The sequence below is a fragment of the Pinus tabuliformis genome, chromosome 1_2 (assembly GCF_031772625.1).
Source record: "Pinus tabuliformis cultivar Carrire ecotype Pingquan chromosome 1_2, CPIR1, whole genome shotgun sequence".
Lineage (NCBI taxonomy): Eukaryota > Viridiplantae > Streptophyta > Pinopsida > Pinales > Pinaceae > Pinus > Pinus tabuliformis.
In genome coordinates this window covers 642,685,576-642,829,754 of record NC_142298.1, presented here as the reverse complement: position 1 = coordinate 642,829,754, position 144,179 = coordinate 642,685,576, and the positions used below count along the sequence as shown (strand labels likewise).

The 144,179-nt window shown below is 38.5% G+C and overlaps 1 protein-coding gene and 1 pseudogene across 1 annotated transcript; both read right to left on the bottom strand.

Annotated features, from left to right (window-relative positions):
* Positions 1 to 27,421: 27,421 nt before the first annotated feature.
* On the bottom strand, positions 27,422 to 31,840 carry LOC149207302 (uncharacterized). Its single transcript, XM_089398000.1, has 4 exons — positions 31,289 to 31,840; positions 30,303 to 31,115; positions 27,945 to 29,732; positions 27,422 to 27,580 (listed from the first exon to the last, which is right to left on the bottom strand). Exons 1-4 carry the CDS (start codon positions 31,838 to 31,840, stop codon positions 27,422 to 27,424), a joined length of 3,312 nt encoding a protein of 1,103 aa, XP_089254126.1.
* A 3,841-nt stretch (positions 31,841 to 35,681) lies between these two features.
* LOC149207301 (UDP-glucuronic acid decarboxylase 2 pseudogene) lies at positions 35,682 to 123,728 on the bottom strand (annotated as a pseudogene).
* Positions 123,729 to 144,179: the final 20,451 nt, after the last annotated feature.

Below are 144,179 nucleotides of genomic sequence, written 5' to 3'. Positions count from 1 at the left end.
TATGATAATATGAAACACCTTCATTATAACCTTCCAATACATTATTCTATGAAATAAAACTAGAGCTTTGAAAACATTACACCCTAAAGTTGAGTATGATTTCATGGCGACTAGATTAAATTCAAAAATGCATAATTAATATATCTCATCTTAGAATCATGAATCATTTCCTATCCTCAACATTTTCAAAATAAACAATAAAACCCATGGAATAACAAGGACAACTCTCTTTCCAATTATCAATTATCCCATGAATGAGGGTTGTACTAATTGGCCATTGATTAATAAATATTTTAATTAGGGTATTTTAATAAAATTGCTTTCTATCTTAAAGATATCTAAAAGTAACAAATATGCGGAGAGAAAGTGAACGTGAAAATAAAAAGAAACTGTAGTTAAACAACACCATATCACTATCTATGACCTACATGGCGACTAAAGAGAGTAGACTAAGCATCTCACTGGAGTGCTGACTTCTCCCGCATTGTGTGGAAGTAAAGTGCTCGGAGAGTCGGTTCTCCTATAAATATTCCACAACAGGAAACTGCGGACATCAACAAACTCCTGCTGCGGTAAAGTCTATTTAGGTAGCCCGGGACACGGAGAATCATATAAATTCATCCGTGCTCTACTCAGAAACAGGATTTGGATTTGGTTTGAAGGCGCTGCAACTATGCACGCAAGAGATGATGAGATGATCACTAAATATTGTGTTCATCATTTCCATCTTCTACGACTTCAATTTTCATTGACACAGAAGATGGAAATGATGATCACATTATTTGCATAATCACATGAAATGATTATCCACCTGAAAAACTAGTGCCAGGAATCTCAGATTTACATATCAAGAATCGCACAATATATCTCCACAAGTCTGATTCTTAGATATCAAGAATCGCACAATATACCGTGGCAATCCACCTGAAAATTTAAATATCAAGAATCCATATTACATATATATATATATATATCCACAAGTCTGAGGAAATGGAGTTAACCGTGGCAATGGTCGTGTATGGGAGATTCATCTCTGTCGACAATAATTGTAGCGTTACGGTTCTGGGAACGCTTTTCCAATTGTCCCGTTTTTAACTCTTTTTCACTTTCTTTTAATTCTATTTTTTATTACCATTTCGGTAGTCAGAAAAACAGATCGTCTAAACGGTAGAAAACATGTTTTTTTCCCGGCTTTTGAAATATTAATGTGTTTTATATTTATTAAAAAAATTATGGGATAAAAGGATTTAAAAATAAAATAAAATATTATAAAATATTAATTAAATATATTTAAAAAAAAAAATTCTAAAAAGAAAGTATTAAGATTTTTTTTAATTAGTTTAATTATATAAGTTAAATGATTGGTAAATAACTATGTATATTAAAAATATATTTTATGTTAATAAATTTTTTCATAAAAATAAATTAAATTATAATTTTACTTTAAACTATTTTTATTTTTTTAGATGTAATTAACTATTTTAATCTTAATAGAGATTGATCATTCTCCTCTTCCATATTGATATTTATTAACTTAATCATCATATATTAAACTAATAAATTTATTAACTTAATCATCATGTAATTTAATATTTATGTAATATCAATTATCTTATATTATTAATTCAATAATAATACTTATTTGATAATAGTAGTAATATTAATAAACAATAAAAATCTTAATAAGGAGGAAAGTATCAATAGTCACAGGGATCTGTTAATCTCAACCATGATAACACTAACATAATTAATCTCAGGGGGTTTTGAAGCAAGGAACTAGGTGGGTGTAGGGGCAGGAAGGCCTGCAGGTGGAGGCCATGACGCTTGGACAAGGACAGGGGTGAGTACAGGAGGCAGACGGTTGGATGCTGCACGAGAAGGGACGTCAGAGAAGGGCACGAGGAAGGAGACAACTGGAAAAGGACAGCGGATGAGCCCAACCCAAAACAAAGAAAAAAATCCATGTGCGGCGCAAGGAAACGTACATGGGCACCAAAACGAGGTTAACTAGCCAAGCTAGCAGCGCTGCTGCGCTTAGCCCGCAGCATGCAAATGATGGAAGTTCGAACAGAGGTGAATTTTACGGCCAGTAGTTACCAAGGTGCAACCAGCAGTTACCAAGGAGTAGCCGAGAGGAGGATGGTCAACCCGAACGACACCATTGATCTGGACCCCGAACATGGCGACATCCTGACGGTCTAGGGTCCAGAGGACACAGATCATAACATAGAACGGTATATTTGTCCAACTGGAAGTTTTGGGAAGGAAACGCGAGGTTCAAAGGAGGTCTGGGATTTGAAGGGAACCTTACGGCGGCTGGAAGACATCCTAGGCTTGTCATTCCTAAACAGTCAAAAGGAATTCCCTGTCATCCAAGAGGCACAGACTCAGGAAGAATCGATCGTAGTGGCAGCAAAAAACCCGCAAGTAAGTCAAGCAAACACCCATCCCCTTAACCTATTCTTTTCCGAAGGGTTAGAAGACGTCGTGATACGCTGTGGGTTGGGAGGCATTGAAGGAAATAGCTCAGCCCTGAAGTCGAAAGTGGCCCAAATAAGAAATGGACAGTCGACTTGGAGCCTAGATTAGGCCGCGAAACCCCAAAATACATCCAGCTGCAGGCGGACGAAACAATAATTTGAGAGCCTGAGGTCTGGCTTTGCAGGGATCCTAAACCTAGCGGATGGGGTGGAGGAAGAGGAGAAGACAACGGAGGGGGGTCTAAAGCAAGGGGAGGAAGTAACACTCGGAGGGGCAGAGGAAAGAAGTGAAAAGGGACAAGCAGAAGGCAGCGGAAAAGATGGAAGAGGGTTCACCCAGGAAGAGAGGAGAACTAGCACGCTCAAAGTAGAAGTGGCAGATGTGGAAATGACCGCTCAAGGTAGGGAGGAAGGGTCATGACAAAGGCAGACGGGGGAGAAGAGGAAAAAGCCCAAGCTAATTAAGAGAAAAGAATCAGTTGCAAACCTGATCCTGGGAATGAATGTGTCAATAGACGAAGCCATAGAAGTCATGGATCTGACACTGGTTGGAAGGGAAAGAGGGAAAAAACACTCAACAAATTTCATCTAGGAGTGGGCCTCCCATCACTGGAAGGAAGCCCCAGACTCAGCCTTCTAAGTTTCAACATTCGCAAAGGGATGGTTTATGGTTAAATTTGCAAAAAAAGAAGCGGTGGATTGGGTATCGGGCAGGAATTGGGCTTTCAGAAGGAACCCAATCCTATTCAAACGATGGAATCCTTTGTTTGATGCCCAGAGGGAAAGAGTCAACAAGTTACCAGTTTGGGTCCGCTTGCCAGGGCTCCTGCCATTCCTCTGCGTTGAATCAGTCTTCAGGTCCATCGGGAACCATCTATGGAAGTACAAGGAAACGGACATGTCCTTCTTACAAACCAGGGATCTGGGGATGGCTCGCATATTGGTAAGCCTCACCCCTCGGGTAGGTTTGGCCGAAGAAATCCAGCTGCATTACAAAGAGTTCAAATACCTACAACAACTCGACTATGAACACCTGCCATTTCGATGCCACGGGTGACACATCTATGCACACTTGACAAAAGAATGCATGATGGCTTACAGACGTAGAGGAAAGAAACAGAAGACAGAGACAGGGGGATCATCATTGGAAATGCATAGAACCAACCCACCGGAAGGAAACAAGGGGGAAGAGCTGATGGACATGGACACGGGTGGACCCCAGAAGAATTCAAATGGGAAAAAAGAAGAGAAGCAAAAGGCCACCCAGGAGTAGTAGCCTCCCATCCAACTCAAAGGGAATGCAACGATCCAGGACTCTCAAGCTCACATTGAAGGAAGCCACACTATCGCTAAAGAGTGTATTGGTCAAGCCTTAAACCCACCTTATGATTCTCTTGTAAATTATTTAAATATAGATGAATCAGTGTCTAGTCACTCCATGCATCAAAACATTGTTGCTCCTATTTTTCACTAAGAAAACATGCAAATTAAGAGTATAATTACCTCCATCCCCAACATAGATCTGAATCGTGAATATGCTCTAAACAATGCTGATGCTCTGAGAGAAGAAACCCTCCCTACCTCAAATCCTTGTAAACTTAGACCCCGAGAGAGAAAACCTCCCTTGTGGGGAACTTTGGAGGTAGTAGGAGAAATTGACATGCAATCCTCCCAGTTAGAAGATAGGAAGACAAGAGGGAGAAAAACAAACCTATCCAAGGTTGAGCTAAGAGCCAAGATAGACATTGCAGATAGCAAGAAAATGTCCATTTTTGAGGTGCTTAGAGCAGCAAAACCCCTTCTGGAGGTTAACCAATAATCATTCTCTCCTGGAATTGCAGAGGTTTAGCCAGCAACCCAAAAAAGTTGGCCTTAAAAGAAGTAATCCAAAACTACAATCCGAATATACTTCTCCTTCAACAAACCCTGGGAGCAGGCAAAGAGGTCTCCAAATCATTATAAAAAATTCTACCAAGCTAGATTATCCAGGTCCTGGACGCTAAAGGCCATTCTAGGGGCCTAGCCATGGCATATAAGTAAGAGAAATTTAAAGCCCTAAACTCCTAGGGGATGGACCAGGTTATGGGGATGGAAGTCTACTCTCAAGAACTCTGCACCAATCTATTGACAGTAAACATTTATGGGCCCTGCTAGGGAAGAGCCCTCTTCTGGAAGACCCTCCTCTCTAAATCTTCTATGAACAACCCCAACTTGGTAATCGAGGGAGACTTAAACTTCTCCATAGGCTCCTCCAAAACCTGGGGCCCCTCGGCCAGAGAAGATCAACTATCAGACTCTTTCACCAACCTTTTCAGAGAAAAAAAATTACTGGAGATTAACTTGTTGAAGGTAAGACCTACCTGGAGAAATAGAAGAGCAGGGGAAGGCCGTGTGGCAAAAAGACTAGATTGTTTTCTCCTTCAGGAGGAAGCAGTAGCAAAAATTATAGCTTTTCGTCAGTGGGTGGGTGAAGGCGGGAACTCGGATCATATGCCAGTCTTGCTAGAACCATCCAAGCTCCCCAAAAAACCAGCAGGTCCCTTCAAACTCAACCCTGCCTCGCTTCAATAGGATTCCTTCAACTTCGTCTTTGAGTCCACTTGGAGACTTGCAAGGATCAGTGACGCTGATAATAAAGCCTTCCTCTTTATGGAGAACCTAAAACGCCTTAAAAAAGCCATAGTGAATTGGGCCAAGGAAAAGAAACCGAAAGAAGATGAAGACCTCATCCAAATAGGAAGGAATCTCCAATGGCTTGAAAGCCTTGAAGCCGATGGCTATGAAACCCAAGATAAAAAGGAAAAAATCATGCAGCAGGAAGGCGAAAGGAATAAAATTCTCTTGGCAAGAGAAGAACAATGTCGAATGAAAAGCAAAGCCATTTGGCTAAAGGCAGGGAATGAAAATACCAAATTCTTCCAAAAGTATGCTAGAGGAAGGAAGAACATAAACACCATCTAGTAGCTAAAAGAAGAAGGAGGCAAAGAGGCCCAATCCTTCGAGGATCTATCCTGGATGGGCATAGGACACTTTTAGAACCTGTTCTCTTACCAGCGCAAAATTTCCTTGGCAAAAGTAATCCAAACAACCTAGAATTTTCCTCGTTATGTGGAGGAAGAGGATTCACTAGAGCTAATGGGAGAAGTCACTAGGTGGGAGGTGGAAGGAATAGTAAAAGCAATGCCAAAATACAAAAGCCCTGGCCCAGACGGCTGGACAGTGGAACTGTTCCAACATTTCTTCGAGCAATTAGGGCAAGATCTTACTGAAGTTGTTGAAGAATCTAGAAGGAAAGGGTTAATCTACCCACCCTTTAACCCAACCTTCATAGACCTCATTCCGAAAAAAGAAGACCCTTCCTATTTTGAGGACTTCCAATTGATCTCCCTCTGTAACTGTATCTATAAAATCATAGCAAAGGTGATAGCCCTCTGGGTTAAACCAATTTTATCTAGGAACATGTCAAGAGAATAGTTCAGCTTTCTGAATGGGAGGCAGATCCATGAAGCTATTGGAGTAGCCCAGGAATACATTCACAGTATCATCCAAAAAAAAATCTAAGGAGCAGTAGTGAAAATTGACTTATCTAAAGCATTTGACAGTGTCAGTTGGATGTACATTCAGATGCTTCTCATGCACTTGGGGTTCCATATAGACTTCATAAACTGGGTAATGGGATGCTTAACAAGTGTAAGCTTTGCAATTCTCATGAACGGAGCAGCCACCTCATTTTTTGAAAGGCAGAGAGGATTACGACAAGGATGTTCCATCTCTCCTCTCCTCTTCCTTCTGGCAGTAGAAGGCCTCAGTCAATTGATCATTGATGCCCAAAGGAAAGGAAATATCCAAGGGTTGTAAGTGGCAGTCAATCTAAAAATAACCTATCTCCTATTCGTGCATGACATCCTGCTATTCTCTAATGGAAGAAGATCTAAAACCCATGAATTAAAAAGGATACTAAATCTCTTCTTAAAGGAAACAGGCCTTCAAGTTAACAAAGGTGAATCACAGCTTCTGCTGGAAGGATTCAACTGGCATGAAGTATTCCAAATCAAAGAGGACTTGCCCTTCGAGGATATGAGGCTCCAAGACTACTTCATATATTTTGGGTTCTACCTAATGCCTTGCTCATACAGGAAGTAGGATTAGCACTAGATAATAGCAAAAATTGAATCAAGAGTCACCCACTGGAGCTTCAAATGGCTATCTAGAGTTGGCAGACTGACACTAATCAAATCAGTCCTCCTGGCTATACCGGTCTACTGGGTTGCATTAACCTGGGTTTCGAAAGGGACTCTAGAGAAAATCAGAAGAGTCTGCAGCAAATTCTTATGGGCAGGATCACAGGAAGACTCGGTACTCCCATGGGTGGCCTAGGAAAAGGTGGCAAAGCCAAAGGATTGGGGAGGATGGGGAATTAAAGATTTAACTGCCTTCGGATCATCGCTGGCAGCAAAGTTGGGATGGAGGATTATCAAAATGGAGAACCTCTAGACTACGGTGGTTAAACGAAAATATATTGACCCAATGTCGTTAGAAGGCTAGATCAGAAGCCCAACCAAAAAAAAGGGGAGTGTCTCAGTGGTGTGGAAAGCAACATTAGAAGGCTTTAAGATAATAGAGCAAGGTCTATCCTAGCAGGTAGGGAATGGCGAACATGTCCGAATAGGGAAGGGTCCTTGGGTAGGATGCAACGAAGATTTCACACTATCCATGAGCCTCATCAACCATCTTAACACAAGAGGCATTAATAACCTTAGTTACATTGAGAACCATGGCCACTCCTCCATATGGAGCCAAGCATGGCTTACAGGATCAAACCTAAATCTCAGCCCTCGATGGAGAGGGTAGTGGATCACTTTCACCTCAGAGCTGTCTAGATCAAATGCTCGACTAAGAGATAGACCAGATCAGGTAGTATGGGTCCATGAAGACTCAAGAAAATACTCCCCAAAACAAGGTTACAAGTACCTAATGAAAAAGAAAGGCTGGGGAAATCAGGACTGGTGGGTAACCTCAATCTGGAAAATGCAATGCCTGGAAAAAGCCTGAATGTTCTTCTGGTGCATCCTAAAGGAGAAGGTTCCTACCTGAGACATCCTACAGAAAAGATACAAGTCAAGACTAGGGAGATGCACCCTTTGCAAAATGGCCTCTGAGTCAATTTTTCATCTCTTCATAGATTGTTCCTTCTCCAAAGCAGTCTGGCAAGCTGTCAAGGAACTGATCCACAAAAGAGTTTCATGGAATGGGGGGACGATAGAAGAAGCCTGGAAATCTTGGTGGACCCATCATCCTGAAGGAAATCTGAGAACCTTCCCCTTATCATCTCCTGGGGGTTATGGCTCGCAAGGAATAAAAGTATTTTTCAAGATCAAATTCCCTTGGTGGAGAGCACAACTATCGGAAGTGTGTCTATCTTCACAAGCATCCCTGAACCCATCCATGAGGATTTACCTCCCCCGATCAAAGAAGAGAATATCAAGGAAGGGATTCCATGGGCATATTTTGATGGGGCCTCCAGCCAAGACAACAAATGCGGTGCTGGGCTAATCATTCACCTAAATCCCCAAAGATGCCTCAAAGCCTCAGTGGGCTTAGGGTTTGGAACTAATAACTTCGTCAAGCTGACAGCCTTGAAACTCATTGTTGGCTCACCCAACTGGGCATATCCACGATTCAGATCTTCAGGGACTCTTTGAATATTATCAAATGGTTCAATGGAACAAGCAGATGTCAGAACTACATTTTCTCTACATTACCAGAAGAAACCATGCATTTAAAATCTCATTTGAACATCATCTCTCTATGTCATATATACAGGGAACACAATGAATATGTGGACCAACTTTCTAAAGCGGGTTTGCAACAAAATATGGGCAGTTAGTGAATAGAGGACACAGAGATAGACGAGATCCGTGTGTCGAATCATCCACCCTATGCACAAAATCAATCTCTCTAAAGCCACAGGTAGGGCTGTGGCATTTTCCTTCCTTTGCATTTTTTTTCTTTTTTCTTTCAATTTAGAACAACACCTACTGGCACTCTTTAAACTCCTCGAAAATAAAAAAAAAAACTCAAAAATTTTTAGCTAACTCATTCCTGTTTGGGTTGTTTTCCCTTCTGAGGAGACCTGGGAATGATTCAGCCATAACAGTTAATTTTTATGACTGAAAATAGAGACCAATGATGTGGTTATGATGCACAGGAAACTGATCAATAGCGGTTTCTCCTCTTTGAGGAGGCCTTGGGTTCAGAATTGATCAACGAATCAAAATCAGACATTTGAGATGGCAGAAGGGGGCATCCCTCAAGCAACATCTCCGCAACTCTATGACTAAAAATCATACAATCACCTGAATGCCTAACAACATATACAATGTAACTTTTTGTTTTCCAATGAAAGTTTCGATTTCTTTTCTCGGAAAAAAAGTAATAATCTTAATAAAATTAATTATTTTAAAAGGATTATAATAATATTTAATTCATTATAATAATGATTCTAATAATTTTTAAATTAATAATTTATTTATTTATTAATTATAATTTACTAATTTATTAATATTAATTATTAATTATCTTTAAATTAATAATTTATTATTTATAATTAATAATATAATAATTAATGATTTAATAAAAAATGTTATTTTTTATATTATTAATTATAAATAATAAATTTATTTTGGAATATGGTTGGCCATAAGTGATTTTCATATTGAAACAAAATTTGCCACAATGGGACAAAGGTTGATTTTCATATTGGAGAATGGTTGACCATGATTTATTTTAATGTCAAGACAATATTTGTCAAAATGTGATGTTGGACCATGGTTGACCATGGTTAATATTCATATTGAGACTATTTGTCACAATGCCACATTGGACCATGGTTGAGCATGATTGATATAGGCCACAACCACAAGCACATTAGTAAATGTAGATTACTTATAAACCTAAATGATTAATTCTAAAACCCCAAGGTATTATAAACCAAGAGAATAATATTAAACCTATTATAAACCATGGTATATAAACCCTAAGATAGAAAAATTTAACCCAAGGGAGAAATATTATAAACCCAAGGTGTATAAACCCTAAATAAGCATGGTTGCCCATGGTTGACAAGGGTAAAGGACCATGAACTTGCGAGGAGAATCCTAGAGTTGGAGTTGTTTCCATATTGACACTGTGAGTTGAGAGAGGGAGGAAAGAATTAGTATATGTGGATGTCTCCTTCCAAACTCTAGCTTCAAAAGTGATGGAGCTAAGAATGAGTGAGCGAGGTTTCAAGGTTCTACCAAATAATCCTAACAAAACAAGCCTAGTGTCAATTCACTGACAAAGAGGAGGCAAGTACATATTATCCTCTAGGTACCAACCCATAAAACCATAGTCCTAGAGTGTCTCTACTAGAATGGAAATCATAGAGTCGAGGAACCACTTCTTGGAGGGCTAATGAAATGAAAAGAACATTCTAGAGCCCCTCTAAAAACCAAGATAGAATAAAGGCTTCGAGCATTGTCACCATGCTAAATATTGTGCTGAGCCCAAAAAGGAAAATACCATTAATAAGCTGAGAAATGTGACTTGTTTCTAGGTCGAGCAGGTTGAGCAAAGGTTCATAGTGGATACAACATCGATTGAGTAAGTACAGGTATCTAGCATGCATATTGAACTTTAATGGCATTGCATGGCATACCAAGTGCCTTGGTGGGATGGTGGCAATCCACCTCCACGTTGTTGCTTATCTAACATCCCATCTTAGGAATAGTTATCTATTTTTAAAGAACTAACTCTCATGTTAAAAAATATTGAAATTATATATTAATAAATTGAATATATGCATTAATAATTCATGACAAAATTATATACAAATTAGAAAATACATAGTTACATAATTGGAAAATTTAATGTATACTTGAAAAAATTTATGACACATTAAGAAAATTTAAATGTTAAAAAAAATTGAATTCTATTTTAAATATTTGGTTTATATCATAAATATTTTGTTAAAATTGTGTATGTTAGTGATAAAATTACATAAAAACTAAAAGAAATGTTATGCTTAGGAGTATTTATTTATTTTATAAAAGCCAATAAAGCTAGATTTCTAATTAAATCTTGCATGTAATGGTGAATCTATTGATATAAAATATCCACGGAAGATTTGTTAGAATTTAACATAAATGAACTAGGAATTTAATATAAATTAACTAATCAGCCCGAGTTGATTATATTTTCTTATAGGTAGATGTTACATTAGCATATTATCATAAAATTTTAAATGATTTTTTTTATTAGTTCAAGAATATACCCAAATACAAGTGCTTATTGTGTATTTGATATTGATGCATTATTCATTTTGTCAATTAATAATTAGATTTGATTACTAAAACTATTTTATCATTTCTTCTAACTTATGTTGATGTTATTATTCTTATCTAATTTTAAGGTCAAGACCAATCGAGACACCAAATTGGTATATGAATTATTGCTAAGTCTACGAAAGCATACTTGTAGATTTCATGTTATAAATTAATATCTCTTTAAGTATTTTTTTCAATTAAATAGTAAAAATGCATTATACTTAAAGCTTACAAATATTAATATAAATCCCAAATTATCATATTCTAATTTTTAAATATGGTTTAATATAATTTTTTAAATTCTTTATGATCAACTCATATACAACTTTTAAGATAATAAATAATATAAATGATATACATAATAAATTGATAAAAGTCAATATAATGAATAATTTACTAAAAAAAAATTAATTTGTTTCCACATATCAAAGCATAAAAATTGGAAGATGAAAAACCTAGTCTAAATTACAAAATTAAAATATTGATAAATTTAGAACTAAAAATATATATATTAAAAATCAATTTTATTTATAATTAATATTAATTGATATCAACAAATTCATTTCCCATATTTTTTAATAAATATATGTTACTAAATGAATGAGCAGAGATTTTTTTTTTCAAGCTTGATTTAATAATTTATTTCCCTAACTTTTTTACTTTGATGATTTATTTAATATATTTTTTCTACTATGTAATATTTCCTGTAAATATAATAAAATAATATTATTATGCACATAAACTCACGTAAAGTAGTAGAATAGATATGGGGGCAATAAAGTTGCAATAAAGTAGTAAATGCAATGATATGGGGGCAATAAAGTTGCTTTCGAACTAAAAATATCTAAAAGTAACAAATGAGTACAAGATTTGACTACAAGTCATCAACTACCTAGGAAAATTTATCGCACTGAAAATTTATCGCACTAATACAATTTTGCAACATAATTTACATAACGAAATAAAGCTTCATAAACAGAGCATAGGATGGTGCTCATAATGTGGTACTTGATGTGCTTACTAAAATAGCCAAAAGGAATAATTTAAACTGACAGTTCATTGTTGCTTTTTCATTAATTATTAAATAAATTTCCTAAAATATTAAATTTTTAAGCAGTTGTCTATAACGCGACTTTTTGAAAGCCTTTCCGGTGGGTTTTTCCGGTGAAAATCCGGCAGTAATTTATTGGAATCGCAAGTTTGATAGCTAGTTTCTGCACAATCAAAGTGTCCCAGGGGTTTTTCAGGGTGCTGAATCCGAATATGCAGTTAAAAAACCATTTTAACTGCAACAAAACATGATTTAATCTCAATTTCTTCCGCCGGATTCCGTCACCGGAATCTCCAAAAAGTCGCATTATAGACAGCTCCAATTTTTAAAACATTTTTATTAGAAACCATTTAAACTAGCAGTTAATTGTTGTTTCTTTTATTATTAAATAAATGTTAGATACGACTAGAAATGACTAAACTAATTATTTGGTTTTTTATTATTAAATAAATTTTAAATATAATTTAGATTTGTTTAATATTAATATTGCCTAAAAATATTGTGATTTAAAATAATTTGAACTAACAATTAATTAACTGTTTTACTAATTTTTTAAAAACATTTTGATTTAAAATAATTTGAACTAACAATTAACTCTTACTATTTAAATAAAAATTATTCTTTTCCTAAGAGATTTAGTTACAACAGAAAAGTTCTTTAAACATCAACATCCTCTTAATTAATTGAAAATTTCTTTAATCATCAACATCCTCTTAATTGTCCATGTGATTCAAAGTTGGGGTTGCGGGCAGCTCTAAGAAGGTAGGGTTGGAGTTGAAGATAGGGTTTTGGACTCAGGGTTCCATGGTGGGGAGCACAGGGGTGAGTGCTGCTCCCTCCTACAGTCAAGCAGTGATAGAAGTAAGTAAGGACGTGGGAAAGAAGCATTTCAAGAAACCTCTGGAGAAGATTTCACAAGCACGAAGCCAGGGGACATCTGGAAGAAGCGAACCTCAGGATCAGAAAGGGAACCAACAGGAAACAAGTAAAGAAAAGGAGAATGGAAGGAGCAGTGAAAGACCTGCTTCCATAAGAACAACTGGATTCTGCAAACCCAAGTCAGACATTATTCCCAGGGTTGTATTGAACGACCCAGCGATACAAGCACATAGGGATCATATGACGGAACATGCAATCATATGCAAGTTTATGGGGTTATGGCCGACAGAGAGGGCGTTACACGTCTAGATAAGGAGCCATTGGAAGCCAAAGGGATAAATACATTTACATCTGGGTTCTAAGGGCTTTTTTACAGTAGTGTTCACAAGCCTAGAGGACAAAGACAAAGTGTTTGAAGGGGGGCCCTATTTCTATGCTGCAGCAGGACTCTACATGCAGCCATGGATGATGAACTTTGTCCCGGAACGTGAAACATTTACATCAGTACCGGTGTGGATCAGACTATACTCCCTTCCTCTAGATTATTGGCTACCAGAATCTTTGAAAACCATAGGCAACAAGCTGGGGCATTCTCTAAAGATCTCAGTGGCAACTCTGAAAGGAAGATATACCTCCTTTGCCTGAATATTTTCGGAAATGGATCTATCTAGAGCCCTTCCGGAAGTGATAATTTTAGAACTATATGATTAAGAATGGGTGCAGACTGTGGACCATGAGCACATACCATTTAGGTGCTGCAAATGCCATCAACATGGGCATCTATATAGAGACTGCCCCACAATCAATAGGGAAGGTAACCAAAAATCCACTAGGGAGAGAGATCGCGAAGGTTTCACCAAGGTCGGGAGCAAAAGGAAAGGGGGAAAACGTCCACACAAGAAGGTAAATGAGGATAGACATACAAGACACGACAACTTCAAGATCCTGGAGGAAGAAGAGGGGAACAAGGAGACAGTCCAAGACATGGAGAATGTAACGAAGGAGCTGGATAAGGTAACTGACATGGAGGAAATCACAGCAAACAACCAACAAAAGGATGATGATACACCAAGTTTGATGGAGATTAGTAGGGACCAGGAGATGACTCCAAGTGAAGTGGGAACAGAGGACCACGAGCTATGGGAGATTCTGGATAAGAAAAATCTAGATCTAGAGAAATTTTCGGAACAAGGAAAAAACATAGGTGTGGACTCCCTGCCAAAAGAGGATGATGAAAGGGTACAACAGCTCTTTCTATGGAGGTCACAAGTGAAGGGAGCTAGATTCAAAAGAAATCATGAAAGCCAGGAGCCAACTGGGGTCAAGATGATGGAGAATTTACAGGCACAATCTCCAAAGAACTTAGGTAGGAAAAGAGGAAGAAAGAGACAGAATGAGCTGCTGAACGAATGTGGAAAACTATTGATTAACTCAAGTAAGATGAAAGATCTTACCATTTATTCCTTTACTAACCTTTCTTAATTAAGCTTACAAGCTAGAACATTAGAGGCATTGGGAATAGAAGGAAACAAAGAAATCTTAGTAACAGAATGAAAGAAGAAAAACCAGACATGGTTTTTATTCAGGAGACAAAATGTTCGATGGAAAAGATAAGGAATATTCACAATAAGTGGTTAATAAAATATGAGTATTTAGAGGTTAAGGCTAATAACTCGGCGGGGGGAATTCTCACGTTGTGGGATCCATTTAAATTTGGAATCTTGGACGCTGAAGCATCCAGGAGCTACCTCTCCTTGATATTTCAACCTATAGGGGATAAGGAGAAATACATGATTACAAATGTCTATGGACCTCAAAAGCAAGCAGACAAACTCAGGCTTCTCACCTCCCTGGAGGATTTAAGAGCAAGACATCCCATTCTGCCCTGGATCGTTGCAGGAGATTTCGATATGATAAGATCTCTTTCAGAAAAAAAAGGAGGCACTAGACAACTAGGCAGAGACTCCATGGCCTTTCAAAACTTCATTATGAACATGGGACTAGTGGACACTGAAACAATTAATGGAACCTTCACTTGGAACAACAAAAGGGGAGGGGCTTCTCAAGTTGCTTCCAAACTTGATAGATTTATTATTTCAGAGGACCTCCTTCTCACAGGACCCACCATGACAACCTCCATTATGCCCTTTGGAGGATCATATCATTGGCCTGTACAGCTGGAAGCCACCTTCATGGGCACACCAAGAAATAGACCTTTCAGGTTTGAAAATGCCTGGCTCTCACACCCTAAATTCACTAGTAACATTGATAAATGGTGGAGAGAGGAGTTGAATATTCAGGGTACAAAAATGTTCATGCTCCAACAGAAACTTAAACATATCAAATCTCGTCTTAAAGCTTGGAACAAATAGTAATTTGGAGATATCTTCAAAGCCAAAAGAGAAACTGAGCAGAAGCTCCAGGAGATCAATCAGATCAACATCACAGAGGGCTTCACTGAAGAGAAGAAAAAACTAACTGACTCTCTGCAAGAAGAATGGGAGGATTGATGCTTACAAGAGGAAATTTTCGAAAGGCAGAAATCAAGGATACAATGGATTAGAGAGGGAGAAAGAAATACAAAATTCTTCCACAAATCCACTATGGCTCACAGGGCACACAATAGAATCACTAAGATCAAAGATTCTCAAGGTATAGAGCTTGTATCTCACAATGATATGGAATCGATCCTGGTACAACAATTCTGCAATATTGCAAACGAGCCACTGGAGGACAGATCTAGGTTCATTGACCATTTTATTCAGTATACCCCTTAGCTGGTTACCAGAGAGGACAACCATAATCTCAACAAGCCAGTATTGGAAGAGGAGGTTAGTGAAGTGATTAATGAAATGCAGAATGGCAAAGCACCAGGCCCGGATGGATTCAATGTAGACTTCTTCAAAGCCTGCTGGGAAACTGTCAAACATGACATCCTCGAGGTTGTGGAAGACTCAAGAAGATCCCAAAGGTACTGAAGGCTCTGAATGCATCATTCATAGTTCTTATCCGAAAGCAAGAAAATCCCATGACTCCAAAGGGTTTTTGGCCCATAGCCTTATGTAATGTGGTGTATAAAATTATTTCTAAAGTAATAGCCAATCGATTCAAACCACTTCTACCCTTTCTCATCTCAGAGGAGAAAATAGGCAATGTGGAGTGAAGACAAATCCTCAACAATATCATCCAAGCTCATGAGGTGGTACACTCTCTCAATAGCAACAAACGAGCTGGTATGATCATTTAATTGGACCTAGCGAAAGCCTATGACAAATTAAGCTAGTCTTACATAAGAGCAATTCTAAATGCCTATGTTTTTGACCAGAATTGCATAAGGTGGGTGATGGCATTAGTTACCACGACTAGTTTTTCCATACTGCTCAATGGAGCTCCATCTAGGACCTTCACACCCTCCAGAGGACTCAAACAAGGTGATCCGCTCTCACCGTTCCTCTTCGTCCTCATGATGGAAGGGCTAGGTAGAGCGTTCAAAATGGAAAATGCTGAAGGATGAATTCAGGGTATCAAACTTACTGCGGATGGAGAGGTAAACACTCATCAACAATTTGTGGATGATACAATGTTGCAGGGCATACCCACAGTCAGGGAAGCGAGAGCAATCAAAAACATCTTAAATGACTTTGTTATGGCAGCAGGCACAGAGGTAAGCCTCAACAAGTCCAAAGATTTTTTCTTTAACACTAATATTACTATTCAGAGAAACATTACCAGAATTCTTGGATTTCAAAGGGAACAGCTACCATCCAAATATCTTGGCATTCCTCTTACTGACAAACCTCTAAGCAAGAAAGTGTGGGAGCCAATACTAAATAAACTTCAAGACAAGGTTAGAAAATGGACATGCAGGTCACTAAATTTGGAAGGGCGCCTTGTGCTCACACAGGCGGTCTTGTAGGCCATTCCCATTTTCATGTTTTCAGCTCTTCCTGCTCCTCAAGGTATTAAGCAATAGATAAGAAACATACAAAGGGACTTTTTGTGGGGCAGAGGGGAAGAGAAAATGAAGTGGGCTTTAGTAGTCTGGGACAAGCTCTGCAAGCCAAGAGCCATGGTGGATTATGGCTTCATGATCCTGAGACCCTCAGCAGAGTTTCGGGAGACAAGCTTTGGTGGAGATGGATTAAGGAACCGAATGCCCCCTGGGCTAAGCTGTGGGAAAAAAATTATGCCAAGTACTGTAGGAGAAGGATCACATTAGAATGTCAGGGCAAATCAGGGGCTCCCATATTTGGAACCTTGCCTGGGATAATAAACGTATTGTTCAGCAACATTGTTTTTGGGAAATTCGAGCAGGGGACCTTGCTCGATTTTGGGAGGACAACTTGCAACAAGAACCCGACCTTTATAGGGATGAACTTGCAGCTCTCAAAATTGACACAGATAGCAAAAGTATGGCTTTGGTAAAAGAATTTTGGGAACAAGGAAGGAATAAGGGACAATGGAGGAAGTGGAAGGATCTAGGATACAGTGATGAAAACCCATTGGAGACCAAGGCAGAAGCTCTCAACCAGGATCTAGAGGATAGAAGGATTCTGGTATCTTCCTCACCAGATCAATTAAGATGGGGAAAGAATACCGAAGAAAACTTTAACCTCAAAGAGGCTAAACAGGAAGTCACAGGATTTAACTTTGTGAATCCTGATGAAGGCTGGAAGAAATTTTGGCAAAGTCTACATTGGATGATAATAAAGTTATTCATCTGGCTAGTGCATCAAAGGAAGATCTTAACTTGGGAGAATCTCCTTAAGAAAGGCTTCATTTGGCCTTCCAAATGTCACCTATGTGGTGCTCATGAGGAGATGATTGAACACCTTCTCAACCTCTATTTTTTCACTTCAAAGGTGTGGGATTGGGTGGCCTACATTTTTAGACAAACTCATAGGGATAGTCTCAGCATATCCAACACTTTGAAGAACTGGAGGAAAACCTTCTCAGGGAATGAGATTGTTAATAAAGCCTGGATGTTGGTTCCAGACTTTGTCATCCGGAATATTTGGAAGGAGCGCAACAGTGGGATCTTCAAAGAAAAAAACAAGCATGCCCCAACTCATAATTGATCAAATTCTAAGGCAGTTCAAAGACACAATAAGAAGCTTGTTGAGGACCCTTCCTAAAGATCCTGCTCTGCCCCAAGAGGAGAGAATTATACTTCGCTTGGGTCTCTAGTCTATCAGTCCTCTGGGAATAATAAAGGAAGTAAGCCTAATAAATAAAGGTAGGGTTGGAGTTGAAGATAGGGTTTTGGACTCAAGGTTCCATGGCGAGGAGCGTAGGGGGGAGTGCTACTCCCTCCTACAGTCAAGCAGTCACAGAAGGACGTAAGGACATGGGAAAGAAGCATTTCAAGAAACCTCTGGAGAAGATTTCAGAAGCACAAAGCCAGGGGACATCTGGAAGAAGTGAACCTCAGGATCAAGAAGGGAACCAACAGGAAGCAAGTAAAGAAAAGGAGAATGGAGGGAGTAGTGAAAGACCCGCTTCCATAAGAACAACTGGGTTCTGCAAACCCAAGTCAGGCATTATTACTAGGGTTGTATAGAGCGACCCAGCAATACAAGCACATAGGGACCATATGATGGAACATGCAATCATATGCAAGTTTATGGGAGTATGGCCGACGGAGAGGGCGTTACACGTCTGGATAAGGAGCCATTGGAAGCCAAAGGGAGAAATACATTTACATCTGGGTTCTAAGGGCTTTTTCACAGTAGTGTCCACAAGCCTAGAGGACAAAGACAGAGTGTTTGAAGGGGGTCCCTATTTCTATGCTGCGGCGGGACTCTACATGCGGCCGTGGATGATGAACTTTATCCCATAACGTGAAACACTTACATCAGTACCGCTGTGGATCAGACTATACTCCCTTCCTCTGGATTATTGGCTACCAGAATCTTTGAAAACCATAGGCAACAAGTTGGGGTATTTTCTAAAGATCTTAGAGGCAACTCTGAAAGGAAGATATACCTCCTTTGCCCGAATATGTGTGGAAATGAATCTATCTGGAGCCCTTCTGGAAGCGATAATTTTAGAAGTATATGATGAAGAATGGGTGCGGACTGTGGACTATGAGCACATACCATTTAGGTGTTGCAAATTCCATGAATATGGGCATCTATATAGAGACTGCCCCACAATCAATAGGGAAGGTAACTAGAAATCCAGTGGGGAGAGAGATCATGAGGGTTTCACCAAGGTTGGGAGCAAAAGGAAAGGGGGAAAACGTCCACACAGGAAGGTAAATGAGGACAGACATACAAGACACAACAGCTTCAAGATCCCTGAGGAAGAAGAGGGGAATAAGGAGACAGTCCAAGACATGGAGAATGTAACAAAGGAGGTGCATAAGGTAACTGACATGGAGGAAATCACAGTAAACAACCAGCAAAAGGATGATGATACACTAAGTTTGATGGAGATCAGTAGGGACCAGGAGATGACTCCAAGTTAAGCGAGAACAGAGGACCATGAGCTACAGGAGGAATAAGAAAAATCTAGATCTAGAGAAATTTCTGGAACAAGGAAAAAACATAGGTGTGGACTCTCTGCCAAAAGAGGATTATGACAGGGTACAATAGCTCTTTCTATGGAGGTCACAAGTGAAGGGAGTTGGAGTCAAAAGAAATCATGAAATCTAGGAGCCAACTGGGGTCAAGATGATGGAGAATTTACAGGCACAATCTCCAAAGAAATTAGGTAGGAAAAGAGGAAGAAAAAGACAGAATGAGCTGCTAAACGAATGTGGAAAACTAATGATTAACTCAGGTAAGATGAAATATCTTACCATTTATTGCTTTACTAACCTTTCTTAATGAAGCTTATAACCTGGAACATTAGAGGCATTGGGAATAGAAGGAAACAAAGAAATCTTAGTAACAGAATGAAAGAAGAAAAACCAGACATGGCTTTTATTCAGGAGACAAAATGTTCGATGGACAAGATAAGGAATATTCATAATAAGTAGTTAATCAAATATGAGTATTTAGAGGTTAAGGCTAATAACTCGACGGGGGGAATTCTCACGTTGTGGGATCCATAGAAATTTGGAATCTTGGATGCTGAAGCATCCAAGAACTACCTCTCCTTGATATTTCAACCTATAGGGGATAAGGAGATATACATGATTACAAATGTCTATGGACCTCAAAAGCAAGTAGAAAAACTCAAGTTTCTCACCTCCCTGGAGGATTTAAGAGCAAGAGATCCCATTTTGCCCTGGATCGTTGCAGGAGATTTCAATATGATAAGATCTCTTTCAGAAAAAAAAGGAGGCACTAGATAGCTAGGCAGAGACTCCATGGCCTTTCAGAACTTCATTATTAACATGGGACTAGTGGACACTGAAACAATTAATGGAACCTTCACTTGGAACAACAAAAGGGGAGGGGCTTCTCAAGTTGCTTCCAAACTTGATAGATTTATTATTTCAGAGGACCTCCTTCTCATAAGACCCACCATGACAACCTCCATTCTACCCTTTGGAGGATCGGATCATTGGCCTGTACAGTTGGAATCCACCTTCATGGGCACACCAAGAAACAGACCTTTCAGGTTTGAAAATGCCTGGCTCTCACACCCTAAATTCACTGGTAACATTGATAAATGGTGGAGAGAGCAGCTGAATATTCAGGGTACAAAAATGTTCATGCTCCAATAGAAACTTAAACATATCAAATCTCGTCTTAAAGCTTGCAACAAAAAGGAATTTGGAGATATCTTCAAAGCCAAAAGAGAAGCCGAGTAGAAGCTCCAGGAGATCAATCAGATCAACATCACAGAGGGCTTCACCTAAGAGCGGCAAAAACTAACTGACTCTCTGCAGGAAGAATGGGAGGATCGATGCTTACAAGAGGAAATTTTCTGGAGGCAGAAATCAAGGATACAATGGACTAGAGAGGGAGAAAGAAATACAAAATTCTTCCACAAATCCACTATGGCTCACAGGGCACACAATAGAATCACTAAGATCAAAGATTCTCAAGGTATAGAGCTTGTATCTCACAATGATATGGAATCGGTCCTGGTACAACACTCCTTCAATATTGCAAAGGAGCCATTGGAGGACAGATCTAGGTTCATTGACCATTTTATTCAGTATATCCCTCAGTTGGTTACCAGAGAAGACAACCATAATCTCAACAAGCCAGTATTGGAAGAGGAGGTTAGTGAAGTGATTAATGAAATGCAGAATGGCAAAGCACCAGGCCCGGATGGATTCAATGTAAACTTCTTCAAAGCCTGTTGGGAAACTGTCAAACATGACTTCCTCGAGGTTGTGAAAGAATCAAGAAGATCCCAAAAGGTACTGAAGGCTCTGACTGCATCCTTCATAGCTCTTATCCCAAAGGAGGAAAATGCCATGACTCCAAAGGGTTTTCGGCCCATAGCCTTATGTAATATGGTGTATAAAATTATTTCCAAAGTAATAGCCAATCGATTCAAACCACTTCTACCCTTTCTCATCCCAGAGGAGCAAACAGGCTATGTGGAGGGAAGACAAATCCTCAACAATATCATCCAAGCTCATGAGGTGGTACACTCTCTCAAAAGCAACAAACAAGCTGGTATGATCATTTAATTGGACCTAGAGAAAGCCTACGACAAATTAAGCTGGTCTTACATAAGAGAAATTCTGAAAGCCTATGGTTTTGACCAGAATTTCATAAGGTGGGCGATGGCATTAGTTACCACGACCAATTTTTCCATACTACTCAATGGAGCTCCATCTAGGACCTTCACACCCTCTAGAGGACTCAGACAAGGTGATCTGCTCTCACCGTTCCTCTTCGTCCTCATGATGGAAGGGCTAGGTAGAGCTTTCAAAATGGAAAATGTTGAAGGACGAATTCAAGGTATCAAACTTACCACGGATGGAGATGCAAACACTCATCAACAATTTGTGGATGATACAATGTTGCAGGGCATACCCACAGTTAGGGAAGCTAGAGCAATCAAAAACATCTTAAATGACTTTGTTATGGAAACAGGCACAGAGGTAAGCCTCAACAAGTCCAAAGATTTTTTCTTTAACACTAATATTGCTATTCAGAGAAACATTACCAGAATTCTTGGATTTCAAAGGGAACAACTACCATCCAAATATCTTGGCATTCCTCTTACTGACAAAGCTCTAAGCAAGAAAGTGTGGGAGCCAATACTAAATAAACTTCAGGACAAGGTCAGAAAATGGACATTCAGGTCACTGAATTTGACAGGGCACTTTGTGCTCACACAGGCGATCTTGCAGGCCATTCCCATTTTCATGTTTTTAGCTCTTCCTGCTCCTCAAGGGATTAAGGAACAGATAAGAAAGATACAAAGGGACTTTCTGTGGGGTGGAGGGGAAGAGAAAAAGAAGTGGGCTTTAGTAGCCTAGGACAAGCTCTGCAAACCAAGAGCCATGGTGGATTGGGGCTTCATGATCCTGAGACCCTCAACGAAGTTTCGGGAGCCAAGCTTTGGTGGAGATGGATTAAGGAACCGAATGCCCCCTAGGCTAAGCTGTGGAAAAAAAGGTATGCCAAGTACTGGCAGGAGAAGGATCACGTTAGAATGTCTGGGCAAATCAGGGGCTCCCATATTTGGAACCTTGCCTGGGATAATAAAAGTATTGTTCAGCAACATTGTTTTTGGGAAATTCGAGCAGGGGACCTTGCTCGATTTTGGGAGGACAACTGGCAACAAGAACCCAGCCTTTATAGGGATGAACTTGCAGCTCTCAAAAGTGACACAAATAGCAAAAATATGGCTTTGGTAAAAGACTTCTGGGACCAAGGAAGGAATAAGGGAAAATGGAGGAAGTGGAAGGATCTAGGGTACAACGATGAAAACCCACTGAAGACCAAGGCAGAAGTTCTCACCCAGGATCTAGATCATAGAAGGATTCTGATATCTTCCTCACCAGATCGATTAAGATGGGGAAGAATACCGAAGGTAACTTTAACCTCAAAGAGGCTAAACAGGAAGTCACATGATTTAACTTTGTGAATCCTGATCAAGGTTGGAAGAAACTTTGGCAAAGTCCACATTGGATGAAAATAAAGTTATTCATCTGGCTAGTGCATCAAAGGAAGATCTTAAGTTGGGAGAATATCCTTAAGAAAGGCTTCATTGGGCCTTCCAAATGTCACCTATGTGGCGCTCATGAGGAGATGATTGAACACCTTCTCAACCTTTGTCCTTTCACTTCAACGGTGTGGGATTGGGTGGCCTACATTTTTAGACAAACTCATAGGGATAGTCTCAGCATATCCAACACTCTGAAGAATTGGAGGAAAAACTTCTCAGGGAATGAGATTGTTAATAAAGCCTGGATTTTGGTTCCAGGCTTTGTCATCTGGAATATTTGGAAGGAGCGCAACAGTTGGATCTTCAAAGAAAAAAACAAGCATGCCCCAACTCATAATTGATCAAATTCTAAGGCAGCTCAAAGACACTATAAGAAGCTTGTTGAGGACCCTTCCTAAAGATCCTGCTCTGCCCCAAGAGGAGAGAATTATACTTCACTTGGGTCTCTAGTCTATCAGTCCTATAGGAATAATAAAGAAAGTAAGCCTAATAAATAAAGGTGTTAACATCTGGAAGCCCCCTCGTTATGGTTTCTTAGAGGTTAATATTGATGGAGCATCTAAGTGCAACCCGGGATTAGCGGGCTTTGGGATGCCATAAGAGATGATCAAGGATAAATACATGAAATCTTCCATGCCCAATTGGGGAAGGCCACTAATAACATGGCTGAGCTCGTGGCATAAGAGCAATTCTTCAAAATCCTGGTGGATTCAAGTTCACACAATGTTATAATTGAAGTGGATTTGGAATTAATTATTAGAGCGGCTAAGAAAATCAGCAATGGAGCCTCTCCAGATAAAGTGTCAAAGCACTGGAAGCTTCTGCAGGTTTTTTACCACATCTACTCTCACCTCCTTAAAACTGTCAGATTTATTCATGTGACAATGAAAGCTAATATGTTAGCGGATCATTTGGCAAATGAAGGAGTCACCAATCGGGACAGGGATTCTAGGTATGCTTGGGACTTGTTACCTCTAGGCAAATTATGGGAGGATTGTCTCAGTCAGGCAACCCAGGATATGGAACTATGGACTAATAGGATAGATCAAAGGGACTCAGAAGACTAGCGGGTGGATGGAGAACCCCACACGGTCTAACCCGCCTTGGTTCGACTGTTGCCCATAGTCTGGAATTCTTTTGATTGAATGATGAAAGGACTGATTCGGATAGCACCACAGGATGAGGTTTCCATTTTTGTTTTGCTTAGTTGGTGTTTGACTGAGAATTTAGGTGGACGGGATTGGCTCAAGATCTGCTCGCGGGACGGAATTGAAGGACAACACGTGGCAAAAGGAAGTGTTTGGTTTTTCTGCGCAACAACCATTCCAAAACCAAAAGTGGTATATCGGGCGGGGTCCGAATGGTTTATGGTATTTTTGAGATTGGATCTGATTCCACGCATGGCAGGGTGAGGTGAGAGAAAACTGCCCTGATCGGGCAGTTAACTCTCGTGCTTCTCGACCTCCTGACATTCACAAAGACCGTTGGATCTTAGTCAGTTAATCAATGGCAGGGATTTGTTTATGCTAGTTGGTTAGACCCGAAAAAATATTAGAGTGGTATGCTTTTAATTTTCGTCGAGTCCATTTGATAGTTTTTAGCTTAGCATGTGGTGAGACCTCTTATGGACCCACGACGATTCATTTGTGGCCTTTTGTGACCTCCGGTTCGATGGACTGGTTCTCCAAGGATTTCTAGTTTCATTTGTTGCACAGCCGCACTACAAGATGGCCTTGTGCCTTAACTGTCTGGCGGTTCTCCTCGGTTTTCCTGTTTAGGTTTCTCTTGGTTTTGGGTAATTGGTTTGGTTCGGCCTGCCCTGCTAACTGTTGAACTCTCACAGAGCGGGTGCGGTTTCTTGCAAATTATGTATTTTAGCTAAGCTTAATAGAAGGTCCTACTCTTACATGATAAAAAAAACATCCTCTTAATTGAATTGGGAGGGAGCTCAGGAAATTCTATTTATGTAGCATGGAGAATTTCATAAATTCATCGCTTAACTGACTGAGTGGCCAAGAAATATATATTGTCATTACCTAAATTATTCGTAATCATACTTTAACAAGAATAAAATTGTTTTGTTTAATTAAAAGAAACGGTTACCAAGTAATAGTTACCCTTTGCCTGGAAAGAAAAATATAGAGAGGGGAAGAGGAGCTACTGACTATAACTGGATATAATCCAGTGTGAAAGATAGAAAGTGCTCGAGGGAGAGTCTAGATGTGATTTTTAGACTCGTGGCTAGGATGAGAGACTTTCCGAAATATATTTTCATTGCAGGTTAACAGATAAGTAAGATAGAAAGCTTCTAAAGATTTAATATTGGACTATAGATATTATTATTGGCTTGTAGGTTAAACAAATAAGTAGGATAGAAGGCTTACTTCTGAACTAATAACCATGGAGCTTACGCTAATGCTTAACTGATAATGGATTAATTGAATGGTTACAACATAATTATTTGTTTTATAGAGTAGAAATAAGAATATGCTAATATAAATCCTAGAAAGTATCATTGCGAATATAACTTATCATTAAAATAAAGGGAATCGTAAATATCCTTTCTGGAAAACTTATTATTAACCATAAATATTAGTAGAACAGAAGATTAAAGTTCATCCAAATATTAAACAATTCCCTATTCTGAGTTAAGCAAAACAGCTAACCATAACATGGCAGTGAAACCTTTGGTAGAGCTTATCATCAAAGGTTATACGTAATGAATAAACACTATATAATGAATAGTAGGTAACGCTACAAGAATTTTTGGCAATAAACTATCACAACTGACTAAGTACAGTTCACATAACATAAATGTTGCATAACTGTCGTAGGATATCGATCCACAAGGAAATTGAGAACAATGTATTTACTTCATATTAACACAGTAATAAAATGAAAGTGTGTATTCCTAAACTAGGAGCAATCGATGAAGCGGTCGATGCTATCAGAAAAGCCAAATATATGCATTCTTGGCCTCTCCTTCAAATAATTAAAAAATTTATTACAATCCATCCTTCAAATCAAAATGGAAACAATTTCATAGTCCTTCTTCAACAAACTACCAACAATTGCCAAGTATAAATATTCAACTCACATAGCTTTACATTTCAAAAAAAGGAACTATTGACAGTTGGAGCTTTTCATATGACCAGACAAAGCAAAAGAAACTAGTATATATATTAATAACTTAAACCCGTTTATAAGGAGAAACCCCTCCAAAGAAACCCTTAAACAATTAAGCCCAGAACAGTAACAACAAAAGATTTAGCTCCAACGTGTAAATCAACCAGGACACTGTGAGCTATTAAGGGTTTAATGGCCATGGTCTTGAACTTCAAACCTTCCGAGAATAAGCGTACCTGTAATAGAGGTCGAAAATCAGTAGATACAAATTGAGCTAGAACCTTTCATTCATATACATAAGCATAATGATACTCTAGGAGGGTTCTTACCTGATTTAAGGACATATCATCGGTGAATCGCCTACCTGTAGACCAACGATTGGACTCAGTTTCAAATTAAAAAGCTTAGTGAAAAAAAAAATGGATTAGAAGAAAAACCTTATCTAAATAGAGACTGGAATGAAAACTGTTGCTATGAAATTTCGCTGCGAAAGGGTTACCTTTTTCAAATGGTTCATGGTGCTTTTTGTCTCCCATGACCTCCCGAACCTCTTGGGCCATCTATGTATAATAGTGATGGACCTTTAGAACAAGTTTAAGGAAGAAACCCCATACAAACGTCAAACCCTCAAAACTGAGCAAACAAAACTCACTGTCTACCAATCTCTATGGCATACCTGCGCCAGTAGGTTCAACTGTCTCTATTGTTTCAAACCACAAATTCAACTGTCTCTATTATTTCAAACCATAGAGAACGCAGCATACTGTTGGTGGCTTTTGACGGACCCGGCCATCGCAGAGCAGCACGAGACACAGGAGCAATCGTAACAATTAAACCTCCAAGGCTTGGGTGCGAAGATTTGGTTAGAGGACCAAACCCTACCCTTACTTCGTCATCAGATTGCCAGGGCTCTACGAGACACAGGAGCAACCGTAACAATTAAACCTCCAAGGCTTGAGTGCAAAAAATTGGTTAGAGGACCAAACCCTACCCTTACTTTGTTGTCAGATTTCCAGGTTAAGATGAACAGTGGTAGAATGAAATAGATGGCGAGATCGAACATGAGTATTGTCCCAAGGTCGAACTGCTCATTGCATGTTACCACGTACAAGAGCCAATACAACATAATATGCCCTGAATAAATGTGCACAATTAAGGAGGAGGGTCCCCATCTAGATTTCCTCACCTGTTCATTTAGTTTAACATATATTGACATATAAGACTATCCGGATTCCATAAGTAAATTTAAATGATATTTATGTGTATCCATTTGTTACCAGCGGTCATTACATAATGCCTAATAGTTGTATGTTAATGTAACTAATTTTTTTTTATTGATGTATTTTGTAAATCTTTTTTATAAAATTGTCATATAATTGTTACATTTTTTTTTTCTGAAGAAAAAGCGAACTTTTTATTAAGAGAATAAAAAGTTACATTGCATATGCTGAGCATTTCCGAAAGTGCTGCTTGCTAGACCAAGCATACAAAACAAAAAATCTCCTTTCTGTCTTTTTGAACACAGAATTCAGAGCAGTTTTGCTGTAGTAATCAGCTGTGGCAATACAGCTAAGACCAAGAGATGACCTCGTCTGAAAGAGACAGATCAAAAAGCATTAAAACAAGCATACATTCAAGTCTTTGGGTCTCCTCAACAGAGAGGAAAACAACCCACAAAAATATATAAAGATATGTATCCGAGTTTAGTATAAGAGAAGTCTGTGTGAAATAGTCTAAGCATATAGATAAGAGATAAAAACAAAAGCAAAAACATCAGCTGAAGAATTATGTATAAGGCGGCACATCTGATGATACGATCTGTCCTTGACAGTCTTCCACTATTTTCCACCCTCCCAAAGCTTGCTGCAAACCTTCCTTAGAAAGCTTGTCCGCGTCATCGTTGTTGTCCCTGTAGATATGGCATATGGAGAAAGAGTTAAAAGATGACTTTAATACCTGTATTTCTTCCAGCATGGGTTTCAAAAATTGGTTTTTGCAAGAACTTTTTCCGTTAACCCAGTTTACAACATTGAGGGAGTCTCCAAAGATCTGAATAGTGAAGGTGTTTCTTTGAATAAGCCAACATAGGAGCAGTCTCAGGGCTGACAATTCTGCAAAATTATTTGTTCCTGACCCCAATCCGACTGAGGCTTTGAGGGAGTGATGTGCATTAATATGAATGACGATTCCTGCGCCTGCTATGTTGTTTTGGGATGCTCCGTCAAAAAACGCCCAAGGAATACCATCTTTGATTTGCACTGTCTTGTTTGGATTTTGAGGTCTTTTTTCTTCTGGTTCTGGGATGGAAGAGAATATGGAGACCGCTTGGATGGCTGTGACAGAGGGCTGGGTTCCCTTATCTTGGAAAATAGCTCTGTTTCTAGCAAGCCAGACTCCCCAGCAAATGATGGGCGGGAGGTTTCTCAGGTTCCCATCCGGATATTGCTGCCACCAATTTGACCAAGCCTCGTCCAGATTCCCATTTCCCCACTGAAATTTTTTATTCAACAGCTTTTCAACCTCCCTCCAGATTTTTGCAGTTTCCGAGCAGTGTAGGAACAGATGGTTTATTGTTTCCTCTTCATCTTTACAAAGGGAGCACCTCCCAGGGCCATACATGAATCTAGCCTGGAGGATGTCCCAGGTAGGAACTTTCCTTCTGAGGAGACACCAGAGAAAGAGTCTGGCCTTAGCTGGGCATTTGAGCTTCCAAATTTGTTTTGACCACCACTCTGGATTTCCCCACCCTTTCCTGGATTGAATGAACTTGTATCCATCTTTGGGGGAGTAATCGCCAGTTTCTCCATGGGCCCAGATCAGGCTATCCGGAGTGTCTTTTATTCTTACATTGGAGCGAACAAGTTCTTGAGTGAAAGAAGACCATTCATTCCACCACCTCTGATCCAGCTGAAGGTCCTCTCCATCTTTCCATGCCTGACACCAAATGCTCGAATGACCCACCTTTTCCACCTGGTCTAGAGTAAAAATGTTTTTGCCTTCTAAATGCCTAATTAGTCCAGGTGAAAGGGCATAATTTTCATTGCAGCCGATCCACGGATCTTTCCCAATCTTCAGATTTCTGCCGTTCCCAATCTTCCATGCCAAACCTTGTTCAATTACCTTGAAAGAATCCACTGTTGCCTTCCATATCACCGATGCATTCTGCTTGTTCTTGTCCGGGTTCCTTATCCAATCCTCCAAAGGGACCGGGTCTATATATTTTCTTCTTATCACTCTGGTCCATAAGTTTTCCATCTTTATCAGCCTCCAGCCCGACTTTGCTGCCAGAGAAAGACTGAAATCTGGAAGATTTTTAATCCCCCAACCACCCCAATCTTTGGACCTTGCCACTTTGTCCCAGCCCACCCATGGAAGCACTGGGTTTTCCTTGGAGCCATCCCAGAGAAATCTGCTGCAGAGTCTTCTGATCTTGTCCATGATACCCTTGGGGACCCACGTTAAAGCAGCCCAATAAACTGGGATGGCCAAAAGCACAGATTTTATAAGAGTCAGGCGACCCGCTCTCGAGAGCCATTTGAAGCTCCAATGGGAGATCCTAGATTCAATTTTTGCAATCAGCCAGTTCCAGTCCTCCTTCTTGTAAGCATTTGGCTTTAGCCAGAAACCCAAGTACTTGAAAGGGAGATCCAGAGTACTTGGCTGGAAAGGTAAGACAGATTGAAGCCTTCCCCTCTCCTGAACTGCTAGACCTGTCATTATCAGCTGGGATTTCCTATGATTTATCTGCATGCCAGTTGCTTTCAGAAACAGATCTAAAATAGATTTTAGTTCCTTTATTTCAATGAGCTCAGTATTTGTGAAGATCAATATATCATCAACAAAAAGGAGATGAGAGATAAATAAATTTGTGGCTACCTCAATACCTTTTACCTTCCCCTCTCTTCTGGCCTTATGGATCAGCTGGCTGAGACCTTCCGCAACTAGTAGGAAGAGCAAAGGGGACAAGGGGCACCCCTGCCTCAGACCCCTTTGACCTTTGAAGAAGGGAGTGGCTGCTCCATTGATGAGAATTGCATAGCTTACATTCGAAATACAGCCCATTATCCAACTGATGAAAGCAGGTTTAAAGCCAAGGTGAGTTAGAAGCAGCCTGAGATATAACCAATTTATCCTGTCATATGCCTTTGATAAATCGATTTTAATAACAGCACCCTTCTTATTCTTCTGCCTCACACTATGCATGACCTCCTGAGCAACTCCTATGGCTTCATGAATTTGTCTTCCCGATAAGAACCCAAATTGTTCCATTGATATATGTCGGGACAAAATTGGTTTGATTCTGTTTGCTATCACTTTTGCTATGATTTTGTAGATACTATTACATAGCGATATTGGCCTGAAGTCTTCAAAACTTTCCGGGACTTCCTTCTTTGGAATAAGGGCTATAAACGTGGCATTAAAAGGGCTATAGACTTCACCTTTTTTCCTGGCCTCCTCCACCACTTCTGTAATTTCTGCTCCTATAAGTTCAAAAAAGTGGAGGAACAGCTCTATGGACCAACCATCTGGTCCAGGGCTTTTCTCTTTTGCCATGGATTTTATTGTAGCTTCCACTTCCTCCTTTGAAACCTCACAGTTTAGGTCCTCCGCTTCATCCTCCTCCAAGAATCTCGGGAAGCATTGAGCTGTCCTTATTACCTCAGCAATAGTAGTTGCTCCTGGATCTGCAAAGAGCTTTTGGAAGTGTCTCTGACCTAAATCTGACAAAGATTGAAAAGTCTGCACTTCCCTTCCTTCTTCATTTTTTAGGGCCCATATAGTATTTTCCGATTTCCTCCCTTTGGCATAATTGTGGAAAAACCTGGTATTTTCATCTCCAGCTTTAAGCCAGATTGCCCTACTCTTTAATCGCCATTCTTCTTCTTTATCCAGGAGGATTTTAGACTTAAGTTTCTCAAGATGAAGAATTTTTTCCTTTGAAGCCTGCGACAGATAGCCATCCTCCTCTATGCTTTCCAACTTTTTAAGTTCCTCACTTATCTTTGTGAATTCCTCGTTCTGGGCTTCCTTTCTAGCCTTTGCCCAGCTTATGGTGGCTTTCTTCAATCTTTTGAGGTTTTCCATAAACAAGAAGCCTTTATCCTCTGGTGCATTGGCTTCCGGGTGCTTCCATGTTTGTTTGAAGAGGTTTGTAAAAGACTCCTCTTGTAGCCAAGAAGAGTTAAACTTGAAAGGGGCAGGGGGCTTGGGAGGGGGGAGGAGAATTCTAAGAAAATAGGGAAGTGATCTGATAGCCCTCCTTCTTCAATCCATTGTCTGAACATAGGGATCTTGACTGCCAGCTCCTCATTTATGAGAAAACGGTCTAGCCTTTTTGCCACTCTAGCCTCCCCAGTTCTCCTGTTCCTCCAAGTAGGCTTTAATTTGAGCAAGTTTATGTCTAGTAGATTGTTGACAGTGAACATATTTAAGAAAAAGTCTGACAGGGGGTCTTCCCTGGCCGAAGGACCCCATGCCTCCGCTCTTCCTATAGAGAAATTTAAATCCCCTCCTAGCACCAAATTTTTTCCCTTCAAGAAAGATTTTGACATCAGATCATTCCAGAAAGACACCCTATCCTGGCAGGGGCCGTAAACATTGCAAATGGAAAGGGGAAAGGCAAGTTCTGTGGACTGAACTTCCATTCCCATGGCCTGTTTCATCCCCCACAGATTACTGACCTTTATCCTTCCTTCCTTGTAGCCAATTGCCAACCCTCCAGAGTGGCCTTCTGAATCTATTGCTATGAATCTCCATCCAGGCATCAAAGCATTTAAGGCTGTTTCCACTTCAATTCCACTTCCGAGAGTCTCTTGGAGAAAAAGGATATCAGTTTTAGAGTTTAGAAACATCTCCCGCAAAACCAGTTTTTTGGGTTTACTGGCTAAACCCCTACAATTCCATGAGGACAAGATCATTTGATAACCTCTTCTGGGGGTTGCGCTGCTCTAAGTGCCCCTGGGATAGACTGTTGTTTTCCATCTGCTACATCAAACTTTGCTTTTATCTGCGCCATGGAGAGGTTGGATTTTCTACCTCTTTTTTTCCTAGATTGGCTTTGGGAGGGAAGAGGGCCAATACCTCCTACTGAGACGGGGATGATGGGCTTTTGATCGAGGGAACGAAGATTGTATGGGCAAGAAGGGAGAGGAGCCGAGGGCCCAGGATCATTAGAAACACCTTCACTGTTCAGATCAAGGGAGGGTAAGGCGGCCGAGATATCTTCTATGCCAAGACCCTCTTTAATTTCTTCATGATTTAATATACTATCCTTTATTTTTAAAGAAACAAAATTATTCGAAGGGGAATGTTCCATACAAACATCCATGGATTCAGCAATATGAACTGGAGGAATGGATGAATCAGAACACATACCCATTACTCCTTCAGATGGTTGCGACGTCCTTTCAGGTAGCTGTTCCTTTGCGGAGGCTTTCTCCAGGTCTATTTCCTTGTCCGTCGAGGTGACCTGATTGTCCTGATGAGCATGTTCCGTCGGCAGCACTTCCATCTGGGCTACTGTCTCCTTATCAGCATCATTCAGATCAGATGGGAGGTTCTGACCTTGAAAATGTTGGAAAGGACTGTAAACGTTCTCCCACTGAGCCGGCGCCTTTTGAAATCTCCGCCTTCGCCTTCCAAGAGGGCATTCCTTTGCCAGATGCTCGTACTCGTGACACCTGTGACACCTGAAGGGCAGATATTCGTAGTCCAATATCTGCTCGAAAACCATATCCTTGTATTGCAGGTTTATCTTCTTTGCAAGTCCTTTGCCGGGGTTTAAGCTGACTAGTATTCGAGCCATGGCTTGGTTTCGAGTTTGTTTGAAGGTCATGTCAGCTTCCAGAAAATTTCCCAGTCTATCCCCTATAGCTTTGAACACTGCTTCCGTCCATAAGAAATAGGGCAAACCAGGAGCCCTGACCCAGACAGGGTAGACATCGGTTTTCTCATGGCCTGCATCAAACAGCGGTGTCCATTTCTTCAAGAGGATAGGGATGTTCCCAATCACCCAATTCCTTGCAATCACCCAATCAGCCGCATCTTTACTCTCAAATCTGAACAAAAACCAACCTTTTGCCAGGGTTGAGGCTTTGAAAGCCCTTTCTTCTCCTACCATCCAGTTCTTTTCTCCCCATTCTTGCAGAAAACTAGAAGAAAATTTCTTCCCTCTCGCCCTGCCCACCACTGTGCAGTCGGCCACCTCCAAAGATTCTTCAATGCTCACCTCCATCCCCAAGACCAAATTCCCTTCCAACTCCTGCTCGCCAATGGGTCTTTGTTTTTTCCGCTTCTCACCTCTTTTCCTCCCGCCAATATCCTCCTCCCGAACCTCTCTATTTACTTCGGCCCTTTGTGAACAAGGGTTTGAAAGATTGAACCCTGACTCAGGTGTATGAGAAAAAGGAAGATCCTCAGCCTCTCGGAAAGAATTATCAGTAGGAGGAAGGGTTACCTGAAAGCCCGGGACCTCTGCATGAGTTTCCACTTGTGGATCTGAGGATGCTGCTATCGCTTTTTCCGGCCGACCTCCATATCCTTTTGGGGCGCCCTGTTCTTTCCCAATGGAAACCCTTGTTATAGCTGAGACTCTTCCGGCCTTTTTCTCACCCGTCCGCTCTGCACTTGTAATGAAATTGACAATGTCTTCTAGGCCCCCGGATAACACTGGCTCTTCAAAGGGCAATTTCCCTTTACTGCCATGGCTCGAGTGACGGAAGCTTGCATGCAGAGATCCTTCACCTGGGCTGGCTGGTTGCTGTGCGCCGAGGAAATCTTGATGTAGAAACTCGTTCTCGTCATATCCTTGGGTCAGTTGGATGAACGATTGATGAATTCTGTGCGATTCTGGCGAAAGGGCTCCAGTTCTGCATGACCCAGTCTCTCCAAAGTACCTTTCAATGTTTTTTGCTGTCGGGTCTTTACCCCAAACTGACAGTATGTCTTCCATAACCGGGTCCAAATCCACGAGCTCCTTGGATTTTACCATAGTTACAAAAGCGGATCACAGGGTAGAAACGAAAACGGGTTTACCGCCAGCGCTGAGGTCAAAAAGTTTTAACCCTTATTCCCAGCTGTCCGCCCAAACCAATAAAATATTACCTCCAGCTGCCCGTTCCTCCTTTACTGGTTACTGTGTACCCCTGAGCGTCTTACTCCCTTCCTCCGGTCGACGCGCCCAATGGTGACCCTAGCCCTGTTCAGTCAGGACCTGGCTCCATCCAGACCCGCGTTCGAACCCTCCGCCTTCCCATCGCTCCCCTTTTCATCCTTCGTGTTGTAACATTAGTTGTACCCTAATGGATGTTCGTCATATAATTGTTACATGTGCTCTACTCAAAGACACGATTTGGTTTGAAGGTGCTGAAACTATGCATGCAAGAAACGTTGTGATGATCATGAAAAGTGCAATAGTAGTAAATATTGTGTTCATCATTTCCATATTCTATGACTTCAATTTTGATGGAAACAGAAGATGGAAATGATGTTCACATTATTTGCTTTGCATATTATCCCGCGGAAAATTAAAAAAAACTAGTGTTAGGACTCTCAGCTTCAAATATCAAGAATCGCATAGATATCAAGAATGGCATAATTCATCCCAACCGTTGCTGTGCTCTACATTGATATTTAAGTTCAGTGGATTGATTGTATTTGTAAATTACAATACAACTAGATTGATTGTCGCTATGCATACATATTATTATGTGAGCTTTTATGAAAAAAAAATTATTATGTTGGTTATTTTTGTATTTTTTATTATATTTTTTTTTTTCAATTAAAGTAATTTTGTTTGGAGTCGCTCTCAAGTATATATAGTCTTGTTTATCGACCATAAAATTTGTAAAGGAAAAATATCCCCACTTAACTATTACACCACATCTTATTTATTCATGTTATTTACTCGAATAGTCAAATCGTTTACAGCTTAAACAACCTAAGCAACTCCAAGTTTGGTAGGCTAATGGCTCTTTTTCATTAGTAATTTTTAGGGCTCCCTTTCATTAGTTTTTATTTATCTGTAAATCAAGAATTTCTTTTTAATTTCTCAATATATTTATATATATCAAATTTTCTTTTTGATATATGAACATAGTTTATTATAAACATGCTATATATATATATATATAAACACGTTTTCTTTCTTTTCTTTTTATTATATGTCCACAAGTCTGATGGACATGCTGTTACTCGTGGAAATGATTGTCCATGGGAGATTTTCGCATTTGATGGGAATTTTGCCCATCATAGGGCATTTTTTCCGTATTTGACGTTCATAATTTTTTAATGACCTTTTCTCTCGACGTGTTTCTAGTTGTGCAAAACATATTATTGACGGTTGATATTTTTATCAAAACGTCATTTATACCCTTTCCCATTAAACTAAGGAAATTTCCAATATATAGTCACAGTCGTAAATGTCAGCGAAGTCTAGCGGGTAGACTTGACCTGTCACGAATTTCGGGAGTTACTTAACTGCATATTCACCCACATAGCCTACATATGAATATCAGATACCTTGTAAATCTGGTTAATCTAGCTTTGCGTGCAAAAAAAAAGGTTAGGACTCAAAACAAGGGACCATGTCTAAACAAGTGAAATAAAATCATTGCAGGGCAACGATATGACATTCAATAGGCGCACAAACGCCATAAATACATGATAATGAGAGGTGTGAGGGAGTGGCTCAATTCATTCATTTAACTCTGTTTTCCATGTCAATCCTGATGCAACCTACATGCAATCACAACCAACTAGAATAAGCTTCGAAATTGCTATGTGGCTGCATTCAGAGCAAAATAGGATTATAAGATTTTTTCCACCAAAACAAAATTCCAACGATGTGAAAGGCCCCTGCATATTGCAACCATGCGTCTCCAAGATTTTGTATGTTTTTAAAAGATTTATTGCCATCAGTTGACATGGACGATATGATCATCTCCCGTGAGGATTTTTAATCCATTGGTGAGTTGGTGTTGTGGATACCATATATGAAGATCATGAAGAAACCATTGTTCATCAAACTCTTTAGGGGATGCGATTAATAACACAGGCCACAATGGCAAGAATCTGGCTTTCCCCAATGGTGGCGCCTACATTTTACTCAAAAACGACCATTATGACACTTCATATGCAGTTAATCAAGATATTCTACGACGACGCGTCTGGTGATGGGGTGAAACCACAGGGTTTCCAATAATTGTTATAGTGTACAATAAAGGCCATAGTTTCAAGATTCACAAGTTTATTTTCAGCTCAAAATGGACTGAATTTCAATTTCATTAAGTTGTTCTGAACACTAACTTTTTGTAATGCTGGAAACAAAAGATTTTAACGTCCTTATCTTTTGTTATTGTTTTGAATGGCTAGTTTCCCTTGGTTTCAAGAAGCAATTCCTTGAAGTGGAAACTAATAGAAGGGAATGAGATTTATCTCCCACAAGCCTTCCCCGGCGGGGCGAAATTTTTTGAAACGATAGAAGCTTACTGTTATGGTTCCTCGATCCTCATGAATCCTTTCAGCATTGCTACTCTAAGATGCACATCTGAGTTTTTGGATATGACAAAAGAGTATTGCAGAGGTTATCTTTGCAAATAAAGTGAGTTTTATTTCAATCAGGTAATACTAAAAAAAACCAAGAATACGAGCTTCAAGTTCTCTGAAACTATAAAAAATTTCATCCCTTGTCTAAAGAAATGCGTATTGTAAACAACTGCATTGAGGCTATTTCTATGAGGATACTAATGGGTCTTTTTGAAACAAGATATCAGCTAAACGAAGGCATTTCTGTGGAAAGTTGTGAGGCCTCGTGGATAAATGATCTGTGGACACTGCTATTTGATTATTTTGGACAGATAATCGCCTTTATTCGAAGGTTGCGAATGAAGAGAAATTCATTGGTCGAGCGCTACTGTTTTACGTAGAGATAAAAATCAAACTTGAATTGAAAAAGAAGGAGTTGCACCTCACAGGTGAGTATTGCACCTGGAGACTGCACTCAAACAAAGAGAACTCTCTCTGTACACTCTACATCCATCAAATGAGAAATTACATCATTAAGTACATTACTAGAGATCAGGAAGTTGCAACCAAACTCCTAAACTCTAGGAACAAATCCTAAATTAAGGAGATATGTTACAATTGGTGTAACCATTTCTCTATTAATACAAAATAATATTAATTATTTTCAACTCCCCCCCTTAATGGAGAAAGGATTATCCTGAACTCCTAACATCCCTCTAAACAATTCAAACTTTACACGCCCAAGAGGCTTAGTAAAAATATCAGCCACGTTATCACAAGTTTTACAATATTCAACACATATCTCTTTTGACAGTAGTTTCTCTCGATGAAGCAGAGCTACAGTGCACTGCTTTTTGCTGCTCCATGCTATGACCCTAGATCCAATGCTGAATGCATAACCTGTGATAGATCTTCGATCATCCAAGTTACCTACCTAATCAGAATCTGAAAAACCTGCTAGAATAACATCAGAAGTGTCAGTGTACAAAATGCCATAATTACTAGTACCACTAAGATACCTCAACACAATTTTTGCTGCGACCTAGTGACTTTCGAGTGGTTTTGACATGAACTGGCTCAACACATTAACAGAATATGCCAAATATGGTCTAGTTGTAGTCAGATATATCAAACTGCCAACTGGCTGTCTGTACATGGTTGCATCCACCTCTTTAGTACCGTCGTCACTACTCAACTTTAAGTTCTGCTGTAATGGTGTTGTTGTTGATCTGCATTGCTCCATTCCGAACCTTTCCAGCAAACTTCTGGCATACTTCCCTTGAGTAAGAAAAGTTTGTCCAGAGTCTTTCCATACCTCCAATCCCAAGCAATAATGAAGGTTTCCGAGGTCTTTCCATCTCATACACTTGTGACATCTGATTTCTTTGATCAGATTGTTAGCATTACCTGTTATGATCATATCATCTACATACAAAGAAATCAAAATAATTTGCCTCTGTTTATTAAACTTGGTATACAGATTTGGATCATTCAAGCTCCTATGAAAGCCATGCTGTACAAAAAATGAGTCAATTTTCTCATAGCACAACCTGGGTGCCTGTTTTAAACCATAAAGTACCTTTTTCAATTTACACACAAGATGTTCCTGCTCCTTTTTCACAAAACCTTCAGGCTATACTAAATAAATTTATTCCTTCAAGTCACCATTCAGAAATGCAGACTTAACGTCTAGCTGGTGTAGATGCCATTTGTGTTTTGTTGCTAAGGAAATTAGCATTCTAATGGTTTTTAATTTGGCTACAGGAGCAAAGGTGTCATCGAAATCTATTCCCTCTTGCTGTGAGTAACCCTTTGCTACCAGTCTAGCTTTAAGTTTTTCTATACTCCCATCTGCATTTATTTTTGGTTTATACAACCATTTGCATGCTATGGGGGTTTTACCTTCAAGCAATTCAACCAAATCCCAAGTATGGTTTCTATTTATTGATTCTATTTCCTCATACATTGCAGCCCTCCATGCATCAGATTTACTTGCTTCCTCATAATTTGCAGGTTTTACAATGTTTAAAAACTTTGACATTAATGCATAGTCTTTCAATTTAGAAGGTAATCGAGTATTCCTACTTGATCTCCTTGGTAGGGGACTTACCTCAAATCTGTCTATTTCAGCCTTTCCTGGGCTTGCATTATTGATTACATTTCCTGTTACTTCTTCTTCTTGTTTCTGCTCTTGCTCTTCATCTTCCTTACTGTTTTCTTCCATTAGCAATGGAATGTCCCAATCACTGTTAGAGTCATCCTTTCCTTCTTCAACTTGTTCTAGTTCTAACATTGTAAATTCCCCAGGATTCCCAAGATTGAAAGGACCAACATGTTCGCCCTCCATAAGTCGCATAAGGCCTTCAACCAGATCAGAAACGAACTGGAAGCTTCGTGTTTGTTCCCCATTTCCATAGACTGTCAAAGGCTCATTATGCCAAGCATGAGCAACAAAATTACTTGCAACCCGACCATCATCACGGCACATTCGCGGACCATATGTATTGAAAATTTGAGCAATCCGAACCTCAACATTTGCCCCAACACGCTTGGCACATCTGGATATGTTCAAGATTCCCACATCATTAGTTTTGACATTCTTCACAGGATTGTGTTTGTAATGCATAGGGGAAGTGGGGCAAGCCTCCAACAATAAGGGTTCCACAACATCATGCCTTATCCGTTCAAACCTCGGATTGCCAAAATGATGCAAAACATTCTCCTTCCTTCCTGTGAAGAAATTGTCGACAACAATAACACTGTCGCCCCTTGCCATGAGCCTGTCATGTAGATGACTGCCAACAAAGCCAGCTCCACGCATCACGACAACTCGCAGGGACTTTCTCTTCAAACCTAGGGGCACTTTAGCCCCCGAATTCACCATCGAACCTGAATGATACTGCGCAAACCGAGAAACAGCCATCTCATAAACAACCCGATGAGGTTTTTCGGGCACAAACCTTCCATTTTCATTAACATTAGAAGCCAAAAAACCAGGCTGAAGGATAAAGAAAGTCGATGCGATGGCGATTCCTATCAAAATAAACAGTAGCTGCTGCTCCCTGAGCAAATAATCTACTGGCCTGATAATAGACCACGTCTTTTCTGGCTTAAGAGAGTACTCATCACTGTTATTCATATTGGACTGATAAAATTTCTGATCCTCTAATGAATAAGTCTGCAATGAGCCACCACTGGGAAAGTCCGATCTGCTACCACCAAACAGATCAGGAACTCCAATGTTCCACCACCGGGCAAATCCGATATGCTACCACCGAACAGATTAGGAACTCCAATGCGCGGCCACCGTGCAAATCCGATCTGCTACCACCAAACAGATCAGGAACTCCAATGCGCCACCACCAGGAAAATCCGATCTATTGCCACCGAACAGATCAGGAACTCCAATGCGCCACCACCAGGCAAATCTGATCTGCTGCCACCGAGTAGATCAGGAACTCCAATGCACCACCACTGGGAAAATCCGATCTGCTGCCACCGAGTAGATCAGGAACTCCAATGCACTACCACTGGGCAACTCCGATCTGCTACCACCGAACAGATCATGAACTCCAATGCGCCACCACCGGGCAAATCCGATCTGCTGCCACCGAACAGATCAGGAACTCGAATGCGCCACCACCGAGAAAAATCGATCTGCAAAAAAATTACAGATTTTCCAAAGAGAAAGAGGCTGGCGCTTCTCGACGGCGAAATACTCGCTCTGAAAAAAAAGCAATGCATCTTGCGAAATTGGCGCGATTAAGACTTGATTTTCCGCGCCAATAGCACTTTCTAGTGCACTGGCACGACTATATCTCTCAAAACCGCGCCAAATGGCACTACTGTTTCTTAATAAATCACGCCAACCCTTCGTTCCGCTCAAAAATGGCGCGACTGTTCGCGACGAAACCGCGCCAACCCTATTTTCCACTCAGAGATGATCAGTCATCTGAGACCTGTCTTCAGGTGTTACTGCAGTCCACCTAATTCTATGAATGCTTCTATACACTCCACTGATGAGCCCCAAATTTGGTAACATTTTGGGCTCATTTGGCCTAACAACCCTTGTTCAATCCTTCATTTTTCATAACTTATGCATTATTTTCTAGTATGTTTATGTCATTTGTACAAATAAGGGTAGTCACTATTCCTAGGTGGCTAACACGTGCTCATTGTAGGATTTTTTGACACATGTTGAAGCAAAACTGAGCAGACATGGGCTAGGAGACAACCAAGCTTGGGTTGAGGATTCACAGGGGGTTTGTCTATGCCATTAAATAACCTCCCTCGGGATCTTCACCCCCAACTCCGAGCTCCAAAGGCCACCAAAACCGAATCTAGAAGGCAGCCAAGCAGATTTCTTGGAAGGAGCTGTTCACTCACAGTTTGGGCAGCCAAGTCCCATAAACTTAGGAGGCCAACCAGGGCCTCGTAGTGTATAAATGATAAGGCTCCAACCTTCGAAAAGGACTTTTGAAAAATTCTTTCACATTCTGCACTACGTGCTGCTAGCTCTGTTTTGTTCTTTTGTAGCCATTATTGGCATAACTCTTGACTTATGATTATTTTTTGATAATGGGAAGCAGTCAGATTTGATATCGGCTCTGAGGTTTTTATAGGAGCCATAGCTCTCAGGGTTGGGCCCAACCTGAGAGCCTAGGACCTCCTTATTTGTATTGTTATCTTTCCTTTCCGCACTGTGATTTTCCTTTTATGCATCTGAACGAAGTTTGTTGAGCTAAGATTTAGTTGTGTTGGTTAAGTAGGATACTGTTGATGAATAGAATTACTTCGGACGTATAGAATAGATTGATAAGACAAAGATTGATAAAAGCTCCATAAAAGGGTTGCCTGCACTCTCAGTTTCACCTCTCCCTTATTGGATCAGGGGCTGGAATTGTGGAGCCAGTGCTGCTCAACAAAAACACTAGTTTGCTTGGCCATGCAATCATTGGTGTAATGTTTTTCATTTGTAGAAATTAGTCATGCATTTAGACCTTTTTAGATGTTCCTTTGATTAAGTGTTGTACATGGTTTTCTTTGGGAATAAAGCTGTTGTTCATTCGTTTCATTGATAGTTTGAATAGATTAGCTAAGATTTCGGTTGTATGCAGGATTTGGTTGATTCAGTTAAGTGCTCACCGTGCAGGGCTTATCCATCTTTCTCTCATCCACCTAAGCTTCGTCCAGGCCAGCTGCTCCATCTCCTAGTCAGCTTCCTCGTCTCACAACTCCTCTTCTGTCCATGTAACCCTACCTTCTTGCTCTTCCATTGCCTTAGTCTTCCTTAAGACAAGTTAGCTCTCCACACCCTCTCATCACTTCATCCATCAGTTGCTGGGTCATCTCAGACCCCTACCCTACCTCCCTATCCATTCATGCACCTTACCTCACTCACCCATCCTCCAAAATCCAATTTTAAAATATCCTGTAGAAATTTCTGAACATCCTGCAGAAACTCCTGAAACATCCTGTAGAACCCTTGCAGACTTCCTGTAGAAGCTCACAAACAAGGTTTTTTGGCAACCAAACTTTGTGAAACTCTCTGGAAGAGTGTTAGGGGCTCCTTAGACCCTCTCTGTACCATCCCAACCTTTTCCAAGCATTTCTCCTCCTTGATCCACCCCTGCACAGTGAAAAGCCAGTTAAAAGCACAAGCATGATAATTCTAATAACTTAGTCAAAAATACAAAAAGATGTTTTCTTCAAATAGAGGTAGTCTAGACACATGTATTTTACCTTCATAGAAGTAATGGCATCTCTTTCAGTAGTTTGCATGCTCTCCTTTGCGTCAGTAGGCCTAGCTGGTAGAATTAGGGTTTGCTAGGGTTTGCATCTCTTTTTTGGCTTTCAGTTCTTTCCACAAGTAGATTAGCTTCCTTTGAGTTAGCTTCCATCCATCAGTTAAAAAGATTCTTCTAAGAGCTCATAGAAGTTGGCTTGAGCCCCTAGCAGACTTGTGCCAGCTGACCAATTGACAGCTGTGGCAACAGCTAGTACTTGTGCATACAGCACCGTTGCTTCCAAGTTTGTTACGAACTACCGGGTTGATAAAATTAAAGAAGGGAGTTCCAGGAGTTGTAGCATTATTGCTACAATACTGGGGCCCACCATCTTTTTGGCGTCGTTGCCGGGGAAGCGTCAGAGTATTGGTGATTGTTGCTTTTCTTCTATTTTTCCACACTCGCCTTCTGCCAAATAGTTCATTTCATTTCCATTCTGTAATTTCATTTCTACAAAAGTAAAATAGATATTTCCTGCTTTCATAGATTAGCAATTTCAATTCTGCAAGCATAGATTAGCAATTTCAATTCTACAAGCGTAGACTAGCAATTTCAATTCTGCAAGCATAGATTAGCATTTCAATTCTGCAAGCGTAGATTAGCATTTCATTCCTGCAATTTCATTTGAGAAAAATAGATTAGTCCTTTCCTACTTTAATTTCAATTCCGCATTTTCATTTTAGCAAGATAGTTAGTTGCAATTCAATCTATTTCAGTTTTGCAGGTACAAGCAGAAAAAGCAAAAAGCAATCAAAAGCCTTTCCATTTCATGCCTCGTAGGAACAGAGATAAAACTGGCAAATTCCTACCCAACACCCCCACCACTTCATTGAGTCACCCTTCTCTCTTCTTTGGTGACAGTGATCCAGAAGAACTTATAGGTGAGCCTCCTGTGACATACGAAGATCCTATACCAGAAGAAGAGTTAGAAACCATCCAACCTGAAGCCATGGCTGAAGATGGAAGAGAAGATGAGAGAATAGAAGGTGCCTTTCCCATCCGAGAGACCAATGGAGACATGAAAATGAAAAACATAAGCCCCTCCGCTTTACCTCACTTCCATGGATTGACTACTGAAGACCCTGATACCTTCCTGTTTGAGTTTGCTGTCCTTTGTCGAACCTATGACTATACAGAAGATGAGCAAAAACTGAAACTCTTTCCCTCTACTCTCAAGGATGCAGCATTACGCTGGTTCATGGGATTACCTGGAAATAGTATCACCACTTGGGCTCAGATGCAGCAAGCTTTCAATACCAAATACTGGGATTACTGTAGGTCCAAGGAAGCCAAGGGAGAGATCTTTTGGATGACCATGGGAAATGAGGAGTCTTTAGAAGATTATGAGGAAAGATTCCAACTTAGCTATAAAAGGGCCAGGTGCACACTTGACCCTGAATCTCTCAAGTTGGTCCTGCTCCGAGGAGTCCCTGAAGACCTCCTAGATACCCTTCACATGCTAGCTGGAGGAGACATCTACCAACTACCTTACGAGGATATAAAGACTGTGTTTAGAAATCACTCTAGGGCGGCTCGGAAAAGAGGTAGGGGAAACCCCCTTTCAGCTAGTACTACTTTCTCCAAGCATGAGTTTGTTAATCAGCTGGAGGACCTCAAAAGTGAGGTGAGACAGACCATTGCCATGCAACTTGATACATTCCAGATCCAGCAAAAGAAAGAGGAAGCTGAGAGGGCTTTGGCCATCTTCTATCCTAGGTGTATAAGGAAGCACCGTAAGAACGAGTGTCCCTTACACTCGGTAGAGGTATGCTTCGTTTGTGAGGAGAACCACCCCACAAACCAATGCCCAACCTTACCTGGGTTTAAGGCCATGTACCAAAAAACTGAGGCACCCACTGAACCTCTCTACCTCCTCAATCAAAGAAGGCCGCATGGACCTAGACCCTACCAGCAGGGTATGCAAGGGACATCCCAAGCTTATTATAGCCCCAACCAATCTGCTCCTATGCCCTCTTGGGGGCCCCCTGCTCATCCTCCCTGGTTTGTGCCTCCTCCATATTCTTACCCACCTCAATACCATACTCAGCCCACTACTCATTCGTTTCACTCACATGTCCAGCCACAACCTCATTAGAATGCACCTCAAATGGGGTGGAGGCCCCAGTACAACACTCCTCCCGCCATTTTGCCTCTACCACCAGCTCAACCACAACCATTACCTCCTGCTCCTCCGAGACAACCCCAAATTCCTGCTCAACCGAACCCGAACCCCAACAACCGACAGGCCCAGTAGGTATATACCGGGGAAACAACCTGCCCTACCTATGTTGTGGAGATCTAGGAGATCGGGTGACGTGCTCAGCTGGGAGAAAGAATAGTTACACAATTGGAACAAGCTACAATCAAAAGAATAGTTACACAATTGGAACAAGCTACAATCACTTATTTCCTGCTTCCATTAAAAACATACTAAGAATAAATTTTTTCTTCCAGGTCCGAAATTAATAGTATGCAACATACTGTTTCTCATTATACAGCTAGTTCACAGCAATCAAATATCAAAACATGCAGCACAAATTCCTACGTTTAATAGAGAAACAATTTAGAAGATTCTTTCTTCAAAGAAGGGATCAAAGGCAGCCTCTGCAGCACGAATCCCTACGTTTCTGTCATCGCAAATATCTGGGATGAATACCTCGCCGAAATCACCTTTGATCCTATGCTTTATCCATTTATATTTTTGAACCTTATTCAGACTGTACCGTCATCATCTCGCCTTTCGCATGATCGACCTCCATTTAAAAAAATTCAAAATTTCACCTCCATTTAAAAAAAAATCAAATTTCTTTTCACTTTACTTTCTTTATTTTGTTTTCGTGGTTAGATCTTTCACTGTCAAGATTCTTTTACTTGAAGATTTTAGAACAAGATGTTTTGTTTTTTTTTTTTCTTTAGCGTTTTCTTGTCTTAGTGGAAGCTCCAATATTTGAAGTTCAAAATCTTAAAATCTATATTAAAGCTAATGCCATTGACATATAGTTTTATAATTTCTACAATGCTCAAAAATGTCTTTTTGCATGGGTTTATCAAATTCACAGAAAGTGAGATTCCCTGGAAGAGTTGTGTAAGATTCTATAATATTCCTCAACTGCGCAATTTTTTGCGGGTAATGAATATAAATTCCAGTCTGTCTTCTCTGATCGAGCTTCATAACGGAGGTGTGAAGCTCTAACTATTTCTGGCAATCAGCACAGACAAAGAATAAAGTATATATAGATTTTCCTTTTGCAGCGCTTGTCATCCACAATTGTACCACACGCTTTATTTTTCTATTTTCAACGTATATCTCAAAGTTCCTTTTATGGACTTGGCTACGAAAGCATCCGAATGGTCATATATATATATATATATATATATATATATATATATATATATATATATAGATATATATATATATATATATATATATATATATATATATATATATATATATATATATATATATATATATATACATATATATACATGAATTTTTATACTTATTTTGTTTCTCTACTTTTGACATACATCTCAATGTTATTTTTATCCACAATAGTCCATTCAAACCAGTCGCTTCTATTTCCTTTATATACAGAGTTATACGGGGAAATTATATATATATATATATATATATATATATATATATATATATATATAGATATAGATATATATATATATATTTGTGAATGTTTTAACACAATTGGCATTGTAGAGTTTCCATTAATGTTAATAAATGTATGAGTTTCATGCTTCTATGATGTTTACAGTTTTATGGTTATGAAGCTGAGCTACAAATGGAGTTAAAGAAACACTTACATGTGGTGACTCTCATGATTGGTTGAGGAAGGTTTACAGAGAATAGGGAGGTGTTATTGAGACTTTTCAAGGATTGGATAAGTTTGGTAGGATTGGATAAGTTCGGTAGGTGTTGGAGAAGGTGTGTTAGAGGTTTGGAGAAGATTCACTAGGGTTTGATTGAGTTTTGGGCTGAAAAATAGGGTAACTCACAATAGAGAAACCTTTGTTATAACTCACTTTTCCAATGGACAACTTGTGTTACTCCTAGATTGCATTTCCTCGATTCTATGCACACTCTAGTGAATTCCAAGGGCATTTACTATGGTTTTTGCCCATGTCATTTGGTAGATAAATTCGACTTGAGTTAATCTTCATTCTTGAAGGTGATCAAGTCAAATATGATGAGGAGTATTATTGAGTATTGATTTCATCTTCCATTACTGATAGAGAGTGTGCAATACAGGGGTTGGATTGAGAGAGAATGTTAGCTATAGTATTACAGAGATAATGCGCATATCAGAGCTCAAATTTGAAGCATATTTTAGAGGATGATGGAGTTATTGTATTTCTATGTGCTTAACATGTTTGTGATGTAGATTATATTGCTCCGAATATTATGTTGTTGATATGGATAGGAGGATATTGTTGTAGTTGCTTTAGTAGAGACTTTGGATCAGAGTTCAGATTACTAATATGTTTGTGTTGCACTGGTTCCATTGGAGATTTTATTATTGTAGTGTCTTTGGATATGTATTATTTGTCTGCTAGAGTATGGCAGTGATGGCTGAGTGTGAAGTTTAGATTATTATTGTATGTTTCTGTGGTGTTTGAGTTCCATAGGAGATTGACTGTGTTGAGGTGATGTATTGATTGTGGCTGAGATTGTGTTCCATAGTTTTATATGCAAATTGGTTGTTGTATTATAGCTTTCATTCGATTGTATGAGCATAGTGGTTAATGTGAGTCTAGTATGAAAATTTATGAAATGAACCTCAGAAGTGTTTGAATGAAGAAATTGTGGATGCAGTATGAAATGTTGTGAAACATGGTCAATGAAAGAGCTTGAAGGTTAGGGTCTTGAGTGAACAAGTGGTGTCTTGCATATTAAGGGTGTAGCAACATCCTTCACGTAGTATCCTAAGAACTTGGGAGTGGTGGCTTCCATTCAGTGGTGGTTGGGTAACACTTATTGGGAGTGGTGGGTTCCGATAAGTGGTTTCTTGCAAAGTTGAGGGAGTCATGGCTTACTGCTGGTGGTGGCCTGCAAAGTCCATACAGGTTGTTTCCTAGAGTGAGTAACATCTCACATGTTTGACAAGTTCTAGCTTGCGCACTAGTGGTTCCCGATGACTATGTAAAAGAAGAATTTTATAATAATAGAAGAGCAAAGGAAAACATTGGATGATGGTTTTCTCCCTTTGGGTTCCCACCTTACATCTGGTGCCCCTTATGTGTGATATTTTTTATGGTTGTTATTATGGTTACTTGCTTTGATGTTCTCATGGTTATGTGCTTAGATCTTTTGTTTATGGTTCATACTTATGCATAGATCTTGTTATCTGTTATGCTGCTAATGAATGCATGAATCAAGGTTTCTGATAAAAAATACAAAAAAATGGTAAAATAGTTTATAAGTCACAATAATGATTCATGACCTTCCCCGCCACACTCTGCCCCCTCCCTCTCTCAATATTCTTCAAGGTTTCCAGCAATACTTAGGTATGGTTTTCAAGAATTTTTATTTTATATATATATATGAATGGTTTGGACTTAATAGTTTGTGAATATTTCTATTAGCATACACATTCTAACTTATGAAATTAAAAGTTTCCAAACACTTTTTCTATTCCAAAACTTATGTGGTGTTTGAGATCTCCACTCTCAACATTACATAATTTAAACTGTTATTGATAAATTAAATAGCACATAACCGTTTTTAATGACTATTAATATTTATTAATGAATTAATTTATATAACTATACTAGTTTGAAATATTTAAAACTATATTTAAAATTAATTATTAAATAATTTTTATATGTATTACTAAGTTACAAAATTTCTTCGCACTAATAATGAAAAGTTACCAACAATGATAATGAATACACATATATCATTTTAACTAATCCTATTTTAAAATGTAAAAAGCATTTTCAATCCTAAATAATAAATTTTACAAAAATTACAACATATCCCTTTATAATAGCTTTATTATTTACCGCCTTTAATGAGGAATGAATGCTTAATTTTCGAGATTATTCTAAAAATGAATAATCCCTAACCAATACAAGTGAAATTCATATTATGATTATCAAGCAATATTTTTCTATGAGATCACATTAACAAATTTAACCATTAACAATTAACAAATTTTTCATTCTTGTGTAATATTTTATGTAATCGCGCACATTTTTCATTTTTCTGTAATATTTTATGTAGTTTTACCATAACAACACATCTGCAACAACGTACAGCGGACAAAATGTTCAAACATTTAACCCCGAAACATTATTTTTAGCATATTTTGGTCTAAAAGTATATACATTTTTCGAGCTGGAAACATTATTTTTAACTTATTCTAGTCTATACATATATTATATATGAAATTTTTCAATCTCCCCTCACTAAAATACTCGAATTCTATTTTTATTACAATTGCTAGATCCAAAAATATAGAATGAGTTTGATTAAAATTAAAAAGAAATATTTGTTTTCCATTTTTTTAACTTAAGTAAATAAAAATAAAAATACAACTGACATTAGTTAGTTTTCAAACTATTTTTATTATAATTTCCAGATCCAAAAAAATAAGATGCCTCACTAAAAATAGAAAACAAATATTTGGGTTTCATTTTTTTAAATTAATTAAATAAAAATAAAAATACAACACAACAATTAGTTTTTAATCAATCATGAGGATTTTAGGAGAAGTCATTTATTGTTGTGCACCTCACTACTATACTCAAACAAATCTATCATTATAGAAGTCAACAAACAAAATAAATAGATTTAACATACCATGAATTTGGATATATTACTAAGTCTTGGGCAGGCTCCTTAGTTATGAAGTTCCTTATTTAACAAGGTTGTAAACCTAAAAATCTTTTTAAAACAATTGCGAGAACATCATGCAAAAAATTTGAGAGAAATCAAAGAAAATGTTTTTAAAATTTTGGTTCATAAATAAATCTGATATCTTAGAAACCTTTTATCTATTCTAATTTTGAAAATTCAAAATCTTCAACTTCCCATTCTAGAAAACTACCAAATAAAATTAAACCTATTTTGATCTATCCACTGCAATTTTGAAAATTCAAAATCCTCAACTTCCGAAAATTACCAAATAACATAAAACTACAAAACACATAATAGATTAGCTGCTCGCCAACCTGGTTGGAAGAAATCACGTATTAATTTACCTCAAAATTTCCTTGGGGGCTCCCTAAGCTGGTTGGAAAAAATCACGCCTTAATTTACTTCAAAATTTCGTGAAGGGTTGTATACCATATCAAAATTTACGTATAACTTGTAAGTATTTTTCAAGTTTTACAATAACTAACTACATAAGTAAATAAAGCAACCACGCTTTAACTTACTTCAAAATTTCCTGAGGGACTGTATACCATATCAAATTTGACATAACTTGTATGTATTTTTTAGGTTTTACAATAAATAAAGAGTACATACCTCATAGGTTGATACCACTAGTATCACCAATTTAGTAGTTTTGAACGAGAAATCATGTCATATTCAGAGGCTAACAAATTCAACACTGCAGTAGAGTAAAAATAAATTCAAAAGAAACCACGCCTTAATTTACTTGGGGTAAAAACTAATTCAAAAGCAACCACACCTTAATTTACTTCAAAATTTCGTGAGGGGTTGTATACCATATCAAATTTTACATAAATTGTAAGTATTTTTCAGGTTTTACAATAAACTAATGACATCAATAAATAAAGAGTACATACCACGAGTCTAGCAATAAATAAAGAGTACATACCACGAGTCTAGCAGTTTTGAACGAGAAAGCATGCCATATTCAGAGGCTCACAAATTCAACACTCCAGGATAAAAACAAAATCAAAACAACCACACCATAATTTACTTCAAAATTTCCCCAGGGCTGTATACCATATCAAATTTTACATAACTTGTAAGAATTTTTCAGGTTTTACAATAAACTAACGATAATTTACTTCAAAATTTCCCAGGGTTGTATACCATATCAAATTTTACATAACTTGTAAGCATTTTTGAGGTTTCAACACACACTGCTATAGTGTAAAAACAAATTCAACAGTGCAGTAGTGTAAATTAAAAGATGCTATAGTGTAAAAACAAATTCAACAGTGCAGTAGTGTAAATTAAAAGATTGCAGCTTTTCCCAATTAGCAAGAAAGAGCAATCACAGAGGAAAATGTAAGACCATAAAACACATAATTCATGAAACCACATATGGTTAGATGCCAAAGGCTAAAGTGGTAACTGGACCCTCGTAAATTCTAATGGAGAAAGTGCTAACTAGACCCTAGTAAATTCTAAAATTGTTTCGCAAGAGAGTGAAATCCAATGCTAGTAAATAGGTCATTAAATTATGTCATCAACAATCAGATCTTGAAAGAATAGAGCACCCTATCCAGTTGTACAGCGTGCCATAGCCCTGTAGTCCCCATTGCCCAATGCCCATAATTTTCCATTAATTCTCAACAACCAGATCTTCAAAGAATGCCCATAATGTTCCATTATTTCTCAACAACCAAATCTTGAAAGAATATAGCACGCTAGCCATAGCCCTGTCATAGCCCTCTAGTCCAAACTCCGTAGGTACAGAGCAATCCAATTGGATCACCCATGATTAGATTTTTGTAAACTCAACCTTAGTTATAATAAATAATTTTGGGGACTAGTAAATTCCAGTACAATAGATTTTTATGGTTTGTATTTTTAATTAAACGTCAAAATGACGAGACCTCAATATATTTTAGACGTCAGATTTCACGTGCAAAAATTTTCACCAACTGTAAAATACATGCTGAAACTTAAAATACGTCTTGTAAGACGTCAATTTCCAGGCCTGATCAAAATTCAATGTCACTTTTTGTTGAAATCTTCTTTGTTTTGCAACATCAAATGTTCTATAAATGCATTTATTTGGGAATGTGGATTTTTCTTGGTGAACCATGTTGCTAGCTTTTCTTCTTAAATTTATTCATCACATCCATTAGTAGTTGTTTATCATAGATGGTATGGTTACATATCTTTCTAATCTCTTTCCGTGCATTTTCTTTATTATGCTATCACTATGAATCTACTTACTTTTAATCTACTTAATTTTAGCCCATGAATTGAACTGGATCCAACATTGTAGCCACTGTGACACCATGTGATCCAGATCATTGCGGGAGGCCACCAAGGTTAGAAAAATTGAAATGCTAGAAAAGGATAAGAACTAAGAAACTTTTTATTAAAATGAGTCAGAAAAATTGAAATGCCAAAAAAGGATGAGAACTAACAAACGTTCTATTAAAATGGAGAATAACTGTAAAAGCTACATTATGGTGGACAATTTGTCCTTTTAAAAAATGTGACTTGTTACTTATAGCTATGTTTTAGTCATAATACCACAATTAAATTCCATGGGTGAGTAAATATCATGGGTGAATGAATACCATGAGTGAGTGTCACTTACAATACCATGTGTAAATTCCATGGGTGGATGCCACTTACAATACCATGGATAAATACCATGGGTGAATGAACATCATGGGTGGATGCCACTTACAATACCATTGGTGCATAAATAATATGGGTGGATAAATACCATGGGTGGATGTCGCTTTCCATTTAGATCATTATTCCTTCATTAAGAAGCATTGCGTGAAATTCCCGCCTGAGAAGCCTTTGTTGAATATGAAGAGCCACTGAAGGGGGGCCATTGTGTTATTAACTCATAACCGTGATGAATGAAGATACGAGGATAGAGATACCCTATAATGCTTATGACCAACTGTAATGCTAACAATGTGCATCCTAGCAAATAGACTTCGATGAAGCATGAGTTTGTGGATGACCCATAATCGTGACAAATGATTTTATGAAGATAGAGATACATTTTAATCCTTGTGACCAACTGTGATACTAGCAGTATGAGGCCTAACAAATAGACTTCAATGACAAGGGTGTTGTGCGGTTCACTCATAACCTTGGCTTTGTGGGTGGTCCATAACCATGATGTTTGTCAATCTGCTTAGTAAAAGTATGGTGGCTTGTATAATATATTATCCTATCCAATGAGATGTTGTAAAGGTTCTTTCACATTATTTTGTTTGTTTTTGAGTTATAAATCTCTTACTGCAACTTTGCTGATAACTTATGCTACATGTGATCAAATGAAATTCAGTCAAAGTCCTATTTGAGGTATTGAAGATATATTTCCGTTGATATAAGACACTTGAACTTTGATGACCTGTGGAGTGAGAGAAAGATTCCTAAAACTCATACTATGCACGTTTGCGCAACAATACAGACATATGTAACTTCAATTGCTCATATCTCTCAAGCCGGGAAACAAAATCATTTTCTAAAAAAAACCATTTAAGCTAACAGAAAATCTTTTCAAACAAGCTATTTTTTTTACCTTCTGAAATTATATGTGGAGGTCGTAGGACTTGAATGAAGTATGTTGAAGATTGTTGCTTTGTGTTTCATCCATCATTGCACTTCAAACCCTCATTCCCATGGAGCCATAACCTTCCCTAATACCATTGACTCGGATCATGGGGCCAAGCCCCCAAGTTCTAAAAAATTGAATTGCTATAAAAAGATGAGAAAAAACCACCGAGAAACTTTTTATTAAAATACAAAATAATTATAAAAACACCATTATGGTGGACAATATTTCTTTTCACAAAATGTGACTTGTTACTTATAGTTATTTTCTAGTTACAATACCACATGTAAATTCCATGGGTGGGTAAATACCATGGGTGAATGAATACCATGGGTGGATGCCACTTACAATACCACAGGTGGATGCCACTTAAAATACCATGGGTAAATTCTATAGGTGAATGAATACCATGGGTAAACTCTATAGGTGGATAAATACCATAATTTGATTACAATACCACGGGTGGATAAACACCATGGGTGGATGCCACTTTCAATTCATATCACCATGCAATATGTCAACTGACAATTTGGTGATGAGTGGAAATGTATTATTTTCCTTGGGTTTCCCACATGGGGCATTCCTTTCCTTTCCCCTTTTCTTCTTTTAATAATAGTTGGACAGTTAAAAAATCCATTTATGAACTAAAATCTCTCACACACAACCATCTCCACACAACGTCATCGTCGACACAACCACTTTCGGACCCAACAATTCCCTTCCATTAGCCATTGACATTTGAAACTAATATTATAAATGTGGGTCCCATATATCATGGACACTAAGCATTTGTTCAGAAATAAATGTTGGAAAAAATACTACCTTCGGAAAACATTTTCCATTGTGTGCAAAAGGTTCTCGAGCTTTCATTGTATGCACTTCCGCATTCCACAAAATCTATTAATAACAAAATAAGAATTCTCTTGTGCACAATATACTAATATCAAAATGCAGTACAATTAAAATATCCCTCTACACTTCCCTCATTCCACACCAATTTTGCACATGCATTTGTATTTCTTTTTAATGTAGGTTACAATTTATATTTGATATGGTTTTCCATTAGACAGGATTGAACAAATGCAAAATTTCAATATTTTCAAGTGTCTTTGTCCAAAACTTAAACCGGTCAACTAAGTCTAGAAAACTAAAAAGAGTATTTGGATCTTGGGCTTTAGAAAATTGATACAAACAAAAATAATGCATAAAACTTAACAAAAAAAATATTGGGGAGGTAGAATGAAAATCAAAACCTTCTACTGGGATGGTATCCTTGTTGTCTATGGGAGAGAAACCTAGGTCTAAGGGGCTGCCCTAGACCTAACTTTTAATTTTATTTTTTTAACATTTTAATTTTATTTCAACTTTTTACTTTGATAATTTATTTCATATATTTTTTCTATATCTAATATTTCCACCAAATATAAGAAACTAAGCAAATAAACTACCCTAAACCAATAGTAATATTTCATATATTTTTTTTATATCTAATACTTCCTTCAAATATAAGAAACTAAAATTGTCATGCAAATAAACTCGCGTAAACCAGTAGTAACAGTAACTAAAATTATATGTAAACTAGTAGTAAATGCGATGAATGGGGCAATAAAATTGCTTTATCTTAAAGATATCTAAAAGTTACAAATATGCGGAGAGAAAGTGAATGCGAAAATAAAAAGAAACTGTAGTTAAACAACACCACATATCACTATCTATGACCTACGTGGCGACTAAAGAGAGGTAGACTAAGCATCTCACTGGAGTGCTGACTTCTCCCGCATTGCGTGGAAATAAAGTGCTCGCAGAGTCGGTTCTCCTATAAATATTCCACAACAGGAAACTGCGGACATCAAGAAACTCCTGCTACCTAAACTCTATTTAGGTAGCCCGGGACACGGAGAATCGTATAAATTCATCCGTGCTCTACTCAGAAACAGGATTTGGTTTGAAGGCGCTGCAACTATGCACGCAAGAGATGATGAGATGATCACGAAAAGCGCAGCACTCAGAAACATTTCCATCTTCTATGACATCAATCTCCATTGACACAGAAGATGGAAACGATGATCACATTATTTGCATCGCATATTATCCACCTGAAATCTCAGATTTAGATATCAAGAATCTCACAATTCATCCCAAACTGTTACTGTGCTTTACTCTGAGTTAATTACCACTCACTTGGCTCCGCTAAATGATTTAACTTCAGCCGATTGATTGTGTTTTCTAAATTACAATACAACCAGATTGATTGTCTCTAAGTATATTATTAAAAATATTATTATTGTGATCATTATAATATTTCTTATTAATTGAATTTTGCTTTTTTTAACCATTAGAGCATATCGTCGAGACTATTTATTTGCGTTCTCTACGAAAAGAATTAAGGCTTTTATAGCCCGGGCAACCTCAGCACCTCCAATTCTGGTAGGCTAATGGCCATTTTTCATTAGTTTTTATCTGAAGATCAAGATTTTGGTATTTATTTTTAATTGCTCTGTAAATCAAGATTTTTTAATTTTTAATTTCTCATGTACTTGTATATATCAAATATATATATATATATCCACAAGTCTGAGGACATGGTGTTAACCGTGGCAATGGTCGTGGGAGATTCTCGCGTCTAGATGCTCGCCGCCGACCAAATTCTCCCATACACGAGAATCTCCCATACACGACCATTGCCACGGTTAACCAAAAATATTATTAAAAACCAAAAATACCTAGCAATTAATTACTTATGTTCCATTCGCATCAAAGCAATAATAAGCACCAAAACATTCTATTTTCAGTATTTTATAACTATTGAAGGTGATAAAAATAATTAGGTCTGGAACCACTCACACAGATTGAGGGTGAATCTAACTGTGCATGCAATGCAATGCAAACTAGGTCACGCCTATTCTTTCACTAATCGAAATCTCATAGAACGAACAAAGGAAAGCCTCTGCATGTTTTTCTTTTTGCACGCACGCCACTTCCGTACGGCTGCATTGATTTCACATGTCTATAATAGTGAGATCGTCTTCCAGGGATACCTATAGAGAAATGGGTTTTACAGAGATTGGTCCGTAATGGAAGAGGAGGAACCTCAACCCACGCGCTTCTCTGTGACTCTCTTATGTTGGTCCGTAATGGAAGAGGAGGAACCTCAACCCATGCAGAAGAAAAAGCGCACCAACTCATCCCTTTCCTCGTTGAAGAAAGTTCGACCTTCGACCTGTTCTATAAACCCAACATGTTAAAGATAAAGATAATATGCAAAGTCTGAAACGCGTAATTCGAACAACACCCATATCACAGTAAATTCAAAGTCCTAGTTGGAGTCCTGACATGTCACGTCGCTTCGCTTCGTCCTCAGATAAAGATATGACGACCTCAGATAAAGATAATATGCAAAGTAAACCGTGCACCCACAGTTTCCATAATCTGTGTACTCCATTAAAGCAGCTGAAGGTGTAGTGTCACAGATGATGTAAACTGTGGGAACAATGTTTACTTTCCTTATTGTGTGCCCATCATCATCAAACTGCTTTCATGGAAACTGCTTTCATGATTATCTCTTCCGATTTAATTTCATCTCATCAAACTGTTGGAAACTGCTTTCATGATTATCTCTTCATGTCAGCGGCTCCATGAATGCGTGAATGAATTATGCGTGTTGTGTGGAATATTTATATCAAATACCACTCTCACTCTAACTCTAACTCTAACTCCAGTCTCCACGCCGTCGCCGGTTCCAACTTTCAGATGTGTGTAATACTTCCCGTCATTGGACAGCGCATGGCGTATGAGCTGGTGTTGATGAATACACATTAGAATTAATCTGTTATTTTGTTTTTTAAAGTAGTATTTAAGTAATAACTTTTATTTTAATTTTTATGTTTTTTTTAGGTAATATTAATGAATGGTGTGATTTTTGATGGTGTGGCTGTGGAATATTTATATTTATACCACTCTCACACTAACTCCACCCGGTGTCCAGTTGCAAGCACCAATTCCAACTTTCAGATGTGTGCAGTTATCCGCGTTTCAATAGCGTACCACTTCTAGTCATTGGAGAGCGCGTGGCATATGAGATGGTGCTGATGAATACACATGCGTATTGGTTAATAATTTATTTATTTATTTTTTTAATTTTTTAATTTAATTTTTTAATCATAGGAGTTAACCATGGTGTTAACAGTGGCAATGGTCGTGTATTGACAATAATTGTAGCGTTACGGTTCTGGGAACGCTTTTGCAACTGTCCCGTTTTAAACTCTTTTTCACTTTCTTTTATTTCTACTTTTTATTACCATTTCGGTAGTCAGAAAAACAGATCGTCTAAACGGTAGAAAACATGTTTTTTTTCCGGCTTTTGAAATATTAATGTGTTTTATATTTATTAAAAAAATTATTATATCATTTTTAAGATTTAAAATTATTAAAATTAATATGGTATCGGATAAAAGGATTTTTAAAATAAAAAATTATAAAATATTAATTAAATATATTTAAAAATATATATATTTTAAATTTTAAAAGGAAGTATTAAGATTTTTTTTTAATTAGTTTAATTATATAAGTTAAATGATGGGTAAATAACTATGTATATTAAAAATATATTTTATTTTAATAATTTTTTTTTTATAAAAATAAATTAAATTATAATTTTATTTTAAACTATTTTTACTTTTTTTAAGCTGTAATTAATTATTTTAATCTTAATAGACATTGGTCATTCTCCTCTTCCATATCAATATTTATTAACTTAATCATCATATATTAAACTAATAAATAACATTTTTCAAAACATATTTAAATTTTACAATCTTAATTTCCACAACAGAATTTTAAAAATTATAATTTATGCATTAGATCTCTATATATTAATCATTGGAAAATTTCTTGTCACCTTTTCACTAGAAAATTGGTTTCAACCTTTCACTAATAATGTATATAGTTATACTAATATATTAACTAGCACAACCACATTAATATTTATGTGCTTGATATAAGCTAAAAACTTCATTTGTATATACCATTAATGAATATATAATAATAGAAATAATATTTTAAAAAAACTATTCCAATAAAACTATTCCACCTCATTTTTTGAAAGGCAGAGAGGATTACGACAAGGATGTCCCATCTCTCCTCTCCTCTTCCTTCTGGCAGTAGAAGGCCTCAGTCAATTGATCATTGATGCCCAAAGGAAAGGAAATATCCAAGGGTTGGAAGTGGCAGTCAATCATACCCCACACTTTGATTGATTTAGGGGTTGCCATTAACGTGATGACCAGGGATACCATGCTCGAACTCAACCTTCAGGGTTCCTTAAGGAAGACCTCGACAGTCCTGCAGTTGGCAGATCGCTCCACTGTGACTCCCGAAGGGATTGTGGAGGATGTCTTGGTCTCTGTTGACTCTTGGGAGTATCCTGCGGACTTCTTGGTTCTTCATCCAAAGGCAAAGCTTACCAGATACCCCCTTATTTTGGGAAGACCTTGGCTAGCCACTGCGGATGCTTACATAAGCTACCGAGCAGGGAACATGACCATCAAAAATGGTCCTATGTCTAAGCAGCTAGTCCTATACCCTCCTGCCCAACCTCTATTAGAGCATGACTTACCACTTTGGTTGGAAGAAGGAGAAGAGGATGAGGTGTGCTCTGCACCCTTGTGCACCTTAGAGACCACCAGGGGATGTCCCCAAACTGAGGATGATTTGATTGAGACCTTGATTCAGAATCCGCCTCCCAGTGCATTGTCCTTAGAGAAATTGGTGGAAGATACTCAAGCTAACACCTTAGTGGACCTTTGTGTGACTGATCCACTCTCTCCTAGGGTAAAAAATGTGGAGTTTGGCCCCGAGAGATCATTAAAGATCAGCTCCTCCCTATCTCCTTCCCAGGAAAAGGAGCTATATAGTCTGTTGGCCAGTCATCTAGATGCTTTTGCTTGGAGCTATAAGGAGATGAAAGGAGTCCACCCTTCGGTCTGTACCCATCACATCTACATCAAAATAGATTGTAAACCGGTCAGGCAACCTCAGAAGAGAATGAATCCAGCCCTTAAGGACATTTTCAAAGAAGAACTGCAAAAACTATTGGATGCAGGATTCATCTACCCCATCTCGGATAGCGAGTGGGTGTCCCCTCTAGTGTTGGTACCCAAGAAAAATGGAAAGTGGAGAATTTGCGTGGACTACCGAGAACTGAACAAAGCCACCAAGAAAGACCACTTTCCTCTGCCTTTCATAGATCAAGTGTTGGATGGACTAGCAGGGAAGAAGTTTTTCTCTTTCCTAGATGGGTTCAGCGGGTATAACCAGATCCAAATCAGCCCGGAAGACCAAGATAAGACCACCTTCACTTGTCCTTGGGGTACCTTTGCTTACCGAGTCCTTCCCTTTGGGCTATGCAATGCTCCTGCTACTTTCCAAAGAGCAGTATTGAGCATCTTCTCTGAGCTGGTCCATGATTCGGTGGAAATCTATATGGATGACTTTACTCCCTATGGGTCCAACTTCAAAGAAGCATTGTCCAATCTGGGAAAAGTCCTAACCAAGTGCATTGAGATGAACCTGTCCCTTAGTCCGGAAAAATGTGAATTCTTGATGACTGAAGGGACTGTGCTAGGACATACCATTTCTCGCCAGGGATTGCAGGTGGATCCTGATAAAATTTCTCTCATCAAAAAAGTTCCACCTCCTCAGAAAGTAAGAGATGTTCGGAGTTTCCTAGGCTTAGCAGGATATTATAGAAGGTTTATTAAAGATTTCAGTAAGCTAGCCTCGCCACTGTTTGGCCTCTTAGCAAAAGATGTTGAGTTCAAATGGACGGACGACTGTCAAAGGGCTCTGAATGAATTAAAGGATAAGTTGGTGTCTGCCCCGATATTAAGAGGTCCAAACTGGGCCCTACCTTTCCACATCCACACTGATGCCTCGAACGAAGTCATAGGGGCAGCCTCAGGACATGTTGAACAAAAACTCCCATATGCCATATACTTTGTCAGCAAAAACTTATCCAAGGCAGAACTGAAATATATTGTAACTGAGAAAGAGTTCCTGGCTGTGGTCCATGCCCTGAACAAGTTCCGACACTACATCACTGGCTATCAAACATTTGTACATATTGATCATGCTGCAATTAGATATTTAATGAATAAACCAGGTGTGAATGCTCATATTATTAGATGGTTACTTCTGTTGCAGCAATTTGATTTGACTATCGATGACAAACCAGATAAAGAAAATGTTGTTGCTGACTTCTTGTCTAGATTGGATTTACCAGCAGGTGAATATGGAACAGTGGACGAACAGATGCCAAATGAACATCTGTTTGCTATCTCAGTACTCTCCCCATGGTTTGCTGATATAGCAAACTATCTGGTCTCAACACAATTGCCTCCGCATCTATCTTCCAAGGAGCAAAGCAAAATTGTAAGGAAGAGTGCCTCGTTCACTTGGATCGGGGGCAAGCTGTTTAAACTTGGCCCCAATCAGATATTAAGGCGTTGTGTAAGGGAGGAGGAAGTCTTTGACATCCTCCTAAATTGTCATGATGGGCCTTGTGGAGGACATTTTGCAGCCAAGAGGACTGCCTTCAAAATTCTACAGGCAGGCTACTATTGGCTCACGCTTCATCAAGATGTCAAGAGATATATCAGCCAATGTGAACGATGCCAAAGGATGGGGAAGCCAACCCCAAGGGACGAAATGCCTCTCCAACCTCAAGTGACTCTTGAACCATTCGAGAAGTGGGGCATGGATTTTGTGGGTCCTATCAATCCTCCTTCAAGGCAAAGGTCTTACATCATTGTGTGCATAGACTATCTGACCAAGTGGGCAGAAACCAAGGCAATCAAAACAACGATGGAAGAAAAGGTGGCTGATTTTTTAAGAGAAAACATCTTTTACAAATTTGGCTACCCAAGAGAGCTAGTCACCGATCAAGGAAGCCAGTTCACCTCCAACTTAATTGAAGATTTGCTTGCTCATCACAAGATCAAGCATAGGACTTCCACCCCCTATCATCCTCAAGCAAATGGACAAGTGGAAGTCACCAATAGAGCATTAGAAGGGATTTTGACTAAGGTGGTGAGCAGCAGCAGAAAGGATTGGGCAGAGCTAGACCCAGCTTCCGTTCCTCGATTGAATAGGAGTGGAGAAGCTCTCTGTGTGAGAACTGGAATGTGAGGAGAAAGATCCAAGCATCGAAGACTCGCTTTCGTGACTAGCTCCTTGGATGTAGGAGTTACTGGAGCGCGGGAAAGGGAGGCATTCTGGATTATATTTGTTGTGAACAGCTTTGGATTCTGTGAGTGGCTTCTATGCACAGTGGGTGAACGGCTTCTATCGGACAACCAGCGGAGAAGGCAAGTTAACCTAAAACATATGTAAAGGCATCCGGGCCAATAGAGTCAAAGACAGCAGCTTCACCCGCAGAGACTACGGCAATAGGGTATGGTTCCTCTTAATATCTATTACTAGCTGGATCTTGCTCTCGATATGGAAGATCTGGATCATGCTCACGAAGGTATGGATCACGAGTATCCGCCACCCTGCTTCGTGCCGCTCCATTGATCATCAATCAGAAACAATGGTTAGGCAAGCCCCAACACTGGAACGAGACAAACGATTAGGCCCCCATGCCTTTCCCCCGGGAGAGGTTGAGGTCGAGTTTGAGGAAGTAAGAGGTTCTAGGTCTAGGTCGCATCCTTATTAGTCGAGTGTGCTAACGCACCCTAAAGGGTCCTTATCAGTCGAGCCTGCTTACGCATCCTATGGTCGAGCGCCTCCGGTCCTTAACAGTCGAGCCTGCTTACGCATCCTTATGGTCGAGTACCTAAAGGTCCTCTCCTCTCCCTAATGGTCTTTTTGTAGGATATTTCTATAAAAATTGATTGTTTACGTTCGGTCCATGTCGAGCAGACCTCGTCCTTGCGAGAAATAATTATTAATAAAGGAGGGACTTATGTCACCAAAAACAGAGACTAAAGCTAGTGTCGGATTCAAAGCTGGTGTTAAAGATTACAGATTAACTTATTATACTCCTGAATATCAGACCAAAGATACAGATATCTTGGCAGCATTCCGAGTAACTCCTCAACCCGGGGTGCCACCTGAAGAAGCGATGCGCAAGCAGGCTCGACCATAAGCCCACCACCCAATAAGCATCAAGGAAAGTGACTCGACTGATAAGGACCTTTAGGTACTCGACCATAGGGAGAGGAAGAGAGTTGCTCGTTAGAGGTACGTTAAGTGACTCGACTAACAGGACCCTAAAACTGATAAACCGATCCCGGTATCCAAGCCAAGTCGATTAGCCAAGCAGCCGAGTATCCCAGCCCCTTTTTCTGTCACCTGCAAATAGATCGATTTCTCCCCACTCAAATAGAAATAGTTATTCCTCCCGACCTGCTGCATCTCGTTCATAAAAGTGCTACCCCCAGCCAATTTGATTTTCATTGTACCCATCTTTCCTTTATCTCTCGACTACTGAAATTCAACCCTCGCATCTCGGTCACTCTTACTTCTTCGTCATTTCGTAATCCCCAGGGTATGATACCATATAGCTCCACAGTGACAAGTCATTTTATAATTACTTCGGGTCTCCCATTTTCGATTTCTATTGGAATTACTATAGTGGGATCTCAAATAAATGGGCTTCATTTTTCCAGCTTCTCATCACCCGCAGGAGTACCACTGCCGTTAGCACCTTTCTTAGTACTCCTTGAGCTAATCCCTCATTGTTTCCACGCATCAAGCTTAGGAATACGTTTATCCGCTAATATGATGGCTGGTCATAGTTCAGTAAAGATCCCAAGTGGGTTCGCTCGGACTATGTCATGTATGAATAATATTATGTATTCCATAGGAGATCCGGGTCCTCTATCAATAGTTTTTGCACCGACCGGTTCGGAATTAGGTGTTGCTATATCACAAGCTCATGTTGAGGCCACCTGGGCTTACAACACCACTTGGAAGACCACAACTGTTTTCACACCTTACGAACTGGTCTATGGGAAGAGAGCTTTGCTGTCAATTGAGTTCGAATACAACACATTGAGGATGGCAGCTTAGCTGGACCTAGATCTCAGCCACGCCCAACAAGAAAGGTTATTGCAGCTGAATGGGCTAGATGAACACAGAATGCAGGCCCTTCTTGTTGGCATTATGATTCAAGTGTTGTCCTTGATGGCAACTCACTCAGAGGATGGTACAGGTGCTCAGAGGTTGGTACAGGTGATGGCAACTTAATCAGAAGACAGATCTCAGTACAGCATGCCAAGGAAGCTCATACACGCCGTTTCGTTAAGCCCAAGTCGCATGTACACGCTAGTTCGATTCATAAAAAGCGCGTGTATGTGGAAAGGTTCCTTTGGTCCATGGTGGTTAGTCCTTGGAAGTTGTGCCTATGATTTCGGACCATTGTGTCTCGACGGGCGTGTCGATCCCTAGTTTTGAAGTTGATGGTATTGTGTTACTATGGTTTTGGCTCTTGGTATTGAGCTAGGCCTAAGACTATATAAGGAGAAGAAGATCATTAGGCAAAATCATCTTTCGACAAGGCTTGAATATCTAAGAGAGAAAGAGATCTGATATGCAGGTTCTGGGTTGCTTGATCTAAGCCAAGGAGAGATCACATCGGTTGATGGAAGACTAGATCTAAGGATAGATCGGGATCTAATGGTTTGAAATGCACTATCATGATATGGTTGATTATGCGTATTTCTAGATCTGCATATTGTCGCAATGTTACGTTTTGGATCTAACTAATGTCTGGTACAGCTGCAAATTGAGAAAGGTTATTTTTAGATCTGTACGCAGGTTGGCTTCGGTAAAAGCGCGTGTATACGCGGGTTTTGGTCATTGAAGTAGCGTATATCTTTTGAAGCTTGATTTTGGGTTTACAGTGGGGTCTGACTGTTATTGCAGAGTTCTGCAGTCTGCTCTGTGTTCTGGTAATTGGTGATTGACAGGGTTCAGTGGTTCAGTGATTCAAAGTTTGGTTGTTTTATGCTTCAATGATCTGTTGTGGAAATTGAATGATTTGTGGTCTTCAGATTGTAATGTTGTGCTTCAGGAATATCCAAGTCTGAAAATATATGAAAAGTGATATCTGAAAGAAGGAAGATTGTAGGTCAGCACCTACGTACTAGTATCTTGGCTAGTACAAGAGCAAAGGGGGTTGGAGCTCCCTTCCAAGGAAGTTTGGAGAACGAGAGAAGGTTGTAGCCTTCTGCAGGTTGTAGCCTGCGTACTGGTATAAGGCTGCACCAGTACAAAAGATTGTAAACTGAAGTTTCATATTAAAGAAAGATAGAGACAACTTGCAGCAGGTGGTTTTCACCCACATTGGGTTTCCACCTTATATCTTGGTGTTCATGTGTGTGGCTTTTTATCTGTTCTGTTATACTGCACATGTTTACTGTTAATGTGGTGAATAATGTCCTGATGCACTTAATTGAAGAATAAGCTAACTAAATTATGAGTTTTCTTCTTATACGCTGTTTTACTTCGTCACAGTAGCGTGTACACGCTGGTTCACTTAACTGAAGTAGCGTATATGTTTATGAGCATTTAAAAAGTTTGATTAATCTGATAATACTGATTCACCCCCCTCTCAGTATTATTTCCAACAATTGGTATCAGAGCAGGTCCTTCAGAGAAGCTTGATCGCTTGAAGGAAGATCTTTCATCATGAGCAACTACGAGAAAGAAGCATCAATCAGGCCACCGGTTTTTGATGGAACAAATTTCAATTATTGGAAGGTAAGAGTTACTGCATATCTTCAATCTCTTGGTACAGAAGTTTGGGACATTGTAGAAACAGGCTATGTTTTTCCTTCAGCTACTCCTACAGATCCAGCTGAGAAAAAGGCATATGAAACAAATGCAAAAGCAGTCAGTACTCTATTAGGAAGTATATCTCAAACAGAATTCATGAAGGTCATGCACTTCAAATCAGCAAAAGAGATATGGGACAAAATGATCACTAGCTATGAAGGAGATGAACAGGTAAAGCAAGCTAAACTTCAAACTCTCAGGATTCAATATGAGACCCTCAAGATGTATAATGATGAAAGTGTGGCTAATTATTTTCTTCGGGTAGATGAGATTGTTAATTGTATGAAAAATTTGGGTGAAGAAATAAAAGAGACTATAGTAGTTCAAAAGATTCTAAGATCATTATCCCCCAAGTTTGAATCTAAAGTATCTGCAATAGAAGAAAAGGAAAATCTCAAAGTTCTCACTATGTCTCAGCTACATGGAATTCTAACTGCTTATGAAATGAGAAAGGGAGGTCCATCAGACAGAAGGGAAGCTGCTTTTAAGGCATCAAGAAAAGAAGATTACTATGAAGCAAGCCATGTTCCAGAAGAAGAGGAAGAAGAATCAAATTTTGTCAGAAATCTTCAAAGGGGTGCTGGAAGGTTCAGAGGTAAGCTACCTTTCAAATGCTTTGCTTGTGGAAGAGTAGGTCATTATGCTGCAAAATGTCCTAATAAGGATAAAGGAAAAGAACCTGCTAGATGGAATAAGAAACAAAGTGCAAATAAGAAAAGCTACTACACCCATGAAGATAGTGATGGCTTATCAAACAGTGATGAAGATGAACAAGGTAATAAATATAAGCTATTAATGGCATTTGAAGATGATGATTATGAGGATGCTGTAGATGTGGATAATCTCTATAATGAAATTACTAGACTCAAGAGATGCATAGAAGAAAAGAGTGTGATCATTGATACTTTGCAATTTCAAATTGATGAAAAGGAAAAACATCTTGAAAAACTAGAAGGTGAAATTGTTGGTCTCAGAAAAGAAATTGAGAAAACAAAAGCTATTAATCTTAAGTTTGTCAAAGGATCTGAAACTTTGGATGAGATTATCAATGTGCAGCGGTCTCCTCTAAACAAGACAGGTTTGGGCTATAATGGAGAAACCTCTCAAGCATCCACCTCAAAGAGTTATCTTGATGCAGCAAGAAGAAATGAGCAGAAGAACAATGAAGATAATCAGGTAAAGCAGGGACGAATTACAAACAGAAACTATCAGGGACAATCCTTCTTAAGGGTGAACAAAAGCTACAACCAACCACAGGTAAAATCTTCTCAGTTTGGCACAAGAATAGATGAAAATAGAAATTACAATCAGTTGGCTGGTAGATTCAATAACCGCAGAAGCTTCTTCAATGGACAATGCTTTTCTTGCCATAACTTTGGTCACAAAGCAGCTCAATGTGTTGCATATAAAACAATCATGACTAGGGAAGCTCAAAAACAAAGAAGTATGACAGGGATTACAAAGAGGACCTATAACAACTTTTCGGTTCTTGAAAATGAAGTTGAATGTTCTATTTGCAATAATTTTGGTCATAAAGAATCTGAATGCAGGAGCAGGTTTCAGGAGAAAAAGGAACAAGCCACGAGCACCAAAAAATGGAGAATAAAAGAACCTCAGACAGAAAGATGTGGGATAGCGTTTTATGCAGAAGGACAGGAAAATCTATGGTACATTGACAGTGGATGTTCGAAACATATGACAGGTGATAAAGAAAAACTTGAATCTTATTCTACTTTAGAAAAAGGAAAGAAAGTTTCTTTTGGAAATGATACTCCTGCAACTATAAAAGGAAAAGGTATTGCTCCTTTGAAAGAAAAGGTCAAGGCTGGAAATGTTTTGTATGTTGATGGATTGAAGCATAATCTTCTAAGTGTCAGTCAGATGTGTGATCAAAAAACCGAGGTTATTTTCAGATCGAATGGATGTCTTGTTCGTGATCTTGATACAGGTAAAACAGTTCTCAAAGGCAAAAGAACTCCAAATAATCTGTACATATTTGAAGAAGGACAACAACAATGCTATCTTAGCAAGGATGAAGAGCACTGGTTATGGCATCGAAGGTTGGGACATCTAAGCTTCTCACAAATAAGAAAAGCATGCAAATATCAGGCAGTTCGCGATCTTCCAGATATCAAAATTCCAGACAACACTATATGCAAATCTTGTCAGTTTGGAAAGCAAACCAGAACTAACTTTCCAGAAAAGGAAGGATCAGCTAGCTTGCCTCTTGAGCTAGTCCATACAGATGTATGTGGTCCATTTAGGAAAAGGACACCTCGAGGAGAAGAATATCTGATATTATTCATTGATGATTTCTCAAGGTTTGTTTGGTTAGGGCTTATGAAGCACAAAGATGAAGCATTCGAAAAATTCAAATCCTTCAAAGCATTGGCTGAAAATGAATCAGGACACAAAATTAAGTGCCTCAGATCTGACAGAGGTGGGGAGTTCACATCAAATGAATTTTTCGATTTCTGCGATGAACATGGGATAAGAAGAGAATTCTCTACAGCTAGAACTCCTCAGCAAAATGGGGTTGTGGAAAGAATGAACAGAACTATCCAACAAATGGCTCGTGCTATGCTCGATGAATCAGGTACTCCTGCAACCTTCTGGGGTGAAGCTGCACATGCTGCTGTTATCATTCTTAACAAAACAAATGTCCGAGTAAACAGCACTCAAACACCTCATGAGCTTTGGAGTGGTAAAACTCCTTCCGTGAAGCATTTCAAAATCTTTGGGAGCAAATGTTATATTAAGAATACTGATGAGCAACTTGGCAAACTTGAACCTAGAGCAGATGAGGGCATTCTTCTTGGTTATTCTCCACATAGCAAAGCATTCAAGTGCTACAATAAAAGACTTGGCAGAATTGTTGACAGTATTGATATAGTGGTTGATGAGAAGGGATATATTCCTAGGCAAGTTCATCATGAAGACATTGAAGAAGATGAAGGTTACTCTCAAAGGCGAAATGATGAAGAAGAAGAACCTCAAGAAGAAGAAGAATCTCAAGAAGAACCAGAGGAGCAGACAAGAATAGAAGAGAAGACTCCATCCAGATATGTCCAAAAGAATCATCCAGAAACTCAGATTGTGGGGCAGAAAGAAGCAGGAGTACAAACAAGAAGGACACTTGCAGAAGCTTCAAGCTACTTGGCTCTACAACAAGAATTAGCAATTTGTTATTTTCAACTTTTATATAGAGATTGCTATCTGCTGATCCTTTTGAAAAGCCTTGTTGGTGAAGATATTTGTCCAACCGATAGTACCAAGCCCTTGGAGCTTGTTTGAGCCCATAGAGTGCCTTTTTCAATCTGCATACAAGGTTTGGATCATTTCCAAGAATGAACCCATCTGGCTGCTCAATATATACTTCTTCTTCTAAGTCTCCATTCAGGAAGGCTGATTTCACGTCCATTTGAAATACCTTGAAGTTTTGAAAGCTTGAGAGAGCAAGGAACATTCGGATGGCCTCTAGTCTTGCCACAGGAGAAAAGGTCTCTTCAAAATCTATTCCTTCTTGCTGTGCATACCCTTTACAAACAAGTCTGGCCTTGTTTCTAATTACTTCTCCATTTTCATTTAACTTATTCTTGAAGACCCATTTTGTTCCTATTACATTCTTATCTTTTGGTCTAGGAACTAATTCCCAAGTGTTGTTCCTTTCGATTTGCTCAAGTTCTTCATCCATTGCTTTGACCCAACATTCATCTTTGCATGCTTCTTTCACATTTTGTGGTTCAAATGAGCGTATACACGCGGATTCATGGTGGGTAAGTCGCGTGTATGCTGGACGCTTGTTGCAGAAAGAATATCCGCGTACATACGCTGTTTTATACAGGATAAAACGCGTATATGAAGTTCTGAACAGCAAGGGAAAACTCTGAAGTTCTGAACAGCAATAGGAATGTCAGAATTCTTCAGGCACAGTTTCAGGGAGTGCAACAGGCACAGGTTCAGGGGGAGCAGCTCAAAAGTCTCATAAAGCATTGTTGGCATTCAGATGTTTTGGTTGTTGGTTTCAGGAGAAGGAGCTCAGAAAGAAATTCTGGTTGCTGAACTAACAAGATGTTTATCAGATGCTGCTGGTGTCTTTCCTAAGTCTTGGTCTAGATCTGTTGTCTCTATGTCATGTATCTCTCTTGTCATATCTCTTTTATGGTGTCAAGGTCATGTAACGGCCTATGTTGGTTTCCCCACTATGCCTGGGATGAATGCTGTAATATAATTGGTTGTTTCTGATATGTCCCCTCTTGGTAGGGAGTATGGATGTATGTATTGAGTCTTTTGGTGATAGGAAGGTCCCTTATGGTGTATAAGTCTTGGTTCTTGTTGAAGAACATCTTTTTCAGATCTGGCCTACTGTCAGGGGGAGCACGAGTCAGCACAGCCAAGCAGAGGTATCATCATGTCCTCAGGGGGAGCACAGCCCTTTGCCCTTGATGTCAAAGGGGGAGAGTGACTTGGTGTGGTGGTTGCTGACTTGGTGTGGTGGTTGCCATCAAGTCCAAAGGGCGAGATTGTTGGCATTATGATTCAAGTGTTGTCCTTGATGGCAACTCACTCAGAGGATGGTACAGGTGCTCAGAGGTTGGTACAGGTGATGGCAACTTAATCAGAAGACAGATCTCAGTACAGCATGCCAAGGAAGCTCATACACGCCATTTCGTTAAGCCCAAGTCGCGTGTACACGCTAGTTCGATTCATAAAAAGCGCGTGTATGTGGAAAGGTTCCTTTGGTCCATGGTGGTTAGTCCTTGGAAGTTGTGCCTATGATTTCGGACCATTGTGTCTCGACGGGCGTGTCGATCCCTAGTTTTGAAGTTGATGGTATTGTGTTACTATGGTTTTGGCTCTTGGTATTGAGCTAGGCCTAAGACTATATAAGGAGAAGAAGATCATTAGGCAAAATCATCTTTCGACAAGGCTTGAATATCTAAGAGAGAAAGAGATCTGATATGCAGGTTCTGGGTTGCTTGATCTAAGCCAAGGAGAGATCACATCGGTTGATGGAAGACTAGATCTAAGGATAGATCGGGATCTAATGGTTTGAAATGCACTATCATGATATGGTTGATTATGCGTATTTCTAGATCTGCATATTGTCGCAATGTTACGTTTTGGATCTAACTAATGTCTGGTACAGCTGCAAATTGAGAAAGGTTATTTTTAGATCTGTACGCAGGTTGGCTTCGGTAAAAGCGCGTGTATACGCGGGTTTTGCTCATTGAAGTAGCGTATATCTTTTGAAGCTTGATTTTGGGTTTACAGTGGGGTCTGACTGTTATTGCAGAGTTCTGCAGTCTGCTCTGTGTTCTGGTAACTGGTGATTGACAGGGTTCAGTGGTTCAGTGATTCAAAGTTTGGTTGTTTTATGCTTCAATGATCTGTTGTGGAAATTGAATGATTTGTGGTCTTCAGATTGTAATGTTGTGCTTCAGGAATATCCAAGTCTGAAAATATATGAAAAGTGATATCTGAAAGAAGGAAGATTGTAGGTCAGCACCTACGTACTAGTATCTTGGCTAGTACAAGAGCAAAGGGGGTTGGAGCTCCCTTCCAAGGAAGTTTGGAGAACGAGAGAAGGTTGTAGCCTTCTGCAGGTTGTAGCCTGCGTACTGGTATAAGGCTGCACCAGTACAAAAGATTGTAAACTGAAGTTTCATATTAAAGAAAGATAGAGACAACTTGCAGCAGGTGGTTTTCACCCACATTGGGTTTCCACCTTATATCTTGGTGTTCATGTGTGTGGCTTTTTATCTGTTCTGTTATACTACACATGTTTACTGTTAATGTGGTGAATAATGTCCTGATGCACTTAATTGAAGAATAAGCTAACTAAATTATGAGTTTTCTTCTTATACGCTGTTTTACTTCGTCACAGTAGCGTGTACACGCTGGTTCACTTAACTGAAGTAGCGTATATGTTTCTGGGCATTTAAAAAGTTTGATTAATCTGATAATACTGATTCACCCCCCCTCTCAGTATTATTTCCAACACTTCTCCACTCAGAAGTGGTTCAACTTCAGAGGAAGATATGGCATGACCGGAACCTCAATGACAAGCAATTCCAACCGGGAGATTGGGCGTTGTTGTATGATTCCAAACACAAGGATTTCAAGGGGAAGCTGAGGACAAGATGGTTAGGGCCATATGCAGTGGAGAAGTGTAATGATAATGGGTCTTTTCTTATCTGGACCATCGATGAGGAAGCCATCCCCATGCTCGTCAACGGGCATCGACTAAAGATCTACATGAAACCTCTTTCGACGCAAGAATTCATCAAAACTGTGGAAAAATTAGTACTGGTCATAGAGAAGGGTTCTGCCTCTGTTTTGGGCATACCCTGAGCATCCAAAAAAAAAAAAGTCATAATAAAAAGATCCTTGGGTGAAAACCTTTCTGAGGCTCCCAAGGCAGATGGTAGGGGTGAAAACCTCATTGAGGCGCCCCTGCTGTCTCTCTGAAAAATTGGAATAAAAACAAAAAAAGATCCTTGGGTGAAAACCTCTCTGAGGCGCCCAAGGCAGATGGTAGGGGTGAAAACGTCATTGAGGCACCCCTGTTGTCTCCTCAAAAAAAAAAAAAAAAAAAAAGAGAAAAAAGAGGCAGTAACAGAAAACAGGCTCAAGCTTTGGAAATTAATGGAGGTTGCAGGTATTCCATACAGAAAAGGAGGCCTCTCAACTCAAGGATAAGGGTCCCTACCATGCTACCAGGTGACCTCACCAGCACTCCCTCCAGAAACACTCATCTCTTCCAAGGTTTGGGCACGATCTGGTCATAGTGTAGCCTCCTACAGGAAGCTACAGGACTTTCTACAGGAAGTTCTGTATTTCTACAGGAAACTTCCTGTAGAATCTTGGAACGGGCCAGGACCGACTGTGTAAGAAAATTTGAAGCCCGAAGTCCAATAAGGAGGCATGCAACCAATGTTTTTCTCCAGCACCCACTGTTGTCGCCTCCTTCCACCACCATGGTTGCCATACGATTGAAATACCTGCACAGTCAAACCAGAATGTTGGACTTTCAGAAGAAATCATTTTCAAATGAAAAACAAAGCATGAAGAGGCCGCTGCGCTACCTGTCAAAGCAATTCGAAGACCCTGCAATCGTGAACATGACTCCACCGTTTTAGCATGCACTTGAGAAGGAGAAACGGCTACAGGATGTCCTACAAGAATCCTGTAGCAGTTGATCCGGCTAAAGCGCATGTTATGGAGATACCTGAAACTCATGAGCCAGCGCATGCACTATCCACAGCCGAGCAACCGGTCTCGTAACCAGCAGCAGTCAGCAAACCGGAGCTCCCGTGCCTGTGCACGAAGCGGCAGCAAGTGGATCCATCACCCTCGGCCTGAAGCGTGAGAAAAATAACGTCACAGCCGCACAGGTAAGTGCCTCACCCTGTTTCGTCAAATCACATGAATAATACTTTAAAATGTGTGTAAATATGAAAATGAATGGGTTGAGCAAGTCGGGTAGCCATTCAACTAGCCACCACAACCAGCTCGACGGCCTCGTCCGATCCGAAAAGCTTTGGGGGCATCGACAAGGCAGGAAATGGACACGTGGGAAGAGTCCAGTCGGAGAGAAGCGGCGATCTAACAGGAGTGGCAGCGGTAGATATGAAGGGAATGATGCGGCGGTTAGGCAGACATTCAGTGGAATGATCACAGGTGACGTCGGCCAACGGGCTGACGGGGACAGCTCACCCCCGCGCCACGAGTTCCGTAGAGATTCAAATCTAATGGCTAGATCGCGTATGGCGCACTACACTCATTTATTCCAACCGCTTTGCAGCCGAGTACGCATACGCAATTTCCTGAAGGTTGATACTCCGAGTTCTCGGCCTGCTCAGCGTCCTGTTGTTGCACAGAAGGCCCAGAACCGCTGAAGCGCTCCCCAGAACCCGTGCACGACTCCTACAGGAAGCTGTGCTACAGGAAGCTCAACGTCACGGAAAAATCGAACTGTTCACGTCAATGGTGGCAAGTCTGGAACGAGGTAAGCCTGAACATAGTCCTCCCATGCAATTGGTTCGAAAGGTGGTGAATTCGACGTACAAAAGGGGTAGAAAACCGTAAATTTCAGTCTGTGCATGAATTTGCAAGTGTCTTCTTATTTCTACATGAGAATTGTCGTCGTCGTGTATATGTGGGATTTTCTACAGGGTTTGGTTCATAATTGAGCCACTGTCAAGGCTCACCTATAGACAGTCGTAAATTTATAAACTGTGTGCATGATAGAGGCGTAACTCTGCGCGCTGTCTGAGGAAATCCCAAAGGTCCATCTTTGTATATGCACCAGCCAGCTCAGGCCACCACAGCAAGCTTTTACCATGCCGGGTGGGTTCATCAGGAAAGAGCCTACAGACTCAAAGAAACTACGGGAAACCCCTGAGGTGGTAGACCTGTTTTCTCGTGCTCGGTGGATGTCATTCTGTGACAAGCTTCAAGGTCACGACGACGAGGTTGCAGAGGAATTCTTGCGATCCTTGCAACCAAAGTCCAAAACGTTGGCTGTTGTCAACTTCAGAGGTTTGACCCTCAGGCTTACCCCACAGTTCATTAGCAGGGTCACTGATCTACCGATGGGGGTACCTTGGGATAAGGAGGAGAGAAAACTAGGCCAGAAGGCTAAGAAGGAATTCTTTTTGCCGGAGGAGCAATTCTCAGAAGACAAGAATGGAGTGCGAAGAACCAGCCTACAGCCGTTCTGGAGTGAGGTCAGCCTCCAAATTATGAAGTATATCACGTGCGAGGGGCGATTCAGCATCATGTATGGATACCATTTTCGGCTACTCACCAAACAGAGACACCAAATGGACCTACCCTCAGAGAAAACGTTGAGCATCCCTTACTTCCTCCTGCAGTCCATCACCGAGTGTGCCACTAAGCTGAAAGAGCGGACGCCAGATCAGATAGCCCATCATGGGCTCATTAAGCTCCTTGTGGAAGACGGACTTCACACGCTTACCGTCCCTTTCTCCTGGGAAACCTTCCGAAATTTGACTAAGGATGATGACATCCGAGTGTTGGCTGAGGAGCTCACCTCCTCCAGCAGCGAGGAGAAGGAACCAATTCAAACAGAAAAGAGGGAGAAAGGCCGAGAAAACATGGCCAGAGCACCAAAGAAAGAGAAAAAGGGAAAGCATGAGGAAAAGAAAGAGCCCAAGGGAAAACAAGAGGAAAAACAAGCTGCCAAAACAGAGGGTGACAAAACCACATTAACCCCCAGGGAGAAATGGCTACAGAGGTGTTACTGCAGTCCACCTAATTCTACAAATGCTTCTATATACTCCACTGATGAGCCCCAAATTTGGTAACATTTTGGGCTCATTTGGCCTAACTACCCTTGTTCAATCCTTCATTTTTCATAACTTATGCATTATTTTCTAGTATGTTTATGTCATTTGCACGAATAAGGGTAGTCATTATTCCTAGGTGGCTAACACGTGCTCATTGTAGGATTTTTTGACACATGTTGAAGCAAAACCGAGCAGACATGGGCTAGGAGACAGCCAAGCTTGGGTTGAGGATTCGCAGGGGGTTTGTCTATGCCATTAAATAACCTCCCTCGGGATCTTCACCCCCAACTCTGAGCTCCAAAGGCCACCAAAACCGGATCTAGAAGGCAGCCAAGCAGATTTATTGGAAGGAGCTGTTCACTCACAGTTTGGGCAGCCAAGTCCCATAAACTTAGGAGGCTAGCCAGGGCCTCGTAGTGTATAAATGATAAGGCTCCAGCCTTCGAAAAGGACTTTTGAAAAATTCTTGCACATTCTACACTACGTGCTGCTAGCTCTGTTTTGTTCTTTTGTGGCCATTGTTGGCATAACTCTGACTTATGATTATTTTTTGATAATTGGAAGCAGTCAGATTTGATATCAGCTCTGAGGTTTTTATAGGAGCCATAGCTCTCGGGGTTGGGCCCAACCTGAGAGCCTAGGGCCTCCTTATTTGTATTGTTATCTTTCCTTTCCGCACTGTGATTTTTCTTTTATGCATCTGAACGAAGTTTGTTGAGCTAAGATTTAGTTGTGTTGGTTAAGTAGGATACTGTCGATGAATAGAATTACTTCAGACGTATAGAATAGATTGATAAGACAAATATTGATAAAAGCTCCATAAAAGGGTTGCCTGCACTCTCAGTTTCACCTCTCCCTTATTGGATCAGGGGTTGGAATTGTGGAGCCAGTGCTGGTCAACAAAAACACTAGTTTGCTTGGCCATGCAATCATTGGTGTAATGCTTTTCATTTGTAGAAATTAGTCATGCGTTTAGACCTTTTTAGATGTTCCTTTGATTAAGTGTTGTACATGGTTTTCTTTGGGAATAAAGCTGTTGTTCATTCGTTTCATTGATAGTTCGAATAGATTAGCTAAGATTTCGGTTGTCTGCAGGATTTGGTTGATTCAGTTAAGTGCTCACCGTGCAGGGCTTATCCATCTTTCTCTCATCCACCTAAGCTTCGTCCAGGCCAGCTGCTCCATCTCCTAGTCAGCTTCCTCGTCTCACAACTCCTCTTTTGTCCACGTAACCCTACCTTCTTGCTCTTCCATTGCCTTAGTCTTCCTTAAGACAAGTTAGCTCTCCACACCCTCTCATCACTTCATCCATCAGCCGCTGGGTCATCTCAGACCCCTACCCTACCTCCCTATCCATTCATGCACCTTACCTCACTCACCCATCCTCCAAAATCCAATTTTAAAACATCCTGTAGAAATGAACATCCTGTAGAAACTCTTGAAACATCCTGTAGAACCCCTGCAGACTTCCTCTAGAAGCTCACAAACAAGGTTTTTTGGCAACCAAACTTTGTGAAACTCTCTGGAAGAGTGTTAGGGGCTCCTTAGACCCTCTCTGTACCATCCCAACCTTTTCCAAGCATTTTTCCTCCTTGATCCACCCCTGCACAGTGAAAAGCCAGTTAAAAGCACAAGCATGATAATTCTAATAACTTAGTCAAAAATACAAAAAGATGTTTTCTTCAAATGGAGGTAGTCTAGACACATGGATTTTACCTTCATAGAAGTAATGGCATCTCTTTCAGTAGTTCGCATGCTCTCCTTTGCGTTAGTAGGCCTAACTGGTAGAATTAGGGTTTGCTAGGGTTTGCGTATCTTTTCTGGCTTTTAGTTCTTTCCACAAGTAGATTAGCTTCCTTTGAGTTAGCTTCCATCCATTAGTTAAAAAGCTTCTTCTAAGAGCTCATAGAAGTTGGCTTGAGCCCCTAGTGGACTTGTGCCAGCTGACCAAGTGACAGCTGCAGCAAGAGCTAGTACTTGTGCATACAGCACCGTCGCTTCCAAGTTTGTTACGAACTACCAGGTTGATAAAATTAAAGAAGGGAGTTCCAGGAGTTGTATCATTATTGCTACAATAGTGGGGCCCACCATCCACCGCCACTACAGTGCTGTAATCAATGATGCATCCTAAAAAAAAATTAAGGCTATCCCTACTCTGTGCTCTGATACCAAGATAAAAATCAGACTTGAATTGAAAAAGGAGTTGCAGCTCACAGGTGAGTACTACACCTGGAGACTGCACTCAAACAAAGAGAACTCTCTCCGTACACTCTACATCCATCAAATGAGCAATTACATCATTAAGTACATTACTAGAGATCAGGAAGTTGCAACCAAACTCCTAAACTCTAGGGACAAATCCTAAATTAAGGAGATACGTTACAACTGGCGTAACCATTTCTCCATTAATACAAAATAATATTAATTATTTTCAACTCGTAGATCGTTGGATCGTACACATTTTGAGGGTTGGTGATTACAATAGTAATCTTCATGAAAAGTCTTTGGATTGTAGAGATCAGGTGTTTTCAAGATCCGAAAGGAAAGGCGTTATTGAGTCCATCGTCAGGGTTCAACCAGCAGACAATGATGTTCTTCCTATCAGCTTCTTATTTGTGATTATTCATTGTGCGCTCACTTGGACCTCTAGCTTCGGGTGACGTGCTCAGCTGGGAGAAAGAATAGTTACACAATTGGAACAAGCTACAATAAAAAGAATAGTTACACAATTGGAACAAGCTACAATCACTTATTTCCTGCTTCCATTAAAAACATACTAAGAATAAGTTTTTTCTTCCAGGTCCGAAATTAACAGTATGCAACATGCTGTTTCTCATTATACAGCTAGTTCACAGCAATCAAATATCAAAACATGCAGCACAAATTCCTATGTTTAATAGAGAAACAATTTAGAAGATTCTTTCTTCAAAGAAGGGATCAAAGGCAGCCTCTGCAGCACGAATCCCTACGTTTCTGTCATCGCAAATATCTGGGATGAATACCTCGCCGAAATCACCTTTGATCCTATTCTTTATCGATTTATATTTTTGAACCTTATTCAGACTGTACCGTCATCAGCTCGCCTTTCGCATGATCGACCTCCATTTAAAAAAATTCAAAATTTCACCTCCATTTAAAAAAAAATCAAATTTCTTTTCACTTTACTTTCTTTATTTTGTTTTCGTGGTTAGATCTTTCACTGTCAAGATTCTTTTACTTGAAGATTTTAGAACAAGATGTTTTGTTTTTTTTTTTCTTTAGCGTTTTCTTGTCTTAGTGGAAGCTCCAATATTTGAAGTTCAAAATCTTAAAATCTATATTAAAGCTAATGCCATTGACAGATAGTTTTATAATTTCTGCAATGCTCAAAAATGTCTTTTTGCATGGGTTTATCAAATTCACAGAAAGTGAGATTCCCTGGAAGAGTTGTGTAAGATTCTATAATATTCCTCAACTGCGCAATTTTCTGCGGGTAATGAATATCAATTCCGGTCTGTCTTCTCTGATCGAGCTTCATAACGGAGGTGTGAAGCTCTAACTATTTCTGGCAATCAGCACAGACAAAGAATAAAGTATATATAGATTTTCCTTTTGCAGCGCTTGTCATCCACAATCGTACCACACGCTTTATTTTTCTATTTTCAACGTATATCTCAAAGTTCCTTTTATGGACTTGGCTACGAAAGCATCCGACTGGTCATATATATATATATATATATATATATATATATATATATATATATATATATATATATATATATATATATATATATATATATATATATATATATATATATACATGAATTTTTATACTTATTTTGTTTCTCTACTTTTGACATACATCTCAATGTTATTTTTATCCACAATAGTCCATTCAAACCAGTCGCTTCTATTTCCTTTATATACAGAGTTATACGGGGAAATTATATATATATATATATATATATATATATATATATATATATATATATATATATACATATATATAGATATATATATATATATTTATATTTGTGAATGTTTTAACACAATTGGCATTGTAGAGTTTCCATTAATGTTAATAAATGTATGAGTTTTATGCTTTGTATTATGTTTACAGTTTTATGGTTATGAAGCTGAGCTACAAATGGAGTTAAAGAAACACTTACATGTGGTGACTCTCATGATTGGTTGAGGAAGGTTTACAGAGAATAGGGAGGTGTTATTTAGACTTTTCAACGATTGGATAAGTTTGGTAGGATTGGATAAGTTCGGTAGGTGTTGGAGAAGGTGTGTTAGATGTTTGGAGAAGATTCACTAGGGTTTGATTGAGTTTTGGGCTAAAAAATAGGGTAACTCACAATAGAGAAACCTTTGTTATAAATCACTTTGCCAATGGACAACTTGTGTTACTCCTAGATTGAATTTCCTCGATTCTATGCACACTCTAGTGAATTCCAAGGGCATTTACTATGGTTTTTTCCCATGTCATTTGGTAGATAAATTCGACTTGAGTTAATCTTCATTCTTGAAGGTGATCAAGTCAAATATGATGAGGAGTATTATTGAGTATTGATTTCATCTTCCATTACTGATAGAGAGTGTGCAATACAGGCGTTGGATTGAGAGAGAATGTTAGCTATAGTATTACAGAGATAATGCGCATATCAGAGCTCAAATTTGAAGCATATTTTAGAGGATGATGGAGTTATTGTATTTCTATGTGCTTAACATGTTTGTGATGTAGATTTTATTGCTCCGAATATTATGTTGTTGATATGGATAGGAGGATATTGTTGTAGTTGCTTTAGTAGAGACTTTGGATCAGAGTTCAGATTACTAATATGTTTGTGTTGCACTGGTTCCATTGGAGATTTTATTATTGTAGTGTCTTTGGATATGTATTATTTGTCTGCTAGAGTATGGCAGTGATGGCTGAGTGTGAAGTTTAGATTATTATTGTATGTTTCTGTGGTGTTTGAGTTCCATAGGAGATTGACTGTGTTGAGGTGATGTATTGATTGTGGCTGAGATTGTGTTCCATAGTTTTATATGCAGATTGGTTGTTGTATTATAGCTTTCATTCGATTGTATGAGCATAGTGGTTAATGTGAGTCTAGTATGAAAATTTATGAAATGAACCTCAGAAGTGTTTGAATGAAGAAATTGTGGATCCAGTATGAAATGTTGTGAAACATGGTCAATGAAAGAGCTTGAAGGTTAGGGTCTTGAGTGAACAAGTGGTGTCTTGCATATTAAGGGTGTAGCAACATCCTTCACGTAGTATCCTAAGAACTTGGGAGTGGTGGCTTCCATTCAGTGGTGGTTGGGTAACACTTATTGGGAGTGGTGGGTTCCGATAAGTGGTTTCTTGCAAAGTTGAGGGAGTCATGGCTTACTGCTGGTGGTGGCCTGCAAAGTCCATACAGGTTGTTTCCTAGAGTGAGTAACATCTCACATGTTTGACAAGTTCTAGCTTGCGCACTAGTGGTTCCCGATGACTATGTAAAAGAAGAATTTTATAATAATAGAAGAGCAAAGGAAAACATTGGATGATGGTTTTCTCCCTTTGGGTTTCCACCTTACATCTGGTGCCCCTTATGTGTGATATTTTTTATGGTTGTTATTATGGTTACTTGCTTTGATGTTCTCATGGTTATGTGCTTAGATCTTTTGTTTATGGTTCATACTTATGCATAGATCTTGTTATCTGTTATGCTGCTAATGAATGCATGAATCAAGGTTTCTGATAAAAAATACAAAAAAATGGTAAAATAGGTCATAAGTCACAATAATGATTCATGACCTTCCCCGCCACACTCTGCCCCCTCCCTCTCTCAATATTCTTCAAGGTTTCCAACAATACTTAGGTATGGTTTTCAAGAATTTTTATTTTTTATATATATATATGAATGGCTTGGACTTAATAGTTTGTGAATATTTCTATTAGTATACACATTCTAACTTATGAAATTAAAAGTTTCCAAACACTTTTTCTATTCCAAAACTTATGTGGTGTTTGAGATCTCCACTCTCAACATTACATAAATTAAACTATTATTGATAAATTAAATAGCACATAACCGTTTTTAATGACTATTAATATTTATTAATGAATTAATTTATATAACTATACTAGTTTGAACTATTTAAAACTATATTTAAAATTAATTATTAAATAATGTTTATATGTATTACTAAGTTACAAAATTTCTTCTTACCAACAATGATAATGAATACACATATATCTGTAATATTTTATGTAGTTTTACCATAGCAACACATCTGCAACAATGTACAGAGGACAAAATGTTCAAACATTTAACCCCGAAACATTATTTTTAGCATATTTTGGTCTATAAGTATATACATTTGTCCAGCTGGAAACATTATTTTTAACTTATTCTAGTCTATACATATATTATATATGAAAATTTTCAATCTCCCCTCACTAAAATACTCGAATTCTATTTTTATTACAATTTCTAGATCCAAAAAAATAGAATGAGTTTGATTAAAATTAAAAAGAAATATTTGTTTTCCATTTTTTTAACTTAAGTAAATAAAAATAAAAATACAACTGACATTAGTTAGTTTTCAAACTATTTTTATTATAATTTCCAGATCCAAAAAAATAAGATGCCTCACTAAAAATAGAAAACAAATATTTGGTTTTCATTTTTTTAACTTAATTAAATAAAAATAAAAATACAACACAACAATTAGTTTTTAATCAATCATGAGGATTTTAGGAGAAGTCATTTATTGTTGTGCACCTCACTACTATACTCAAACAAATCTAGCATTATAGAAGTCAACAAACAAAATAAATAGATTTAACATACCATGAATTTGGATATATTACTAAGTCTTGGGCAGGCTCCTTAGTTATGAAGTTCCTTATTTAACAAGGTTGTAAACCTAAAAATCTTCTTAAAACAATTGCGAGAACATCATGCAAAAAATTTGAGAGAAATCAAAGAAAATGTTTTTAAAATTTTGGTTCATAAATAAATCTAATATCTTAGAAACCTTTTATCTATTCTAATTTTGAAAATTCAAAATCTTCAACTTCCCATTCTAGAAAACTACCAAATAACATTAAACCTATTTTGATCTATCCACTGCAATTTTGAAAATTCAAAATCCTCAACTTCCGAAAATTACCAAATAACATAAAACTACAAAACACATAATAGATTAGCTGCTCGCCAACCTGGTTGGAATAAATCACGTCTTAATTTACCTCAAAATTTCCTTGGGGCTCCCTAAGCTGGTTGGAAAAAATCACGCCTTAATTTACTTCAAAATTTCGTGAAGGGTTGTATACCATATCAAAATTTACGTATAACTTGTAAGTATTTTTCAAGTTTTACAATAACTAACTACATAAGTAAATAAAGCAACCACGCTTTAACTTACTTCAAAATTTCCTGAGGGACTGTATACCATATCAAATTTGACATAACTTGTATGTATTTTTTAGGTTTTACAATAAATAAAGAGTACATACCTCATAGGTTGATACCACTAGTATCACCAATTTAGTAGTTTTGAACGAGAAATCATGTCATATTCAGAGGCTAACAAATTCAACACTGCAGTAGGGTAAAAATAAATTCAAAAGAAACCACGCCTTAATTTACTTGGGGTAAAAACTAATTCAAAAGCAACCACACCTTAATTTACTTCAAAATTTCCTGAGGGGTTGTATACCATATCAAATTTTACATAAATTGTAAGTATTTTTCAGGTTTTACAATAAACTAATGACATCAATAAATAAATAGTACATACCACAAGTCTAGCAATAAATAAAGAGTACATACCACGAGTCTAGCAGTTTTGAACGAGAAAGCATGCCATATTCAGAGGCTCACAAATTCAACACTCCAGGATAAAAACAAAATCAAAACAACCACACCATAATTTACTTCAAAATTTCCCCAGGGCTGTATACCATATCAAATTTTACATAACTTGTAAGCATTTTTCAGGTTTTACAATAAACTAACGATAATTTACTTCAAAATTTCCCAGGGCTGTATACCATATCAAATTTTACATAACTTGTAAGCATTTTTGAGGTTTCAACACACACTGCAATAGTGTAAAAACAAATTCAACAGTGCAGTAGTGTAAATTAAAAGATTGCAGCTTTTCCCAATTAGCAAGAAAGAGCAATCACAGAGGAAAATGTAAGACCATAAAACACATAATTCATCAAACCACATATGGTTAGATGCCAAAGGCTAAAGTGGTAACTGGACCCTCGTAAATTCTAATGGAGAAAGTGGTAACTAGACCCTGGTAAATTCTAAAATTGTTTCGCAAGAGAGTGAAATCCAATGCTAGTAAATAGGTCATTAAATTATGTCATCAACAATCAGATCTTGAAAGAATAGAGCACCCTATCCAGTTGTACAGCGTGCCATAGCCCTGTAGTCCCCATTGCCCAATGCCCATAATTTTCCATTAATTCTCAACAACCAGATCTTCAAAGAATGCCCATAATGTTCCATTATTTCTCAACAACCAAATCTTGAAAGAATATAGCACGCTAGCCATAGCCCTGTCATAGCCCTCTAGTCCAGACTCCGTAGGTACAGAGCAATCCAATTGGATCACCCATGATTAGATTTTTGTAAACTCAACCTTAGTTATAATAAATAATTTTGGGGACTTGTAAATTCCAGTACAATAGATTTTTATGGTTTGTATTTTTAATTAAACGTCAGAATGACGAGACCTCAATATATTTTAGACGTCAGATTTCACGTGCAAAAATTTTCACCAACTGTAAAATACATGCTGAAACTTAAAATACGTCTTGTAAGACGTCAATTTCCAGGCCTGATCAAAATTCAATGTCACTTTTTGTTGAAATCTTCTTTGTTTTGCAACATCAAATGTTCTATAAATGCATTTATTTGGGAATGTGGATTTTTCTTGGTGAACCATGTTGCTAGCTTTTCTTCTTAAATTTATTCATCACATCCATTGATAGTTGTTTATCATAGATGGTATGGTTACATATCTTTCTAATCTCTTTCCGTGCATTTTCTTTATTATGCTATCACTATGAATCTACTTACTTTTAATCTACTTAATTTTAGCCCATGAATTGAACTGGATCCAACATTGTAGCCACTGTGACACCATGTGATCCAGATCATTGGGGGAGGCCACCAAGGTCAGAAAAATTGAAATGCTAGAAAAGGATAAGAACTAAGAAACTTTTTATTAAAATGAGTCAGAAAAATTGAAATGCCAGAAAAGGATGAGAACTAACAAACTTTCTATTAAAATGGAGAATAACTGTAAAAGCTACATTATGGTGGACAATTTGTCCTTTTAAAAAATGTGACTTGTTACTTATAGCTATGTTTTAGTCATAATACCACAATTAAATTCCATGGGTGAGTAAATATCATGGGTGAATGAATACCATGAGTGAGTGTCACTTACAATACCATGTGTAAATTCCATGGGTGGATGCCACTTACAATACCATGGATAAATACCATGGGTGAATGAACATCATGGGTGGACGCCACTTACAATACCATTGGTGCATAAATAATATGGGTGGATAAATACCATGGGTGGATGTCGCTTTCCATTTAGATCATTATTCCTTCATTAAGAAGCAATGGTCCCCATTGCGTGAAGTTCCCTCCTGAGAAGCCTTTGTTGAATATGAAGAGCCACTGAAGGGGGGCCATTGTGTTATTAACTCATAACCGTGATGAATGAAGATACGAGGATAGAGATACCCTATAATGCTTATGACCAACTGTAATGCTAACAATGTGCATCCTAGCAAATAGACTTCGATGAAGCATGAGTTTGTGGATGACCCATAATCGTGACAAATGATTTTATGAAGATAGAGATACATTTTAATCCTTGTGACCAACTGTGATACTAACAGTATGAGGCCTAACAAATAGACTTCAATGACAAGGGTGTTGTGCGGTTCACTCATAACCTTGGCTTTGTGGGTGGTCCATAACCATGATGTTTGTCAATCTGCTTAGTAAAAGTATGGTGGCTTGTATAATATATTATCCTATCCAATGAGATGTTGTAAAGGCTTCTTTCACATTATTTTGTTTGTTTTTGAGTTATAAATCTCTTACTGCAACTTTGCTGATAACTTATGCTACATGTGATCAAATGAAATTCTGTCAAAGTCCTATTTGAGGTATTGAAGATATATTTCCATTGATATAAGACACTTGAACTTTGATGACCTGTGGAGTGAGAGAAAGATTCCTAAAACTCATACTATGCACGTTTGCGCAACAATACAGACATATGTAACTTCAATTGCTCATATCTCTCAAGCCGGGAAACAAAATCATTTTCTAAAAAAAACCATTTAAGCTAACAGAAAATCTTTTCAAACGAGCTATTTTTTTTACCTTCTGAAATTATATGTGGAGGTCGTAGGACTTGTATGAAGTTTGTTGAAGATTGTTGCTTTGTGTTTCATCCATCATTGCACTTCAAACCCTCATTCCCATGGAGCCATAACCTTCCCTAATACCATTGACTCGGATCATGGGGCCAAGCCCCCAAGTTCTAAAAAATTGAATTGCTATAAAAAGATGAGAAAAAACCACCAAGAAACTTTTTATTAAAATACAAAATAATTATAAAAACACCATTATGGTGGACAATATTTCTTTTTACAAAATGTGACTTGTTACTTATAGTTATTTTCTAGTTACAATACCACATGTAAATTCCATGGGTGGGTAAATACCATGGGTGAATGAATACCATGGGTGGATGCCACTTACAATACCACGGGTGGATGCCACTTAAAATACCATGGGTAAATTCTATAGGTGAATGAATACCATGGGTAAACTCTATAGGTGGATAAATACCATAATTTGATTACAATACCATGGGTGGATAAACACCATGGGTGGATGCCACTTTCAATTCATATCACCATGCAATATGTCAACTGACAATTTGGTGATGAGTGGAAATGTATTATTTTCCTTGGGTTTCCCACATGGGGCATTCCCTTCCTTTCCCCTTTTCTTCTTTTAATAATAGTTGGACAGTTAAAAAATCCATTTATGAACTAAAATCTCTCACACACAACCATCTCCACACAACGTCATCGTCGACACAACCACTTTCGGACCCAACAATTCCCTTCCATTAGCCATTGACATTTGAAACTAATATTATAAATGTGGGTCCCATATATCATGGACACTAAGCATTTGTTCAGAAATAAATGTTGGAAAAAATACTACCTTCGGAAAACATTTTCCATTGTGTGCAAAAGGTTCTCGAGCTTTCATTGTATGCACTTCCGCATTCCACAAAATCTATTAATAACAAAATAAGAATTCTCTTGTGCACAATATACTAATATCAAAATGCAGTACAATTAAAATATCCCTCTACACTTCCCTCATTCCACACCAATTTTGCACATGCATTTGTATTTCTTGTTAATGTAGGTTACAATTTATATTTGATATGGTTTTCCATTAGACAGGCTTGAACAAATGCAAAATTTCAATATTTTCAAGTGTCTTTGTCCAAAACTTAAACCGGTCAACTAAGTCTAGAAAACTAAAAAGAGTATTTGGATCTTGGGCTTTAGAAAATTGATACAAACAAAAATAATGCATGAAACTTAACAAAAAAAATATTGGGGAGGTAGAATGAAAATCAAAACCTTCTACTGGGATGGTATCCTTGTTGTCTATGGGAGAGAAACCTAGGTCTAAGGGGCTGCCCTAGACCTAACTTTTAATTTTATTTTTTTAACATTTTAATTTTATTTCAACTTTTTACTTTGATAATTTATTTCATATATTTTTTCTATATCTAATATTTCCACCAAATATAAAAAACTAAGCAAATAAACTACCCTAAACCAATAGTAATATTTCATATATTTTTTTTATATCTAATACTTCCTTCAAATATAAGAAACTAAAATTGTCATGCAAATAAACTCACGTAAACCAGTAGTAACAGAAACTAAAATTATATGTAAACTAGTAGTAAATGCGATGAATGGGGCAATAAAATTGCTTTCTATCTTAAAGATATCTAAAAGTAACAAATATGCGGAGAGAAAGTGAATGTGAAAATAAAAAGAAACTGTAGTTAAACAACACCACATATCACTATCTATGACCTACGTGGCGACTAAAGAGAGGTAGACTAAGCATCTCACTGGAGTGCTGACTTCTCCCGCATTGCGTGGAACTAAAGTGCTCGCAGAGTCGGTTCTCCTATAAATATTCCACAACAGGAAACTGCGGACATCAAGAAACTCTATACCACAACAGGAAACTGCGGACATCAAGAAACTCTCTATTTAGGTAGCCCGGGACACGGAGAATCGTATAAATTCATCCGTGCTCTACTCAGAAACAGGATTTGGTTTGAAGGCGCTGCAACTATGCACGCAAGAGATGATGAGATGATCACGAAAAGCGCAGCACTAAATATTGTGTTCAACATTTCCATCTTCTATGACATCAATCTCCATTGACACAGAAGATGGAAATGATGATCACATTATTTGCATCGCATATTATCCACCTGAAAATTTAAAAAACTAGTGCCGGGAATCTCAGATTTAGATATCAAGAATCTCACAATTCATCCCAAACTGTTACTGTGCTTTACTCTGAGTTAATTACCACTCACTTGGCTCCGCTAAATGATTTAACTTCAGCCGATTGATTGTGTTTTCTAAATTACAATACAACCAGATTGATTGTCTCTAAGTATATTATTAAAAATATTATTATTGTGATCATTATAATATTTCTTATTAATTGAATTTTGCTTTTTTTAACCATTAGAGCATATCGTCGAGACTATTTATTTGCGTTCTCTACGAAAAGAATTAAGGCTTTTATAGCCCGGGCAACCTCAGCACCTCCAATTCTGGTAGGCTAATGGCAACTTTTCATTAGTTTTTATCTGAAGATCAAGATTTTGGTATTTATTTTTAATTGCTCTGTAAATCAAGATTTTTTAATTTTTAATTTCTCATGTACTTGTATATATCAAATATATATATATATATATATATATATATATATATATATATATATATATATCCACAAGTCTGAGGACATGGTGTTAACCGTGGCAATGGTCGTGGGAGATTCTCGCGTCTAGATGCTCGCCGCCGACCAAATTCTCCCATACACGAGAATCTCCCATACACGACCATTGCCACGGTTAACCAAAAATATTATTAAAAACCAAAAATACCTAGCAATTAATTACTTATGTTCCATTCGCATCAAAGCAATAATAAGCACCCAAACATTCCATTTTCAGTATTTTATAACTATTGAAGGTGATAAAAATAATTAGGTCTGGAACCACTCACACAGATTCAGGGTGAATCTAACTGTGCATGCAATGCAATGCAAACTAGGTCACGCCTATTCTTTCACTAATCGAAATCTCATAGAACGAACAAAGGAAAGCCTCTGCATGTTTTTCTTTTTGCACGCACGCCACTTCCGTACGGCTGCATTGATTTCACATGTCTATAATAGTGAGATCGTCTTCCAGGGATACCTATAGAGAAATGGGTTTTACAGAGATTGGTCCGTAACTGATAATTGCTTGGTCCTTAATGGAAGAGGAGGAACCTCAACCCACGCGCTTCTCTGTGACTCTCTTATGTTGGTTTATTCATGCAGAAGAAAAAGCGCACCAACTCATCCCTTTCCTCGTTGAAGGAAGTTCGACCTTCGACCTGCTCTATAAACCCAACATGTTAAAGATAAAGATAATATGCAAAGTCTGAAACGCGCAATTCGAACAACACCCATATCACAGTAAATTCAAAATGTTAAAGATAAAGATAATATGCAAAGTCTGAAACGCGCAATTCGAAGTCCTGGCATGTCACGTCGCTTCGCTTCGCCCTCAGATAAAGATATGACGACCTCAGATAAAGATAATATGCAAAGTAAACCGTGCACCCACAGTTTCCATAATCTGTGTACACCATTAAAGCAGCTGAAGGTGTAGTGTCACAGATGATGTAAACTGTGGGAACAATGTTTACTTTCCTTATTGTGTGCCCATCATCATCAAACTGCTTTCATGATTATCTCTTCCGATTTAATTTCATCTCATCAAACTGTTGGAAACTGCTTTCATGATTATCTCTTCCGATTTAATTTCATGTCAGCGGCTCCATGAATGCGTGAATGAATTATGCGTGTTGTGTGGAATATTTATATCAAATACCACTCTCACTCTAACTCTAACTCTAACTACAGTCTCCACGCCGTCGCCGGTTCCAACTTTCAGATGTGTGTAATACTTCCCGTCATTGGACAGCGCATGGCGTATGAGATGGTGTTAATGAATACACATTACAATTATTCTGTTATTTTGTTTTTTAAAGTAGTATTTAAATAATAACTTTTATTTTAATTTTTATGTTTTTTTGGTAATATTAATATTTAGGTAATATTAATGAATTGTGTGATTTTTGATGGTGTGGCTGTGGAATATTTATATTTATAAGACTCTCACACTAACTCCACGCGGTGTCCAGTTGCAAGCGCCAATTCTAACTTTCAGATGTGTGCAGTTATCAGTGTTTCAATAGCGTACCACTTCTAGTCATTGGAGAGCGCGTGGCATATGAGATGGTGCTGATGAATACACATGCGTATTGGTTAATAATTTATTTATTTATTTTTTTAATTTAATTTTTTAATCATAGGAGTTAACCATGGTGTTAACCGTGGCAATGGTCGTGTATGGGAGATTCTCGCGTCTAGATTCTTCATCTCTGTCGACAATAATTGTAGCGTTACGGTTCTGGGAACGCTTTTGCAACTGTCCCGTTTTTAACTCTTTTTCACTTTCTTTTATTTCTACTTTTTATTACCATTTCGGTAGTCAGAAAAACAGATCGTCTAAACGGTAGAAAACATGTTTTTTTTCCGGCTTTTGAAATATTAATGTGTTTTATATTTATTAAAAAAATTATTATATCATTTTTAAGATTTAAAATTATTAAAATTAATATGGTATCGGATAAAAGGATTTTTAAAATAAAAAATTATAAAATATTAATTGAATATATTTAAAAAAATATATATTTTAAATTTTAAAAGGAAGTATTAAGATTTTTTTTTAATTAGTTTAATTAATTATTTTAATCTTAATAGACATTGGTCATTCTCCTCTTCCATATCAATATTTATTAACTTAATCATCATATATTAAACTAATAAATAACATTTTTCAAAACATATTTAAATTTTACAATCTTAATTTCCACAACAGAATTTTAAAAATTATAATTTATGCATTAGATCTCTATATATTAATCATTGGAAAATTTCTTGTCACCTTTTCACTGGAAAATTGGTTTCAACCTTTCACTAATAATGTATATAGTTATACTAATATATTAACTAGCACAACCACATTAATATTTATGTGCTTGATATAAGCTAAAAACTTCATTTGTATATACCATTAATGAATATATAATAATAGAAATAATATTTTAAAAAAACTATTCCACCTCATTTTTTGAAAGGCAGAGAGGATTACAACAAGGATGTCCCATCTCTCCTCTCCTCTTCCTTCTGGCAGTAGAAGGCCTCAGTCAATTGATCATTGATGCCCAAAGGAAAGGAAATATCCAAGGGTTGGAAGTGGCAGTCAATCATACCCCACACTTTGATTGATTTAGGGGTTGCCATTAACGTGATGACCAGGGATACCATGCTCGAACTCAACCTTCAGGGTTCCTTAAGGAAGACCTCGACAGTCCTGCAGTTGGCAGATCGCTCCACTGTGACTCCCGAAGGGATTGTGGAGGATGTCTTGGTCTCTGTTGACTCTTGGGAGTATCCTGCGGACTTCTTGGTTCTTCATCCAAAGGCAAAGCTTACCAGATACCCCCTTATTTTGGGAAGACCTTGGCTAGCCACTGCGGATGCTTACATAAGTTACCGAGCAGGGAACATGACCATCAAAAATGGTCCTATGTCTAAGCAGCTAGTCCTATACCCCCCTGCCCAACCTCTATTAGAGCATGACTTACCACTTTGGTTAGAAGAAGGAGAAGAGGATGAGGTGTGCTCTACACCCTTGTGCACCTTAGAGACCACCAGGGGATGTCCCCAAACTGAGGATGATTTGATTGAGACCTTGATTCAGAATCTGCCTCCCAGTGCATTGTCCTTAGAGAAATTGGTGGAAGATACTCAAGCTAACACCTTAGTGGACCTTTGTGTGACTGATCCACTCTCTCCTAGGGTCAAAAATGTGGAGTTTGGCCCCGAGAGATCATTAAAGATCAGCTCCTCCCTATCTCCTTCCCAGGAAAAGGAGCTATATAGTCTGTTGGCCAGTCATCTAGATGCTTTTGCTTGGAGCTATAAGGAGATGAAAGGAGTCCACCCTTCGGTCTGTACCCATCACATCTACATCAAAATAGATTGTAAACCGGTCAGGCAACCTCAGAGGAGAATGAATCCAGCCCTTAAGGACATTGTCAAAGAAGAACTGCAAAAACTATTGGATGCAGGATTCATCTACCCCATCTCGGATAGCGAGTGGGTGTCCCCTCTAGTGTTGGTACCCAAGAAAAATGGAAAGTGGAGAATTTGCGTGGACTACCGAGAACTGAACAAAGCCACCAAGAAAGACCACTTTCCTCTGCCTTTCATAGATCAAGTGTTGGATGGACTAGCAAGGAAGAAGTTTTTCTCTTTCCTAGATGGGTTCAGTGGGTATAACCAGATCCAAATCAGCCCGGAAGACCAGGATAAGACCACCTTCACTTGTCCTTGGGGTACCTTTGCTTACCGAGTCCTTCCCTTTGGGCTATGCAATGCTCCTGCTACTTTCCAAAGAGCAGTATTGAGCATCTTCTCTGAGCTGGTCCATGATTCGGTGGAAATCTATATGGATGACTTTACTCCCTATGGGTCCAACTTCAAAGAAGCATTGTCCAATCTAGGAAAAGTCCTAACCAAGTGCATTGAGATGAACCTGTCCCTTAGTCCGGAAAAATGTGAATTCTTGATGACTGAAGGGACTGTGCTAGGACATACCATTTCTCGCCAGGGATTGCAGGTGGATCTTGATAAAATTGCTCTCATAAAAAAAGTTCCACCTCCTCAGAAAGTAAGAGATGTTCGGAGTTTCCTAGGCTTAGCAGGATATTATAGAAGGTTTATTAAAGATTTCAGTAAGCTAGCCTCGCCACTGTTTGGCCTCTTAGCAAAAGATGTTGAGTTCAAATGGACGGACGACTGTCAAAGGGCTCTGAATGAATTAAAGGATAAGTTGGTGTCTGCCCCGATATTAAGAGGTCCAAACTGGGCCCTACCTTTCCACATCCACACTGATGCCTCGAACGAAGCCATAGGGGCAGCCTTAGGACATGTTGAACAAAAACTCCCATATGCCATATACTTTGTCAGCAAAAACTTATCCAAGGCAGAACTGAAATATATTGTAACTGAGAAAGAGTTCCTGGCTGTGGTCCATGCCCTGAACAAGTTCCGACACTACATCACTGGCTATCAAACATTTGTACATACTGATCATGCTGCAATTAGATATTTAATGAATAAACCAGATGTGAATGCTCATATTATTAGATGGTTACTTCTGTTGCAGCAATTTGATTTGACTATCGATGACAAACCAGGTAAAGAAAATGTTGTTGCTGACTTCTTGTCTAGATTGGATTTACCAGCAGGTGAATATGGAACAGTGGACGAACAGATGCCAGATGAACATCTGTTTGCTATCTCAGTACTCTCCCCATGGTTTGCTGATATAGCAAACTATCTGGTCTCAACACAATTCCCTCCGCATCTATCTTCCAAGGAGAAAAGCAAAATTGTAAGGAAGAGTGCCTCGTTCACTTGGATCGGGGGCAACCTGTTTAAACTTGGCCCCAATCAGATATTAAGGCGTTGTGTAAGGGAGGAGGAAGTCTTTGACATCCTCCTAAACTGTCATGACGGGCCTTGTGGAGGACATTTTGCAGCCAAGAGGACTGCCTTCAAAATTCTACAGGCAGGCTACTATTGGCCCACGCTTCATCAAGATGTCAAGAGATATATCAGCCAATGTGACCGATGCCAAAGGATGGGGAAGCCAACCCCAAGGGACGAAATGCCTCTCCAACCTCAAGTGACTCTTGAACCATTCGAGAAGTGGGGCATGGATTTTGTGGGTCCTATCAATCCTCCTTCAAGGCAAAGGTCTTACATCATTGTGTGCATAGACTATCTGACCAAGTGGGCAGAAACCAAGGCAATCAAAACAACGATGGAAGAAAAGGTGGCTGAGTTTTTAAGAGAAAACATATTCTACAAATTTGGCTACCCAAGAGAGCTAGTCACCGATCAAGGAAGCCAGTTCACCTCCAACTTAATTGAAGATTTGCTTGCTCATCACAAGATCAAGCATAGGACTTCCACCCCCTATCATCCTCAAGCAAATGGGCAGGTGGAAGTCACCAATAGAGCATTAGAAGGGATTTTGACTAAGGTGGTGAGCAGCAGCAGAAAGGATTGGGCAGATTGCCTGGTTGAGGCCACCTGGGCTTACAACACCACTTGGAAGACCACAACTGTTTTCACACCTTACGAACTGGTCTATGGGAAGAGAGCTTTGCTGTCAATTGAGTTCGAATACAACACATTGAGGATGGCAGCTTAGTTGGACCTAGATCTCAGCCACGCCCAACAAGAAAGGTTATTGCAGCTGAATGGGCTAGATGAACACAGAATGCAGGCCCTTCTCCACTCAGAAGTGGTTCAACTTCAGAGGAAGATATGGCATGACCGGAACCTCAATGACAAGCAATTCCAACCGGGAGATTGGGCGCTGTTGTATGATTCCAAACACAAGGATTTCAAGGGGAAGCTGAGGACAAGATGGTTAGGGCCATATGCAGTGGAGAAGTGTAATGATAATGGGTATTTTCTTATCCAAACCATCGATGAGGAAGCCATCCCCATGCTCGTCAACAGGCATCGACTAAAGATCTACATGAAACCTCTTTCGAGGCAAGAATTCATCAAAACTGTGGAAAAATTAGTACTGGTCATAGAGAAGGGTTCTGCCTCTGTTTTGGGCATACCCTGAGCATCCAAAAAAAAAAAAATCATAATAAAAAGATCCTTGGGTGAAAACCTTTCTGAGGCTCCCAAGGCAGATGGTAGGGGTGAAAACCTCATTGAGGCGCCCCTGCTGTCTCTCTGAAAAATTGGAATAAAAACAAAAAAAGATCCTTGGGTGAAAACCTCTCTGAGGCGCCCAAGGCAGATGGTAGGGGTGAAAACCTCATTGAGGCACCCCTGTTGTCTCCTCAAAAAAAAAAAAAAAAAAAAGAGAAAAAAGAGGCAGTAACAGAAAACAGGCTCAAGCTTTGGAAATTAATGGAGGTTGCAGGTATTCCATGCAGAAAAGGAGGCCTCTCAACTCAAGGATAAGGGTCCCTACCATGCTACCAGGTGACCTCACCAGCACTCCCTCCAGAAACACTCATCTCTTCCAAGGTTTGGGCACGGTCTGGTCATAGTGTAGCCTCCTACAGGAAGCTACAGGACTTTCTACAAGAAGTTCTGTATTTCTACAGGAAACTTCCTGTAGAATCTTGGAACGGGCGAGGACCGACTGTGTAAGAAAATTTGAAGCCCGAAGTCCAATAAGGAGGCATGCAACCAATGTTTTTCTCCAACACCCACTGTTGTCGCCTCCTTCCACCACCATGGTTGCCATACGATTGAAATACCTGCACAGTCAAACCAGAATGTTGGACTTTCAGAAGAAATCATTTTCAAATGAAAAACAAAGCATGCAGAGGCCGCTGCGCTACCTGTCAAAGCAATTCGAAGACCCTGCAATCGTGAACATGACTCCACCGTTTTAGCATGCACCTGAGAAGGAGAAACGGCTACAGGATGTCCTACAGGAATCCTGTAGCAGTTGATCCGGCTAAAGCGCATGTTATGGAGATACCTGAAACTCGTGAGCCAGCGCATGCACTATCCACAGCCGAGCAACCGGTCTCGTAACCAGCAGCAGTCAGCAAACCGGAGCTCCCGTGCCTGTGCACGAAGCGGCAGCAAGCGGATCCGTCACCCTCGGCCTGAAGCGTGAGAAAAATAACGTCACAGCCGCACAGGTAAGTGCCTCACCCTGTTTCGTCAAATCACATGAATAATACTTTAAAATGTGTGTAAATATGAAAATGAATGGGTTGAGCAAGTCGGGTAGCCATTCAACTGGCCACCACAACCAGCTCGACGGCCTCGTCCGATCCGAAAAGCTTTGGGGGCATCGACAAGGCAGGAAATGGACACGTGGGAAGAGTCCAGTCAGAGAGAAGCGGCGATCTAACAGGAGTGGCGGCGGTAGATATGAAGGGAATGATGCAGCGGTTAGGCAGACATTCAGTGGAATGATCACAGGTGATGTCGGCCAACGGGCCGACGGGGACAGCTCACCCCCGCGCCACGAGTTCCGCAGAGATTCAAATCTACTGGCTAGATCGCGTATGGCGCACTACACTCATTTATTCCAACCGCTTTGCAGCCGAGTACGCATACGCAATTTCCTGAAGGTTGATACTCCGAGTTCTCGGCCTGCTCAGCGTCCTGTTGTTGCACAGAAGGCCCAGAACCGCTGAAGCGCTCCCCAGAACCCGTGCACGACTCCTACAGGAAGCTGTGCTACAGGAAGCTCAACGTCACGGAAAAATCAAACTGTTCACGTCAAAGGTGGCAAGTCTGGAACGAGGTAAGCCTGAACATAGTCCTCCCATGCAATTGGTTCGAAAGGTGGTGAAGTCGACGTACAAAAGGGGTAGAAAACCGTAAATTTCAGTCTGTGCATGAATTTGCAAGTGTCTTCTTATTTCTACATGAGAATTGTCGTCGTCATGTATATGCGGGATTTTCTACAGGGTTTGGTTCATAATTGAGCCACTGTCAAGGCTCACCTGTAGACAGTCGTAAATTTATAAACTGTGTGCATGATAGAGGCGTAACTCTGCGCTTTGTCTGAGGAAATCCCAAAGGTCCATCTTTGTATACGCGCCAGCCAGCTCAGGCCACCACAGCAAGCTTTTACTATGCCGGGTGGGTTCATCAGGAAAGAGCCTACAGACTCAAAGAAACTACGGGAAACCCCTGAGGTGGTAGACCTGTTTTCTCGTGCTCGGTGGATGTCATTCTGTGACAAGCTTCAAGGTCACGACGATGAGGTTGCAGAGGAATTCTTGCAATCCTTGCAACCAAAGTCCAAAACGTTGGCTGTTGTCAACTTCAGAGGTTTGACCCTCAGGCTTACCCCACAGTTCATTAGCAGGGTCACTGATCTACCGATGGGGGTACCTTGGGATAAGGAGGAGAGAAAACTAGGCCAGAAGGCTAAGAAGGAATTCTTTTTGCCGGAGGAGCAATTCTCAGAAGACAAGAATGGAGTGCGAAGAACCAGCCTACAGCCGTTCTGGAGTGAGGTCAGCCTCCAAATTATGAAGTATATCACGTGCGAGGGGTGATTCAGCATCATGTATGGATACCATTTTCGGCTACTCACCAAACTTAGACACCAAATGGACCTACCCTCAGAGAAAAAGTTGAGCATCCCTTACTTCCTCCTGCAGTCCATGACCGAGTGTGCCACTAAGCTGAAAGAGGGGACGCCAGATCAGATAGCCCATCATGGGCTCATTAAGCTCCTCGTGGAAGACGGACTTCACACGCATACCGTCCCTTTCTCCTGGGAAACCTTCCGAAATTTGACTAAGGATGATGACATCCGAGTGTTGGCTGAGGAGCTCACCTCCTCCAGCAGCGAGGAGAAGGAACCAATTCAAACAGAAAAGAGGGAGAAAGGCCGAGAAAACATGGCCAGAGCACCAAAGAAAGAGAAAAAGGGAAAGCATGAGGAAAAGAAAGAGCCCAAGGGAAAACAAGAGGAAAAACAAGCTGCCAAAACAGAGGGTGACAAAACCACATTAACCCCCAGGGAGAAACGGCTACAGAGGTGTTACTGCAGTCCACCTAATTCTACGAATGCTTCTATACACTCCACTGATGAGCCCCAAATTTGGTAACATTTTGGGCTCATTTGGCCTAACTACCCTTGTTCAATCCTTCATTTTTCATAACTTATGCATTATTTTCTAGTATGTTTATGTCATTTGCACGAATAAGGGTAGTCACTATTCCTAGGTGGCTAACACGTGCTCATTGTAGGATTTTTTGACACATGTTGAAGCAAAACCGAGCAGACATGGGCTAGGAGACAGCCAAGCTTGGGTTGAGGATTCGTAGGGGGTTTGTCTATGCCATTAAATAACCTCCCTCGGGATCTTCACCCCCAACTCCGAGCTCCAAAGGCCACCAAAACCGGATCTAGAAGGCAGCCAAGCAGATTTCTTGGAAGGAGTTGTTCACTCACAGTTTGGGCAGCCAAGTCCCATAAACTTAGGAGGCCAGCCAGGGCCTCGTAGTGTATAAATGATAAGGCTCCAGCCTTCGAAAATGACTTTTGAAAAATTCTTGCACATTCTACACTACGTGCTGCTAGCTCTGTTTTGTTCTTTTGTAGCCATTATTGGCATAACTCTGACTTATGATTATTTTTTGATAATTGGAAGCAGTCAGATTTGATATCAGCTCTGAGGTTTTTATAGGAGCCATAGCTCTCGGGGTTGGGCCCAACCTGAGAGCCTAGGGCCTCCTTATTTGTATTGTTATCTTTCCTTTCCGCACTGTGATTTTCCTTTTATGCATCTGAACGAAGTTTGTTGAGCTAAGATTTAGTTGTGTTGGTTAAGTAGGATACTGTTGATGAATAGAATTACTTCAGACGTATAGAATAGATTGATAAGACAAAGATTGATAAAAGTTCCATAAAAGGGTTTCCTGCACTCTCAGTTTCACCTCTCCCTTATTGGATCAGGGGTTGGAATTGTGGAGCCAGTGCTGCTCAACAAAAACACTAGTTTGCTTGGCCATGCAATCATTGGTGTAATGCTTTTCATTTGTAGAAATTAGTCATGCGTTTAGACCTTTTTAGATGTTCCTTTGATTAAGTGTTGTACATGGTTTTCTTTGGGAATAAAGCTGTTGTTCATTCGTTTCATTGATAGTTCGAATAGATTAGCTAAGATTTCGGTTGTCTGCAGGATTTGGTTGATTCAGTTAAGTGCTCACCGTGCAGGGCTTATCCATCTTTCTCTCATCCACCTAAGCTTCGTCCAGGCCAGCTGCTCCATCTCCTAGTCAGCTTCCTCGTCTCACAACTCCTCTTTTGTCCACGTAACCCTACCTTCTTGCTCTTCCATTGCCTTAGTCTTCCTTAAGACAAGTTAGCTCTCCACACCCTCTCATCACTTCATCCATCAGCCGCTGGGTCATCTCAGACCCCTACCCTACCTCCCTATCCATTCATGCACCTTACCTCACTCACCCATCCTCCAAAATCCAATTTTAAAACATCCTGTAGAAATTTCTGAACATCCTGTAGAAACTCTTGAAACATCCTGTAGAACCCCTGCAGACTTCCTGTAGAAGCTCACAAACAAGGTTTTTTGGCAACCAAACTTTGTGAAACTCTCTGGAAGAGTGTTAGGGGCTCCTTCGAACCTCTCTGTACCATCCCAACCTTTTCCAAGCATTTTTCCTCCTTGATCCACCCCTGCACAGTGAAAAGCCAGTTAAAAGCACAAGCATGATAATTCTAATAACTTAGTCAAAAATACAAAAAGATGTTTTCTTCAAATGGAGGTAGTCTAGACACATGGATTTTACCTTCATAGAAGTAATGGCATCTCTTTCAGTAGTTTGCATGCTCTCCTTTGCGTCAGTAGGCCTAACTGGTAGAATTAGGGTTTGCTAGGGTTTGCGTCTCTTTTCTGGCTTTTAGTTCTTTCCATAAGTAGATTAGCTTCCTTTGAGTTAGCTTCCATCCATTAGTTAAAAAGCTTCTTCTAAGAGCTCATAGAAGTTGGCTTGAGCCCCTAGCAGACTTGTGCCAGCTGACCAAGTGACAGCTGCAGCAAGAGCTAGTACTTGTGCATACAGCACCGTCGCTTCCAAGTTTGTTACGAACTACCGGGTTGATAAAATTAAAGAAGGGAGTTCCAGGAGTTGTATCATTATTGCTACAATAGTGGGGCCCACCATCCACCGCCACTACAGTGCTGTAATCAATGATGCATCCTAAAAAAAAATTAAGGCTATCCCTACTCTGTGCTCTGATACCAAGATAAAAATCAGACTTGAATTGAAAAAGGAGTTGCAGCTCACAGTGAGTACTGCACCTGGAGACTGCACTCAAACAAAGAGAACTCTCTCCGTACACTCTACATCCATCAAATGAGCAATTACATCATTAAGTACATTACTAGAGATCAGGAAGTTGCAACCAAACTCCTAAACTCTAGGGACAAATCCTAAATTAAGGAGATACGTTACAACTGGTGTAACCATTTCTCCATTAATACAAAATAATATTAATTATTTTCAACTCGTAGATCGCTGGATCGTACACATTTTGAGGGTCGGTGATTACAATAGTAATCTTCATGAAAAGTCTTTGGATTGTAGAGATCAGGTGTTTTCAAGATCCGAAAGGAAAGGCGTTATTGAGTCCATCGTCAGGGTTCAACCAGCAGAAAATGATGTTCTTCCTATCAGCTTCTTATTTGTGATTATTCGTTGTGCGCTCACTTGGACCTCTAGCTTCGGGTGACGTGCTCAGCTGGGAGAAAGAATAGTTACACAATTGGAACAAGCTACAATAAAAAGAATAGTTACACAATTGGAACAAGCTACAATCACTTATTTCCTGCTTCCATTAAAAACATACTAAGAATAAGTTTTTTCTTCCAGGTCCGAAATTAACAGTATGCAACATGTTGTTTCTCATTATACAGCTAGTTCACAAAAATCAAATATCAAAACATGCAGCACAAATTCCTACGTTTAATAGAGAAACAATTTAAAAGATTCTTTCTTCAAATAAGGGATCAAAGGCAGCCTCTGCAGCACGAATCCCTACGTTTCTGTCATCGCAAATATCTGGGATGAATACCTCGCCGAAATCACCTTTGATCCTATGCTTTATCCATTTATATTTTTGAACCTTATTCAGACTGTACCGTCATCAGCTCGCCTTTCGCATGATCGACCTCCATTTAAAAAAATTCAAAATTTCACCTCCATTTAAAAAAAAATCAAATTTCTTTTCACTTTACTTTCTTTATTTTGTTTTCGTGGTTAGATCTTTCACTGTCAAGATTCTTTTACTTGAAGATTTTAGAACAAGATGTTTTGTTTTTTTTTTCTTTAGCGTTTTCTTGTCTTAGTGGAGGCTCCAATATTTGAAGTTCAAAATCTTAAAATCTATATTAAAGCTAATGCCATTGACAGATAGTTTTATAATTTATGCAATGCTCAAAAATGTCTTTTTGCATGGGTTTATCAAATTCACAAAAAGTGAGATTCCCTAGAAGAGTTGTGTAAGATTCTATAATATTCCTCAACTGCGCAATTTTCTGCGGGTAATGAATATCAATTCCGGTCTGTCTTCTCTGATCGAGCTTCATAACGGAGGTGTGAAGCTCTAACTATTCCTGGCAATCAGCACAGACAAAGAATAAAGTATATATAGATTTTCCTTTTGCAGCGCTTGTCATCCACAATCGTACCACACGCTTTATTTTTCTATTTTCAACGTATATCTCAAAGTTCCTTTTATGGACTTGGCTACGAAAGCATCCGACTGGTCATATATATATATATATATACATGAATTTTTATACTTATTTTGTTTCTCTACTTTTGACATACATCTCAATGTTATTTTTATCCACAATAGTCCATTCAAACCAATCGCTTCTATTTCCTTTATATACAGAGTTATACGGGGAAATTATATATATATATATATATATATATATATATATTTATATTTGTGAATGTTTTAACACAATTGGCATTGTAGAGTTTCCATTAATGTTAATAAATGTATGAGTTTTATGCTTTGTATTATGTTTACAGTTTTATGGTTATGAAGCTGAGCTACAAATGGAGTTAAAGAAACACTTACATGTGGTGACTCTCATGATTGGTTGAGGAAGGTTTACAGAGAATAGGGAGGTGTTATTGAGACTTTTCAAGGATTGGATAAGTTTGGTAGGATTGGATAAGTTCGGTAGGTGTTGGAGAAGGTGTGTTAGATGTTTGGAGAAGATTCACTAGGGTTTGATTGAGTTTTGGGCTAAAAAATAGGGTAACTCACAATAGAGAAACCTTTGTTATAACTCACTTTGCCAATGGACAACTTGTGTTACTCCTAGATTGAATTTCCTCGATTCTATGCACACTCTAGTGAATTCCAAGGGCATTTACTATGGTTTTTGCCCATGTCATTTGGTAGATAAATTCGACTTGAGTTAATCTTCATTCTTGAAGGTGATCAAGTCAAATATGATGAGGAGTATTATTAATTATTGATTTCATCTTCCATTACTGATAGAGAGTGTGCAATACGGGCGTTGGATTGAGAGAGAATGTTAGCTATAGTATTACAGAGATAATGCGCATATCAGAGCTCAAATTTGAAGCATATTTTAGAGGATGATGAAGTTATTGTATTTCTATGTGCTTAACATGTTTGTGATGTAGATTATATTGCTCCGAATATTATGTTGTTGATATGGATAGGAGGATATTTTTGTAGTTGCTTTAGTAGAGACTTTGGATCAGAGTTCAGATTACTAATATGTTTGTGTTGCACTGGTTCCATTGGAGATTTTATTATTGTAGTGTCTTTGGATATGTATTATTTGTCTGCTAGAGTATGGCAGTGATGGCTGAGTGTGAAGTTTAGATTATTATTGTATGTTTCTGTGGTGTTTGAGTTCCATAGGAGATTGACTGTGTTGAGGTGATGTATTGATTGTGGCTGAGATTGTGTTCCATAGTTTTATATGCAGATTGGTTGTTGTATTATAGCTTTCATTCGGTTGTATGAGCATAGTGGTTAATGTGAGTCTAGTATGAAAATTTATGAAATGAACCTCAGAAGTGTTTGAATGAAGAAATTGTGGATGCAGTATGAAATGTTGTGAAACATGGTCAATGAAAGAGCTTGAAGGTTAGGGTCTTGAGTGAACAAGTGGTGTCTTGCATACTAAGGGTGTAGCAACATCCTTCACGTAGTATCCTAAGAACTTGGGAGTGGTGGCTTCCATTCAGTGGTGGTTGGGTAACACTTATTGGGAGTGGTGGGTTCCGATAAGTGGTTTCTTGCAAAGTTGAGGGAGTCATGGCTTACTGCTGGTGGTGGCCTGCAAAGTCCATACAGGTTGTTTCCTAGAGTGAGTAACATCTCACATGTTTGACAAGTTCTAGCTTGCGCACTAGTGGTTCCCGATGACTATGTAAAAGAAGAATTTTATAATAATAGAAGAGCAAAGGAAAACATTGGATGATGGTTTTCTCCCTTTGGGTTTCCACCTTACATCTGGTGCCCCTTATGTGTGATATTTTTTATGGTTGTTATTATGGTTACTTGCTTTGATGTTCTCATGGTTATGTGCTTAGATCTTTTGTTTATGGTTCATACTTATGCATAGATCTTGTTATCTGTTATGCTGCTAATGAATGCGTGAATCAAGGTTTCTGATAAAAAATACAAAAAAATGGTAAAATAGGTCATAAGTCACAATAATGATTCATGACCTTCCCCGCCACACTCTGCCCCCTCCCTCTCTCAATATTCTTCAAGGTTTCCAACAATACTTAGGTATGGTTTTCAAGAATTTTTATTTTATATATATATATATGAATGGTTTGGACTTAATAGTTTGTGAATATTTCTATTAGTATACACATTCTAACTTATGAAATTAAAAGTTTCCAAACACTTTTTCTATTCCAAAACTTATGTGGTGTTTGAGATCTCCACTCTCAACATTACATAAATTAAACTGTTATTGATAAATTAAATAGCACATAACCGTTTTTAATGACTATTAATATTTATTAATGAATTAATTTATATAACTATACTAGTTTGAAATATTTAAAACTATATTTAAAATTAATTATTAAATAATTTTTATATGTATTACTAAGTTACAAAATTTCTTCGCACTAATAATGAAAAGTTACCAACAATGATAATGAATACACATATATCATTTTAACTAATCCTATTTTAAAATGTAAAAAGCATTTTCAATCCTAAATAATAAATTTTACAAAAATTACAACATATCCCTTTATAATAGCTTTATTATTTACCGCCTTTAATGAGGAATGAATGCTTAATTTTCGAGATTATTCTAAAAATGAATAATCCCTAACCAATACAAGTGAAATTCATTATTATGATTATCAAGCAATATTTTTCTATGAGATCACATTAACAAATTTAACCTGTTAACAATTAACAAATTTTTCATTCTTGTGTAATATTTTATGTAATCTCGCACATTTAACAATTAACAATTTTTTCATTCTTGTGTAATATTTTATGTAATCGCGCACATTTTTCATTTTTCTGTAATATTTTATGTAGTTTTACCGTAACAACACATCTGCAACAATGTACAAAGGACAAAATGTTCAAACATTTAACCCCGAAACATTATTTTTAGCATATTTTGGTCTAAAAGTATATACATTTGTCGAGCTAGAAACATTATTTTTAACTTATTCTAGTCTATACATATATTATATATGAAATTTTTCAATCTCCCCTCACTAAAATACTCGAATTCTATTTTTATTACAATTTCTAGATCCAAAAAAATAGAATGAGTTTGATTAAAATTAAAAAGAAATATTTGTTTTCCATTTTTTTAACTTAAGTAAATAAAAATAAAAATACAACTAACATTAGTTAGTTTTCAAACTATTTTCATTATAATTTCCAGATCCAAAAAAATAAGATGCCTCACTAAAAATAGAAAACAAATATTTGGTTTTCATTTTTTTAAATTAATTAAATAAAAATAAAAATACAACACAACAATTAGTTTTTAATCAATCATGAGGATTTTAGGAGAAGTCATTTATTGTTGTGCACCTCACTACTATACTCAAACAAATCTAGCATTATAGAAGTCAACAAACAAAATAAATAGATTTAACATACCATGAATTTGGATATATTACTAAGTCTTGGGCAGGCTCCTTAGTTATGAAGTTCCTTATTTAACAAGGTTGTAAACCTAAAAATCTTTTTAAAACAATTGCCAGAACATCATGCAAAAAATTTGAGAGAAATCAAAGAAAATGTTTTTAAAATTTTGGTTCATAAATAACTCTAATATCTTAGAAACCTTTTATCTATTCTAATTTTGAAAATTCAACATCTTCAACTTCCCATTCTAGAAAACTACCAAATAACATTAAACCTATTTTGATCTATCCACTGCAATTTTGAAAATTCAAAATCCTCAACTTCCAAAAATTACCAAATAACATAAAACTACAAAACACATAATAGATTAGCTGCTCGCCAACCTGGTTGGAAGAAATCACGTCTTAATTTACCTCAAAATTTCCTTGGGGGCTCCCTAAGCTGGTTGGAAAAAATCACGCCTTAATTTACTTCAAAATTTCGTGAAGGGTTGTATACCATATCAAAATTTACGTATAACTTGTAAGTATTTTTCAAGTTTTACAATAACTAACTACATAAGTAAATAAAGCAACCACGCTTTAACTTACTTCAAAATTTCCTGAGGGACTGTATACCATATCAAATTTGACATAACTTGTATGTATTTTTTAGGTTTTACAATAAATAAAGAGTACATACCTCATAGGTTGATACCACTAGTATCACCAATTTAGTAGTTTTGAACGAGAAATCATGTCATATTCAGAGGCTAACAAATTCAACACTGCAGTAGAGTAAAAATAAATTCAAAAGAAACCACGCCTTAATTTACTTGGGGTAAAAACTAATTCAAAAGCAACCACACCTTAATTTACTTCAAAATTTCCTGAGGGGTTGTATACCATATCAAATTTTACATAAATTGTAAGTATTTTTCAGGTTTTACAATAAACTAATGACATCAATAAATAATGAGTACATACCACGAGTCTAGCAATAAATAAAGAGTACATACCACGAGTCTAGCAGTTTTGAACGAGAAAGCATGCCATATTCAGAGGCTCACAAATTCAACACTCCAGGATAAAAACAAAATCAAAACAACCACACCATAATTTACTTCAAAATTTCCCCAGGGCTGTATACCATATCAAATTTTACATAACTTGTAAGCATTTTTCACATTTTACAATAAACTAACGATAATTTAATTCAAAATTTCCCAGGGCTGTATACCATATCAAATTTTACATAACTTGTAAGCATTTTTGAGGTTTCAACACACACTGCAATAGTGTAAAAACAAATTCAACAGTGCAGTAGTGTAAATTAAAAGATTGCAGCTTTTCCCAATTAGCAAGAAAGAGCAATCACAGAGGAAAATGTAAGACCATAAAACACATAATTCATCAAACCACATATGGTTAGATGCCAAAGGCTAAAGTGGTAACTGGACCCTCGTAAATTCTAAAGGAGAAAGTGGTAACTAGACCCGTAAATTCTAAAATTGTTTTGCAAGAGAGTGAAATCCAATGCTAGTAAATAGGTCATTAAATTATGTCATCAACAATCAGATCTTGAAAGAATAGAGCACCCTATCCAGTTGTACAGCGTGCCATAGCCCTGTAGTCCCCATTCCCCAATGCCCATAATTTTCCATTAATTCTCAACAACCAGATCTTCAAAGAATGCCCATAATGTTCCATTATTTCTCAACAACCAAATCTTGAAAGAATATAGCACGCTAGCCATAGCCCTGTCATAGCCCTCTAGTCCAGACTCCGTAGGTACAGAGCAATCCAATTGGATCACCCATGATTAGATTTTTGTAAACTCAACCTTAGTTATAATAAATAATTTTAGGGACTAGTAAATTCCAGTACAATAGGTTTTTATGGTTTTTATTTTTAATTAAACGTCAAAATGACGAGACCTCAATATATTTTAGACGTCAGATTTCACGTGAAAAAATTTTCACCAACTGTAAAATACATGCTGAAACTTAAAATACGTCTTGTAAGACGTCAATTTCCAGGCCTGATCAAAATTCAATGTCACTTTTTGTTGAAATCTTCTTTGTTTTGCAACATCAAATGTTCTATAAATGCATTTATTTGGGAATGTGGATTTTTCTTGGTGAACCATGTTGCTAGATTTTCTTCTTAAATTTATTCATCACATCCATTAATAGTTGTTTATCATAGATGGTATGGTTACATATCTTTCTAATCTCTTTGCGTGCATTTTCTTTATTATGCTATCACTATGAATCTACTTACTTTTAATCAACTTAATTTTAGCCCATGAATTGAACTGGATCCAACATTGTGTTATTAACTCATAACCGTGATGAATGAAGATACGAGGATAGAGATACCCTATAATGCTTATGACCAACTGTAATGCTAACAATGTGAATCCTAGCAAATAGACTTCGATGAAGGATGAGTTTCTGGATGACCCATAATCGTGACAAATGATTTTATGAAGATAGAGATACATTTTAATCCTTGTGACCAACTGTGATACTAACAGTATGAGGCCTAACAAATAGACTTCAATGACAAGGGTGTTGTGCGGTTCACTCATAACCTTGGCTTTGTGGGTGGTCCATAACCATGATGTTTGTCAATCTGCTTAGTAAAAGTATGGTGGCTTGTATAATATATTATCCTATCCAATGAGATGTTGTAAAGGCTTCTTTCACATTATTTTGTTTGTTTTTGAGTTATAAATCTCTTACTGCAACTTTGCTGATAACTTATGCTACATGTGATCAAATGAAATTCTGTCAAAGTCCTATTTGAGGTATTGAAGATATATTTCCATTGATATAAGACACTTGAACTTTGATGACCTCTGGAGTGAGAGAAAGATTCCTAAAACTCATACTATGCACGTTTGCGCAACAATACAGACATATGTAACTTCAATTGCTCATATCTCTGAAGCCGGGAAACAAAATCATTTTCTAAAAAAAACCATTTAAGCTAACAGAAAATCTTTTCAAACGAGCTATTTTTTTTACCTTCTGAAATTATATGTGGAGGTCGTAGGACTTGTATGAAGTTTGTTGAAGATTGTTGCTTTGTGTTTCATCCATCATTGCACTTCAAACCCTCATTCCCATGGAGCCATAACCTTCCCTAATACCATTGACTCGGATCATGGGGCCAAGCCCCCAAGTTCTAAAAAATTGAATTGCTATAAAAAGATGAGAAAAAACCACCAAGAAACTTTTTATTAAAATACAAAATAATTATAAAAACACCATTATGGTGGACAATATTTCTTTTTACAAAATGTGACTTGTTACTTATAGTTATTTTCTAGTTACAATACCACATGTAAATTCCATGGGTGGGTAAATACCATGGGTGAATGAATACCATGGGTGGATGCCACTTACAATACCACGGGTGGATGCCACTTAAAATACCATGGGTAAATTCTATAGGTGAATGAATACCATGGGTAAACTCTATAGGTGGATAAATACCATAATTTGATTACAATACCATGGGTGGATAAACACCATGGGTGGATGCCACTTTCAATTCATATCACCATGCAATATGTCAACTGACAATTTGGTGATGAGTGGAAATGTATTATTTTCCTTGGGTTTCCCAAATGGGGCATTACCTTCCTTTCCCCTTTTCTTCTTTTAATAATAGTTGGACAGTTAAAAAATCCATTTATGAACTAAAATCTCTCACACACAACCATCTCCACACAATGTCATCGTCGACACAACCACTTTCGGACCCAACAATTCCCTTCCATTAGCCATTGACATTTGAAACTAATATTATAAATGTGGGTCCCATATATCATGGACACTAAGCATTTGTTCAGAAATAAATGTTGGAAAAAATACTACCTTCGGAAAACATTTTCCATTGTGTGCAAAAGGTTCTCGAGCTTTCATTGTATGCACTTCCGCATTCCACAAAATCTATTAATAACAAAATAAGAATTCTCTTGTGCACAATATACTAATATCAAAATGCAGTACAATTAAAATATCCCTCTACACTTCCCTCATTCCACACCAATTTTGCACATGCATTTGTATTTCTTGTTAATGTAGGTTACAATTTATATTTGATATGGTTTTCCATTAGACAGGATTGAACAAATGCAAAATTTCAATATTTTCAAGTGTCTTTGTCCAAAACTTAAACCGGTCAACTAAGTCTAGAAAACTAAAAACAGTATTTGGATCTTGGGCTTTAGAAAATTGATACAAACAAAAATAATGCATGAAACTTAACAAAAAAAATATTGGGGAGGTAGAATGAAAATCAAAACCTTCTACTGGGATGGTATCCTTGTTGTCTATGGGAGAGAAACCTAGGTCTAAGGGGCTGCCCTAGACCTAACTTTTAATTTTATTTTTTTAACATTTTAATTTTATTTCAACTTTTTACTTTGATAATTTATTTCATATATTTTTTCTATATCTAATATTTCCACCAAATATAAGAAACTAAACAAATAAACTACCCTAAACAAATAGTAATATTTCATATATTTTTTTTATATCTAATACTTCCTTCAAATATTAGAAACTAAAATTGTCATGCAAATAAACTCACGTAAACCAGTAGTAACAGTAACTAAAATGATATGTAAACTAGTAGTAAATGCGATGAATGGGGCAATAAAATTGCTTTATCTTAAAGATATCTAAAAGTTACAAATATGCGGAGAGAAAGTGAATGTGAAAATAAAAAGAAACTGTAGTTAAACAACACCACATATCACTATCTATGACCTACGTGGCGACTAAAGAGAGGTAGACTAAGCATCTCACTGGAGTGCTGACTTCTCCCGCATTGCGTGGAACTAAAGTGCTCGCAGAGTCGGTTCTCCTATAAATATTCCACAACAGGAAACTGCGAACATCAAGAAACTCTATACCACAACAGGAAACTGCGGACATCAAGAAACTCCTGCTACCTAAACTCTATTTAGGTAGCCCGGGACATGGAGAATCGTATAAATTCATCCGTGCTCTACTCAGAAACAGGATTTGGATTTGGTTTGAAGGCACTGCAACTATGCACGCAAGAGATGATGAGATGATCACGAAAAGCGCAGCACTAAATATTGTGTTCAACATTTCCATCTTCTATGACATCAATCTCCATTGACACAGAAGATGGAAATGATGATCACATTATTTGCATCGCATATTATCCACCTGAAAATTTAAAAAACTAGTGCCAGGAATCTCAGATTTAGATATCAAGAATCTCACAATTCATCCCAAACTGTTACTGTGCTTTACTCTGAGTTAATTACCACTCACTTGGCTCCGCTAAATGATTTAACTTCAGCCGATTGATTGTGTTTTCTAAATTACAATACAACCAGATTGATTGTCTCTAAGTATATTATAATATTATTATTGTGATCATTATAATATTTCTTATTAATTGAATTTTGCTTTTTTTAACCATTAGAGCATATCGTCGAGACTATTTATTTGCGTTCTCTACGAAAAGAATTAAGGCTTTTATAGCCCGGGCAACCTCAGCACCTCCAATTCTGGTAGGCTAATGGCCACTTTTCATTAGTTTTTATCTGAAGATCAAGATTTTGGTATTTATTTTTAATTGCTCTGTAAATCAAGATTTTTTAATTTTTAATTTCTCATGTACTTGTATATATCAAAATATATATATATATATATATATATATATATATATATATATATATCCACAAGTCTGAGGACATGGTGTTAACCGTGGCAATGGTCGTGGGAGATTCTCGCGCCTAGATGCTCGCCGCGACCAAATTCTCCCATACACGAGAATCTCCCATACACGACCATTGCCACGGTTAACCAAAAATATTATTAAAAACCAAAAATACCTAGCAATTAATTACTTATGTTCAATTAGCATCAAAGCAATAATAAGCACCAAAACATTCCATTTTCAGTATTTTATAACTATTGAAGGTGATAAAAATAATTAGATCTGGAACGACTCACACAGATTGAGGGTGAATCTAACTGTGCATGCAATGCAATGCAATGCAAACTAGGTCACGCCTATTCTTTCACTAATCGAAATCTCATAGAACGAACAAAGGAAAGCCTCTGCATGTTTTTCTTTTTGCACGCACGCCACTTCCGTACGGCTGCATTGATTTCACATTAAGGACATTGTCAAAGAAGAACTGCAAAAACTATTGGATGCAGGATTCATCTACCCCATCTCGGATAGCGAGTGGGTGTCCCCTCTAGTGTTGGTAACCAAGAAAAATGGAAAGTGGAGAATTTGCGTGGACTACCGAGAACTGAACAAAGCCACCAAGAAAGAACACTTTCCTCTGCCTTTCATAGATCAAGTGTTGGATGGACTAGCAGGGAAGAAGTTTTTCTCTTTCCTAGATGGGTTCAGCGGGTATAACCAGATCCAAATCAGCCCGGAAGACCAAGATAAGACCACCTTCACTTGTCCTTGGGGTACCTTTGCTTACCGAGTCCTTCCCTTTGGGCTATGCAATGCTCCTGCTACTTTCCAAAGAGCAGTATTGAGCATCTTCTCTGAGCTGGTCCATGATTCGGTGGAAATCTATATGGATGACTTTACTCCCTATGGGTCCAACTTCAAAGAAGCATTGTCCAATCTAGGAAAAGTCCTAACCAAGTTCATTGAGATGAACCTGTCCCTTAGTCCGGAAAAATGTGAATTCTTGATGACTGAAGGGACTGTGCTAGGACATACCATTTCTCGCCAGGGATTGCAGGTGGATCCTGATAAAATTGCTCTCATCAAAAAAGTTCCACCTCCTCAGAAAGTAAGAGATGTTCGGAGTTTCCTAGGCTTAGCAAGATATTATAGAAGGTTTATTAAAGATTTCAGTAAGCTAGCCTCGCCACTGTTTGGCCTCTTAGCAAAAGATGTTGAGTTCAAATGGACGGACGACTGTCAAAGGGCTCTGAATGAATTAAAGGATAAGTTGGTGTCTGCCCCGATATTAAGAGGTCCAAACTGGGCCCTACCTTTCCACATCCACACTAATGCCTCGAACGAAGCCATAGGGGCAGCCTTAGGACAGGTTGAACAAAAACTCCCATATGCCATATACTTTGTCAGCAAAAACTTATCCAAGGCAGAACTGAAGTATATTGTAACTGAGAAAGAGTTCCTGGCTGTGGTCCATGCCCTGAACAAGTTCTGACACTACATCACTGGCTATCAAACATTTGTACATACTGATCATGCTGCAATTAGATATTTAATGAATAAACCAGATGTGAATGCTCATATTATTAGATGGTTACTTCTTTTGCAGCAATTTGATTTGACTATCGTTGACAAACCAGGTAAAGAAAATGTTGTTGCTGACTTCTTGTCTAGATTGGATTTACCAGCAGGTGAAGATGGAACAGTGGACGACCAGATGCCAGATGAACATCTGTTTGCTATCTCAGTACTCTCCCCATGGTTTGCTGATATAGCAAACTATCTGGTCTCAACACAATTCCCTCCGCATCTATCTTCCAAGGAGAAAAGCAAAATTGTAAGGAAGAGTGCCTCGTTCAATTGGATCGGGGGCAACCTGTTTAAACTTGGCCCCAATCAGATCTTAAGGCGTTGTGTAAGGGAGGAGGAAGTCTTTGACATCCTCCTAAACTGTCATGACGGGCCTTGTGGAGGACATTTTGCAGCCAAGAGGACTGCCTTCAAAATTCTACAGGCAGGCTACTATTGGCCCACACTTCATCAAGATGTCAAGAGATATATCAGCCACTGTGACCGATGCCAAAGGATGGGGAAGCCAACCCCAAGGGACGAAATGCCTCTCCAACCTCAAGTGACTCTTGAACTATTCAAGAAGTGGGGCATGGATTTTGTGGGTCCTATCAATCCTCCTTCAAGGCAAAGGTCTTACATCATTGTGTGCATAGACTATCTGACCAAGTGGGCAGAAACCAAGGCAATCAAAACAACAATGGAAGAAAAGGTGGTTGAGTTTTTAAGAGAAAACATCTTCTACAAATTTGGCTACCCAAGAGAGCTAGTCACCGATCAAGGAAGCCAGTTCACCTCCAACTTAATTGAAGATTTGCTTGCTCATCACAAGATCAAGCATAGGACTTCCACCCCCTATCATCCTCAAGCAAATAGGCAGGTGGAAGTCACCAATAGAGCATTAGAAGGGATTTTGACTAAGGTGGTGAGCAGCAGCAGAAAGGATTGGGCAGATTGCCTGGTTGAGGCCACCTGGGCTTACAACACCCCTTGGAAGACCACAACCATTTTCACACCTTACGAACTGGTCTATGGGAAGAGAGCTTTGTTGTCAATTGAGTTCGAATACAACACATTGAGGATGGCAGCTTAGCTGGACCTAGATCTCAGCCACGCCCAACAAGAAAGGTTATTGCAGCTGAATGGGCTAGATGAACACAGAATGCAGGCCCTTCTCCACTCAGAAGTGGTTCAACTTCAGAGGAAGATATGGCATGACCGGCACCTCAATGATAAGCAATTCCAACCGGGAGATTGGGCGCTGTTGTATGATTCCAAACACAAGGATTTCAAGGGGAAGCTGAGGACAAGATGGTTAGGGCCATATGCAGTGGAGAAGTGTAATGATAATGGGTCTTTTCTTATCCGGACCATCGATGAGGAAGCCATCCCCATGCTCGTCAACGGGCATCGACTAAAGATCTACATGAAACCTCTTTCGAGGCAAGAATTCATCAAAACTGTGGAAAAATTAGTACTGGTCATAGAGAAGGGTTCTGCCTCTGTTTTGGGCATACCCTGAGCATCCAAAAAAAAAAAATCATAATAAAAAGATCCTTGGGTGAAAACCTTTCTGAGGCTCCCAAGGCAGATGGTAGGGGTGAAAACCTCATTGAGGCGCCCCTGCTGTCTCTCTGAAAAATTGGAATAAAAACAAAAAAATATCCTTGGGTGAAAACCTCTCTGAGGCGCCCAAGGCAGATGGTAGGGGTGAAAACCTCATTGAGGCACCCCTGTTGTCTCCTCAAAAAAAAAAAAAAAAAAAAATGAGAAAAAAGAGGCAGTAACAGAAAACAGGCTCAAGCTTTGGAAATTAATGGAGGTTGCAGGTATTCCATGCAGAAAAGGAGGCCTCTCAACTCAAGGATAAGGGTCCCTACCAAGCTACCAGGTGACCTCACCAGCACTCCCTCCAGAAACACTCATCTCTTCCAAGGTTTGGGCACAGTCTGGTCATAGTGTATCCTCCTACAGGAAGCTACAGGACTTTCTACAGGAAGTTCTGTATTTCTACAGGAAACTTCCTGTAGAATCTTGGAACGGGCCAGGACCGACTGTGTAAGAAAATTTGAAGCCCGAAGTCCAATAAGGAGGCATGCAACCAATGTTTTTCTCCAGCACCCATTGTTGTCGCCTCCTTCCACCACCATGGTTTCCATACGATTGAAATACCTGCACAGTCAAACCAGAATGTTGGACTTTCAGAAGAAATCATTTTCAAATGAAAAAAAAAGCATGCAGAGGCCGTTGCGCTACCTGTCAAAGCAATTCAAAGACCCTGCAATCGTGAACATGACTCCACCGTTTTAGCATGCACCTGAGAAGGAGAAATGGCTACAGGATGTCCTACAGGAATCCTGTAGCAGTTGATCCGGTTAAAGCGCATGTTATGGAGATACCTGAAACTCGTGAGCCAGCGCATGCACTATCCACAGCCGAGCAACCGGTCTCGTAACCAGCAGCAGTCAGCAAACCGGAGCTCCCGTGCCTGTGCATGAAGCGGTAGCAAGCGGATCCGTCACCCTCGGCCTGAAGCGTGAGAAAATTAACGTCACAGCCGCACAGGTAAGTGCCTCACCCTGTTTCGTCAAATCACATGAATAATACTTTAAAATGTGTGTAAATATGAAAATGAATGGGTTGAGCAAGTCGAGTAGCCATTCAACTCGCCACCACAACCAGCTCGACGGCCTCGTCCGATCCGAAAAGCTTTGGGGGCGTCGACAAGGCAGGAAATGGACACGTGGGAAGAGTCCCGTCGGAGAGAAGCGGCGATCTAACAGGAGTGGCGGAGGTAGATATGAAGGGAATGATGCGGCGGTCAGGCAGACATTCAGTGGAATGATCACAGGTGACGTCGGCCAACGGGCCGACGGGGACAGCTCACCCCCGCGCCATGAGTTCCGCAGAGATTCAAATCTACTGGCTAGATCGCGTATGGCGCACTACACTCATTTATTCCAACCTCTTTGCAGCCGAGTACACATACGCAATTTCCTGAAGGTTGATACTCCGAGTTCTCGGCCTGCTCAGCGTCCTCTTGTTGCACAGAAGGCCTAGAACCGCTGAAGCGCTCCCCAGAACCCGTGCACGACTCCTACAGGAAGCTGTGCTACAGGAAGCTCAACGTCACGGAAAAATCAAACTGTTCACGTCAAAGGTGGCAAGTCTGGAACGAGGTAAGCCTGAACATAGTCCTCCCATGCAATTGGTTCGAAAGGTGGTGAAGTCGACGTACAAAAGGGGTAGAAAACCGTAAATTTCAGTCTGTGCATGAATTTGCAAGTGTCTTCTTATTTCTGCATGAGAATTGTCGTCGTCGTGTATATGCGGGATTTTCTACAGGGTTTGGTTCATAATTGAGCCACTGTCAAGGCTCACCTGTAGACAGTCGTAAATTTATAAATTGTGTGCATGATAGAGGCGTAACTCTGCGCTCTGTCTGAGGAAATCCCAAGGTCCATCTTTGTATACGCGCCAGCCAGCTCAGGCCACCACAACAAGCTTTTACTATGCCAGGTGGGTTCATCAGGAAAGAGCCTACAGACTCAAAGAAACTACGGGAAACCCCTGAGGTGGTAGACCTGTTTTCTCGTGCTCGGTGGATGTCATTCTATGACAAGCTTCAAGGTCACGACGATGAGGTTGCAGAGGAATTCTTGCAATCCTTGCAACCAAAGTCCAAAACGTTGGCTGTTGTCAACTTCAGAGGTTTGACCCTCAGGCTTACCCCACAGTTCATTAGCAGGGTCACTGATCTACCGATGGGGGTACCTTGGGATAAGGAGGAGAGAAAACTAGGCCAGAAGGCTAAGAAGGAATTCTTTTTGCTGGAGGATCAATTCTCAGAAGACAAGAATGGAGTGCGAAGAACCAGCCTACAGCCGTTCTGGAGTGAGGTCAGCCTCCAAATTATGAAGTATATCACGTGCGAGGGGCGATTCAGCATCATGTATGGATACCATTTTCGCCTACTCACCAAAATTAGACACCAAATGGACCTACCCTCAGAGAAAAAGTTGAGCATCCCTTACTTCCTCCTGTAGTCCATGACCGAGTGTGCCACTAAGCTGAAAGAGGGGACGCCAGATCAGATAGCCCATCATGGGCTCATTAAGCTCCTCGTGGAAGACGGACTTCACACGCATACTGTCCCTTTCTCCTGGGAAACCTTCCGAAATTTGACTAAGGATGATGACATCCGAGTGTTGGCTGAGGAGCTCACCTCCTCCAGCAGCGAGGAGAAGGAACCAATTCAAAAAGAAAAGAGGGAGAAAGGTCGAGAAAACATGGCCAGAGCACCAAAGAAAGAGAAAAAGGGAAAGCATGAGGAAAAGAAAGAGCCCGAGGGAAAACAAGAGGAAAAACAAGCTGCCAAAACAGAGGGTGACAAAACCACATTAACCCCCAGGGAGAAACGGCTACAGAGGTGTTACTACAGTCCACCTAATTCTACGAATGCTTCTATACACTCCACTGATGAGCCCCAAATTTGGTAACATTTTGGGCTCATTTGGCCTAACTACCCTTGTTCAATCCTTCATTTTTCATAACTTATGCATTATTTTCTAGTATGTTTATGTCATTTGCACGAATAAGGGTAGTCACTATTCCTAGGTGGCTAACACGTGCTCATTGTAGGATTTTTTGACACATGTTGAAGCAAAACCGAGCAGACATGGGCTAGGAGACAGCCAAGCTTGGGTTGAGGATTCGTAGGGGTTTTGTCTATGCCATTAAATAACCTCCCTCGGGATCTTCACCCCCAACTCCGAGCTCCAAAGGCCACCAAAATTATCGATTATCCAATGAATGAGGGTTGTACTAATTGGCCATTGATTAATAAATATTTTAATTAAGGTATTTTATTTTAGGTTTTGAAGTTATATGGACATCATTGAAATTAACCTAAAAATTTTGTGTATTTCATTATGTTTCAATAGAAAATATTCTTATAACTGAAAATTTAGAGAGCTCCGAGATGTGTTGCAAATATTTGATTTTGACCACATTACATCGTTTCAGAAAAGATGCAATAGTGTCCCTCAAGGGATGAGGGAATAAAAGTGGGAATATACTTTTATAATGATTTTATAATGTTTTAGACTAAATATCTATCTCATTTTGGGTGAGAACACTTTTTTTATCACTTATTTTTAATTCGGAATGGACTCTGATTCTTGGAAATTGATATGCATGAAACATTACTCAAACCAATAAAATTGTGATTGTGGTTAATATTGAGAAAGGGAGGGGTGACTTTCATTTTTTCCAATTTTAATTTTCATGATAATACCATATATTTATCAAACAAATATTTGAATTTATTCCAAAATTCTCATGCTTTCTTGACTCATTTGATTATTCATCTTATACTTCAACATATAAGCACAAGCCTCACTTGTTTTGATCACTCATTTTTATTGTGGATGGACTATTAAAGCTATATAGTTATTGGAAATTCATCTGCATGGAACAATACTCAAAACAATACTCAAGGCAAAAAAACAGAGTTGTGGCTATAATTGAGGGAGTGAGAGGTAACTATACTTTTTGCTAATTTTAATTTTCATTGTCTTACTATATATATAGATAACGAGATAACGAGATTGATAAGAGAAAGTATATTTGAATATATTCAAAAGCCTTCATTATTCCCTTACTCATCGGATTATTCATGTCATGCCTCAACTTCTAAACACGACCCTTAGTGGTTTCCACAACATTGGCCATGGTTTTCTATGCCTCATTTCGATAATACTTTTTAACTTTTTCTACACAAATTTTATATAGACAACTTATATTTTTAGATATTTTAGCCATTAATCTTACATTTTACTTATTGATATGCATAGAATTTCTTTTTGAGCTGGTAAATTTCAGGCTTTAAGCATAACTCCATGTTTTCTAGACACCCATGCTCTCACCTTGACATGGAAGGTGTGCACCGACTGCTTAAATTTTTTTAATCAAAATGGTGTATTCAAAGATGATGCCTGTGTGCAAGAAGACTAAATGTGTTTCATTATTCTGAGCACTAGATTTTCAAGCTTGAAAATGTCACATAGGATGACAGAGTTAAAGATGATTTTAAGTTGCCGGGTTGTGAACCAGGGTCTATTGGATTCCATTCAACTGGTTTTGTCTTCCTGAATGGTGAGCTGTTTTTCCTTCCCCACCATCATGTCATGCATGCTTGCTGTTTTGTATGATATGAAACTGACTTTTGATTTGACTGAGCATGAAATTAGTTTGGCTTCTGCTTCCCCGGAACTGAAAATTCTAGTTTAAAATTTGTATTATTTGATAGCCATGGTGCTTCTATCTTCTGCAAAAAAATAACAGAAGCCAGTTTACTTGAAACTACTTTCTAAAAGTACGCAATTCCTCATGTTTTCAAATCCCATATAACTTTATGTGCCTAGAGAAAAATATGCCCAATATGAAAATCCAGTCATGATATTGCATTAGTGCGCAATTGAACCTGTGAATTCTTAAATCATGTCTTTCCCATCTATTGCATGCATTCATTTTAGTTGGGAGCTTTAGGAAACATGCCTCAAAAGGTTGCACTGCAAAAAAAACTGAATTTCTTTGGAAGGCAGGTTTGAAGGTATCCATTTAGCTTAAGTCAAAAGAGCTTTACACTCGGCCTTGTCTCTTTGTAAACTCAACTCACTCCTTAAGAGTGGGGGCAGACCCAGCGGGGATGGGACCTTGGCAGCTGGCTTGTCGCTTGACTTCACAAATGAAACAATGCCCTGTTAGCAAATACAGGAATTTGAAAATAATTAATTTCAGCAGCTGGAAATTACAAATTCTATTAATCTTAAAATTTTACTGTGAGAGAATACCATTATAATCAGGGTGAGTGGTTCCGTAGATTAATTCGGTGCATTTTGAACTCTTTGCATTGCTCTAATGTGTCTCAAATACTGGGATTTTTAAATTTTTTTTTTTGCTTAAATAAGAAGGGAACTTGTGTCTTGGAAGGAAATTTTTTTTGAGATATTTTAGCCATTAATCTTACATTTTACTCATTGATATGCATAGACTTTCTTTTTGAGCTGGTAAATTTCAGGCTTTAAGCATAACTCCATGTTTTCTAGACACCCATGCTCTCACCCTGACATGGAAGGTGTGCACCGATTGCTTAAATTTTTTTAATCACAATGGTGTATTCAAAGATGATGCCTGTGTGCAAGAAGACTAAATGTGTTTTATTATTCTGAGCACTAGATTTTCAAGCTTGAAAATGTCACATAGGATGACACAGGAGTTTAGCATGCTCTTTCTTAACTGTAACTGGCAAATGCTTAAAAACAGAGTTCCCTTACTCTAGCTTTGAACAGCTAGCATGCAGGAGTGGACTGATTTTCTTCACGGTGGTATATTTTTATTCTCTCTGAGGTCTGATGCACTACTCTCATTAAATGAATTCTTTTCTGGCTGGAAAATGTAAATGAATCAGATCTTTACCTGGAGGCAAATTCTCTCATCAAGGTTTTTTGCCATGATCTTGCTGGCTTGGTTTGGACCACCACTACACAACAAGTTTCGAGCAGTGTTGTGAGACCTGGTTAAGATCCCTGAGACTTTCTATGTGTCTCCAGCTCAATCCTCAAATGGGTAATCAGAGTAAGCTGTATTTGCTTCTTACAAGGTCATTCCCATTAAGATCTGGTATGCATGGCAGTAGTTGAAACTTGAAAATCCCCAACGCAGGGACTAGCTGCGATGCAACCTCCCTTGTTATATATAGATAACGAGATTGATAAGAGAAAGTATATTTGAATATATTCAAAAGCCTTCATTATTCCCTTACTCATCGGATTATTCATGTCATGCCTCAACTTCTAAACACGACCCTTCGTGGTTTCCACAACATTGGTCATGGTTTTCTACGCCTCATTTCGATAATACTTTTTAACTTTTTCTACACAAATTTTATATAGACAACTTATATTTTTGAAAAGGAAGAAGGTTATTCCATTGTTTAAGTTCATTACATAACACTATTTATAATTACAATAATGAGAGGAGTGGAAAAAAACTCAGAAATTATGAAAATTGAATGCCCACCCACCTACTTGTGGGATCCCCTCACGTATTTACAATATTCATATTAGCCATCATAGCCATGGGTAACCTAACACCACTCACATAAATTCAAACCTCAAACAAACTAAAACATACATATAATTACAATATTTTAGAGATATTAGCTACATGATTTAGTTTTTAAGAAATATGTACTTAGTATTTTGAAATGTAAAAATGGGTTTAATAAAAATGATTTTTTCCTTATTATTAAATGATGATAATTAACGTTCATTAAAAATTAGATTTAGTTTATTTACTGATGATTATGATGATAATTATTATCTATTACAGTTTTAGTTTATTGAATTTAAAGAAAATAAATATTCAAATTAATTAATATAAACCAATTCTAGTTTACTTAATGATGATGACAACAACGATTATCATTCATTTGGAAACCAGTGAACCAAACATTCAAATTAATCAATATGTTATGAATTCCACATTTTTAGTATCTCAAAAATGTAATAAGTTAAAAGTGGACGATTTTTTAATTTCAAATGAAGATTCTTCCCAAATCTACCATGAATTTTGTTAGAAGTTATAGTTCCAACGTACACCATGTTGATAGGAGTTTTGACCATGGAACATCTCGTTTATGGGAATCATAATTACAACAAGTGGACCTTCTCTAAATAATAATGATAATAATTTAATTTTAATATTATGTAATTTCACATATCATATCAAATTGATGCATGAGAACTCCTTATTTAGAGTTATGTTTTTATATATTTTTAGTGTTCACATAAAAATTCTCTAAAAATAGTTTTAATGAAGGACCACAATCACAAGGAGTCGTAGAGATAATTTATAGTGCTGACTTTTTAATGGTTACATAGGTTATGTAATAGGGAAATTAGGGTTGTTAGGATTAATATAAATAGGATTCATATGGATTAGATATCATGGATTCATTCCATGATAAAATATACATACATATACTAGGGATTAAGGATTTTAATGGACAAGTTATAGAGTAAAGTGATTTGAGGTTACAAGCATTAAAGGATATACACATTACATGTTTAAAAAGAAAATAATGAATAGGGTTACCTTTCAAGTCTAAGGAGTTTAAGGGGATGTATTAGTTTATCATGGAAATGAGTTATGCATTGAGTGGTTAGTGGCTATAAATTTTATAGGATAAATAAATTTGTGTCTATGTGGGCTAGGAGTTAAATGTGTCATTATGAGTTATACAAAAAGAGAGTTAAAATTATTAGGGGTTAAAGGGACTAACTAATTCATATAGGCACTATTGGTAATAGGCATTAAGGGTTATAAGTGCATGTAGGCTCAAATTTATAGGGTTTTGGGGTTAGTTGAAAAAATTTGGAGTTATAAGGATTAAGAATTGATGCTTCAAATAAAAATGTGATATAGCTATAAAACTCATAAATTTAAATGTTGGTGTTTATAATGGCTTGGGTTTGGGGTACAATTTTCCCACATACAATAGTTAATTGGTATTTAATCAATGTTAAATATATTGATAAATTGAAAACATAATTAATCATTATCAATTAATTTTTTTGGTGAAGTTAAAATTTGTATTTCTTGTTAATGTAGGTTAAAATTTATATTTGATATGGTTTTCCATTAGACGGGCTTGAACAAATGCAAAATTTCAATTTTTTCAAGCGTCTTTGTCCAAAACTTAAACCCGTCAACTAAGTATAGAAAACTAAAAAGAGTATTTGGATCTTGGGCTTTAGAAAATTGATACAAACAAAAATAATGCATGAAACTTAACAAAAAAATATTCGGGAGGTAGAGTGAAAATGAAAACCTTCTACTGGAATGGTATCCTTGTTGTCTCCGGGAGAGAAACCTAGGTCTAAAGGACTGCCCTAGACCTAACTTTTAATTTTATTTCTTTAAATTCTCGGAGAGTCGGTTCTCCTGCCCGGGACATGGAGAATCGTATAAATTCATCCCAACTGTTGTTGTGCTCTACTCAGAAACAGGATTTGGATTTGGATTTGGTTTGAAGGCGCTGCAACTATGCACGCACGCAAGAGATGATCACGAAAAGCGCAGCACTAAATATTGTGTTCATCATTTCCATCTTCTACGACTTCAATTTTCATTGACACAGAAGATGGAAATGATGATCACATTATTTGCATCGCATATTATCCACCTGAAAAACTAGTGCCAGGAATCTCAGATTTACATATCAAGAATCGCACAATATATCTCCACAAGTCTGAGGACATGGTGTTAACCGTGGCAATCGTCGTGTATGGGAGATTCTTGCGTCTAGAATCGCACAATTCATCCCAAACTGTTACTGTTTGGGATGATTTAACTTCAGCCGATTGATTTAACCAGATTGATTGTCTCTGGTAGGCTAATGGCTATTTTTCATTAGTAGTTTTTAGCGCTCCCTTTTATTAGTTTTTATTTATTTGAAAATCAAGATTTTTGTATTTATTTTTAATTGCTCTGTAAATCAAGATTTTCTAATTTCTGAGGACATGGAGTTAACCGTGGCAATGGTCGTGTATGGGAGATTCTTGCGTCTAGATGCTCGCCGCCCACCTGTTTCTTCATCTCTGTCGACAATAATTGTAGCGTTACGGTTCTGGGAACGCTTTTGCAACTGTCCCGTTTTTTAACTCTTTTTCACTTTCTTTTAATTCTACTTTTTATTACCATTTCGGTAAGTCAGAAAAACAGATCGTCTAAATGGTAGAAAACAAGTGTTTTTTTTCCGGCTTTTGAAATATTAATGTGTTTTATATTTATTAAAAAAATTATTATATCATTTTTAAAATTTAAAATTATTAAAATTAGTATGGTATGGGATAAAAGGATTTTTAAAAAAAAAAAAAAAAAAATTATAAAATATTAATTAAATATATTATATATATATATATATATATATATATATATATATATATATATATATATTTTAAATTCTAAAAGAAAGTATTAAGAGTTTTTTTTTTAATTAGTTTAAGTATATAAGTTAAATGATTGGTAAATAACTATGTATATTAAAAATATATTTTATGTTAATAATTTTTTTTATAAAAATGAATTAAATTATAATTTTATTTTTTAGATGTAATTAATTATTTTAATCTTAATAGACAATGGTCATTCTCCTCTTCCATATCAATATTAATTAACTTAATCATCATATATTAAACTAATAAATTACATTTTTCAAAACATATTTAAATTTTACAATCTTAATTTCCACAACAAAATTTTAAAAATTATAATTTATGCATTAGATCTCTATATATTAATCATTGGAAAATTTCTTGTCACCTTTTCACTAGAAAATTGATTTCAACCTTTCACTAATAATGTATATAGTTATATTAATATATTAACTAGCACAACCACATTAATATTTATGTGCTTGATATAAGCTAAAAACTTCATTTGTATCTACCATTAATGAATATATAAAAATAGAAATAATATTCTAAAAAAACTATTACAATAAAACTATTATTATTATTAATATAACTAATAATAAGTATTAATTATTATACAATCTTAATTTCCATAACAGAATTTTTGGTTTTTTGATTAAGCCGATGGGATGTGGCTTAATTCGTAATATCCCTGTTATAAAGTAATAGGTAAAGTATGAAATTCAAAGTTCTAATTCACATGAATTAGATCAACAACCCAAAAAAAACATCGTATTGTTTTGATTAAAGATATTTTAAAAATTATAATTTATGCATTAGATCTCGTATATATTAATCATTGGAAAATTGTTTGCCACCCTTTCACTCTAAATTTTGCTTTCAACCATTCACCAATGATATATATAGTTATACAAATATATTAAGTAGCACAACCACATTAAAAATATTAATGTGGTTAATATAAGTTGAAGGCTTCATTTGTGTATATCATTAATAAATATATAATAATAGCAATAATATTTAAAAGAATTATTACAATAAAAATATTATTATTATCAATATAACTAATAATAAGTATTAATTATTATACAATCTTAATTTCCACAACAGAATTTTCCGTTCTTTTGATTAAGTTTGTGGGATGTTGCTTAATTAGTAATAGCCCCGTTATAAAGTAATAGATAAACCATGAAATTAAAAATTCTAATTCACATAAATTAGATTAACAACCCAAAAAAATAAACATCCTATTGTTTTGATTAAAGATATTTTAAAAATTATAATTTATGCATTAGATCTTGCATACATTAATCATTGGAAAATTGCTTATCACCTTTTCCCTTGAAATTTACTTTCAATCTTTCACTAAACTATTACAATTAAAATATTATTATTATCAATATAACTACTACTAATAATAATAAGAAGTAGTAATTATTATTTAATATTAAATATCATTTAATATTTATGTAATATCAATTACATAATTTTAAAAGTATCTTATATTATTAATTCAATAATAATATTTATTTGATAATAGTAGTAATATTAATAAGGAGGAATGTATCAATATTCACAGGAATATGTTAATCTCAACCATGAGAACATTAACATAATTAATCTCAGGGGGTTTCGAAGCAAGGAACTAGGTGGGTGTAGGGGCAGGAAGGCTTAGAGGTGGAGGCCATGAGGCTTGGACAAGGACAGGGGCGAGTACAGGAGGCAGACTGTCACGCCCCCAATTCTTTTTTCGTTAAATTGGCCGGGTGCGGCACCGCCTAAGTTATTAAGATGTTCCATCATTAATAAACTTTACGAACTACGCCTTAACAATTCATAATACACATGAATTCATATTATTAATGTGCGAAAACCATTAACAATATACAATAATAAAATCAACTCGACAATAATAATAATAATCAATCTTTTTATTATATATGCGAAGTTACATGACCGGGAGCCGTGCTCAACCGACATTCCATAAACGGGAGGGCACCCGCCCGTGCAAGAGCGCACGACGGTCTACCAAGACTCCACCACAATACAAGTTAATTATATAACATACACCTCTCGTGTCGTTGCGCGGGCAGGCACACCCATGCACGAACCCACCACCAACACACAACAAGATATAATAATACAAGACCACACAACTCGGCGTTGGGCGGGCGGGCGCACCCGTGCATGACCCTTGCGACGCCACAACCCAATCCAAGTGCGATACCCGTATGCACCACCGGTACCTCTACACGACCCTCGCCTGGCTCGGCGGGCTCATCCACCCGAGCTGCGGTAAACTGCGCCTCCTCCAAGTGCGCACTACCTTGTGCGACGAAGAGCGATGTCCGATCGGTTGATGCTCCAAATGAACCGCAGGTCGCCATGTTTATACGCAGGTCGCCATGTTTATATTCACAAGTCTGAGGACATGGAGTTAACCGAGGCAATGGTCGTGTATGGGAGATTCTTGCGTCTAGATGCTCGCCGCCCACCTGTTTCTTCATCTCTGTCGACAATAATTGTAGCGTTACGGTTCTGGGAACGCTTTTGCAACTGTCCCGTTTTTAACTCTTTTTCACTTTCTTTTAATTCTACTTTTTATTACCATTTCGGTAGTCAGAAAAACAGATCGTCTAAATGGTACAAAACATGTTTTTTTTTTCCGGCTATTGAAATATTAATGTGTTTTGTATTTATTAAAAAAATTATTATATCGTTTTTAAAATTTAAAATTATTAAAATTAATATGGTACGGGATAAAAGGATTTTTAAAATAAAAAAAATTAAAAAATATTAATTAAATATATTTAAAAAAAATTAAATTCTAAAAGAAAGCATTAAGATTTTTTTTTTAATTATTTTAATTATATAAGTTAAATGATTGGTAAATAAATATGCATATTAAAAATATATTTATGTTAATAATTTTTTTCCTAAAAATCAATTAAATTATAATTTTATTTTAAATTATTTTTATTTTTTAGATGTAATTAACTATTTTAATTTTAATAGACATTGGTCATTCTCCTCTTCCATATCAATATTTATTAACTTACTCATCATATATTAAACTAATAAATAACATTTTTCAAAACATATTTAAATTTTACAATCTTAATTTCCACGACAGAATTTTAAAAATTATAATTTATGCATTAGATCTCTATATATTAATCATTGGAAAATTTCTTGTCACCTTTTCACTAGAAAATTGATTTCAATCTTTCACTAATAATGTATATAGTTATACTAATATATTAAATAGCACAACCACATTAATATTTATGTGATTGATATAAGCTAAAAGCTTCATTTGTATATACCATTAATTAATATATAATAATAAAAACAGTATTTTAAAAAAACTATAACAATAAAACTATTATGATTATTAATATAACTAATAATAAGTATTAATTATTATACAATCTTAATTTCCAGAACAAAATTTTTGGTTCTTTTGATTAAGTCGATGGGATGTAGCTTAATTAATAATATCCCTGTTATAAAGTAATAGGTAAAGTATGAAATTCAAAGTTCTAATTCATATGAATTAGATCAACAATCCAAAAAAAACATCGTATTGTTTTGATTAAAGATATTTTAAAAATTATAATTTATGCATTAGATCTCGTCTATATTAATCATTGGAAAATTGTTTGCCATCCTTTTACTCAAATTTTGCTTTCAACCTTTCACCAATGATATATATAGCTATATAAATATATTAAGTAGCACAACCACATTAAAAATATTAATGTGGTTAATATAAGTTGAAGGCTTCATTTGTATATATTATTAATAAATATATAATAATAGAAATAATATTTAAAAAGCTATTACAATAAAAATATTATTATTATCAATATAACTAATAATAAGTATTAATTATTATATAATCTTAGTTTCCACAATAGAATTTTCCGTTCTTTTGATTAAGTTTGTGGGATGTTGCTTAATTACTAATAGCCCTGTTATAAAGTAATAGATAAAGCATGAAATTCAAAGTTCTAATTCACTTTAATTAGATCAATAACCCAAAAAAAAACATCATATTGTTTTGATTAAAGATATTTTAAAAATTATAATTTATGCATTAGATCTTGCATACATTAATCATTGGAAAATTGCTTACCACCTTTTCCCTCGAAATTTACTTTTAATCTTTCACTAAACTATTACAATAAAAATATTATTATTATCAATATAACTAATAATAAGTAGTAATTATTATTTAATATTAAATATTATTATTATCAATATAATTAATAATTAATAATAAGTATTAATTATTATTTAATATTAAATGTAATTTAATATTTATGTAATATCAATTACATAATTTAAAAAAGTATCTTATATTATTAATTCAATAATAATATTTATTTGATAATAGTAGTAATATTAATAAAGCATAAAAATCTTAATAAGGAGGAAAGTATCAATAGTCCCAGGGATCTGTTAATCTCAACCATGAGAACACTAACATAAATAATCTCAGGGGGTTTCGAAGCAAGGAACTAGGCGGGTGTAGGGGCAGGAAGGCCTGTAGGTGGAGGCCATGAGGATTGGACAAGGACAGGGGCGAGTTCAGGAGGTAGACGACTGGATGCTGCACGAGAAGGGACATCAGAGCAGGGCACGAGGAAGGAGACAACTGGAAAAGGACAGCGGATGAGCCCAACCCGAAACACAGAAAAAAATCCATGTGCGGCGCAAGGAAATAGACATGGGCACCAAAACGAGGTTAACCAGCAAAGTTAGCAGCGCTGCCGCTCTCAGCCCGCAGCACACAAATGGTGGAAGTTTGAACAAAGGCAAATTTTATGGCCAACAGTTACCAAGGAGTAGCCGAGAGGAGGATGGTCAACCCGAACAACACTGTTGATCTGGACCTCGAACCTCGCGACATCCTGAGGGTCTGGGGTCTAGACGTCACAGATCATAACATAGAATGGTATATTCATCCAGCTAGAAGTTTTGGGAAGGAAACGTGAGGTTCGGAGGAGGTTTGGGATTTGAAGGGAACCCTAGGGCAGCTAGAGGACAACCTAGGCCTATCATTCCTAAACAGTCAAAAGGAATTCCCTTTCATCCAAGAGGTGCAGACTCAGGAAGAATCGATCGCAGTGGCAGCAAAAAACCCACAAGTAAGTCAAGCAAACCCCCATCCACTCAGCCTATTCTTTTCCGGAGGGTTATAAGACGTCGTGATAAGCTGTGGGTTGGGAGGCATTGAAGGAAATAGCTCAACCCTGAAGCCAGAAGTGGACCAAGTAAGAAATGGACAGTCGACTTGGAGCCCAGATTAGGCCGCGAAACCCTAAAATACATCTAGCTGCAGGCAAACGAAAAAACAATTTCCGAGCCTGAGGTCTAGCTTTGCGGGGATCCTAAACCTAGCGGATGGGGTGGAGGAAGAGGAGAAGACAACGGAGGGGGGTCTAAAGCAAGGGGAGGAAGTAACACTCGGAGGGGCAGAGGGAAGAAGTGAAAAGGGACAAGCAGAAGGCAGTAGAAAAGACGGAAGAGGGTTCACCGAGGAAGAGAGGAGAACTAGCACGCTCCAGGTAGAAGTGGCAGATGTGGAAACGACCGCTCAGGGCAGGGAGGAAGGGTCATGACAAAGGCAGATAGGGAAGAAGAGGAAAAATCCCAAGCTAATTAAGAGAATAGAATCATTTGCAAACCTGATCCTGGGAATGAATGTGTCAATAGACGAAGCCATAGAAGTTGCGGATTTGACACTGGTTGGAAGGGCAAGAGGGAAAAAGCACTCAACAAATTTCATCCAGGAGTGGGCTTCCCATCACTGGAAGGAAGCCTCGGACTTAGCCTTCCAAGTTTCAACACTCGCAAAGGGATGGTTTATGGTTAAATTTACAAAAAAAGAAGCGGTGGACTAGGTATTGGGCAGGAATTGGGCTTTCAGAAGGAACCTAATCCTATTCAAATGATGGAATCCTTTGTTTGACGCCCAGAGGGAAAGAGTCGACGAGTTACCAGTTTGGGTCCGCTTGCCAGGGCTCCTGCCATTCCTCTGCCTTGAATCAGTCTTCAGGTCCATCGGGAACCATTTATGGAAATACATGGAAATGGACATGTCCTTCTTACAAACCAGGGATCTGGGGATGGCTCGCATATTGGTAAGCCTCACCCCTCAGGCAATTTTGGCCGAAGAAATCCAGCTACATTACAAAGAGTTCAAATACCTACAACAACTCGACTATGAACACCTGCCATTTCAATGCCACGGGTGACACATCTATGGACACCTGGAAAAAGAATTCGCGATGGCTTATAGACGTAGATGAAAGAAAAAGAAGGCGGAGATAGGGGGATCAGCATTGGAAATGCACAGAACCAACCCATTGGAAGGAAACAAGGGGGAAGAGCCAATGGACATGGACACGGATGGACCCTAGAAGAATTCAAATGGGAAAAAAAAAGGGTAGCAAAAGGCCACCCAAGAGCAGCAGCCTCCCATCCAGCTCGAAGGGAATGCAACGATCCAGGACTCTCAAGCTCACATTGAAGGAAGCCACACTATCGCTAAAGAGGGTATGGGTCTAGCCTTAAACCCACCTTCTGTTTCTCCTGTAAATTCTTTAAATATAGATGAATCAGTGTCTGGTCCCTCCAGGCATCAAAACATTGTTGCTCCTATTTTTCACTCAGAAAACATGCAAATTAAGAGTATAATTACCTTCATCCCCAACATAGATCTGAATCATGAATATGCTCTAACCAATGCTGATGTTCTGAGAGAAGAAACCCTCCCTACCTCCAATCCTTATAGACTTAGACCCCGAGAGAGAAAACCTCCCCTATGGGGAACTTTGGAGGTAGTAGGAGGAATTGACATGCAATCCTCCCAGCCAGAAGAAGGAAGACAAGAGGGAGAAAAACAAACCTATCCAAGGCTGAGCTAAGAGCCAAGATAGACATTGTAGATGGCAAGCAAATGTCCATTTTTGAGGCGCTTAGAGCAGGAAAACCCCTTCTAGAGGTTAACCAATGATCATTCTCTCTTGGAATTGCAGAGGTTTAGCCAGCAACCCAAAAAAGCTGGCCTTAAAAGAAGTAATCCAGAACTACAATCCAGATATACTTCTCCTTCAAGAAACCCTGGGAGCAGGCAAAGAGGTCTCCAAATCATTATCAAAAATTCTGCCAAGCTAGATTATCCAGGTCTTAGACGCTAAAGGCCATTCTAGGGGCCTAGCCATGGCATATAAGCAAGATAAATTTAAAGCCCTAAACTCCTGGGGGATGGACCAGGTTATGGGGATGGAAGTCTACTCTCAAGAACTCTACACCACTCTGTTGATAGTAAACATTTATGGGCCCTCCCAGGGAAGATCCCTTTTCTGGAAGACCCTCCTCTCCAAATCCTCTATGAACAACCCCAACTTGGTAATCGAGGGAGACTTAAACTTCTCCAGAGGCTCCTCCGAAACCTGGGGCCCCTCAGCCAGAGAAGATCAACTATCAGACTTTTTCACCAACCTTTTCAGAGACAAAAAATTATTGGACATTAACTTGCTGAAGGTAAGACCTACCTGGAGAAATAGAAGAGCAGGGGAAGGCCGCGTAGCAAAAAGATTAGACTGTTTTTTCCTTCATGAGGAAGCAGCAGCAAAAATTCCAGCTTTTCGTCATTAGGTGGGTGAAGGCGGGAACTCGGATCATATGCCAGTCTTGATAGAACTATCCAAGCTCCCTAAAAAACCAGCAACGCCCTTCAAATTCAACCCCACCTGGCTTCAAGAGGATTCCTTCAACTCCCTCTTTGAGTCCACTTGGATACCTGCAAGGACCAGTGACACTGATAATAAATCCTTCCTCTTTATGGAGAACCTGAAACGCCTTAAGAAAGCCATAGTGAATTGGGCCAAGGAAAAGAAACTGAAAGAAGATGAAGACCTCATCCAAATAGGAAGGAATCTCCAATGGCTTGAAAGCCCTGAAGCCGATGGCTATGAAACCCAAGATAAAAAGGAAAAACTCATGCATCAAGAAGGCCAAAGGAATAAAATTCTCTTGGCAAGAGAAGAACAATGGCGAATGAAAATCAAAGCCATTTGGCTAAAGGCAGGGGATGAAAATACCAAATTCTTCCAAAACTATGCTAGAGGAAGGAAGAACACAAACACCATCTGGCACCTAAAAGAAGAAGGAGGCAAAGAGGCCCAATCCTTTGAGGATCTATCCCAGATGGGCATAGGACACTTTCAGAACCTGTTCTCCGACCAATGCGAAATTTCCTTGGCAGAAGTAATCCAAACAACGTAGACTTTTCCACGTTATGTGGAAGAAGAGGATTCACTGGAGCTAATGGGAGAAGTCACCAGGGGGGAGGTGGAAGGAATAGTAAAAGCAATGCCAAAAGACAAAAGCCCTGGCCCAGACGGCGGGACAGTGGAACTGTTCCAACATTTCTTCGAGCAATTAGGGCAAGATCTTACCGAAGTTGTTGAATAATCTAGAAGGAAAGGGGTAATCTACCCGCCCTTCAACTCAACCTTCATAGACCTCATTACGAAAAAAGAAGACCCTTCCATTTTCAAGGACTTCTGACCAATCTCCCTCTGCAACTGTATCTATAAAATCATAGCAAAGGTGATAGACCTCCAGGTTAAACCAATTTTATCCAAGAACATGTCAAGAGAACAGTTCAGATTTCTGAATGGGAGGTAGATCCATGAAGCTATTGGAGTAGCCTAGGAATCCATTACAATATCATCCAAAAAAAATCTAAGGAGCAGTAGTGAAAATTGACTTATCTAAAGCATTTGACAGGGTCAATTAGATGTACATTCGAATGCTTCTCATGCACCTTGGGTTCCACATAGACTTCATAAACTGGGTAATGGGATGGTTAACCAGTGTAACCTTTGCAATTCTCATCAACGGAGCAACCACCTCATTTTTCGAAAGGCGGAGAGGATTACGACAAGGATGTCCCATCTCTCCTCTCCTCCTCCTTCTGGCAGTAGAAGGCCTTAGTTAATTGATAATTGATGCCCAAAGAAAAGGAAATATCCAAGGGTTGGAAGTGGCAGTCAATCTAAAAATAACCTATCTCCTATTCGTGGATGACATCCTGCTATTCTCTAATGGAAGAAGATCTGAAACCCATGAATTAAAAAGGATACTAAATCTCTTCTTAAAGGCAACAGGCCTTCAAGTTAACAAAGATAAATCATAGCTTCTACTAGAAGGATTCAACTGGCCCGAAGTAATCCAAATCAAAGAGGACTTGCCCTTCGAGGATATGAGGCTCCAAGACTACTTCATATATCTTGGGTTCTACCTAAAACCTTGCTCATATAGGAAGCAGCATTGGCACTGGATAATAGCAAAAATCGAATCAAGAGTCACCCACTAGAGCTTCAAATAGCTATCTAGAGCTGGCAGACTGACACTAATCAAATCAGTCCTCCTGGCTATACCAATCTACTGGGCTGCATTAACCTGGGTTTCGAAAGGGACTCTGGAGAAAATTAGAAGAGTCTACAGCAAATTCTTATGGGCAGGATCACAGGAAGACTCGGTACTCCCATGGGTGGCCTTGGAAAAGGTGGCAAGGCCAAAGGATTGGAGAGGATGGGGAATTAAAGATTTAACTGCATTCGGACCATCGCTGGCAGCAAAGTTGGGATGGAGGATTATCAAAATGGAGAACCTCTAGACTACGATGGTTAAACGAAAATATATTGACCCAATGCCATTAGAAGACTAGATCAGAAGCCCAACCAAAAAAGAGGGAGTGTCTCAGTGGTGTGGAAAGAAACATTAGAAGGCTTTAAGATCATAGAACAAGGTCTATCCTAGCAGGTAGGGAATAGCAAACATGTCCGAATAGGGAAGGGTCCTTGGGTAGGATGCAACGAAGATTTCACACTATCCCTGAGCCTCATCAACCATATTAACACAAGAGGCATTAATAACCTTAGTCAGATTGAGAACCATGGCCACTCCTCCATATGGGGCCAAGCATGGGTTACAGGACCAGACCTAAATCTCAACCCTCATTGGAGAGGGGAGTGGATCACTTTCACCTCAGAGCTGTCTAGATCAAATGTTCGACTAAGAGATAGACCAGATCAGTTAGTATGGGCCCATGCAGACTCAAGAAAATACTCTCCAAAACAAGGTTACAAGTACCTAATGACAAAGAAAGGCTGGGGAAATCAGGACTGGTGGGTAACCTCAATCTGGAAAATGCAATGCCTGGCAAAAGCCCGAATGTTCTTCTGGTGCATCCTAAAGGAGAAGGTTCCTACCTGGGACATCCTACAAAAAATATACAAGTCAGGACTAGGGAGATGTGCCCTTTGCAAAATGGCCTCTGAGTCAATTTTTCATCTCTTCATAGATTGTTCCTTCTCCAAAGCAGTTTGGCAAGCTATCGGGGAACTGATCCACAAAAGAGTTTCATGGAATGGGCAGACGATAGAAGAAGCCTGGAAATCTTGGTGGACCCATCATCCTGAAGGAAATCTGAGGAACCTTCCCCTTATCATCTCCTGGGGGTTATGGCTCGCAAGGAATAAAAGTATTTTTCAAGATCAAATTCCCTTGGTGGAGAGCACAACTATCGGAAGTGCGTCTATCTTCACAAGCATCCCTAAACCCATCCACAAGGATTTACCTCGCCCGATCAAAGAAGAGAATATCAAGGGAGGGATTCCATGGGCATATTTCGATGGGGCATCTAGCCAAGACAACAACTGCAGTGCTGGGCTAATCATTCACCTATATCCCCAAAGATGCCTCAAAGCCTCGGTGGGCTTAGGGGTTGGAACTAAAACTCCTTTGTTGGCTCACCCAACTAGGCATATCCACGATTCAGATCTTCAGGGACTCTCTGAATATTGTCAAATGGTTCAATAGAACAAGCAGATGTCAGAACTACATTTTCTCTACATTACTAGAAGAAACCATGCATTTAAAATCTCATTTCAACATCATCTCTCTATGTCATATATACAGGGAACACAATGACTCTGCAGACCAGCTTTCTAAAGTGGGTTTGCAACAAAATATGGGCAGTTGACGAATAGAGGACACAGAGATGGACGAGATCCATGTGTCGGATCGTCCACCCTATGCACAAAATCAATCTCTCTAAAGCCACAGCTAGGGTTGTGGCATTTTCCTTCCTTTGCATTTTTTTTTCTTTTTTCTTTCAGTTTAGAACAACAACTACTGGCACTCTTTAAACTCCTCGAAAATAAAAAAAACTCAAAAATTTTCAGCTGACTCATTCCTATTTGGGTTGTTTTCCCTTCTGAGGAGACCTGGGAATGATTCATCCATAACAGTTAATTTTTACAACTGAAAACAGAGACCGGTGATGTGGTTATGATGCACAGGAAACTGATCAACAGGGGGTTCTCCTCTCTGAGGAGGCCTTGGGTTCAAAATTGATCAACGAATCAGAATCAGACATTTGAGATGGCAGAAAAGGCATCCCTCAAGCAACATCTCAACAACTCTATGACTAAAAATCATACAATCACCTGAATGCCTAACAACATATACAATGTAACTTTTTGTTTTATGTAATTTACATAAGAATCGTATCATTGGAAAGAAAGATGGCAATAGCATAGGTTGGTGCTCACAATGTGGTACTTGTTGTGCTTACTAAAATAGCCAAAAGGAATAATTTAAACTAACACTTCATTGTTGCTTTTTCGTTCATTATTAAATAAATTTCCTAAAATATTAAATTTTTAAAACATTTTTATTAGAAACCATTTAAACTAGCACTTAATTGTTGTTTCTTTTATTATTAAATAAATGTTAGATACGACTAGAAATGACTTAAACTAATTATTTGGTTTTTTATTATTAAATAAATTTTAAATATAATTTAGATTTGTTTAATATTAATATTTTCTAAAAATATTGCCTAAAAATATTGTGATTTAAAATAATTTGAACTAACAATTACCTCTCTTACTAATTTCTTAAAAACATTTTAATTTAAAATAATTTGAACTAACAATTAACTCTCACTATTTAAATAAAAGATATTCTTTTCCTAAGAGATTTAGTTACAACAGAAAATTTCTTTAAACATAAACATCCTCTTCATTAACTGAAAATTTCTTTAACCATCAACATCCTCTTAATTGTCCACGTGATTCGAAGCTGGGGTTGCAGGCAGCTTTGAGAACCTAGGGTTAGAGTTGAAGATAGGGTTTTGGACTCATGGTTCCATGGTGGGGAGCGCAGGGGGAAGTGCTGCTCCCTCCTATAGTCAAGCAGTCACAGAAGGAAGTAAGGACGCAGGAAAGAAGCATTTCAAGAAACCTCTGGAGAAGATTTTAGAAGCACGAAGCCAGGGGACATCTAGAAGAAGCGAGCCTCAAGATCAGGAAGGGAACCAATAGGAAACAAGTAAAGAAAAGGAGAATGGAGGGAGCAGTTAAAGACCCGCTTCCATAAGAACAACTGGGTTCTGCAAACCCAAGTGAGGCATTATTCCCAGGGTTGTATTGAGCGGCCCAGCGATACAAGCACATAGGGATCATATGACGGAACATGCAATCATATGCAAGTTTATGGGGGTATGGCCGACGAAGAGGGCATTACACGTCTGGATAAGAAGCCATTGGAAGCCAAAGGGAGAAATACATTTACATCTGGGTTCTAAGGGCTTTTTCACAATAGTGTTCACAAGCCTAGAGGACAAAGACAGAGTGTTTGAAAAGGGTCCCTATTTCTATGTTGCGGCAGGACTCTACATGCGGCCATGGATGTTGAACTTTGTCCCAGAACATGAAACATTTACATCAGTACCGGTGTGGATTGGAATATACTCCCTTCCTCTGGATTATTGGCTACCAGAATCTTTGAAAACCATAGGCAACAAGCTGGGCATTTTCTAAAGATCTCAGAGGCAACTCTAAAAGGAAGATATACCTCCTTATCCCAAATATGTGTGGAAATGGATCTATCTGGAGCCCTTCCGGAAGCGATAATTTTAGAAGTATATGATGAAGAATGGGTGCAGACTGTGGACTATGAGCACATACCATTTAGGTGCTGCAAATGCCATGAACATGGGCATCTATATAGAGACTGCCCCACAATCAATAGGGAAGGTAACCAAAAATCCACTGGGGAGAGAGATCACGAGGGTTTCACCAAGGTCGAGAGCAAAAGGAAAGGGGGAAAACGTCCACACAAGAAGGTAAATGAGGACAGACATACAATACACAATAGCTACAAGATCCTGGGGGAAGAAGAGGGGAATAAGGAGATAGTCCAGGACATGGAGAACGTAACAAAGGAGCTGGATAAGATCACTGACATGGAGGAAATCACAGTAAACAACTAGCAAAAGGATGATGATACACCAAGTTTGATGGAGATCAGTAGGGACCAAGAGATGACTCTAAGTGAAGTAGGAACAGAGGACCACGAGCTACAAGAGATTCTAGATAAGGAAAATCTAGATCTAGAGAAATTTCTTGAACAAGGAAAAAAACATAGGTGTGGACTCCCTGCCAAAAGAGGATTATGACAGGGTACAACAACTCTTTCTATGGAGGTCACAAGCGAAGGAAGCTAGAGTCAAAAGAAATCATGAAAGCCAGGAGCCAAGTGGGGTCAAGATGATGGAGAATTTACAGGCACAATCTCCAAAGAACTTAGGTAGGAAAAGAGGAAGAAAGAGACAAAATGAGCTACTGAATGAATGTGGAAAAATATTAATTAACTCAGGTAAGATGAAAGATCTTACGATTTATTCCTTTACTAACCTTTCTTAACGAAGCTTACAACCTGGAACATTAGAGGCATTGGGAATAGAAGGAAACAAATAAATATTAGTAACAGAATGAAAGAAGAAAAACCAAACATGGTTTTTATTCATGAGACAAAATGTTCAATGGAAAAGATAAGGAATATTCACAATAAGTGGTTAATCAAATATGAGTATTTAGAGGTTAAGGCTAATAGCTCGTCGGGGGGGATTCTCACGTTGTGGGATCCATAGAAATTTGGAATCTTGGATGTTGAAGCATCCAGGAACTACCTCTCCTTGATATTTCAACCTATAGGGGATAAGGAGATATACATGATTACAAATGTCTATGGACCTCAAAAGCAAGCAGACAAACTCAAGCTTCTCACCTCCTTGGAGGATTTAAGAGCAAGACATCCCATTCTGCCCTGAATCGTTGCAGGAGATTTCAATATGATAAGATCTCTTTCAGAAAAAAAAGGAGGCACTAGACAGCTAGGCAGAGACTCCATGGCCTTTCAGAACTTCATTATGAACATGGGACTAGTGGACACTGAAACAATTAATGGAACCTTCACTTGGAACAACAAAAGGGGAGGGGCTTCTCAAGTTGCTTCCAAACTTGATAGATTTATTATTTCAGAGGACCTCCTTCTCACTGGACCCACCATGATAGCCTCCATTCTGCCCTTTGGAGGATCGGATCATTGGCCTGTATAGCTGGAAGCCACCTTCATGGGCACACTGAGAAATAGACCTTTCAGGTTTGAAAATGCCTGGCTCTCACACCCTAAATTCACTAGTAACATTGATAAATGGTGGAGAGACGAGCTAAATATTCAGGGTACAAAAATGTTCATGCTCCAATAGAAAGTTAAACATATCAAATCTCGTCTTAAATCTTGGAACAAAAAGGAATTTGGAGATATCTTCAAAGTCAAAAGTGAAACTGAGCAGAAGCTCTAGGAGATCAATCAAATCAACATCACAGAGGGCTTCACCGAAGAGTGCCAAAAACTAACTAACTCTCTGCAGGAAGAATGGGAGGATCGATGCTTACAAGAGGAAATTTTTTGGAGGCAAAAATCAAGGAAACAATGGATTAGAGAGGGAGAAAGAAATACAAAATTCTTCCACAAATCCACTATGGCTCATAGGGCACACAATAGAATCACTAAGATCAAATATTCTCAAGGTATAGAGCTTGTATCTCACAATGATATGGAATCGGTCTTGGTACAACACTTCTGCAATATTGCAAAGTAGCCACTGGAGGATATATCTAAGTTCATTGACCATTTTATTCAGTATATCCCTCGGCTGGTTTCCAGAGAGAACAACCATAATCTCAACAGGCCAGTATTGGAAGAGGAGGTTAGTGAAGTGATTAATGAAATGCAGAATGGCAAAGCACTAGGCCCGGATGGATTCAATGTAGACTTCTTCAAAGCTTGCTGGGAAACTGTCAAACATGACATCCTCAAGGTTGTGGAAGACTCAAGAAGATCCCAAAAGGCACTGAAGGCTCTGAATCCATCCTTCATAGCTCTTATCCCAAAGGAGGAAAATGCCATGACTCCAGAGGCTTTTCGGCCCATAGCCTTATGTAATGTGGTGTATAAAATTATTTCCAAAGTAATAGCCAATCGATTCAAACCACTTCTACCCTTTCTCATCTCAGAGTTGCAAACAAGCTATGTGGAGGGAAGACAATCCTCAACAATATCATCCAAGCTCATGAGGTGGTACACTCTCTCAAAAGCACCAAACAAGCTGGTATGATCATTTAATTGGACCTAGCGAAAGCCTACGACAAATTAAGTTGGTCTTACATAAGAGCAATTCTAAAAGCCTATGGTTTTGACCAGAATTGCATAAGGTGGGTGATGGCATTAGTTACCACGACCAGTTTTTCCATATTTCTCAATGGAGCTCCATCTAGGACCTTCACACCCTCCAGAGGACTCAGACAAGGCAATCCACTCTCACCATTCCTATTCATCCCCATGATGGAAGGGCTAGGTAGAGTGTTCAAAATGGCAAACGCTAAAGGACAAATTTAGGGTATCAAACTTACCGCGAATGGAGAGGAAAACACTCATCAACAATTTGTGGATGATACAATGTTGCAGGGCATATCCACAGTCAGGGAAGCTAGAGCAATCAAAAACATCTTAAATGACTTTGTTATGGCAGCATGCACAAAGGTAAGCCTCAACAAGTCCAAAGTTTTTTTCTTCAACACTAATATTGCTATTCAGAGAAACATTACCAGAATTCTTGGATTTCAAAGGGAACAACTACCATCCAAATATCTTAGCACTCCTCTTACTGAAAAACCTCTAAGCAAGAAAGTGTGGGAGCCAATACTAAATAAACGTCAAGACAAGATCAGAAAATGGACATGTAGGTCACTAAATTTGGCAGGGCGCCTTGTGCTCACACAGGTGGTCTTGCAAGCCATTCCCATTTTCATGTTTTCAGCTCTTCTTGCTCCTCAAGGTATTAAGCAACAGATAAGAAACATACAAAGGGACTTTCTGTGGGGCAGAGGGGAAGAGAAAAAGAAGTGGGCTTTAGTAGCCTGGGACAAGCTCTGCAAGCCAAGAGCCATGGTGGATTGGGGCTTCATGATCCTGAGACCCTCAGTAAAGTTTCGGGAGCCAAGCTTTGGTGGAGATGGATTAAGGAACCGAATGCCCCCTGGGCTAAGCTGTGGAAAAAAAAGTATGCCAAGTACTGGCAGGAGAAGGATCACATTAGAATGTCTGGGCAAATCAGGGGCTCCCATATTTGGAACCTTGCCTAGGATAATAAAAGTATTGTTCAACAACATTGTTTTTGTGAAATTCGAGCAGGGGAACTTGCTCGATTTTGGGAGGACAACTAGCAGCAAGAACCTAACCTTTATGGGGATGAAATTGTAGCTCTCAAAGTGACACAGTTAGCAAAAGTATAGCTTTGGTAAAAGACTTCTGGGACAAGGGAAGAAATAATGGAAAATGGAGGAAGTGGAAGGATCTAAGATAGAGTGATGAAAACTTGCTGAAGACCAAGGCAGAAGCTCTCACCAGGATCTAGAGCATAGAAGGATTCTTGTATCTTCCTCACCGGATCAATTAGGATGGGGAAAGAATACCGAAGGTAACTTTAACATCAAAGAGGCTAAAAAGGAAGTCACAGGATTTAACTTTGTGAATCTTGATCAAGGCTGGAAGAAACTTGGGCAAAGTCCACATTGGATGAAAATAAAGTTATTCATTTGGCTAGTGCATCAAAGGAAGATCTTAACTTGGGAGAATCTCCTTAAGAAAGGCTTCATTGGTCCTTCCAAATGTCACCTATGTGGCGCTCATGAGGAGATGATTAAACACCTTCTCAACCTATGTCCTTTCACTTCAAAGGTGTGGGATTGGGTGGCCTACATTTTTAGATAAACTGATAGGGATAGTCTCAACATATCCAACACTCTGAAGAACTGGAGGAAAAACTTCTCAGGGAATGAGATTGTTGATAAAGCCTGGATTCTGGTTCTAGGCTTTGTCATCTGGAATATTTGGAAGGAGCGCAACAGTTGGATCTTCAAAAACAAAACAAGCATGCCCCAACTCATAATTGATCAAATTCTAAGGCAGCTCAAAGACACAATAAGAAGCTTGTTGAGGACCCTTCCTAAAGATCTTGCTCTGCCCAAAGAGGAGAGAATTATACTTGACTTGGATCTCCAGTCTATTAGTTGGACTCTGGGAATAATAAAGGAAGTTAGCCTAATAAATAAAGGTGTTAACATCTGGAAGCCCCCTCCTTATGGTTTCTTAAAGGTTAATACTGATGGAGCAGCTAAGGGCAACCCAGGATTAGCGGGCTTTGGGGATGCCATAAGAGATGATCAGGGACAAATACAGAAAATCTTCCATGGCCACTTGGGGAAAGCCACTAATAACATGGCTGAGCTCATGGCATTAGAGCAATTCTTGGAAATCCTGGTGGATTCAAGTTCACACAATGTTATAATTGAAGCAGATTCAGAATTATTAGAGCAGCTAAGAAAATCAGCAATGTAGCCTCTCCAAATAAAGTGTCGAAGCACTGGAAGCTTCTGCAGGTTTCTTACCGCATCTACTCTCGCCTGCAAACCCTTAAAACTATCAGATTTGTTAATGTGAAAATGAAAGCTAATATGTTAGCGGATCGTTTGGCAAATGAAGGAGTCACCAATCGGGACAGGGATTCTAGGTATGCTTGGGACTTGTTACCTCCAGGAAAATTATGGGAGGACTGTCTGAGTCAGGCAACCCAGGATATGGAACTATGGACTAACATGATAGATCAAAGGGACTCAGAAGACCGGCGAGTGGATGGAGAACCCCACACGGTATAACCCGCCTTGGTTCGACTGTTGCCCATAGTCTAGAATTCTTTTGATTGAATGATGAAAGGACTGATTCGGATAGCACCACAGGATGAGGTGTCCATTTTCATTTTTCTTAGTTGGTGTTTGACTGAGAATTTAGGTGGACGGGATTCGCTCAAGATTTGCCCACGGGATGGAATTGAAGGACAACGCGTGGCAAAAAGGACGTGTTTGGTTTTTCCGCGCAACAACCATTCCAAAACCATAAGTGGTATATCAGGTGGGGTCCAAATGGTTTATGGTCTTTTTGAGATTGGATTTGATTCCGCTCTTCATGCGACGCGTGGTGGGGTGAGGTGAGAGAAAACCACCCTCATCGGGTGGTTAACTCTCGCGCTTCTCGAACTCCCGATATTCACGAAGACCGTTGGATCTTAGTCAGTTGATCAACTCACGGGAATTTGTTTATGCTAGTTGGCGGACCCGAAAAAATATTAGAGTGGTATGCCTTTAATTTTCATCAAGTCCGTTTGATATTTTTCAGCTTAGTGTGTGGTGAGACCTCTTGTGGACCCACGGCAAGTCATTTGTGGCCTTTTGTGACCTCCGGTTCGATGGACTAGTTCTCCAAGGATTTCTAGTTTCATTTGTTACATGACAGCACTACCAGATGGCCTTGTGCCTTAACTGTCTGGCGGTCCTTCTCGGTTTTCCTGTTTAGGTTTCTCTTAGTTTTGGGTAATTGGTTTGGTTCAGCCTACCCTGCTGACTGTTGAACTCTCATAGAGCGGGTGCGGCTTCTTGTAAATTATGTATTTTAGCTAAGCTTAATAGAAGGTCCTACTCTTACCTGATAAAAAAAAACATTCTCTTAAATGAATTGGGAGGGAACTCTGGAAATTCTATTTAGGTAGCATGGAGAATCGCATAAATTCATCGCTTAACTACTGAGTGGCCAGGAAATATATATTGTGATTACCTAAATTATTGGTAATGATACTTTAACAAGAATAAAATTGTTTTGTTTAATTAAAAGAAACGGTTACCAAGAAACAGTTACCCTTTGCGTGGAAAGAAAAATATAGAGAGGGGAAGAGGAGCTATTGACTGTAACTGGATATAATCTAGTGTGAAAGATAGAAAGTTCTAGAGGGAGAGTCTGGATGTGGTTGCTAGACTCGTGGCTAGGAGGAGAGACTTTCTGAAATATATTACTTTCCGAAATATATTTTCATTGCAGGTTAACAGATAAGTAAGATAAAAAGCTTCTAAAGATTTAATACTGGAGTGTAGATATTATTATTGACTTGCAGGTTAAACAAATAAGTAGGATAGAAGGCTTACTTTTGAACTAATAACCATGGAGCTTATGCTAATGCTTAATGTATAATGGATTAATTGAATGGTTACAACAGAATTATTTGTTTTATAGAGTAGAAATAGGAATATGCTGATATAAATCCTAGAAAGTATCATTGCAAATATAACTTATCATTAAAATAAAGGGAATCGTAAATATCATTTCTGGAAAACTTCATATTAACCATAAATATTAGTAGAACAGAAGATTAAAGTTCTCCAAATATTATACAATTCCCTATTCTGAGTTAAGCAAAATAGCTAACCATAACATGGCAGTGAAACCTTTGGTAGAGCTTATCATCAGAGCTTATACGTAATGAATAAACACTATATAATGAACAATAGGTAACGCTACAAGAATTTTTGGCAATAAACTATCACAACTGATTAAGTACAATTTACATAACATAATGTCGCATAACTGTTGCATGATATTGATCCACAAGGAAATTGAGAACAATGTATTTACTTCATATTAACACAGTAATAAACTGAAAGCGTGTATTCCTAAACTAGGAGCAATCGATGAAGCAGTCGACGCTATCAGAAAAGCCAAATAGAGGCATTCTTGGCCTCTCCTTCAAATAATTAAGAAAGTTATTATAGTCCATCCTTCAAATCAAAACGGAAACAGTTTCATAGTCCTTCTTAAACAAACTACCGAGAAGTGCCAAGTATAAATATTCAACTCACGTAGCTTTACATTTCAAGAAAAGGAACTATCGACAATTGGAGCTTGTCGTATGACCAGACAAAGCAAAAAGAAACCAGTATATATATTAATAACTTAAACCCGTTTATAAGGAGAAAACCTTCCAAAGAAACCCTTAAATGATTAAGCCCAGAACAGTAACAACAAAAGATTTAGCTTCAACCTGTAAATCAACCGGGACACTGTGAGCTCTTAAGGGTTTAATGGCCATGGTCTTGAACTTCAAACCTTCCGAGAATTAGCGTACCTGTAATAGAGGTAAAAAGTCAGTAGATACAAATTGAGCTAGAACCTTTCATTCATATACATAAACAGAATGATACCCTAGGAGGGTTCTTACCTGATTTAAGGACATCTCCTCGGTGAATCGCCTACCTGTAGACCAACGATTGGACTCAGTTACGAATTAAAAATGTTAGTGATTAAAAAATGTATTAGAAGAAAAACCTTATCTAAACAGAGACTGGAATGAAAACTGTTGCTATGAAATTTCACTGTGAAAGGGTTACCTTTTTCAAATGGTTCATGGTGCTTTTTGTTTCCCGCGACCTCCAGAACCTTTTGTTGAAAGTATAATTTCAACTGTGCAACAGTTGAGCCATGCGGCAGCATGAGGACAATAAACCGGGCATATCGGCAAGTCGGCATATCGGCGGGTTGGAGCATCGGAGGCAGGCAACGACAGCGGTATGAAATATCGCCGATATCGCATCGGCGAAGTCGCAGCGGAGGACTTACAAAGTGGTTTTGTTTTTGTGCGATGAACGATCGCCGATATCGCATCGGCACATCGCTATCGGCAATATCATAGGGTCGGGTCTTTAACATGAGTAAAGTTGCGATGCGATGAAGTGCAGACCCGATGGCTTCCAAAAACCAAATTGTATAATGTTTGTCTTTTCGTTGACCGCCGTGGAGGAAACGCTGAGGCCTTTAATGCATTTATGAAGGTTGGTGGAGGCCCGTCTTAAATGATTATGGGCACATACGTAATTTTTGGTGGAGTCCCATTAATATGAGCATGGGCGCACAGTTTTAATTTTTTTTATATGTTTTATATTTCTTATATACGGCATGTGTTAAATATATAATGTATGGCACACGGGAAGTTTTTTTTCAAGGGTGTGCTCAAAAAAATACGAGGGAGCAGTAAAAGAAAAAAAACACACAGCAGTGTGTAAAATGTGAAGAGCCAGAGGGTGAATGCACAGTAGTGCACAAATGTATTTGGTAATGTTTTGTGAGGCATTGTAAAACAGAGGAATAGCAAAAACCATGTGTGGTTTTGCACAAAGGAAATGGTGGAGCGATTTTTGTAAGTCTGTGTGAATTTTGTTTACAGCAGTAAACTTATGTAAACTTTTATTACAGCAGTAAGTTGTTTTCACTGCAGTGAATGTAAAAAGGGATTTACAGCAGTTAACCCAGTAATTTCTCAGAAATATTTTATGGTGAAATACTCTGTTTCTCTGTGAATTTTTTTTAAGTTTTCCTGTGCTTAAAAGATCCTGTGGAGGTAAAACAGAGAATTACCTCTGTGTGTTTGTTCATTTGGTTTTTGGTATTTTCTCCATGGAAAAATACCCAACAGTGGTATCAAAGCAGGCTCAGGCTCTTTAAAGAGGTTAAAGAAGCTGAAGGGAGAAGGTTGTTGCTACAGCAAAACTTCTCAGGCAGACAGAAGACTCAGACAACAAAGGGTTCAGGTATTTCTCAAAGATTTTTCTTTGTGTTGCTGCTGAAAGAAACAGTCAGTTTTTTTTTAAATACACAGTCAAGGAATGGCCAGCACAAGCACTGGTATGGGTTTGTTTAACACCCAGCTCCCACAGTTTAATGGGAAGAACTATGATTATTGGTCAATAACTATGACAGCCCTGCTTGCCTCCCAAGACTTATGGGAAATAGTTGAAGAAGGTTTTGAAGAACCAGCAGATGAAACTGAGTTCAATGCATTAACTCAGGGAGAGAAGGATCTGCTGAAGAACAATAGGAAGAAGGACTCAAAAGCCCGTGTGTTGTTGTATCTAGCAGTAGACCAGAGTATGTTTCCAAGGTTAGCAGCAGCTAAGACAGCCAATGAAGCATGGCAAACCCTTAAGACAGCCTATCAAGGCATGGAGAGAGTGAAGACAACAAAACTACAATTGCTGAGAAAGGATTTTGAGAACTTGAACATGAAGGAGTCAGATAACATTGACTCATTCTTCACTCATGTGATTGGTGTAATCACACAAATGAGAACTCATGGAGAAACCATTGAAGACAGAAGAATTGTGGAGAAAATATTGAGGGTCTTACCCTCAAGGTTTGATGCCATAGTCACCACCATTGAAGAGACAAAGGATCTCTCAAGCTATTCAGTTGATGAGCTACATGCATCACTGATAACACATGAACAGAGGTTGAGTAGGAATGAAAACTCATCTCTTGAGCAAGCCTTCAAGACCCAGATGTCCTTTGGAAGAGGCAGAGGTCAAGGAAGAGGAAACCGAAGAGGAAGAGGCAGAAGCCAGAACAGAGGAGGAAGGAACAGCTCATCAAATGCACAAGGAAGAGGCAGCAATCCAAATCAGAACCAAGGCCAAGGCAGCAGCCAACAAAGAGATCAACATCATGCTCAAGGACAAAGGTATGATAAA

Excerpts from the sequence above, each read along its gene's own strand:
- LOC149207302 (XM_089398000.1), bottom strand. The coding sequence starts at position 31,840 with ATGTTTCTAAACTCTAAAACTGATATCCTTTTTCTCCAAGAGACTCTC. Across the intron at positions 31,116-31,288 it reads TTCTCATAAATGAGGAGCTG|CACCCGGAAGCCAATGCACC; the intron begins GCAGTCAAGATC and ends CAAACATGGAAG. Across the intron at positions 29,733-30,302 it reads TCTACAAAATCATAGCAAAA|ATAAATCATAGGAAATCCCA; the intron begins GTGATAGCAAAC and ends ACTGGCATGCAG.